This window comes from Dysidea avara, chromosome 4 (assembly GCF_963678975.1).
Source record: "Dysidea avara chromosome 4, odDysAvar1.4, whole genome shotgun sequence".
Classification (NCBI taxonomy): Eukaryota; Metazoa; Porifera; class Demospongiae; order Dictyoceratida; family Dysideidae; genus Dysidea; species Dysidea avara.
In genome coordinates, this window is record NC_089275.1 from 1,233,226 (window position 1) to 1,347,452 (window position 114,227).

General features: G+C 38.0%; 2 protein-coding genes across 2 annotated transcripts; one reads left to right on the forward strand and one right to left on the reverse strand.

Annotated features, from left to right (window-relative positions):
* The first annotated feature begins 26,371 nt into the window (after positions 1-26,371).
* On the forward strand, positions 26,372-80,540 carry LOC136253306 (uncharacterized). The gene is made up of 20 exons (XM_066045948.1): positions 26,372-26,540; positions 35,202-35,310; positions 40,822-40,891; positions 45,030-45,116; positions 54,709-54,771; positions 54,833-54,880; positions 54,947-55,060; positions 56,147-56,227; positions 57,499-57,660; positions 67,731-67,808; positions 68,385-68,458; positions 68,532-68,640; positions 68,694-68,741; positions 68,789-68,870; positions 77,074-77,217; positions 78,814-79,060; positions 79,114-79,165; positions 80,063-80,110; positions 80,173-80,259; positions 80,305-80,540. The coding sequence occupies exons 1-20, from the start codon at positions 26,414-26,416 to the stop codon at positions 80,413-80,415; spliced, it is 1,941 nt and encodes a 646-aa protein (XP_065902020.1). The 5' UTR covers positions 26,372-26,413; the 3' UTR covers positions 80,416-80,540.
* LOC136253429 (52 kDa repressor of the inhibitor of the protein kinase-like) lies at positions 28,035-30,547 on the reverse strand. The gene has a single exon (XM_066046098.1). The coding sequence runs from the start codon at positions 30,495-30,497 to the stop codon at positions 28,200-28,202; it is 2,298 nt and encodes a 765-aa protein (XP_065902170.1). The 5' UTR covers positions 30,498-30,547; the 3' UTR covers positions 28,035-28,199.
* Positions 80,541-114,227: the final 33,687 nt, after the last annotated feature.

Below are 114,227 nucleotides of genomic sequence, written 5' to 3' on the forward strand. Positions count from 1 at the left end.
CTTGTGGCACATGATAAAACTGAAGCTTTGTGTCAAATCCCTTTTTATCCTCACATCATAGGTGTGGATTGAGTAACAATGTATCCCCAGGTTGGAGAATTTGACTTTCTACCAGGTCTAATCCCCCCCTCCTCATACTGTCAAAATGGATAGTACACGCATTATATTGCTCTGGGACATTCAACGATTGCTTGTCAGTAACTCAACTGTATTAATGGTCATGTGGAACATGCATTTGGTCATGGAAACAAGTTGAAGTTTTGATACACCAAATATTACCCTAATACTACCAGTCAGTGTACTGTCAATCATGTGAAAAATCAGTAAAGGATACTGTGGTATATAAAAAAGCAATAACACTGTATTGCTAAGTAGTCTAACCTTCTGAGCTGGTGTAGTGAGAAGAACACCTATAGCAATCTATTTGAAAGTTAGACTAATGCAATTTTGCCATGTTTCTCTACATTAGTAAGTGTAGCAGTGACCCTGTGCTTATTAGTTAGCTCAGGATTGATGAGTATAACCACCATACGCTGTAACAAGGAATTTTGGAAGCTTAGCCTAATAGCTGATGAAGAAATGTCTTGCCTGATATCATGGCACCTCTCCACTGTACAAATGTTGTTGACAATATTCTTGTGTTCAGTTTTGACTGTAGTACCAGTGGTGGAGCAAGTAGTTCATATGAGGGGGACTGACCAAGCACTACATTGCCTCTGGTTTAGTAAAGTGAGACCATAAAAAATGTCACAACAAGCTGACAATAGCTGCCCACCTCACCAGCTACACATTCATAGCTCATAAACTACGTAAAAATCCTTACATAGCTCGCTACACACTGCTCTAATACTATGACTGCTTTATTAGAGTGACTGCTCTATTAGAGTATCTTGATCTTTATCGCGGTTTTAGCCCCACTCCAAGAAGGATAATTTCGGCGTGGTATCATTCTGAGGTTGGGAGGGGGGCTAAATCCCCCTCAGCAGACCGAGGGGGCTTCAGCCCCCTAGCCCCCCCCCCCCCCCCCTTTCCGCTGCCTATGTGTAGTACACACATGTGACCTGATTTTGGAAAATCTGTCTTAATGTCACTTTTAACAACTCAAATATTTATGACCAAAATTAATTATTCCAAGCAATTAATCAGCTTTACAATGGTTACAATTGTTAGTCAGTACCTTGAATTACTACAAATTCTGAGAAATAATCTAACAGGTGCCAAACTGTCTTAATGGCAACATAGTGATTTGTGAATTTTTAATTATTCCACTCATGAAATTAAGACTGATTTTCCAAAATCAGGTCACATATGTTATATTTCTCATCATTCGTGAGTTTCTTACCCAAGGAGGCTTTCATAAAGAAGCTTGTGATGCTTAACTATAATATGATGTGATGCAAAAGAGACAATTATATTTCAACTGTACCAAATATAGATTGGAATCTAAGGCAAGTATAATAAAGTTTCTGAAAGACTACATGGTTACAGATTGAAATATTCTAATAGAACAGTCACCAGTGTTGAAATACCTTGATAGAATGCTCACAGGTGAGCATAAATTATATCTATAGTGGCCACCCCTGATCAATCCCTCAGATACTTTTGATATGCAAACAATAAATTATTTTGCAATAAATTTTGGTAACCTTTCAATATATTGTGGCATCATATTACATTCACCCCAGCTTACTGTAGCAGATTAAACCACTCACACATAGTTATAAATAGGGAAAATTTTAGAGCATTGCATAATAGGCAATTTCAAGCTCATGTTTAAGTTATTACTGTAAAATCTGTCTGCTCCAATTGTTTTAACTGATAACATAGTTAATTTGGGGTGACCTCTATTGTGTTGATGAGCTAGACAGGTTTCATTGTAACCATGGAAACATTAATTTTATTTGTAACAATCACAATTAAGCCACCAGAACGACATTACCCATAAAGTGAAAGTAGCTGCTATGATTTGGAGAGGAAATAATCTAAGGTCAATAGACTGATTCAGAAATTAGGTGTTCATATTTTGTTCATTCAAACTATAGCTAAACACCTAATCATAGGTCTATACCCAATAGAGAATTTAGCTACAAACAAGTCATCTGTAGAGAGTTCAGCTACAAACAAGTCATCCAGTAGAGATTTGGCTACAAATAAGTCACCTGTAGAGAGTTCAGCTACAAGCAAGGTCAGTAGAGCGTTCAGTTACAAACAAGTCACCAAGTAGAGCAGAGTTCAGTACACTGTAAAGAATGGATCTACAGACAAATCATTTTGTGAAAAGTTCAGCTATACAAATAATTCACCCAGTAGAGAGTTCAGCTAACTACATAGAAAGTTCAACTACAAACAAGTTATCCTGTAGAGAGTTCAGCTACAAAAGTCACACTGTAGAGAGTCCAGCTACAAAAAAAATAAAATAAATAAATCACTCTGTGTAGTAGTCAGCTACAAAGTAAATAAGTCACCCTGTAGAGAATTTAACCAGAAACAAGTCAGATTTCAGCCTATACAAACAAGTTATCCAGTAGCGAGTTCAGCTACAAACAAGTCATTAAGTAGAGAATTTAGCTACAAACAAGTCACCTGTTGCAAGGTACCCCAGGGTAATTTGTTTGCAGCAGAATTCTCTACACATTGACTTGCTGAACTCTCCAGAGGGTGATATATTTGTAGATGAACTCTCCACAGGGTGATATGTTTGTAGATGAACTCTCCACAGGGTGATATGTTTGTAGCTTAACTCTCTACTGGGTGAGTTGTTTGTAACTGAACTCTCTACTTGGAGAGTCAGTTTAGCTTTAAAATCTACACACCTGGTAAGAGTTCAGCTACAAACAAATCACCCTGTGGAGAGTTCAGCTACAAACAACCATCATGTAGAAAGATCGGCTAGACCTGTACAAGTGAACTATCTTGCAGAGAGATCAGCTTGTGGTCAAATAGCAGGTTGAAACAGTGTAGAAACAGTGTAGAAACAGTGTAGAAACAGTGTTGAAACAGTGATTGCCACTGTTTTGTAACTGTGTAGCTATGTTGTTTTTGTAATTGTTGTTTTTTAACTGTATGGAACACACATTTGTGTATCCCTTTAAACAATTTGATATTATTAATAATAATAACATCTAATCCAAAACAGCCAAGCTGTAAAAAAAGTGTGTGGCCCTCAGAAAGGCTATGGTGAAAAAAGATGTGAAATCCAAGGTGGTGGCCAAGAAATGGCTGTGATGGTAGGTTAATGGTAAAAATTTTAATAACGACAATTCAGGTGAATTTTTGTGCCGCTTCACAAAATTTACCTAAATTGTCATTATTAAAATTTTTACCATTAACCTACCATCACAGCCATTTCTTGGCCGCCACCTTGGATTTCACATCTTTTTTCACCATAGCCTTTCTGAGGGCCACACACTTTTTTTACAGCTTGGCTGTTTTGGATTAGATTTCATTTCTTTTTGTATTTGTATACCCCAAAGCCGGCCTATGGCCAGCTTTGGGACTTTTTAACCTATGTTTTTTTCTTTACTACAGGAAGAAGAAAAGATGAAGTAGATGTACTTTAAATATTTTATCAGTAAATGTACAAATTATATATATAATACATATGTGACCGGATTTGCGAAAAGGGGTCTTCCACACAAATCCAATTTGCCAACTTTGACAATTGATAACTTCAGATTGGAAAGAGCTATTGCCTTGAAATTTGGGCAGTGGTTAGCACCACTATAGCTGAATACATGGTGAAATTTTCAGGTTAATATGTTACTTGAACACTGAGTTATGGTCTCCAATGTTTACGGAATTGGATATGTGTGGAAGACCCCTTTTCGCAAATCCGGTCACATATATTGATTACAGAAATCTCCATGGTGGTTTCTTTGTAACTGAACACTCTACAAGGTGACTTCTTCTAATTGCCCTCTCTACACGGTGAAATGTTTGTAGCTGAACGATCTACAAGGTAACTTCTTCTAGCTGATCTCTCTACAGGGTGATGTGTTTGTAGCTGAATTCTGTATAGGTGATTTGTTTGCAGCTGAGCTCTTTACAGAATGGTTTCTTTGTAGCTGAACTCTCTAAAAGGTAACTTCTTCTAACTGATCTTTCTACAGGGCAATTTGTTTCTGGCAGAATTTTCTACAGGGTGATTTCTTTGCAGCTGAACTCTCTACATGGTTGTTTCTTTTATAGCTGAACTCTCTACAAGGTAATTTCTTCTAGCTGATCTCTCTACAGGGTGATTTGTTTGTAGCTGAACTATCTACAAGGTAACTTCTTATAGCTGATCTCTCTACAGGGTGATTTGTTCATAGTTGAATTCTGTACAGGTGATTTGTTTGCAGCTGAGCTCGTTACAAAATGGTTTCTTTGTAGCTGAACTTTCTCCAAGGTAACTTCTTCTAACTGATCTTTCTACAGGGTGATTTGTTTGTAGCTGAACTATCTACAAGGTAATTTCTTCTAGCTGATCTCTCTACAGGGTGATTTGTTTGTAGCTGAATTCTGTACAGGTGATTTGTTTGCAGCTGAGCTCTTTACAGAATGGTTTCTTTGTAGCTGAACTCTCTACAGGGTGATTTGTTTGTAGCTGAAATCCCTACAAGGTAACTTCTTCTAGCTGATCTTTCTACAGGGCGATTTGTTTGTAGCTGAGTTCTCTACAGGGTGTTTGTTTGCAGCTGAATTCTCTACATGGTAGTTTCTTTATAGCTGAACTCTCTACAAGGTGACTTCTTCTAGCTGATCTCTCTACAGGGTGATTTGTTTGTAGCTGAACTCTCTACAAGGCGATACTTCTAGGTGATCTCATTATTATTATTATTTATTTACTGTACAGAAACCTCCATATGGAGTATATAGTACAACAGATTAAATTAAGAATAAATTTTAGTGATTGTACTTAGCTATAATTAATACATTGTTTAAATGTGCTTAAGGTAGGTGATTCCACAGTACTGCTAGATAGGTTATTCCATAATTTAAATGTAGAGGGGTAATAAGAGTTAAGGTAAGAATCAATTCTGGAGTGTGGCTGCAAAAATCGTTGATCGTGACCTCGTGTTTGGCTTGCTGTTGGGATTAAAGAGGTTCCATTATCTCTCTACAGGATTCCTTGTTTCTAACTGAACTCTCAACAGGGTGATCTGTTCATAGCTGAACTTTCTACTGGGTGAATTGTTTGCAGCTGAACTCTCTAAATGGTGGATTCTTTGTAGCTGAACTCTCTACAAGGTAATTTCTTATAGCTGAACTCTCTACAGGGTGAGTTGTTTCTAGCTGATCTCTCTACAGGCTGATCTGTTCATAGCTGAACTTTCTACAGGGTGATTTGTTTGCAGCTGAACTCTCTACATGGTAGCTTCTTTGTAGCTGAACTCTCTACAATGTGACTTCTTCTAGCTGAACTCTCTACAAGGTGACTTGTTTCTAGCTGATCTCTCTACAGGGTGACTTGTTTCTAGCTGAACTCTCTACAGGTGATTTGTTTGCAGCTGAACTCTCTACATGGTGGTTTCGTTGTAGCTGAACTCTCTACAAGGTAACTTCTTCTAGCTGATCTTTTTACACTGCATATTTGTTTGTAGCTGAGTTCTCTACAGGGTGATTTGTTTGCAGCTGAACTCTCTACATGGGAGTTTCATTGTAGCTGAACTCTCTACAATGTGACTTCTTCTAGCTGAACTCTCTACAGGGTGACTTGTTTCTAGCTGAACTCTCTACAGGTGATTTGTTTGCAGCTGATCATGAACTCTCTACATGGTGGTTTCTTTGTAGCTGAACTCTCTACAAGGTAACTTCTTCTAGCCGATCTTTCTACAGGGTGATTGAGTTTTTTGCAGCTAAACTTTTTACATGGTGGTTGCTTTGTAGCTGAACTCTCTAAAAGGTGACTTCTTCTAGCTGAACTCTCTACAGGATGATTTGTTTGCAGCTGAACTCTCTACATGATGATTTCTTTGTAGCTGAACTCTCTACAGGGTGATTTATTTGTAGCTGAAATCCCTACAAGGTAACTTCTTCTAGCTGATCTTTCTACAGGGCGATTTGTTTGTAGCTGAGTTCTCTACAGGGTGATTTTTTTGCAGCTGAACACTCTACGCGGTAGTTTCTTTGTAGCTGAACTCTCTACAATGTGACTTCTTCTAGCTGAACTCTCTACAGGGTGACTTGTTTTTAGCTGATCTCTCTACAGGGTGACTTGTTTCTAGCTGAACTCTCTACAGGTGATTTGTTTGCAGCTGAACTCTCTACATGGTGGTTTCTTTGTAGCTGAACTCTCTACAAGGTAACTTCTTCTAGCTGATCTTTCTACAGGGTGATTTGTTTGTAGCTGAATTCTCTACAGGGTGATTTATTTGCAGCTTAACTCTCTACAAGGTGACTTCTTCTAGCTGAACTCTCTACAGAGTGATTGATTTTTTTTGCAGCTGAACTCTCTACATGGTGGTTTCTTTGTAACTGAACTCTCTACAGGGTGATTTGTTTGTAGCTGAACTCTCTACAGGGTGATCTGTTCGTAGCTGAACTCCCTATAAGGTAACTTCTTCTAGCTAATCTTTCTAAAGGGCGATTTGTTTGTAGCTGAGTTCTCTACAGGGTGATTTGTTTGCAGCTGAACCCTCTACATGGTAGTTTCTTTGTAGCTGAACTCTCTACAATGTGACTTCTTCTAGCTGAACTCTCTACAAGGTGACTTGTTTCTAGCTGATCTCTCTACAGGGTGACTTGTTTCTAGCTGAACTCTCTACAGGTGATTTGTTTGCAGCTGAACTCTCTACATGGTTTATTTCTTTGTAACTGAACTCCCTGCAAGGTGACTTCTTCTAGTTGATCTCTCTACAGGGAGATTTGTTTGTAGCTTAACTCTCTACAGGTGATTTGTTTGCAGCTGAACTCTCTACATGATGGTTTCTTTGTAGCTGAACTCTCTACAAGGTAATTTCTTCTAGCTGATCTCTCTACAGGCCGATTTGTTTGTAGCTGAACTCTCTACATGATGGTTTCTTTGTAGCTGAACTCTCTACAAGGTGATTTCTTCTATAGCTGATCTTTCTACAGGGTGATTTGTTTGTAGTTGAACTCTCTACATGATAGTTTCTTTGTAGCTGAACTCTCTACAAGGTGATTTCTTCTATAGCTGATCTTTCTACAGGGTGATTTGTTTGTACCTGAACTATCTACATGATGGTTTCTTTGTAGCTGAACTCTCTACAAGGTAAATTCTTCTAGCTGATCTCTCTACAGGACAATTTGTTTGTACCTGAACTATCACATGATTGTTTCTTTGAAGCTGAACTCTCTACAAGGTGATTTCTTCTAGCTGATCTTTCTACAGGGTGATTTGTTTGTAGCAGAACTCTCTACAAGGAAACTTTTTCTAGCTGATCTCTCTACAGGGAGATTTGTTTGTAGCTGAACTCTCTACACGTGATTTGTTTGCGGCTGAATTCTCTACATGATGGTTTCTTTGTAGCTGAACTCTCTACAAGGTAACTTCTTCTAGCTGATCTCTTTACAGGGTGATTTGTTTGTAGCAGAACTCTCTACAAGGAAACTTCTTCTTGCTGATCTCTCTACAGGGAGATTTGTTTGTAGCTGAACTCTCTACACGTGATTTGTTTGCGGCTGAATTCTCTACATGATGGTTTCTTTGTAGCTGAACTCTCTACAAGGTAACTTCTTCTAGCTGAGCTCTGTACAGGGTGAATTGTTTGTAGCTGAACTATCTACAAGGTAACTTCTTCTAACTGATCTCTCTACAGGATGATTTGTTTGTAGCTGAACTATCTACAAGGTAACTTCCTCTAGCTGATCTCTCTACAGGGTGATTTGTTTGTAGCTGAATTCTGTATAGGTGATTTGTTTGCAGCTGAGCTCTTTACAGAATGGTTTCTTTATAGCTGAACTCTCTACAAGGTAACTTCTTCTAGCTGATGTATCTACAGGGTCACTAGTTTGTAGCTGAATTCTCTACATGGTGGTTTCTTTGTAACTGAACTATCTACAAGGTGACATCTTCTAGCTGATCTTTCAACAGGGTGATTTGTTTGTAACTGAACTCTCTACAAGAAAACTTCTTCTAACTGATGTCTGAACAGGGTGAATTGTTTGTAGCTGAATACTCTACAAGGTGATTTCTTCTATAGCTGATCTTTCTACAGGGTGATTTGTTTGTACCTGAACTATCTACATGATGGTTTCTTTGTAGCTGAACTCTCTACAAGGTAACTTCTTCTAGCTGATCTCTCTACAGGACAATTTGTTTGTACCTGAACTATCACATGATTGTTTCTTTGAAGCTGAACTCTCTACAAGGTGATTTCTTCTAGCTGATCTTTCTACAGGGTGATTTGTTTGTAGCAGAACTCTCTACAAGGAAACTTTTTCTAGCTGATCTCTCTACAGGGAGATTTGTTTGTAGCTGAACTCTCTACACGTGATTTGTTTGCGGCTGAATTCTCTACATGATGGTTTCTTTGTAGCTGAATTCTCTACAAGGTAACTTCTTCTAGCTGATCTCTTTACGGGGTGATTTGTTTGTAGCAGAACTCTCTACAAGGAAACTTCTTCTAGCTGATCTCTCTACAGGGAGATTTGTTTGTAGCTGAACTCTCTACACGTGATTTGTTTGCGGCTGAATTCTCTACATGATGGTTTCTTTGTAGCTGAATTCTCTACAAGGTAACTTCTTCTAGCTGATCTCTTTACAGGGTGATTTGTTTGTAGCAGAGCTCTCTACAAGGAAACTTCTTCTAGCTGATCTCTCTACAGGGAGATTTGTTTGTAGCTGAACTCTCTACATGATGGTTTCTTTGTAGCTGAACTCTCTACAAGGTAACTTCTTCTAGCTGAACTCTGTACAGGGTGAATTGTTTGTAGCTGAACTATCTACAAGGTAACTTCTTCTAACTGATCTCTCTACAGGATGATTTGTTTGTAGCTGAACTATCTACAAGGTAACTTCCTCTAGCTGATCTCTCTACAGGGTGATTTGTTTGTAGCTGAATTCTGTATAGGTGATTTGTTTGCAGCTGAGCTCTTTACAGAATGGTTTCTTTATAGCTGAACTCTCTACAAGGTAACTTCTTCTAGCTGATGTATCTACAGGGTCACTAGTTTGTAGCTGAATTCTCTACATGGTGGTTTCTTTGTAACTGAACTATCTACAAGGTGACATCTTCTAGCTGATCTTTCAACAGGGTGATTTGTTTGTAACTGAACTCTCTACAAGAAAACTTCTTCTAACTGATGTCTGAACAGGGTGAATTGTTTGTAGCTGAACTCTCTACAGGGTGATTTGTTTGTAGCTGATCTCTATACAGGTTACTTATTTCTAACTGATCTCTTGAATTCTGTTCAGGGTGACTGCTCTATTAGGATGACTGCTCTATTAGAGTATCTCGATCTCGCACTTGCTACACCAAGTTGGATTTCGTGTTGTAACTCCGTGGCTTTAAGTCTGATTCTTCTACACCATTGAAGAGCCTTTCTAAGATGATAACTCCATCTGTACAGTGATTTTTAAAGCATTACCCCAAGCGGTTTATCTGGTAGGCGTGGCAAGCAGTCGTTTTTTATTAGCTAATCTCGATTGCATAATTGTTACACACTGTTGATTTTTTCGCTGTATCTTCCTGGTTTTTTGCTCGATTTCTTTCAAACCACAAACGGTTTGAGGTTCAATAGTTAACCTATTCACCCACCGATATTCGGCTTCTTCCCATAAGCGGTTTACCCTGTAGGCGTGACAACATATTGGTGTTATTTTTCGTGCATAATCGCTCATAATTCTTTGCCTGTTTATGGTATTCCAGCCAATGTTGGTACCAAGATGCGCCTTTATACCCCCCTTCTGTGTGCCAAATTTCAAGCCAATCGGATAACGCGTTCGCGTTTTATAGCAGTTTTTGTAAGTGTGCGAAAAGAGGAAGGAAAATAAGAAGAAAAAAAACGAAGAAACTAAGCCAATTTTTGAAGTCGCATATCTCAGGAATGCCTGAAGCGATTTCGCTCAAATTTGGAATGTCGAGTACTGAAGGTGGAGGGAATGTACACAGCAAAATTTGTCTTGTTTCATTAAGGCAGCACAGAGCTACGGAGGTGCGAAAATTTGCGTTTTCTTTCTTCCTGTAAATATACTCACGGGGTTGCGCGCCGGCTTCTTGGGCCGCACGACACACTACCGTGTGTCTTGATAATACATATATTTATCGTAGAACTCTCCATTGTTGTTTCTTTGAAACTGAACACTCTACAAGGTGACTTCTTCTTGCTGCTCTCTCTGCGGGGTGAATGTTTGTAGCTGAACAATCTACAAGGTAACTTCTTCTAGCTGATCTATCTACAGGGTGATTTGTTTGTAGCTGAACTATCTACAAGGTAACTTCTTTTAGCTGATCTCTCTACAGGGTGATTTGCTTGTAGCTGAATTCTGTGCAGGTGATTTGTTTGCAGCTGAGTTCTTTACAGAATCGTTTCTTTGTATCTGAACTCTCTACAAGGTAACTTCTTCTAACTAATCTTTCTACAGGGCAATTTGTTTGTGGCTGAATTTTCTACAGGGTGATTTCTTTGCAGCTGAACTCTCTACATGGTGGTTTCTTTGTAACTGAACTCTCTACAAGGTAATTTCTTCTAGCTGATCTCGAGATTTGTTTGTAGCTGAACTCTCTACAGGTGATTTGTTTGCAGCTGAACTCTCTACATGATGGTTTCTTTATAGCTGAACTCTCCACAAGGTAACTTCTTCTAGTTGATCTTTCTACAGGTTGATTTGTTTGTAGCTGAACTCTCTATAAGGAAACTTATTCTGGCTGATCTCTCTACAGGGAGATTTGTTTGTAGCTGAACTTTCTACAGGTGATTTGTTTGCAGCTGAACTCTCTACATGATGGTTTCTTTGTAACTGAACTCTCTACAAGGTAATTTCTTCTAGCTGATCTCTCTACAGGGAGATTTGTTTGTAGCTGAACTCTCTACAGGTGATTTGTTTGCAGCTGAACTCTCTACATGATGGTTTCTTTATAGCTGAACTCTCCACAAGGTAACTTCTTCTAGCTGATCTTTCTACAGGGTGATTTGTTTGTAGCTGAACTCTCTACAAGGAAACTTATTCTGGCTGATCTCTCTACAGGGAGATTTGTTTGTAGCTGAACTCTCTACAGTTAATTTGTTTGCAGCTGAACTCTCTACATGATGGTTTCTTTGTAACTGAACTCTCTACAAGGTAATTTCTTCTAGCTGATCTCTCTACAGGAAGATTTGTTTGTAGCTGAACTCTCTACAGGTGATTTGTTTGCAGCTGAACTCTCTACATGATGGTTTCTTTGTAGCTGAACTCTCTACAAGGTGACTTCTTCTAGCTGATCTTTCTACAGGGTGATTTGTTTGTAGCTGAACTATCTACAAGGAAACTTCTTCTAGCTGATCTCTCTACAGGGTGATTTGTTTGTAGCTGAACTCTCTACAGGTGATTTGTTTGCAGCTGAACTCTCTACATTATGGTTTCTTTGTAACTGAACTCTCTACAAGGTAATTTCTTCTAGCTGATCTGTCTACAGGGAGATTTGTTTGTAGCTGAACTCTCTACAGGTGATTTGTTTGCAGCTTAACTCTCTACATGATGGTTTCTTTGTAGCTGAACTCTCTACAAGGTAACTGATGTCTCTACAAGGTCACTAGTTTGTAGCTGTACTCTCTACGTGGTGGTTTCTTTGTAACTGAACTCTCTACAAGGTGACTTCTTCTAGCTGATCTTTCAAGAGGGTGATTTGTTTGTAGCTGAACTCTCTACAAGGAAACTTCTTCTAGCTGATCTCTCTACAGGAAGATTTGTTTGTAGCTGAACTCTCTACAGGTGATTTGTTTGCAGCTGAACTCTCTACATGATGGTTTCTTTGTAGCTGAACTCTCTACAAGGTGACTTCTTCTAGCTGATCTTTCTACAGGGTGATTTGTTTGTAGCTGAACTATCTACAAGGAAACTTCTTCTAGCTGATCTCTCTACAGGGTGATTTGTTTGTAGCTGAACTCTCTACAGGTGATTTGTTTGCAGCTGAACTCTCTACATTATGGTTTCTTTGTAACTGAACTCTCTACAAGGTAATTTCTTCTAGCTGATCTGTCTACAGGGAGATTTGTTTGTAGCTGAACTCTCTACAGGTGATTTGTTTGCAGCTGAACTCTCTACATGATGGTTTCTTTGTAGCTGAACTCTCTACAAGGTAACTGATGTCTCTACAAGGTCACTAGTTTGTAGCTGTACTCTCTACGTGGTGGTTTCTTTGTAACTGAACTCTCTACAAGGTGACTTCTTCTAGCTGATCTTTCAAGAGGGTGATTTGTTTGTAGCTGAACTCTCTACAAGGAAACTTCTTCTAGCTGATCTCTCTACAGGGAGATTTGTTTGTAGCTGAACTCTCTACAGGTGATTTGTTTGCAGCTGAACTTTCTACATGATGGTTTCTTTGTAGCTGAACTCTCTACAAGGTAACTTCCTCTAGCTGATCTTTCTACAGGGTGATTTGTTTGTAGCTGAACTATCTATAAGGAAACTTCTTCTAGCTGATCTCTCTACAGGGTGATTTGTTTGTAGCTGAACTCTCTACAGGTGATTTGTTTGCAGCTGAACTCTCTACATGATGGTTTCTTTGTAACTGAACTCTCTACAAGGTAATTTCTTCTAGCTGATCTCTCTACAGGGAGATTTGTTTGTAGCTGAACTCTCTACAGGTGATTTGTTTGCAGCTGAACTCTCTACATGATGGTTTCTTTGTAGCTGAACTCTCTACAAGGTAACTGATGTCTCTACAAGGTCACTAGTTTGTAGCTGTACTCTCTACGTGGTGGTTTCTTTGTAACTGAACTCTCTACAAGGTGACTTCTTCTAGCTGATCTTTCAAGAGGGTGATTTGTTTGTAGCTGAACTCTCTACAAGGAAACTTCTTCTAGCTGATCTCTCTACAGGGAGGTTTGTTTGTAGCTGGACTCTCTACAGGTGATTTCTTTGCAGCTGAACTCTCTACATGATGCTTTCTTTGTAGCTGAACTCTCTACAAGGTGACTTCTTCTAGCTGATCTTTCTACAGGGAGATTTGTTTGTAGCTCATGATGGTTTCTTTGTAGCTGAACTCTCTACAAGGTAACTTCTTCTAGCTGATCTTTCTACAGGATGATTTGTTTGTAGCTGAACTCTCTACAGGTGATTTCTTTGCAGCTGAACTCTCTACATGATGCTTTCTTTGTAGCTGAACTCTCTACAAGGTGACTTCTTCTAGCTAATCTTTCTACAGGGAGATTTGTTTGTAGCTCATGATGGTTTCTTTGTAGCTGAACTCTCTACAAGGTAACTTCTTCTAGCTGATCTTTCTACAGGATGATTTGTTTGTAGCTGAACTCTCTACAAGGTAACTTCTTCTAGCTAATCTCTCTACAGGGAGATTTGTTTTCAGCTGAACTCTCGACATGATGGTTTCTTTGTAACTGAACTCTCTACAAGGTGACTCCTTCTAGCTGATCTTTCTACAGGGTGATTTGTTTGTAGCTGAACTCTCTACAGGATAATTTCTTCTAGCTGATCTCTCTACAGGGAGATTTGTTTGTAATCGAACTCTCTACAGGTGATTTTTTTGTAGCTGATTTCTCTACATGATGGTTTCTTTGTAGCTGAACTATCTACAAGGTAACTTCTTCTATTGATCTCTCTACAGGGCGATTTGTTTGTAGTTGAACTCTCTACATGGTAGTTTCTTTGCAGCTGAACTCTACAAGGTGATTTCTTCTAGCTGAACTATCTCTTTCCATAGTTGCATGAACTCCCTACAAGGTAACTTCTTCTAGCTGATCTCTCTACAGGGTGAATTGTTTGTAGCTTATCACTCTACAGGGTGAATTGTTTGTAGCTGATCTCTATACAGGTTACCTGTTTCTAGCTGATCTCTATACAGGTTACCTGTTTCTAGCTGATCTCTTGAATTCTCTTCAGGGTGACTGCTCTATTAGAGTATCTCGATCTCGCACTTGCTTCACCAAGTTGGATTTCGTGTTATAACTCCGTGGCTTTAAGTCTGATTCTTCTACACCATTGAAGAGCCTTTCTAAGATGATAACTCCATCTATACAGCGATTTTCAAAGCATTACCCCAAGCGGTTTATCTGGTAGGCGTGGCAAGTAATAGTTTTTTATTAGCTAATCTCGATTGCGTAATTGTTACACACTGTTGGTTTTTTCGTTGTATCTTCCTGGTTTTTAGCTCGATTTCTTTCAAACCACAAAAGGTTTGAGGTTCAATAGTTAACCTATTCACCCACCGATTTTCAGCTTCTTCCCTTACGCGGTTTACCCTGTAGGCGTGACAACATATTGGTGTTATTTTTCGTGAATAATCGATCATAACTCTTTTCCTGTTTATCGTATCCTAGCCAAAGTTGGTACAGAGATGCGCCGTTATACCCCGCTTCAGTGTACCAAATTTCAAGGCAATCGGATATGGCGTTCGCGTTGTATAGCAGTTTTTGTAAGTGTGCGAAAAGAGGAAGAAAAATAAGAAGAAAAAAAACGAAGAAACTAAGCCAATTTTTGAAGTCGCATATCTCGGGAACGCTTGAAGCGATTTCACTCAAATTTGGAATGTGGAGTGCTGAAGGTGGAGGGAGTGTCCACAGCAAAACTCGTGTTGTGTCATAAAGGCAGCACAGAGCTACGGAGGTGCGAAAATTGCGTTTTCTTCCTTCCTGTCAATATACTCACGGGTGTTGCGCGCCGGCTTCTTGGGCCGCACGACACACTACCGTGTGTCTTGATACTGAAACATTTTTGATTGCTCTATTAGAGTATTTTAGTTTTTCTTTTCTTTAACAGAAGAAGTGGCAATTTTATTAAGCCATAAAACAAATAAATCAAGTGTACAAACCAATATCAGTTACTGCATAAGTGATGGCAGTCTGGTCTCTATCTGGATGAGATCGACCGATGCTGTACATGTTTCTAAAGAGTGACCAAGTATGCCCTCAGATGATCTACATTCCCTTAAACATCTTATTGCTGATCTTGGATAAGCATGCACAGCATTGTACCCATCCCATTACAGCTGTGTAATTTGAGTCTCACTTTTTAGAGAGCAGGGAGGCAAGGCGCTTGTAAAAAATCTGTTGCTTCATTAGCCATACCCCCCGTGGTCGAGAAAATTAAAGGAGTAAAGGAAATCTTTTCAATTTCATGTATGTGAGCTTTACGTGTGCTTCTTAAACAATTCATGTTTTCTGTAAATGGCCCTGGTATTGGTGGTACAATTACTTGGCACATGTGTGTTGAAAACTTTTACATCAATGTAGGTCTTTTCACAATTATCTCCTCAAAATCCATTAGCAAAAATGTCTAGGCGAGCACCATCTTCAGTGTTTGAAGAAGCTAGGACGAATTGCTCACCTGTGACTGGTTGTTCAACTGCAACCTTATGACAGAGATCTCAGCTGCCAAGTCATGAATCTCATTGTGACGAATTGATGGAAAGCCACCTTTGGGACATGTAAAAGAATGTTCAACAGTGAACTTAGTTCCACAGCTGGCACAATATTGAGGGAGCTTGGCTAGATCTAGTGCAAGTGACTGCAGTCTCAGCCCAACAATGCTCATATAGAGATGCTTTGTGTTGTAAAATCCATAATCAAAAGATGATCTTAATCCTTTTGGTTAATAGAGAATAAACTATCTGAAGTCACCAAGCAGGTTATGCGGCATTCCTTATTGGATTTCACCAGAAGAATGTATTGCAGATATTGGCTCCAAAATCCAACACCTGACATACATTCAAACCAGTGTTCAAATGGAACTCGATCCAGTAACACAGTCACTTCAGAATCAACCTGCCCCAGTCAATACAATACTGACTTCCACAGCTTCCAGCATTGCTGATGAATTGGTGGATAGAGATCAGCATAGAAATAATGTAATTATCTATAACTTTCTTGAGAAGTATGTAGATAAGAAGGCTTTCACTGATTTATGTCAAGTTGCATTTACTGAACAGTTACTGTCACTAAAGTAATTCGTTTAGGCAAGCAAAGTGAGACCAAGGATCGACATAGACCCCTGTTGGTTATGCTTCAATGCGAATCTGATAAATTATATTTTCGTGCTAATTCACCTAAGTTACGCAGACACGACCTATATAGAAATGTGCACCTTTCCCCTGATCGAACAAAATTTGAGTGCCTAAAATACAAAAAAACTTGTTGAAGAACTCAAAGAGAGGAGTTCTAAAGGGGAGTCACATTTGATAATTTGGAGCAATACATCATTACCAGACCCTTTCAACCACAATCACAACTCCCAGTGATCAACCAGTGACTCCTGCCAACAACCAAGTTAAACAACAGTCTCCTCAACCTCAGAATTGACTATATTCAGGAGCTGTTCCTGTACATAATTTAACTACTGCTATCCTGTTACATGATTCCTTGAAATTCTTATACACAAATGCTGACCAGTTTGTTAATAAACATGATGATCTTTTGATGCTTATAGCAAATAATAATGAACCTGATGTAATATTGATTAATGAAACCATTCCCAGAGCACAATCTGTACCTACGTATTGGCAGAGCTTACCTTAATCTCGATAACTTTAACTTCTAAACTACCTTTGATCCTGACCTCTGTGACCTGGGTTCCTCAGGTTTGCGTGGTGCGACTGTCTATATATCTAAACATTTAAGTATATCTGAAGTCTTTGTAAAGTTACTGAACACTTATGGTTAAGATTAAAGCATAATAATGATTCCCTTTAATTGGATGTATCTATCGTAGTCCATCATCTGACATAACTTTAAGTACTAACTCTAGATCTGTATGTCAATTGTTGTAAACAGCGACTACCACTGATTCTCACATTATAGTATGTGGTGATTTTAATTTTAGTAATATAGATTGGTCTGACTATCCTATTGTTCTCAATGGCTGTTCATGATCACAAAACTTTTTAGATACTGTCATGTACTTATACCTATTTCAACATGTAACGTAATATACTAGATTCCGTGAAGGCTGCTCTCCCCATACGCTTGGTTTGATTTTTAATAATGAAGATAATATGGTTAGTGATCTACAGTATCTTCCTGGTTTGGGAAACAGTGACCATCTATGCTTACAATTTACTTCATCTTGCCAGCAAAATCTGATTCCCGTAGCTACTGTTACAATCTTTGACATGCTGACTACAGTAATTGTAATTGTAATTTTTTTTGACAGGGGATCCACTCAGTAACTGAATACTGATTTCAGTGGAGCCCTGTAAAGAGAACAGACCCATGAAAATAAAAACTTCTTTTTCCATAATTGTTTGAAATTCTAGGAACGAAAAGATGATTGAGATTGCGACCAATATGACCTGTAACATCTTTAGAATATTCAAAAATACCTGGCAGATATGATGGGGAATATTTATGTATCAACTTAAAAACTTGAATAGCTGTGTAATACTGTTGTCGCTCGATTAAAGTAAAGGACAATCTATTAGATGGTGGCAACCTCTTAACAAACTTAGAATGTACTCTTTCAATCATTGCAGTCAGCTTGGTAGTAGTAGGACACCAAACATCATCACAGTAATCAAGTAATGGCAACACAAAAGCAGTATACAGAAGACAAAGTACCGCTGGTGGCAGTGACCCATAACGAATAATAGAGGCAACATAAGACCTGACTCTGGAGACCACATTGGAGATGTGTTAAAGTCCAGGACAACGTATTGTCAATTAAAACTCCTAGATATTGAACAGAATTTGCCTGAGCCAGTAAGGTACCTCAAATTGACACATTAAGTGATTTATTAGCAATTCGTTGTCGACTTCCTGGCTAGCATTGAGCTAGATTTAACAACATTTAAACTCAGCTGTGAACTAAATAGCCAACAAGCCACAGCATTTAAATCAGACTGTAACAAACTCTCTACAACACACAAATCTGAATGACTACAGTTCAACTTAGCATCATCAGCATATTATAAATCCAAAAGAGAGTCTTTGATGACAGTTGGCAAATCATTAATATACAAAGCAAAAAGCAAGGGACCTACGTAAAATAGATCCTTGAGGCACACCAATTGATATTTTTTCCCAGTCAGATAGCTCTCCATTATGCACTTGTCAATTTCATGCCCCACCCCCGGTCGTCCCCACACCCCAGGCGGGGATTTGACATTGCTTCTTGTCCCACCCCTGGGGCAATTGACAGTTGTCCAATCAGTTCACTGACCGATTTTCGGTAGTTGCATTTCTGAACAATAAAATCGCACTTGCTATAATTTTACTAGCTACAGGGCAGGTCTATTATGCACCTATCAATGTCACGCCCCACCTACCCCAGGTCGGGCAGCAGGTGGGGATTTGTCACCCAAGCTCGTCCCCAGGATAGGGGCATTTGCAACACGAATATCCGTACTTTTCCATACTGTTGTGATTCCCGGGATAATTAGTAGGGAATTCCTAACTCAAAGTTGTCCCCAGGGGTGGGGAATTTGCATTCTCGCATTTGCAAATCACCAACAATCCCCACCTCTGCCCGACCTGGGGTAGGTGGGGCTTGACATTGATAGGTGCATTACTAGTCGCATGCATGAAATATGCACTTAGTCATCCTTGAGGTGTTGTCAAATCCCCTACTACGGGGGTGGGGACATAGTGGGGATTTGACAGCCGATTTTGCCCCAGTAGTAGGGAATTTGACACCACGATTTGTCAAATCCCCTGTATTCCCCCACTCTCCCCGGGGGTGGGGCATGCAATTGACAAGTGCATTAAGGTGGCGATAAAGCAATGACGCGCACAAGAAGCCATAGCAAATAACAAAGAAGAGAGCTTATGAGTTGCGAATCTGTGAAGTGGAACACAGTTCTTTTACCCCTCTAGTGTTCTCTGCTTCCGGGGGAATGGGCCATGAAGCCAGTGTTTTTTACAAGCGATTGGCGAGTTTATTGTCTGACAAATGGAATGACCCTTATGCCACAGTACTAGGATGGATTAGATGTAGATTGTCATTTTGTTTACTGCGTTCAGCAATCCAATGCATTAGAGGAGCACGATCTTCACAAGGTCGTTACATCAAAAGTGCTCCTGTGGCCTTGGTGCAATCAGAGACTCAGTTTTTGATTTAATTGTTTAACTGTTATTTGTATGTTCTAATCTTATTTTCTTTATATCTTCTTCTTAAAAAAAAAATAGCAAATACATATGACGTGACATATCATCTACTACGCAATCTGTGGTAAATCAGGCGGGATAATTCGGCGCTACACCATAATAAACTTACCAAGCGTAAAAACAGCCTAGAATAACAGGTGATTTGTTAGCAAAAACAACAAGCAGCTGCTGTTACACAGTTCGGGTGGAATGTAACTCACCTTTACAACAAGTTGACAACCTTGACAACGTGAAAACAAGCGCCACTAATAATTATTATTTGTTTCGACTCACCTTACAGCCTGTTACAAACATTATATCTTTTCTCTGTAGACACGGGTTGAACAGCCACGAAGCCTCGTATGAATGGTAAGCAATAGTGTCTGAATATGCTCAGGCTGTCAGACCTTCAGTGCTGGCATAGATACTAGCTAGCTACGTAGTATATATCATCTATGGTGCTGGTCACTGTAAAGTGCTAATAATAAATACTTTAGGTTTAAAGAAGAAAATCCATCCCTCCTGGAGGAAGACTGAGTGTGGCCCCGACTAGACATTGGGTGACCTGCAGTTCGAATCCTGGGGTTGGAGGGATTTTTTCTCCTTACTTGGCCCCTTTTCTGTTACACCTTATCAGTCAGTCAGTCAGTAAGTCAAGTCATTAGGTCTAAGTCCCTGAAATTAGGTTAGGTAATCCTAAGGCTGCAGCACATGTTGCTGTCAGACCTTCAGTGCTGGTCACTGTAAAGTGCTCAATAAAAAAATAATAAATGAACAAAAACATTTCATTTACAAATTTTATGGGTTGGTCGGGTCCGAGAAACAAGAAATTTAGTTGAAGTGGCCTAAATGCCATATATTTCGACTTGTAAATCGCTTCCACTTATTGATATGTAGAATGATTCTTGTAATAGTATGCTTCCGTCATGTGAAGTATTGGAGCTAAAACTTGAGGTTATTGAGAGATAACACGTCTTCTTTGGTCCACTAAGTACCACCAATTTCTTGGTTTGAGAGCAGTTCTACGCTTTATACTCTACGAATGATAGATTCCTGTATGCATAGTTTATTTGTATGCAAAATTAAGTGCTAGCTTTCAATATGTCTTAAATTGAGACCGTGCTGAGAACCAGCAGATTGTTGTCAAGAATGCAGGTTATTGCTTTAGTGCCACGCCTGCTGCCGATCTGAAAGATAGTTACTCAACAAGTCATAAGATGTTCCTCGAAATCCATAATAGCTCAATTTAGAACATAGAATTCTATGGTTAACAGTATCAAATGTTTTGGCTAGATCTAAGAATACTGCACCAGTGTATTTTCCTTCATCAATAGCTTTAAACCATTTATCAGTAACATATCAATATAGTGCAGTACATAAGCCCTTAAAATTGACATAGTCGTTCACTTTTTCATAAAAGTACCAATTTTTTTACAGAGTATATGGAGTGTGCACTAAGTGTTTTAAGAAGGGGAGGCATGTAAAAAGTCCTCAGGAACATGCACCCCTCTTTGCACGCTTACAAGAAAACTATTTTTTACTATTAAAAATCAATCATGTTTCTATCAAGTTAACTGCTGGGCCTAGTATCATAGTAGTACAAAGCATACAGCTGGAACATAATAGCCTATTAGTAATCTATAAAAAAACAAATAGTTTTCTCACCTAGGCAGTAAACAAAATCACTAAAATTTCCATTTGCAGGAATTCTGTTAAAGTTTTTTACATTCAGTGCTGACGATTGTGTAGTACTATGTACAAGGATCATCCTGATGTGTATCGTTTCTTTATTAAAGGGCATAACAAAAGTTATTTTTAATGCTGAAGTTTTAATAGGTCACAGGTGGATATCTCAACAGAAAACCATGAACTACAGCAGTTCATGAAGTACAGAGCTTGAACAAAATGTCCCTTGTCCTTATACTGGGCACCATATGAAAGGTAATTAAAGTTCTAGTTTAATGAAGGCAGTTGCAAGTTGTTTCAATATCTTGTTATCAAGTTACAGCACTTTCAATTCAGTGTAATATAGCATAAGCAAGAAAAGCACAAGGATGTGTCATAAGGTACTTCTTAGTGCTCAAAATCTCACTTCATTGGAACCCAGTTCCTTTATGCTTATTTTGAGCATTATCACAGCACTAAGAAATACCTTAATACACATCCTTGTGATTTTCTTGCTTATGCTATATTACACTGAATTGAAAGTGCTGTAACTTGAGAACAAGATGTTGAAACAACTTGCAACTGCCTTCATTAAACTAGACATTTAATTACCTTTCATATAGTGCCCAGTATAAGGACAAGGGACATTTTGTTCAAGCTCTGTACTTGATAATTGAACTGCTGTAGTTTATGGTTTTCTGTTGAGATATCCACCTGTGACCTATTAAAACTTTAGCATTAAATAACTTTTGTTATGCCCCTTTAATAAAGAAACGATACACATCAGGATGATCCTTGTACATAGTACTACACAATCGTCAGCACTGAAGGTACAAAACTTTAACAGAATCCCTGAAAATGGAAATTTTAGTGATTTTGTTTACTGCCTAGGTGAGAAAACTATTTGTTTTTTCTTATAGATTACTAATAGACTATTATGTTCCAGCTGTATGCTTTGTACTACTATGATACTAGGCCCAGCAGTTAACTAGATAGAAACATGATTGATTTTTAATAGTAACAAATAGTTTTCTTGTCAGGGTGCAAATGTTCCTGAGGACTTTTTACATGCCTCCCCTTCTTAAAATACTTAGTGCATGTTCCATATACTCTGTAAAAAAATTGGTACTTTTATTAAAAAGTGAATGAATATTTGGCTTAGGTGCTGGACTAATACATCTTGTTACTATGAACAATTTACTTTCCAGGGTAGATTGGACCAACATTATGAGTAGGGACCCGTTGATTTTGCCGGCAAAAGTTTTGGCATAATGGGTCGGTAAAAGCAATGAGCAAAATGCTGGCATAATAGGTGCAATTTTTGTGAAGTGGACATAAAAATTGCGCAAAAGATCGAGCATATCCAACAATTAAGCGACTTAAAAAAAATTTTTTTTATTCACAAGATACATGCGTGTCCACTGGAAGCAGGTTTTCAAGGCTCTGTCATGGAGCGTCAGATAACTTTTAAACCTTTCCCCAGTTCTAGCAGGAATGGCCAGCATGACATCTACTTTCACGTAAAATGTAACGGCTTAATACGGCCTTTTTCATGATACAAAGTAGGGGGCTTAACATTACACATAAAACCATTGGCAATGAAAATATTGGCTCACCCCAAAACAATCCAGGTGCGAACTTTCTAACGAATCCCGGTTATACAAGGCTAGATTGCTCTTTGCTTGAATACTTCAGCTAGTTATACCGTTCATGACAAACGTTTTACATGATACAAATAATTTTATAAAAATCACTATCGCAATCCAATAGTCACATACCCCGGCTGAGCACTGATAATTAGTGACGCACACGCTATATTGCGTGGGCGAGTTGCAATGGAGAAGTATTCCATTTGTGAATGTTTAATTCATCAACTTTTAAATGGTCAATAGGCTTTGTACATGATGCTAATAACACGTTAAACTAATTTGATCACGTGATCCAACTTTGTATTTTGTAAATGTAATCAAATAAATATTTTAAAAAAATGGTCATTATAAAACTTTCAAGTCGGCACCACTTGTAGTCAAATGTTATCAAGTTTTCCGCGAGTTTCTGTGACCTGTAAGGCTGAAAGAAGTGATCCTAGGCAAAGTAGATATGCTGATTCTGATTTTGGCATCGGTTTTTTGATGAAAAGATGTTTTGTGGTGGTCAACGACGAAAATTTGTCTTGTGAAAGGGTACAGCACCAACTAGGAGACTTCAGAATTCTGCATTACAACCATCCTCGCATTCAAGACATCCATCCACATCAATCCAAGTATAGTTTGAAACTTAACAGTTTGTTGTGTTGCGCGGAATTGCTTTATAGCATGCAAGGTGATGCATAACATTTGAAAAAGCAATGTTTGGCAATTGATACCAACCTTGTAAGGCTTCACAACTATCTGTTGTGATGTTCTGATATGCACACTACTGTTCATTTTGTTGCAGCTGCATGACTGTAATTCTAGTCAGAGACAGTTTATTCTTTCTCTTTGTTGTACAGTGATGTCATCATATTATATAGTAATTACTATCTTCTGTACTTTTAGAGTGGCCAATATAGTGAAGTAGTATCAAAAAATTGCAGTCTTACAATAACGTCGAAGAGTACTGGTCATATATGTCAGAATCCGATTGTCATATTTTGCACTAGTTAATCATCTGTAAATATGTGTGTGGTACACCTGTATGTAATTTGATTTACAGAACTCATGCTATTCTTAGCAAATTACTGACTCAAACATTGAATATTACAAGTGGTCATTCTACAAAGAGTGGTCACTCTTGAGAGGTCTTACCTAGCTCATACATTTTACTACATTAAGTGGCTTATGTGGTGAAAATTTCATGTCATTAGGAGATTCATATGGTGCCATGCTAATGTACAGAAAAGTCCTAAAAATGTCGTACACAAAAATCACTGCTCTGTTGACTTCTTTTGTGTGTGTGTCTTTTGGCAGGAGTCACCGATTGAGGTGTGGTTTGCACTAAAATGATTCTAATAGATAGCACAATATTTGCCATACCAAAGAATTTAAGGAATGTAAAAAAAATTTTAATTTGGTTGGAAATCTCTCTAACAGAACAGTCAGACGCGCTAAAATATCGACAGTGCATAGCTAATTGTTACAGGAACAACAAGTGACAATCGAGATACTCTAATAAAACAGTCACACATGTTAAGCAATATTAGCTAGCTTCTTGCTTTACATGTTAGAAGTAATTGCTGATTGTGATACTCTAATAGAACAGTCACTTTAAGGTGAAACTGTAGCTTTGCAATTAGAAATATTCAATTAACAAAGATCAGTGCTGAGCAAATTCATAATTCTTGAGAAAAATATGGAGCATAATAGGTGAAAAATAAAAGAATTGCTGGAAAGAAAAATAGGTGGAAAAAAAAGCAAAATATAGACTGGTCCCTAATTATGAGTACTCTCAGTGTGGATGAATCATGGGAAAATTTCTCTTGTACACTCACTGACATTATGGAGTCTTATATCCCATTGTACAAGCCACGTAACCATCATACTAACCGTCGTCACAAAAATAAGAAAAATAAGAAAAATAAGCTGTGGAGTCGTTGCACTTCAACTCGCCTTCTGATTACCATGCATTTTGTGATGCAAGAAATAACCTGAGTAGTTATACTAGGCAGCTGAGACATAACTATGAATTGGGCATCTGCAATGACATGAAGTCTAACCCCAAAAGGTTTTGGCATTATGTCAAATCTAGACTCTACACTAACTTTACTATTAATGACCTGGTTACCGATAGAAATGTGTGTGTGTTTCAGATGAAATGGATAAAACTGAGCTACTAAACAATTACTTTTGCAGTGTTTTCACTATAGTATGTTCACGTTGAGCTGAATCCTGAAATACAGCTAAAAATTAAAAGTGGATTTTTTCTCAACAGAGTTAACATTTCAGCCAACCAGATGATTATTGGTAACAACAAAGGTGTCAACAACAGACACATACGTTTTGGCTCCATTACAAGTTCGGGAAAGGACTGTAATGGACACTGTACTTATATGGCTTCCCCATAGGAAATGTATTGTGAAAATTTTGATTGGCCATAAATATTATGTCAAACATTTGAATAAAGATTTTGAAATATTTTTAGTGGGTCAAGCAGTACTACAAATGAGCCAAATTTTAAGATCGTGTGTAATTGCATCCATGAGTTACTAAATGTTTTTGAGGATTCAGCTCAACGTGAACATACTATAGTGAGGATTCGCATTCTCTATCTTCGTTCAGCATACCTACTACCATCTCCTCCATCAATACCATAAATATTACTTTGGAAGCTATTTATCATAAGCTATCTAACATCAATGTTTCAAAATCACCTATAATCCTGATGGATGGCCACTGACTGTTCTAGGTTCATTATTGTCATGGCTAACTAACTAGCTTCTTGACTACGTGTCAGTATAAATAGTACTTACTCCAACTGGAAACCAGTTACTAGTGGAGTATATACATCAAGGGTCCATTCTGGGGCCCTTGCTTTTTGTCATTTATGTCAATGATATGTCCTCCTTTGTCTCCAGTAGTCTCTTTAAGTTTGCTGACGACGCTAAACTTTACCGTATTATTTCTAATCCAACTGACAACCAACTTTTACAAAATGATATCAATTCACTTTACCAATGGTCTACAAACTGGTTACTGAATTTTGGTATATCCAAATGTAAAGCAATGCATGTTGGCAGGTGCCATTTTGATGATTACTCTTACTTTATGAATAATTGATGTAAACTTGATTTTCATGGTTTAATTGATGTCAACCCCTCAATTTTTTTCTTACCTGCATTAACTGATATCACCCGGGGTCACAACCATAAAATTTTCAAGCCTCACGCCGGCTGTAGTTCAAGATCGCATTTCTTCAGCAACCGAGTCATCAGTGACTGGAACAATTTACCATAAATGCTTGAACAATTAATAGTTTTAGCTAACTCTGATCTCTTTTAGATGGACATTAGAAACATTTGATTTATATTTGTAATTAATTTTTTATTTATAGTAGCTAATTGGTTCTTTTTCACTGTAATTTTTTTTGTATGTGATCAGATTTCACAGGCTGTACCTTTAACCTGTAATTAATACTATTAATTAATTATGTGTAATGTACAGAACTCGACAAGCGAGTGTAAATGTAAATGTACATAAAAGGTGTAGTGTGTGTAAATATTAGCTATTAACTGTTAATTAGATCTTTAAAGTTTTGTATTATTGTACAATTAATTATAGTATCTGGTAATTTTCCACAATTTAATTGCATCGGGGTAAAAGGAATATCTAAACGAATTAACTGGTTGCTTAAATCTATTTAAATGTCCTCGGGTGTGTAAATTATTCCTGATATAAAAGTGAGTTCCCTGTTTCAATTTCAGCAAGATTATTAGATCATTATCAGTCTCAGGTTTCCCCTTCTAACTTAAAGTGTTGTCCAGTGCATCCTATTAATATAACATGTGATTGTTCCCGTTCTCGCTTTCCGTTTCCGCTCCGTTCCCGTTTCCTAGAATTCTCCGCCCACCATGTGGTGGGTCACTTAGCTAACTAGCAAGATGGCGGATGAGGATGAATTGAAACAGCTCAGAGACTTGGGTAGCAAGCTAAGCCTAAAGCAGTCAAGAGAGACAGAGGAGGCACTGAAGAAGCACTTGGATCATGCTGTCGAGCTGACACGCCATGGTAAGAAATATTGATGTTCACTCACAACGGGCGGCCATCATAGCAAATGGGAGCAGTATGCAAATAGCTGTAGTAAGTAGACTATTCGCACATATTATCTAGCTATTGCTAGGTCTATAAATAGCTAATTGGTTATTGATCTACTGGTAATTTGTTAGCGTTATATTTAGCCATCTTAGTGAGTGTTAAAAGTTTTCAGTCTTGCGCGTAGCTAGCTAGCTATAGCTATAGCCGGCGTGGCAATTGCTAAAATTCGGAAGCGCATCTATGAAGTCTTCGTACTAAGGTTTTCTTTTATCATCGTAATTGCCGTAACGAACAGGCATGAGCCACTTTCATCATTCCTCGAGGGCCGGGGTAGATTTGCGCGGATATATCATCGCGATAAACGTGCTACGCACGCATTCACTGGACTCGCGGTGCCAACCCTACTATGACTGGAACGCTGATGTACACCAACTACTGGTAGCTACCTACCTCCTAATTCTGTGAACGGACAGTACAGCACAGAGTATCATATGCAAGTGCCACGGATTGTGCGGGTTTCGTGACATGAAGTTTGCGGACGTTTCAAAAACTACTATGGCAAAAATTTCAGTTGGTAGCTAACTCGCATGTCCAATGCATTCTAAAAGTAATTGTCAGAGATTATTGTTATTATTATTACACCCGGGGCACAAACAACCAAATAGCTAGTACTGATCCATCAGCACATGGTACCCCTGTGTCTAGGCCCCTGTATGCTTGTAATGTATATTTTGTCTTAATCATTAAGACGTTTATTCTCTCTTCTCACTATACTGGCGCATAAACGTAATAAAGTGATACGTAGCTATATAATAATACAATTAATCAGCATGAATTCAGCTAGGACTACTATATTAGTGATTGTTCTCTTGATTACCCTGTACCTTGGAAGACGTTAAATAACCCTAACTATCATCCATACCTCTCAACTTTTACATACCTGGCATGATTCTCATCTGAAGTGTAATCCCGTGCCCAAGGTATTGAATCTCATGCCACCTACAAGCATTGAAGCTCACATTTCCAGCAAATTATACTCATTAAATTTTAGGATTTATGTGCCTGTACACAGTTTGTGTCACACAATCATTCCAGGGCCGTAGGCAGACCTTTAGGTTGGTAGGTTCTTTTGAAGAAAAAGTGGACCTTTTAGTGTGACGCTGAGGGTGTGCGAAGCACACAAAACTAGTGGGGTCTGGGGGCATGCTCCCCCAGGAAATTAAAAAAAAATTCATGCTGAAAGACTGAATTTGAGCCACTAAAATAGCACTAATTCTGCACCATAATTATGCATATGGTGTGATATGGTGTGCGAAGTACACCCAGCATGCGAAGCATGCTAAAACTAGGGGGGTCTGGGGACATGCCCCCCCAGGAAATTTTTTAAGGAATACATGCTAAAAGACTGAATTTGGTGACATTTCAGCCACTAAAATAGCACCGCACGATTTTTACTGATGTGTCAATTCTGTACCATATGCATTGCAACAAGGGACTATGTAGTTATACACATAATATTATCATGATAAAGAATTTGTACACTATAAAAGTGTTAATTGTTATCGCTATTAAACTGTAAGTGGTTTAAAAAAATGTTACAAGTGCCAAATCATAATAATAATTATGTGAATTTCAGGGCAGTGAATCCAGCTCGAGTCTACGTGGATGTTGTGTGGCAAAAGTATCTACTACACTGTTAAGATCTATTGGAGTGTCATAGTGTATATGCATTAATGCCAAATGGGAGAGCCGATCTTTTCCCATTGATGCCCTTAGAAAATTATTTAAACGCCTCAATCCACTTGCACTCCTCTCACATTCGCAGGATGTTACTGGAATGGTACAAGCAATCTGTAAAAGTACAAATATGTTGGGAAACATATCCTTGTCACACTCCTTTAGTGCTTCTCCAGCTGATGATGGTCTTTCTCTGGTTTTCTTACCAGTATAGCGATTTTTCCAACGCTTAAGTTCCATTTGGAATAGTTCTGGGGATGGAAGATCTGCACTGTATTTGGAAACAGTTGTTTCAAGGTTAATATTCTTTCTGCAAAGAATAGATGGCACAAGCCCTAACAGCATAATAGCAGTAACAGATGAATCACAGAACTGCTGGTCCAAGAAAGAAATTATGTGGTCCAGCAGTGGTATTGCTACATTCCTTTGAAAGTATTCACAAGGATTATCTGCTGCAGCATTGCTACGATGCTTCTGCCTAGAGGCAATGCGTGGCATTTGAATGGTGCAATCTACTTTTTCTGCAACTCTTTTGCTGTGTTCAAATATCTTAGCAAACCCAGAGTCAACATTCTTCCGCTCAAGGCTGTAAGTTTTGGTAATCTCTGTAATTTCTTCATGAGCTTCAATAATATCAAGTGTACGTTTCTGTAGCTTTACTGTGATACCAGCTAAGTGTGAGAGATATTGGTAAGTTGTAAGAAAGACTACAATAAATTCAAAGCTGATGATTCCTGCTAGCAGTTGTTGTGCATTACTACGGCTTGTTGTACCCCAATCTGAATAGGTGGTGCCATACTTTTCCATGTGCCGTTTGTAGCCGATCAGCTCCAAAGCCTCAGTAATGAACACATATGCCTGATAGAAGTGTTGATAAGCACTCTGCCGTTCTGCCCATCTGGTCCTGCAAACATCCAACAAGGGTTTTCTTCTTGTCTCATCAACCACATTTTGCCTTATAATGAGTTCTAAAACACCCATTCGCTTTGGACTGTACAGAAAAAACTTACTGCAGCTTTGCATCCGATCAAGAACATTGCGTACTTGTGGTAATTTACAACTTTTGCTGATAACTAAATTAAGACAATGGCCATTACAATGTACATACGTAGCTAATGGGGCTGCCTGCTTAATACGTGCTTGGACACCTACCGAATCTGAAGCCATGTTGCTAGCACCATCATACCCCTGACCACGCATGTTTGATGCTGGAATTTGGTTCTTACTTAAGAAGCCTAATATGACAGCAGAAATTGCCTCACCTGTTATTCTTACTAAGGGCAGAAATGCCAAAAATTCTTCCCTGATTGTATTCTGCTTATGATCAAAAAATCTGACACATAAAGCTAGGTACTCCACATTGTGGGATGTTACCTCATCTGCCAGAATAACATAAAATGGAGATGCATTGACATCATCTGCTATGCCTTGGAATATTTGCTCACCTATAACCTCAATCAAATCATTCTGACTTTGAGGAGAGATGTATGTTGCATTTCTCATTGCAGGAGTTTCCAGATGTTTCCTTAATATATCATCATTTGTAGCTAGCAATTTTAGTAGAGCAAGAAAATTTCCTGGATTACCTGGTGTTTCAGGTTTCTCTGCATCTCCTCGCAAGGCTATGCACTGTTTGCCACAAAACAGCACAGCGCTAGCCAAAGATTTCAGAATGCTACGGTTGCGTTCGATATTTGCAGCTTTGCGAGCATCTACCTGAGATGTGATGGAGACATCCGGATGCTCAACATTATATTTGAAGCTATCAGCCAGTTCCATGCACTTTTGATGATACAAAGAATTTTCATGCTCCTTAGTCTTTTCACTTTTTTTGTTCCACGCATGGAATGGCTTGTTAACAAAGCTTCCTTTGGACAAATCAGTGCAGAAAATGGCACATATGATGCAGAATACTCCATCAACCTGCTCACTGTACACCATCCAAGGATGCAGTGAAAGCCATGCAGGTTTGAAACTGCGATTGCAACCACCAACATGCTGTGTTGGAAATGCATGGTCCTTGTGTGGAATTTTATGGTTTGTAAGCAATTCATACTTTTCAGCCACCGTCAGCGAGTGCACTGCAGCAGAAAAATCAGCAGGTGACGTAGCCTTAGAATAGATTATGCCAATGTCCATTTGGACAAGGCTTGGTGTTTTGCTAGGTTGTGGCACATCAGTTGCTTTCACCATTTGAGACTCAGAAGCTGATGATGATGCAGGGGTAAGTAGTGATGGTGGAGTATGGCTACTGGTAGGGTCCGCAATGCGAAAAATCGACATCCTCCAATCAACTACCTAACTATTGTCATGTGCTAGGCTAAGTGTAACTTGAATAACACCAGCGTGGCAGCCAAGTTTGTTACTTTCTTCTGGTAGAAAACGATACAAATGTCTTAAAATCATGTGATTTTTCGCTACAGCGGTTCGTAGGGTTCTTCGTATGCCACGATATTCACTCTCAACATTGTTCAAGTAGTCTATCATCAACTCAAAGTATTGGTGGTTTGATTTTATTGGTCATTTTCTGGTGGCAGCACGATCTGTGCAGCTTTTTGACGACAGACAAAATGTTTCTTCCTCTGGAGCGCAGGACAAGCAGAGCAGCAACTGCGCCGTGGGTCAGCAATGACCAGTACTAGGTAAAGTACCTGCATGCGGAGTATGGTTATAATTGAAGCTTGATAGCCATCTGGCTGAGCCATCTATATGCTGAAATTCGGCCAAAATGACGCGATTTTTGCGAACAAATACCAGAATGGTTGATACATCAGTGAGACAGTCTCCAACAGCAAGGATACGAAGCTTATAAACACCTAACAATACGGCTATCTCGCCCAGTAAACGCATAGAGCAGTCCAATGCATGAAATAGGCACTCACGTGATTGATATTCAAATCTCCGAGAATACAACTATAATCTATTCCAATGACCTTAAAATCACTAGGAATCAAGTGACAATCAGTTTGTGTACGTTAGGTTCAGCATCTCGACTAGCCCAGCAGTTTAAGACTTTTCCTACGATACCATCATAGTACAAAGCACACCTGCACTGGCCCAGACCACGTCTGAGTGAACAATTAACACAAATATTTACAAAAGGAGCACATTGCATGGTTCCTATTCAGAAATGAAAGCGATTTCATGGGTATTTCCGCAATTTGAATTTCAATCACGTGAGTGCCTATTTCATGCACAGGATTGCTCTATGCGTTTACTGGGCGAAATAGCCGTATTGTTAGGTGTTTATAAGCTTCGTATCCTTGCTGTTGGAGACTGTCTCACTGATGTATCAACCATTCTGGTATTTGTTTGCAAAAATCGCGTCATTTTGGCCGAATTTCAGCATATAGATGGCTCAGCCAGATGGCTAACAAGCTTCAATTATAACCATACTCCGCATGCAGGTACTTTACCTAGTACTGGTCATTGCTGACCCACGGCGCAGTTGCTGCTCTGCTTGTCCTGTGCTCCAGAGGAAGAAACATTTTGTCTGTCGTCAAAAAGCTGCACAGATCGTGCTGCCACCAGAAACTGACCAATAAAATCAAACCACCAATACTTTGAGTTGATGATAGACTACTTGAACAATGTTGAGAGTGAATATCATGGCATACGAAGAACCCTACGAACCGCTGCAGCGAAAAATCACGTGATTTTAAGACATTCGTATCGTTTTCTACCAGAAGAAAGTGACAAACTTGGCTGCCACGCTGGTGTTATTCAAGTTACACTTAGCCTAACACATGACAATAGTTAGGTAGTTGATTGGAGGATATCGATTTTTCGCGTTGCGGACCCTACTACTGGTAATATCTTCAACCGGATTTAAAATGACTTCCGTTCCTATAATAGATTAGAAGAATGATTTATTGTGAGCCATCAGTTTCTTACTACGTATTACGTACTCATACTATACATTACACTGTATTTCTACTATACATGGTATACTGAGTTGATAATTTAATGACAATTAAAATTATTAGCACAATCTATTGTTTATATGTTGTGCATTGAATTACAGCATCCTGGAGTAATCAGTAACTGACAGTCTGTTGTATAGTAGATAACTGACAGGCACAAGCCACGCCACGTTTGCATGAGTCATTTTACACTCAAAACCGGGTAATTTAATACTTGCATTTACGAGAATTAGAATGTTTATCTACTATCTATTCACTATAGCAAGCTAGCTATATAGCTAGCTAGCTATATTACCAGAAGGTAAGGAGGGAGTAGAGCTGGTCAAAACATCTTCAGCGGAATCGTCGTCAGAATTACTATCAATTGCAATCACCTCTTCTTCAAATACCTTGCTCTTCTTCGCAAAAAGTTTATCTAGTCGCTGACAGGAAGAAGCTGACCGCTTCCTCTCACGCTCTTTCTGTTTCGCGCGTCCCATCACCGTTGTTTACATAAGGTGTTAAATCACGTGTATAATGTAAAACCACAATCGATTGTTATCAGCTTTAGCGATTTGGGGATTAAGTACGTGGACTTTAAGGAATCGATTCCAGTTTGCTGTAGACTTATATGGACTTGGAATTGTGGACCTTTTTACTGAAATTGTGGACCTTTTTCCCAAGAGGGCGGTTCGTCCGAACCTACCGAACCCCCCTTGGCTACGGGCCTGCATTCCTATGTGATGTTGGGTGTTTAAATAAGGAAATGGTGTTGGATCAGAGTGTTAGCTCGATTAAGACATGGCTGGAGTTGCTAAAAGTATACCGCAATGGGATAAAGATAGTGTATTCTGCCAAAAAAATTATTTGAGTAGTTTGGGCTGGGCCACATGTCCTAAAATGATTACCTGATGGCCTGGATGCAATACAAAATGAAATTTGGAGAACAAATGGCTGGAGCTGATCACTTTGAGAAATGGCGTGCCTTTTTGTAAAGGTTAAACATGTAATAGCAGAATTTAATGGATGTCAGTTTGCACAAATATAATTTCAGTGTGTGGCAGCAAAGCTGACCGTGGCAGAATGTATATGTATAGACACAATAATAGTTATAATTATCACCAAAAACAGCAGTATATACAGCTACAGGGAATAGATAGCCAGCATAGGTACACACCTATACTGCAATTACTAACCTAAGGACTCCTTTAGTGATTTTGTGTATGTTTTTGTTTGTTCTTTCTAGCAGGTTGCATGGAATTACAGTGAAACCTCCAGCTGTGTTAACAGTCACCTGAATTCATGTATAGTGACCATGTTCATCAGGTCCCAAATATTTTCCCCATATATACGAATGTATACATTGCATACAATGGCCAGCAAAGAATTCACCTATGAATAACTATATACATTATTTGAACCTTCATATAGCACTGGCTGCCTGGTAATGAACAGTTAGTGGCTTCTTCAACCAATAATCTGGCACCATGATAGACAATTGGCACCATTTCAATAAACTCATAATTATCACACTTTCTGCCTTTCAATGAATATTATATAACCTCTCATACTTCAACGCTTAAAAGAATTCAAAGGCTATTAGCGACATTCCAACAGGCCGTGGGCTGTGTGATTATCTAATAGAACTATTTTTTATAGAGCTTTTTCTGCATAAACAACTATCAGCCCAAACTGTGGTGGATGGGCTTGGTATCAGGCAAGAATTAACATATATATAAAATGCACGCCAACTTGTAAAGCAGTTGGAAATATCCCCATAGAATGCTCGATACTGATATTCATAAATATGGCTGAAATACAATATAATAAACAAAACATTATGGCACCAAATTTGGTCATCAAGGAGCAAGATGGAAAAGCTCTATTTTCAGAGATCTGATACCTTTACTTTAGCTAAATACTTGTAAAAATAATGTTAAAAGAAAACAAGAAAAAATTAATTTCTGACTTGACAATACAGTGAAACCTGTCTATTCTGGTCATCATAGGGACAAAATTTTCTGACCTCATTAAAGAGGTGGCTGCATTAAACAGGTCACTTTGTACACAGTTGACACATGTGGGGATTTTTATAATGGCCAGTTTAGACAGGTTTCACTGTAGTGATTTCATGACTATTTAACCATAATGATGACATAACAATATCAGATCTCTGAGAGTTAGCGAATCTCTTTCAGCTACCTTGTTACTAAGGTCACTTCATTATACAGATTTTGAAGCTCTGTTTGGTGTATGTCAAGTCAATATTATCTCCTTAACTGAGACCAAACCATGACTGTGTAAGTTTCGTAGATGTCTTGATTAACCTTACACTGTACCACACACTAGGTCATTAAGGTAAAACATGACAAGAAATAGTCTCAATAGATGACCTTGTACACAAAAGTCATGAAATACACTACAACTTTTCTGAGGTCCTTTTGAAATAGCTACTATAACAAAAGATTATGAAGTTGGGAAATACTTGATGTGGTAATGAAATATACCATATTTAAAGGAACCTAATTGACATGGTCACTATTGATGAGATGGTCTTATTATAGAGGTGGTCTTTTAAAAGGGTTAGTACTACTACATGTAGCTATTTTACCAGCTTGCAGTTTCAATTTTCCATTTTCAATTTCAGTTTTAAAATTCTAAGCACCCTACTTATTAGCCTGAGTATTTTTTTCACAGCCATTAAACTGCTGTATATAGTTGCCTTTATGAGATTTCAGTGCAGAAGAGGGGTTGGCATGGGCATATTTGTGGTCCCTCCCTTGGGCTACAAGAATGTACCATCTATAGCTACCAGCAAACAACTGGTAGTTATTATCAGGTGTTATGTGCTGTGTTCTCTCCTTGCACTTTGAAAGGACATTTTGTCCTGCTAAACTCAATTATGGTTTTGAATGGCTGTTGTATAATTGAATGTGTACAACAAATTGTTCCTTTTAATGATGAAACATTATTATCAACTGGTTTATGTACATAGTTGGGGATTTATTTGCTCGTAAGGCGGCAACATTAAAGCAAAATGAAGAAAGTGAAAACGAGAACCTAAAATTAGCTCAAAGAAGAAATAAGGATCTTCAGTTTGAAAAGTAAGTTTTGCTTGTGTTGGTTAGCATAATTAAATCTAGACTAATTGTTAAAAGGGTGTCATATATTCAATAAAAAACAACAATGGCCAAACTTACTGAAGGATGTTAATGCCAGCCAATTTAATATTGACAGAACTGTCATTAAAGTTTTATTAACTTAACATCATTGTAGCAATTTCTCAGCCAGTGTTTTTTAATTTTATATGCTGAACTTTGAAAACTGCAAATTTTGCTGTTGGATTGATCTGTTGATCTAGATTGTTTTATACATATGCAAGTACATGTGTGAGACTGATCTTAACAGAAAACTTATGAATCAATTATTATTATACTGTGGGCTAGTTCAAAACCTTATTTTGTTGACAAATTTAACCCAACGCTTAACTATATTTTGAGGATTTGTTGCATTTTTATTACTATGTATGTGGTTTTATTGATGAGTACTTCCAAAGAAAAATGTATACTGCTTACATTAAATTTGCATTATTTTATAAATCATCGCATGGATAAAGTCAGACAAAACCGTGTGCTTTATTTTCCATGTAATGTACTTTACATACCACCAACTGTAGCCCACTGGTTGTACTTTACAACACTTCACAGCCAAATTAAATGTGTAATTATGTAATTAAAACGTAAGGTGCTAGTATTTAGATGTCAACAACTCCCAGGATAGCTGGGAATTACCATGGTAATACTGAAATCCAGTCATCAACAGATAATGTGGCTAAAAGAAGTGCATGCTATTGCTAGCATTGCTGTATCCTTGTAGTGTAAAGTCTAATACAGTGAAACCTGTCTAAAGCGGTCACCTTCGGGCCAGAAATATTTGGCCTTTATAGAGAGGTGACTGCCTAACTCAATATCCTCCATAAAGCAGCCATAGGCCATAAACCGAGGTTTGGCCTTTAAACAAAGGTTCCAGGCGGTGTACTGGAGTGTAGCTAAATGCATCTTTATGTAACTAAACGTGAGTGTAGCTAAATGCATTTTTATGTAACTGAACATGAGCTAAATGCATTTTTATGTAACTAAACTCACGTTTAGTTACATAAAAATGCATTTAGCTACACTCCAGTACACCGCCTACTTACACAGCAGACAAATTAGCTAGCAGAAAAGAGCCTGAAGCTAGCTACTCTGAGTTTGGAGACAGCAATTGAGCTGATTACGATTCCTAGCTACAAAGTCTGTGAAGTAAAAACAGGGACTTCCTTAAAGATGGTGAACTGTTAATGTTAACTAAACAATTACAAATCCAGGAATCAAGATCATGAGGTGAGCTTTAATTAGAATCACATGAAGAAGCAAAGCCATGGAATGGCCACAAGCTTTTCTATACTGTGAGTTTATAACTTTTCCGTATTACAGAAGTATGAAGTAGTGCAGCTAGTTTATACTCACCGTAATGACTATAGCTGGCTGCTTTGTGCGAGGTCGTTTGTATAGCGAGGTGCTGTTTGGGACTGCCAAAACTGGCCGTTATACGTGTTATAGAGGTGACCGTTTAATGCAAACTATTCTGTACAAACTGATTGGGAATTGGTTGGGACCGTAGTCACGTGGCTGTTATGTTGAGGTGACTGCCCAACTCAGGTGACCGTTAAGGGAGGTTCCACTGTAAGTGCAATCTTTGTAAACCTTAATAATTTTCTGCCATGTATAGTAAATGTATGATCAGTCATTGTGACCCATATGCGAGTTGCTATGTTAGCATGCTTTATGTGAAAAATGATTTAAAGCTCTGCCTTGCTCATGCTATGCAAAAGGTAAGCGCTTGAAGAAAGCATTGGTCTTGGTATGTATAGCAGGTTATTTTCAGAGGCTCTTTATTTTTGGATATTTCAAAGAGGCTGTTCTCTTTGAAAATAAATTCCCAATACAGTTATACCTGTAGTTCTTCAAAACTACATTCCCACAATTAATAATAACTTGCCTTCACATGGCCAAACATTATGGCAAAAACATGTAATCGTTTGTCTTTTAGCTGAGTAACAGTGATTGTAATAGCTATTCAGTAAATCAGTATCATTATTGCTTTAAACTGCTGATCCCAGAACTGCCATTGTTGTGAATTGAAACTTTCTACTGCAATTTCATGATTGAGTAGATGCAGAATTTGCTCTACTTGAGACTCCACGACTCTTTAATTCTCACCGGTATGGGACAGGGTTATTCCATCAGTAAGTCAGTTGGTTAAAAGCATTCATGCGTATCTTTCATAACTTGTGACACGAATTTCCATAATTTGAAATCCACCCACTGATTTTGAAAGCTGTACTCTTCGAAATTAAAACCTTTACATGTTACTACACATGTGTCAGTATTCTGAGTATAGCAACAGTACTCTTATTATTGATGCCTCAATGCATGTCCATACCAAAAACACAGCAAAACATGAACACACTACACTTTATTACTTTATTTCACATCAAAAGAGACATGTGGAGATATGCAAAGCCTCAGCTGCTTTGGGTGAATATTTTTGGATTTTTACAGGCCAATGAGTAATATTGCAAATTAAATGACAAATATTTGGGTAGGCAACAATGTTGAAACAGGGCCAATAAATGACCATCCAAATTCTCTCACAGAAAAATGACCATGCACATATACATGGGATCTTTCCCCAGGGAATCTGGCACTTGGTTATGTGCTTCATACTAAAACACCATGGCTAGTGCTATGTGAAAACTACAGCATGTGGGCATAGTCAGGAGACAGTGTTGGGAGTAACGTGTTTATATTGGGCCAATATTCAAAGAAGGAAGACTCAAATTGATTAAAACTATATACCATCTTATTCACTTGCTCATGGAGAGTTCGTAAATCTTTATTAGTTTCTGTAGCTTCAATGGTATGCGTGTCACGTACGTTTGTTTATGATGGTGTAAACGTAAACAAGATCGTCGTCGTTTCTTCTACCAAACCGCTTTATACCCATATGTGCAAGTGTCTACAGGACTAACACTATACCTTGGCTGATGTGCTGCTCCATAGTGAACATTTTAAGCCAAATTGCAACATTGTAGACTAATCCAAATGGAAGTTATGACTGCGAATGTAAGCGCCTGTAGTTTATTTTCAGTATAGTCACTGTACAAATCAATTATCTTACTCTTCCTACTGTCTAGTGCTATAATTTCAAAACTACACACCACAGAAGGCTAAAACTTTGGTGATCCATTCCTTGGACACTGCTAACAATGCTGAGTAAAAAAAAAATTAATTGTGCGAACAAGTCGGGTTTTTGCTGAGACGGTCACATATGTAACTAATTACTTTTACAAAGTAACTTGCTCAACATGGTCAGGAGACCAATATATAGCATGACATAAAGCTGGTGCTATATTGTATAGTTATACAACGGCCACGAGTGCTCTGTCTGATATAAACGCACGAGCCTGAGGGCCGTTAGGCCCGAAGGCAGGTGCATTTATACAGGCAGAGCACGAGTGCACGTTGTATAACTGTTATGTACCACTCACCTAATAGGTGGGGAAAGTCTCACAAGACAGCTATTAACACTTATAAAGGCCAGGTTTCTAACATCGATTGTGGGTAACCAAGCCGGACATTACGATGACGTTCCCTCTGCAGTACTGCAGCCACCTGAGATATTGAAAGCTAGTACGCTATGGGTTATATTACTAACCTGCATTCGCTATTCGACTCTCATCATGTAGTGCTCAGCATGCCAGTGTGATCACTCAATCGCCATATAGACTAAGCGCCAGACTAATTGATACTCTTGAGCGAAAAAAGCAGCTAAACTGACGGTTTAAGTAAACAAAACCTAACTACTAAATGATACTAGTCTAATTCTTACTATTTACACTGGCTAAACTCGAATCTGGTGGCATGACAAAACTGGTTACCACAATTGAACGTAAAGGTAAGTATTATTTAGAATATATTAGTTTTATTGAGTCATTGTCGAAGTGGACTACAGTTTAATCTGGGCTAAGATGGCACCAGACTAGTAAGGTGTATAAGTACGTTTATATATATGTAGGCTAGAGTTGTGGCCACCCGTGTTGGCTTTTTCGATCACCATTGGCTGCTTGTAAACATTATACGTATTGGTGATGTTATGGCCCACAATCGACCTTTACATGTCAGGCTATAAAAGAATTCTAGTGATCTGTGAAGTGTCTTTCCACCTATTAGGTAAGGTGTCGTAGTGGCCTTGGCCACCAGCACTTGTGCTATGCTGCACGAAACTGCAGCCAGTGCAATATCTGTATATTGCACTGCGGTCGGTGCGTTATAACTTATAATGCACTCGTTGTGATCTACAAAACCGCAACCAGTGCGTTATAAGTTATAATGCACTCGCTGTGGTCTGCAGCAGTGCAATATACAAATTATGGCACTGGCGGTGCCTTTGAACTGCCCACGCAGAGTGGTACATATATATATATATATATATTGGGATAACTGAGTAAGTATTGAAGTACTATAAAGTGTGAGTACTTTTAAGAGTACTTGTGTAAGTATAAGTAGTCATGTACTTGGACCCATGTATGTTGCCTAGCTACTAAGGTCAAAAGCTTTGGTTGAACCAACTATTCCAGGATTCTTGCTTTATGTGGCCCATGAAGGAAAAGACCTGCTAGAATCTACCAATGAGCTATCCCACATGGCCAAATTGACGTGCACATGGCTAGACTGAGGTGTGAAGAATAAGTGGTCTAATTATTGACCTTTTTTGCAGTAGATATTTCTACTTTCTAATTGAATAACTAGAGCCAGACATAATATGAGGCACCATGAGCAGAAAAATAATGTAGTCTGGCCATGTGAGACTAGACACTGTGGCTTGCGTGAATTGCAGAGCATATGTGTAAAATATAAAATTCTAAAAGAGTTTCCCCCCCCTAGGTGCACTGTTTATACTGGCCCCATATGTGGTGGTCTCATGTAGTTAGACCAATACTTTTCTTTTGTGTGGGTGATGTCTGGTACAAATCCTGTTCAAATATTTTATCAATTTTCATCGAGCATTGATTGGCAAAGTCTTAATCTTCTTAACCCTGTTAACAAGCAATGCACACACTGTTTACAATAACGACTTTACAAGATGAAATATCTCATTCTATAGAATCTTTGTCTACTTGAGGACTAACATTGCTTTACACTGAAAGGCTAAACATCATCTCTAAAGCTTTCATGGAACTTACAATTAATAATGGCACGCACTGCTTGTTAAGAGGGTTAAGAGGTTTAGTGCTTTTCCAGTCAATGCTCACTGAGAACTAGTGAAAGTCTGAACAAGATTTTATTGTCATTGTACTAGACCCTACTTTTCCCACCCCCACACACAAAAGAAAAGGTAGTGATCTGGTTATGCAAGACTATACATGGGAGAATAACTTTTGTGAATAATATAGTACACTTTGGCACATTATACTTAGATGATATCATGCATTAAGTTTTCTGTATAGCTCTTGCAGCAATGTATATGTAATGTAGAGCTAAGTATTCATTATGTAATTACAATATCTGTAGGCACTTCTATGCTACGTCTCTGTTTAATGCCAGTAATGGACTACTAGATGAAATTGAGGCTGAAGCTAAGGTATGTTGGTGTACTCAGGGCTGCCCAGAGAAATTAAGGGGCCCAGGGCAAAGAGTTAAAGTGGGGCCCCAGGGGCAGGGAGGTTTCCACTCTGAATCACAACTTCACCCAAGTTGTAAATCAAAGACAAAAAAAAAAGCATTACATGCTGACAATGACAATAGCTATTCCTCACCAACTATATTTCCTTATTTATAAGCTTACTCCACTGCTCTTCTGAAGAATACTGCGACTGCTCTATTAGAGTGACCAGATCTGACTGCTCTATTAGAGTATATCGATCAGGTATTCAAGGGGCCTTGATGGGCCTCCTGGGGCTGGGGTCTGGGGAAAAATGTCCCAGTTGCCCCCCCCTCCCCCATGGGCGGCCCTGGGTGTACTTTTAGTTACTTTTAGCACTCATTTCTAAGTACATAATACCAAATTTGTGACCAGACCAGGCATGAGGGCACAAACTACAGCTTGTCCCACAACATAACAGACATTGCAATGCCTAAAAAAAACAATACAATATATAATTAATTATTGGTATTAAAATTATTTTAAAATGAAGCAGGGATCCAAGCGATAAAAAGTAATGAAGCTAGAGATGAATGAGCATAGCTCAGTGGGAAAATCCCTATATTGGCATGTTTAAACAATCATTTTGTTCAATGCCAAGGAAGGGATTTTTTCTCACTGAGCTATGCTGTACTACCATCATTCATCTCTTGTTTCACTACTTTTTATTGCTACTTCATTTTTAATAATTTTTAATACGTATACTAATAATAGTTCTTTTTTTTGTTATAGCATAAAGCTATGCATGTGTGACTGTTCTATTAGGGAAATTGCTGTATTAAAGTATCTCGAGTCAGCCTTCACCTACCAGGGTATGTGTCACTATTGCATGTTTTACTAGATTCCATATACACCAAGTCTTGTAATAGTGATGCCACTTAAGATTGCTATCTGCAGCACAATCTCAATTTGGGAGAGACAGACTATTGTAGATTCACTTTTTCTTTCAATTATTTTGTTCAATTTCAGGGATTTTTCCTCTGAGCTATGCTGTAACACCATCATTCATCTCTTGTTTCACTACTTTTTATTGCTTGGATTCATTACATTGATACTTGCCCTTCATACAGGTCCATTTTGCATTCCACATTAACCACATTGATAAATCAATGCATTGGGAATTAAGCAGTAAAGATCATGACTAAAGTGTAGCATGCATGGTGATATCAACGAAATAGAAGAACAGCATGTAAACTAAACCAATAGTTATTATCTTTATTGAAGACAGAACTTACGTATAATTGTCATGTTTTATTTGGCTCCGTAGAAACCAAGCCTTAACTGTGATGCTACTCAATATTGTCACCTGCAGCACAATATCATAGAATAATTATTTGGGAGAGGCAAACCATTGCACAATTTTTTATATAGTATACATAAACATAATTATTAACTTTATTTTCGTGCAAAAATTTTCGTGTAAAAATATTTTCATATGATTTATGTAAATGACTGCTCTATTAGAGTAGTTCGATCTTCTATAAAATTTTTGTGCAAGAAATTTTTGTACAAATTTTGCATACAAAAACTATTTTACAATGGAAAAAAAAAGCAAATTACGGTAACAATGTTTGAGAAATGTTTTTCTGCTACAACTATAATGTTTCTATAATAGCATTGTAATACTCTAATCCACACACAAAAAAACTAAGTTGTGAAGAAATAATGCAGCCTTCAAAACCCTGGGTGAAAAAGTTGTGAAATCAAAAATGGTGGCCATAAAATGGCTGCAATGATGTTAATGCTAATAAATTTTAATCATAGCTGATTACACTTCCTTTATTTTTTAGTCACATTTCTTTCTATACAGACACATAAAATAATATATTGTATTGCATTTATTTATTAAGGCTTTACAGCACAAGTCCTACAGCCTGTTTAAAGATGTTGTACTTAGTAAGTTTGAAATATTACTACTGTAGATTCCCTAACATTTTGGCATCTCTAAATATTCGGCACTCCCCGTGCTTTGAACGCAATGTGCTATAAATTTCGGCAAGCGCAGGATGGTTTCAATTACAAGCGCGCTAATTTTTCGGCACTTGCAGTACTAGTTGACGAAGGTCTCTTGAGTATTGAGGATTCCCAGTGACCTCACACAATATGCTACCTCGATGTTGGATGAAGTACCAAGTGTGAAATTGTTCAGGGAACGTACCCAACGATATCATCGTGTGACTTCACGGCTAGCTACCGCAAAACGATCTTCGTTTCTGTTCACAGAATAAAATCTCTCCTGGCCCCACATCTCCTTTTAACTTGATACCCCCACAGATAACGCTTTGTTAAGCCATGAAACACTGTATGCAGCATCAGGTAGCGAGATTTATCATGAGATAGTTTAATAATATTAATGATTGTGGTTTCTATTTTTTTTATTACTTGTTGAAATCCTTAATATTACGTCTGGGTGATTGTATTCAAAAGCGATGTAGTATTGACATTGACCATCCTTCCTGGATAGTGTAGGCAATCATAATATATAGCACTGCAGCCAAGTGAGTGTTGTGGTATCGTCAGCTCCGCTTCAAGGTGTTCCTGTTGGTCCCTGTGTAGAAAGAAATTCATAAAATATAAGCAGTAAACGGATCGAAAATAGCATAGCCATGAAGCATGCAGACTGTATTAGGGATAGATCCCTAAAAATTCGACAATAGCACCGGGTTGGTACGTTTTTTCCTAATTGTCCGGCCAGACATGAACGGAAGTAATTTATTTCTGCCGAATTTTTAGGGAATCTACGGTAAATATTAAAATAAAACAAAAATAAATTGTGCTGCTCTAGTAAAGTGCACATTTTTGAGGACTTCTACTAGAACACACATAGAATGTTCTAGAACTTCCACTGATAGATTTATGGATTTGGATTCTCGGTTAACAGAACTGCAGAAATGAGTACTCTATTAGAGTAATGACTGTTCTATTAGAATAGTTGCTAATACTGAAATTTTTTAAAATTATATTTATGCTATTTTTAGGCTGTTTATATACAGTTTCAGAGATATGGACTTTTCAGACACCCTTGGACCCAGGTGTTTGGATACCTGAGGCTCCATAAGGTGATTTTTGTCACATAAAACGTCTCTAGGATGATTTTTAAAGGCAGAATTTTGGGCAATGCATGAAATTTTCAGGGCGATTCCTACTTAAATGGCATTTGATAAACACTGTCTTTTGTAGAATGGTTATTTTGACATATTTGTAATGTGGGTGTGGTGTGTGGTCTGTACACAAAACTGAGCCTCGTCTTTATACTGCTGTTGCACCATAAATACAACAACTTGTGACAATTTATAATTATTGTAACCACTCAAGCCAACTGTTATGTTAATGTACCTGTTCTTCACACTGCTGTGACACCATGGTACGTGCATAGGTAGCAACTGGTCAGTATCCTTGTTGAGACGACTATCTTTACTAGTGTCCATTTTCAGGAAGTAAGGTGCTAATTTCTTCAGCTCTTAGGCAGAAATATGCTCCATCTTCCATACTTGTGTTAAGATTGTGTGACAGTTTTAAAGCGATATCTAATCCAATCCCACAATAACTCCACTTATGTGCCCATATAAATTGCTTTCATTTTCCACATCAGTTAGAGGTCACACCCTTGGATCTTTGTGTTTTAAAAACCTTGGCTTCGTCTTGGCTTTTAAAATCCACGAAGATCCTCGTAACCTACACTAAATTTCTATTGCGGTGAAGTTTATAGTAAGACAATGCCATATGGTGGTTACAGGGTTATTAACTAAAATAGCATGTCAAATACTAGGTACTAACCATTTCTTAACTGTGGATCTTTAATACAGATAGACTAGCTAGATGTTCTCCAATCTTGTCAGCAGCTGATCATGCAAAGTAGCTACATAACTATGCAATCTGCTATGTGCATAGATACACAGTGTAGCTGTAATTGTGAAATATGGCATGCTATGGTGTAGCTATATTTGTATCATAGGATTTTTCAATATTACAGGCACAACTATCAATATGTTACATTAAGTTTTTTTGCTATCTATTGGGCCTACTCTACTGTAGTGTACATTTTAGATTAATCACAGTACTTTGTTCTGTTATGCAGTCATGCTCGGAGTTGAGTTCAAAATTCTCCACTATGGCAGAGCGTTTAAAGACAACTGCTAATGAAAAGAATTTACTTCTAACTAAAGTAAGATCATAAATAATAGTTCTATTGAATTATGATGTTATATGCAGCTGTATGTGCAAGAATGAAGCTGTACATATTGTAAATATGCATTTGTGTTTTGCTCTGTGGACAAGTTCTTGTGGGCAATTATCATGAACCACGGTATTGGTTCATAATATTATACTGTGGTACATAATAGAGATTGCCTATGCCAAAATCCTAATAGAGTACACACCTAAACATCACCTTAGAAAGCTCCCCCAACCACAAAAGAAGCCTTAGAAGTTAATTGGGAGGAGTATATATAGATCCACTGGAAACACGTAGTCAAAAGGAACCATAAAGTACATTTTAAAAATTGAAGTATGTCACTTTGTTCATATTATTTTTCCACTGATATACTGTACAGGAAAATCTGTTCACCTTTTGGGAATAAAATCTGCGTAACTTCCTTTCTTTGTCTTTCTTCATGTCCATGACCTATTTTTAAATGCATATTACAATGATAACACCCATTCTCAAGCAAGTTTGCTTCTTGTAGGTTCAGTTTGCCATTAGTCTCTGTAAGGGTAAAAACTGTGTTTAATATTATGTGCTTCGATCTATTCAAGTTAACATGTTCATTTGGAAACCATATATCATCACCTATATTTTAATCACAGTAAATTCATATCAGAGTAACAATATTGTTGCTAACACTGTGTACTTGACTTATTGTGATCACAGAGCTACACATGTGCAGTGTACATGTACCAAAAGCCTTACCCTAATGCATGCTGTGTACATTGCCTAATGTTGCAAAGCTGTATATAGGTACAAAGTACACTCAGAAAACAATACACTGGTGTTTGTTACCTCTTGATAGAACACTTAACAGCGAATGTACATGATGACTGACTTGATATATGTGACTGGATTTTGGAAAAACGATCCAAATCGCACATTAGAAGTTTTGAGATAAACGGTTTTAAAGAATTCAAGCCAGCATAACTCTCCAAGGATAGCAAGGACTTGTATGAAATTTACACTCAAGATGCATCAATCTGTTACCTTTCAGGTACTTGTAGCTGCTTATAGAGTTTCCCGCCAAATAAGATAGAAAATCTGAGCTGTTGGACAAGCGAAGTAGTATCACGAGTGCTCACAAAGGGGTGGAGGGTGGGGGGTGGTGGGGTGGGCAAGGGTTAGACCTCAAAATGGAGACAGACCACGATTGGAGTCCAGAGACGAGATTACAGGGCTGTGCTGGCTCCTTAGTGGTTGATATGTAGCAAAATCCACAGAAAAAATGTCTGGCCTACATTATCAGGCTGTCCACCAGTAAACCACTGATTCTTACCAAACCAGGTCCTTCACAAGGCCTAAAACCGCCATTCGAACTCTACACACCCCCCAGAAAAGACGTCTGTTGAAACCAGCCTCGAGTAGCTTGAGTGGTACTGAGTGTCAAAACTACTAGTAGGATAGTGTAGCTATCCACTGGTGGTGTTGGTTTGATTTTGCCTGATGTGCGATTTGGATTGGTTTTGTAAAATCTGGTCACATATGCATTTAGTACTGTGAAGCACCACCAGCACATCTTATTGTCATGTTAGCTATCCATAAATGGATTTATAAAAAGTAAACAAACCAGTGTAAAAATAACCTAAAACAAAAATAGCCTTGGGGCTGTAAAAAAGGGTGCTGCCAAGCAAAGTAGGATCAATCAAACAAGTTTATTCAATATCATACAGTATGATAGTACTGTATATTAGGGACAGTACGATAGTACTGTATATTAGGGATCATGGAGAATAGGGCCCAATTATATCACCCCAAAACCAGCCTCACTTTACCTTCATAACAACTTGGCAGTATTGGCTAGACAAGACCAAGGCCAAAAATGTTTTCAGACACACTCTAAACCCTTCCAGCAAGTTTCTATGAAATTTAAAAAATTTTATATTTAACAGAATTTTCTACTAATTGACTGACTGACTGCCTGAGTGATGCCTTCAGCCAAGCGTAGCTTGACTTTTGGTTAGAGCTATGGGCTTGATTTCTTCACTATCTAATGTCACTTCTTCCTGAGATGTGCCTTTTCTCCAACCACTGTAGCTACAATGAGTGCATCATGGACTTACCTTTGTCCTCCTTTGTGTCCCATTTCTTTTCGCTGACACCCGCGGTAGTGCACGATGGCTTATCAATAGTTTGTTATGCAAAAATCGTCTGTATTTTCCATAGTGAGTGGATTGCTTATAGAGGCAGTTGTTGTACTGTTTTTCATTAGAAACGCTATGTAACATATAACATGCTCAACATAGCTTGAAACGAAGCATAACAGCTACTTCACTTTTGATTAATTGATAGTTGGGGCATGCGTCAATTTTTGTAGCGAGTGATCGTCCTTATAGAGGCAGTTATACTCTTTTTTGTTCAAAATGCTGTGTAACATGCTGAACATAGCTTGACATGAAGTGTAGCAGCTACTTTACTTTTCGTTAATTGATAATTGGGGCACGCGTCTAGACACTATATTAATGTCAGGTGCAATTCATTCTTTTGATGCGGTATGTGCAGGTGCACTAGTCAATAATTGTGTTACAAAAAAAGTTAACAAACAAGTGCAATAAAAAATTAAGAATTTTAAGTTTGATCAGGGATCATAGAAATAAAAAGTAAGGAAACAAGGGAGGTTGCCTATACCTGCTGGTATACAAGTGGATTAATTCAGTCAAGAGTGAATTAGGGAATAAATGTCCACTTGTATACCTGCAGGTATAGGCAACCTCCCTTGTTTCCTTACTTTTTCATTTCTATGATTCCTAATTGAACTTGAAACTCCTAATTTTTCATTGCACTTGTAACTGGTAAGAACAAGGACCTGATATCAATTTGCAGCCAAGTAGATTGGAATATTACCATGATCAATCTGTTAAGCAACTGGTAAGAACAAGGACTGATGTCAAGTTGCAGCCAAGTGAATTGCAGTATTACCCATTCTCTTTGTATCTAGCTATATAATAAAACTAGAGCAAGTACACATGCACAGGTTATTACATTGTCGTTTGGCTGCTTTTTAATATCACAAACTACAAAAAAGTGACAATTTGATAACAGTTGCATGTGTATCTGCTCTAGTTTTATCATATAGCTATAGCTAGATACAGAAGTTATAAACCAACCTAGCTATAGCAGTAGCAACAATATATACCTAGCGAGTTATCTGGCCATTGTAGCTAACTATATAGTCCATACACAGCTGAATTCTTGAGACATTGAAACAGGTATGGACAGGAATGGAAAGTTGGACAGAAATGACCAATAGAAAATGGTTAATAAAAGCTCATTATCTTACTAAATATCACCAAAACATCCTTCTTTGCACTGTTTGAATTGTAGTGTTACTGGATCATTTCACAAAATGATCAAAATACTCTAATAGAGCAGTCGAACAATTTTATTGCCACAAATAGCAACTGAACTAATGCCGCAACAGACTCAACTAATTAACTAACTACTTTGACAATGGTAAAAAGTTTAAAAAGCATATGTGTAAGACAGTGACTCAGCTGCAGAGCTTAGGAATGCTGCACCCACGACCTCAGAATGACTGAGAAGTTACATGTTGTTGTTATTGGACGGGCTGGCAAATTCACGTTGCCAGCTACAGCTAGCTAGGCTGTGTGCCTATATCTGGATTGTGCTGTATGTTGTATAATGCAAGCAATAATCACAAGTCTGTTTAGTCTGTATGTTTGTACCATTATTTCATTTGTGTGTGCAACTATTATTTGGAAGCGGCAATAATTATGGTGTATGCATGAGCTATATAGCAGTGTCTTCACTCCTCTCAGTCATCTGCTCATGTGCTACTTCAGCTTGTACACATATTTGAAGTAAAAAACATCAATGCATTTAAATGCCATAATTTAGATAATCGTATTTGCCTATCTAAGCATCTAACCATGAAGAACTTCCATTCCTTGCAATGTCTGACCAGCTTAGGCTCATGTCCAGCTGATTAACAGTTTGTTAGGACAAATGTCCTTGCAGTCTTTAAGAGTTATAATGCCCTCTGCATACAAGCTACCTTTGGTTATCACAACACCTTCAACAGTTATTGTGTATATTGCAAAGAATGTAGTTTAGTACAAGTAGGCAGGTACTAGTCGGTGTTGCAACCTCAATAAGGTATGGTGTCTATAGGCACCATTAAAACCATAAGTGAATAGATTGAGTAAAGGCCATTTCCCGCAGGTAAAAATGTGCCCCAAACTTCTTATTACACTGGATTGTCCCTTGAAATGTACAAACAAAGCTGTATTGTGGGCTGTGTTAGCTACTTCTGACCCATTGTTAAATAACAACTGTATAACAAACACTTACAAGAATAGCACGGGATAGCAAGTTCATTGCCATGAGTTCACCATACCGATCATGTTCACCTAACGTTGACGCTTACAGCCGAATTTGCACTGAGTTTACCAACTGTAGATAAATGCTACTGTAGTTAGGGGTGTCTTAAATTTAAGATAGGGTTCTAAAAGACCACAAAACAAATCAACAATTAGCATAGGCGACATTATTATCCTGTTAACCCACTTATAGAAATTAGCTCACCACTTCCCAGTAGGGCTGAGCGATACTACCGTTTTAGCGATATATCGCGATATTTTGAAAGTATCGATATCGTGATATTTTGTTATTAACTATCGTGATACCATGCCTGTACATTATTGTCATTAAAAATCCTTTTGTTATGCTGTACTAGGCTCAAGAATCCTTGTAAGTCATAACCTGGTTACCCCTGCAGAGAGGTGTGAACACCATAACAGCATGTGTTACAATAACTGTTACTGTAAACAAGGATTTCAGTGGCTAGTTTGATGCTACTTTTAAAGACTTCCTGCAGGAATACTGAGGAATACACTATGTAGCACCAGCTATGATTGACTGATTTGTAAGTATCGTGAACTATTAAGTATCGTGAATAGTGGCTTTAGTATCGATCGTGATACTAAAATGGCAGTATCGCTCAGCTCTACTTCCCAGAGAAATGGCAGGTCATAATTGAGCGAAACTACTCAATATGTTTAATTACACAAGTTAAAGGAAAACTTTTAAATTTTAAGTTCAATTAGGGATCATAGAAAAAAAAGTAAGGAAACAAGGGAGATTGCCTACACCTGCAGATACACTGGTGAACATTCTACACCTGCAGATACACTGGTGAACATTCTACACCTGCAGATACACTAGTGAATATCTAATCCCTAATCCAGTCTATACCCCAAGACCAAGACTGAATTACGATTAAATGTTCACTAGTGTATCTGCAGGTGTAGGCGATCTCCCTTGTTTCCTTACTTTTTTTTTCTATGATTCCTAATCGAATTTAAAATTTCAATTTTTTCCTTTAACTTGTTTGCTTACTTTTTTGTAACATTATTATGACTGGTGAACCCACGCTACCGCATCAAAAGAAAGGATGCCACCTTAATTAATGTTTTCGTCTAACTATCAAAATAGCTTCGAAAGTGTAGTGGCCATTACGCTTTGCTTTCAGCTGTGTTCGGTCCAATCCACAGTGCTACAGATGAAAAACAGTAGAAGAAGTGCCTCTGCAACAATCCATTCACCTCGAAAATACGACAATTCGTGTGCCCCCAACCATCGATTACTGCCTCAAAAGTACAGCGGCCATTACTCTTCGCTTTCAGCTATGTTCAGCCCGTTACACAGTGTTAGAATCGTCTCTGCAATCAGACTGTTTACCACGGAAAATACGGATGATTCCCATTTACAAACGTACTGTAGGGAAGCCATGCATCGCGCTACCGCGAATCAACACTTTAGGCTGTCAGCAAAAAGAAATAGGACACAAAGGAGGACAAAGGTAAGTCCATGATGCATGCATTGTACGTACTGCAGTATGCCAAAAGGCACTTCTTGGGACGAAGCAATGTCGAACAGTGAAAAAATTAAGCCCATATAGCCTTAGCTGTTATTGAGTTACGCTTGCCTGAAGGCATCAGGCAGGCAGGAAGGCAGGCAGTTAGTCAGTAGAAAATTCTATTGAACAAATTGTTTTTAAAATTTCGTAACTATTTATTGCAAGCCTTTAGGATCATACTGAAGGCACTTTTGGGCTTGGTTATACCTAACCAATACTGCCAAGGTGCCAGGATAGATTTGTGAAGCTGGTTTTTGGGTGAATTTTTTGGCTAGGAGAACCCAATTCTTCATGATCCCTAATATACAGTACTACCGTACTGTATGATACCAAAGATTGTCCCATGAAACGCAAGAGTGAATGAATCAAACTTTAAGAAAATCACTTATGGTGGTTCAAGAGAGGTGGAGTTCCAAGATTTGTACTGAAGAAACTTAACTAGCCAAAGTACTTGTGATAGTAAATCCAAGGCTGTGGAACTATCACACTCTAAGATATAAAATTCAAAAATGGGTGGCTTATGCTAATGAGTATGCGAAGGAGAAGAATATGACGTTCTTAACAAATTTCATGAGGTGTTACTAAAATATAACAGGGATTACTTACTTACTAATACGCTTATATAACAATATACCAAAGGTTTTGTTGTATCCCAAAGTTTTTTTTTACAAACGAATAGTTTTAAAAGTATGTTTTAGGTGTGTGCTCTATTTGAGTTAGTCGTTTGTGTAAATAACTCACGTTAGTCGCGTGCCCTACTTTTCTTGGCCGCGCAACTCACTACTGTGAGTCTTGATTTAAAAAATTAAAATATGGGAAATGGAGATAGTTGAAAAACAAAAGAAACAAGTCAAACAAGCCAGCGTGTTAAGCACAGAGAGATCTCAAATAAACATTTGTGACCAGATCTGCAATAACCTGACATAATGGTGCAAGCCAAAATTTTCAGTGTAAGCCATTGATTGCAGTTGGTAAAATGTTTGTGTAATTAAAAAAATTGTAAACACTTTGTTCTTTGTGAAGAAAGGGTCCAATGATAAACACCTGGATATCATTTATTAGAGGAGTTCGAAAATCTTTGTTTTGTTGCAGTAGACTAAACGATACATGAGTTATGGGGATTTGTTTATGTCATGTCGAAGCGATCATACGCGTTCAATCTTTCTTCACTGATTATGTCTCTGTAGTGAAAAAAGGCGATAGAAAGAAAACTTACCCAGTAATAGACTCCCGTATTCCTGGCAAACATGATGGTGTAAGTTGCAACTCTGTACTACATTGTGTTAGTAAATTACAGCCATTTTTGTAAGCACCTGTAATTTGTTTTCCCAATATGTGACCAGATTTTACAGAACCGATCCAAATCGCACATCAGGCAAAATCAAACTAACACCACCAGTGGATAGCTACACTATCGTACTACAAGTTTTGACCCTCAGTACTACTCAAACTACACGAGGCTGGTTTTTACACACGTCTTTTCTGGGTGGTGTGGAGTGCTCAAATGGCGGTTTCAGGCCTTGTGAAGGACCTGGCTTGGCAAGAGTCAGTGGTTTACTGGTGGACAGCTTTATAATGTTGGCCAGACGTGTTCTCTGTTGATTTTGCTACATATCAGCCACTAAGGAGCCAGCACAGCCCTGTAATCTCGTGTCTGGACTCCAATCGTGGTCTGCCTCCATTTTGAGGTCTAACTTTTACCCTCCCCGCCACCCCCCAGCCTCCACCCCTTTGTGAGCACTCGTGATACTACTTCGCTCGTCCAACTGCTCTCTTATTTGGCGGGAAACTGTACAAGCAGCTACAAGTACTGGAAGTGGCTTGAAAGGTAACAGATTGATGCATCTTTTGTGTAAATTTCATACGCGTGCTTGCTATCCTTGGAGAGTTATGCTGGCTTGAATTCTTTAAAACCGTTTATCTCGGAACTTCTAATGTGCGATTTGGATCGTTTTTCCAAAATCCAGTCACATATATGCTGTACAAATTGATCTTTCTGTTGTTGCTACTTTGTATAGCTGTAACTCTAAAGTTGTTGGTATACAAGGCTAAAACTTGGCCAGAGCATACACTTGGCTAAGTAGATTATCAATCTTCAGTAATAAAGAATTTGAAAAATACATTATTATGTCGGGTTTTCACAGATCCGGTCACGTCTATACAGAAGTACTCTTGTTACTATACTTATCTGCTCCTATTTTATGGAAGCTACCTTAGTCTCTACCATATCCATTTCTGAATAAAGATTTGTGTGTGTTGTTACCATGGTGACTTGTTTTTTGTTGTTTTTCAGCAATTTCTATTTCCCATATCTTAATAATTTTTTTTACACTAGTAAGAACTAGGGCTGAAACAAATTCTAATACTGGGAGAATACTTGTTAAGGATGTGGTACTCAGATAGTAAAATTGCAGTACTTGAGTACTCGTTAAGATAATGTGATCCAGCTCACATGATGTATTTGTCATCAGGGAGTGACACAATGAAGGCTGTAGAGTTTTGATTAGCATATTTTTTGTCAGGGACACTAACATCAGTACTTTAATACAGCATCGTTGTTGTTACTTGAAAAGCTGTAAACTGGTACAAAACATAATAGCTAGTATTTGTGGGTACTCGATTGTAAACTCTAGAGAGTACTCGAATGCCAAAAAAACCTTGATCATTTCAGTCCTAGTAAGAACTATTTAGCATGTTATTATTATAGTGTTTTACAGTAGTACAAAATATGCACTGAAAGCAATAGGAAAGCTCTACCAATGATTAAACTAAATAGTACGTGTAAGATGCATCGGTGTTAGTGTATGCATACTTTCATAAGCAAGCAACAAACTGAAGTAAGGATTAATTTTACTGCTCTTCAGTATTCCCATATGCTTGCATTATGCTTCTCTTGATCAGTGAATGCTCAATTAGAGTGTTTTGCTACAAAGTGACTGTTCTATTAGAGAGTATCAATCTAAGGAACTATGTACAATGCATTTGAGTGTTCTACTGCAGTTAGCATTTTCTACTAACTATGCTGTTAGGGAGTATCAATCTATTTTTAAGGAGTTAAGCCTCATAGTTTGTAATATCCACCTATTATGCTAGCATTATGCTGGTAAAATATATTATGCTTTTCTATTATGCTGTCATATTTGACACAAGCCTACCATTGTTTGAAACACACATATATCCACATTTAATCACATTTGGTATTCATGCTTTTAAGTGCAGTTTACCTGTGGCTCTATAAATACTGTACATAGATGTTCATGTGAAGTTTCTACACACATTATGTATAAATGCATGCATACATACACACATACACCAATCTGCTTAAACTTTCTATAACTTAATACACATAGCTAAATAAATAAATAAATTGAACCACTTATCTAACTTCAAACATTCACTTTAATATACCTTCTCTGGCATTTTATATTCATGCTTACATAATTTCCTGCATCAAACACTTATTATATTTAGACATGTGGGGAGGTCGGCAGATTTCTTCTTCGGTTCAATAATTTTCCGTTGCTATACAAGTAAGCATATTATTAGGTGCTGGGTTTAGGCTACAACCCTCTTCAGCACATGTCACAATATTCACTATATTTAAGCTAGCATAAAAATCCTCAACTTTAGTATACACTGATATGTACATTATAATGTGTATGCATACATATGTAGACCTTAAACATCTTGAAGGAGATTAATAAAAAAGTGGGTAGAGCTGATACTACAGTGAACAAGGTTACAATAATGTATACTTATTTATGCACGTATTTACTATGTATGTGATTATTGCCTATAGGCTAAGGATACCTATGCAAAAGAGTGGGACAGTTTCAGGAAATCTAAGGTTAGATGCTAATTATATGTTACTATTATACGTAGTAATTTATTATGGTGGCATTCCTATTTTTAGAAAGCCAAAACGCAACCATGTTATGGTGCTCACAACAATTATGTTATTGCACTCAAAGCATACAATGAATTATGCACTGATGTATTAGAAACACATTATCCAGAACTACTAGATGTGAGTATCTACATATTATAGTGATATGTAAAAATAACAGTAGAGCAGCTAAGTAAAAAAAATCATTCACTTTTTGATAAAAGTGCCAAACTTGGTACAATATTTGTTTAATTCATATTATTTCATATTAGATATGGTGCCATTAAAATTACCAATCATATCATGCTTAAAGAACTAGAAAAGTGAAATCAATAGAAAATGTATTGAGGAAGCCATAAAGTGTTCAATAGTAAATATACTGAAACTTTGCACTTGAATGGATGAGCAAAGGATGGTCATATCCAAAAGGTGATCATGGGAGGTGTTCATCCAGGTCAATAAATAGCCATGTTAAAAAGCACGGAGGGTCATGGTATATGAAGCCATAGATGTACAGTATATTATTTATATTGGATTGTGCCTGTACCTTTGACACTAAAATATTGGCTCCATTAGAAGTGTTTATAAACAGGTCATTTTACCACATTTTGAAAGATTTTTTGATTGCACCTGTAAATTTGAAATACACTTATGCTATTTAAAGCAAAAACAAAGATTTTGAATGTGCTTGTATGGATTCCCAACCAGCTAGAAATTGGCTTATAACCTAGTTTAAAAGCTTCCAAACATACCCTTAGGCAATGTGGCACTGTATCTCAAATTGGCACTAGTAATAGCATGGGTAGCAGTGAAATTTGGGATAAATACCACGAGTGTTGCATTGAAAATGGGTAACATTTCATGAGGCTTGAAGCTAAGTGAAATTTTCATTTTCAATGCAGCAAGAGTGGTATTTATCCCCAATTTCACTGCTATACCCATTCTGTTCCCAGTTAATACCATACTCGCTGCATATACACAGGCTGTGCATTACCATTTTTGCTACCTATGGAATTTGTAACTAGCTATTCTAGCCAATGAAATTGCAATTACAACTAAATTTCACTACTACTATAGAGACTTTTGTATGGGCAGTGAAACAGGTATGGTATTATTTAGTATACCTTATTCAACTTCCACATGCTTTATCAAGTGAACAATTTCATCAAAATTTGTTGCTTAGCTGCTCTACTATAGGTTGCATCTATGATCACATTGATCATTTAGGAAATGCAAACTATTCTGAATGATCTTACTAGCCGTGTGGTACAGTCTATTAAACAGTATAATTTGCTTGCAGCAGAGCAGGTGAGTGCATTGAAGTAGCATTGAGTGCATTGCCAATTGTCATTTGTGCATGTTGCCATTGTCGCCATCCCAATTATGACTTGTCTTTGTGTGGTAATGGTGGAGTGGTGATGTCGCTTGCCGTGCAAGGGCTAAAAGTAGTGAGTATTACAAGTATTACTCCAAGAAGGAAATAACAGTGGAACCAGAGGTTATCAAAACTTCACCATACACTGCTGGGAATGTTGCCAAACCAAAAGCAACATAGACTGTTTATTAAGTTTTGTTTGTTTGTTTACATTTTGTTTAAAAGCATAGTGTCACTGTCTAAAGGATCAACCATTTTGTAACCAGTATGTGTAAGTGCATGCTGTATATTTAATTAAACTGGTGTTTTTTGTATTAACATCTCCATTGGTGAACAATACCATTTATGGTTGTAAAGCAGTCTGAGTGGCTCTGTTACAGGGTGATAAATTAGTTATCACTTAGTGATATAACTACAGTAATTAATCGTATTACAGTAGCAGAGCTGCCCTGTTTAGCTGTGTGGTAATGATCACCAAGTGTGGAACTCTACACCCCCACACACTGGGATTTATGGACCAGTGTATTGGTATTCCTACATGCAGTACTTACTTATAGGCATGACCACTACTGGATAAGCACAGGGGCTACTAAATTGTATTACAGAAGTCTAGAGTACTGTATGGAAGAAAACTTTTGCGGTAAAAAAATTTAGGCGAATTTGGCGAATCACCAATATTTCACCAAAGTTTTTTTGCCAATTGTGCATTATTCTATCTCGTGATCTGTCACTATATTGAAAGTGAGAGCTAGTATCTGTGGAATGTCCATCTGAAAATATTTAAACATGTTCATAGTGAATCTCGTCCATCTTCACTGATGCAGAGGGCTTTACCTGATCCTGAGGAGCTACTACACGCGTCAGTGCCAACAAACCCAATCACTTGTGCTAACAAAAAGGTCATCTGCATGGGCTATGGTTTTCCCATATAAGCTTATAATCATGGTCAGAAGGTTGACATTTTTCAAGGTCACACTATGAAGCTTAATAAGGCATGGGTTTAATCATCCTATACTATTATTGTTTTGCATCACCCACACGCTTTTGGGGGTGCTGCACAAGACTTAACTAAGTTTGCCAAAGTTTGGCAGATATGGCAGTGAGTGGGTAAATTAACCGGTTAGATTAATTTTTTAGCCTTGTTGATTACAAGTACGTATTTGGTACTGTAATTGTGTAGCAATATTTTGCTCTCTCTTCACAGAGTAAAACCTCACTGAGCAGAATGGAATCATTTCTGGATGTAATTGAAACAGTGGATGGACCTAGTGACATCTCAGGATTTGTTGTTGCACAGAAAGCAGGCCCTCCTATTCCTCCACCAATAAAGACTTATGTACATCCAGAGCCAGGTTACGCTCATGAGGTGGGTGCATGTTCTTTCTAAAAGCAGTATACATAACAGTAAATAATATTTCCTTACTCCAAATTAAAATGCTGCATCAATCGTTCAATTTATATGACATAATACATAAGTCTGCATGTATTGTATGCATACTGTATAACAGTATGAACTGCATTCAATACTTATGACAAACAACTATTGCTGTGCAATATACTCAACTAGCTGCATGCAGTTTTAGCATACAATTGTGATAATCTAACAGATCAATAATTGTCTAATCAGAGAATGCTCTAATTAAATGATTGTGTCAAATAATATTGCAAATTAATCACCAAACTGATTAATTGCAAATCCCAATTGACCGGCTGAGCAAAATCCTGAACAGGCTATTATATATGTAATGTTTATGAATTGGGGTTTTGGATCCAATCAACTAACTGAGGAAACATTTCAATCAATACAATAAATGATCAACTTTCAGGTGCTTTCCAAGTCATTGGAAAGGTATTGGAAGTGCCATATTATTTCCAAAGGATTTTTTTGAAAAGCTCCAAGTAATGAAACAAGAGATGAATGATGGTATCACAGCATAGCTCAGTGGGAAAATCTCTATAGTGGCCTGTTATAACATTGAATCATTTTGCTTAATGCCAAAGTAGGAATTTTCCCACCAAACTATGCTGTAATACCATCATTCTTTCAAAACTTTTTATTGCTTGTATCTCTACTTCACTTTTAAAGTATAATGATTAATATATCTAATCAAAACAGCCAAGCTGTAAAAAAAGGTGTGGCCCCCAAAAAGGCCATGGTGAAAAAGGATGTGAAATCCAAGGCGGCGGCCAAGAAATGGCTGTGATGGTAGGTTAATGGTAAAAATTTTAATAACGACAATTCAGGTGAATTTGGTGCCAAGACCATGCGGCACAAAATTCACCTGAATTGTCGTTATTAAAATTTTTACCATTAACCTACCATCACAGCCATTTCTTGGCCGCCGCCATGGATTTCACATCCTTTTTCACCATGGCCTTTTTGGGGGCCACACCTTTTTTACAGCTTGGCTTTTTTTGATTAGATATCACTTCTTTTTGTATTTGTATACTGCAAAGCCGGCCAATGGATGGCTTTGGGTTTTTTTTAACCGATGTGTTTTTTTTCTTTACCACAGGAAGAAGAAAAGAACTTAAAGAAGATTTTTAATACTTCAATTATTTTTGATTTTATTAGTAATTATACAAATTATATACATATATTTATTACATGCCCATTATTCCCCACAGGATATTATTTTGCAGCTGATCTCTCTACTGGGTGACTTGAAATGTAGCTGAACTATCTATAAGGTGACCTCTTCTAGCTGATCTCTCTACAGGGTGATTTGTTTCTAGATGAACTCCCTACAGGTGATTTGTTTGCAGCTAAACTCTCTACATGGTGGTTTCTTTGTAGCTGAACTCTCTAAAAGGTGACTTCTTCTAGCTGAACTCTCTACAGAGTGATTTGTTTGCAGCTTAACTCTCAGAGTCTACAGGATGGTTTCTTTATAGCTGAACTCTCTACAAGGTGACTTCTTCTAGCTGAACTCTCTACAGGGTGATCTTTTTGTAGCTGAACTCTCTACATGATGGTTTCTTTGTAGCTGAACTCTCTACAAGGTGACCTCTTCTAGCTGATCTCTCTACAGGGTGATTTGTTTCTAGCTGAACTCTCTACAGGTTATTTGTTTGCAGCTAAACTCTCTACATGGTGGTTTCATTGTAGCTGAACTCTCTACACGATGGTTTCTTTGTAGCTGAACTCTCTACAACGTGACTTCTTCTAGCTGATCTCTCTACAGGGTGATTTGTTTCTAGCTGAACTCTCTACAGGTGATTTGTTTGCAGCTAAACTCTCTACATGGCGGTTTCTTTGTAGCTGAACTCTCTACATGATGGTTTCTTTGTAGCTGAACTCTCTACAAGGTAACGTCTTCTAGCTGAACCCTCTATAGGGCAATTTGTTGTAGTTGAATTCTCTACAGGTTGATTTGTTTGAGGCTGAACTCTCTACATGGCAGTTTCTTTGTAATTGAACTCTCTACAAGGTGACTTCTTCTAGCTGACCTTTCTACAGGGTGAATTGTTTGTAGCTGAACTATCTACAAGGTAACTTCTTCTAGCTGATCTCTCTACAGGGTGATTTGTTTGCAGCTGAACTCTTTACATGATGGTTTCTTTGTAACTGAACTCTCTACAAGGTGACTTCTTCTAGCTGAACTCTCTACAGGGTGATTTCTTTGTAGCTGAACTCTCTACAAGGTGACTTCTTCTAGCTGATCCCTCTACAGGGGGATTTGTTTGTAGCTGAACTCTCAACAAGTGATTTATTTGCAGCTGACCTCTTATGTGGTGGTTTCTTTTTAGCTGAACTCACTACAAGATGACCTCTTCTCTCCAGGGTGATGTGTTTCTAGCTGAACTCTCTACTGGTGATTTGTCACACAGCTAGAAACAAATCACCCTGTAGAGAGATCAGCTAGAAGAGGTCACCTTGTAGAGAGTTCAGCTACAAAGAAACCATCATGTAGAGAGTTCAGCTGCAAACAAATCACCCTGTAGAGCGTTCAGCTACAAAAAGATCACCCTGTAGAGAGATCAGCTAGAAGAGGTTACCTTGTAGAGAGTCCAGCTACAAAGAAACCATCATGTAGAGAGTTCAGCTACAAACAAATCACCTTGTAGAGAGTTCAGCTACAAAGAAACCATCATGTAGAGAGTTCAGCTACAAAGAAACCACCATGTAGAGAGATTAGCTGCAAACAAATAACCAGTTCAGCTAGATACAGTCACCCTATAGAGAGATCAGCTAGAGGAAGTAACCTTGTAGAGAGATCAGCTAGAAAAAAGTTGCCTTGTAGAAAGTTCAGTAACAAAGAAACCATCCTGTAGAGAGTTCAGCTACAAACAAATCAACCTGTAGAGTCAATCATAGCATATAGCTATGATTATAGTGTCTACTATTTAGTAATACCAATTACAGTAGCGTGAGTGCTATAAAAAGTTTGTACATGTGGCATCTACCTAAATATGGAAAGTGTTGATATGGGAAATTAATTCCTTGGTATGATTTCAATACATGAATAAGATGATGGCCAGCTTACATTTCATGGGTTTCAGGATTTTTGCTTTTAAAGTTCGCATAAAAAATCACAGTTGCTATAGCTTGCATTCTAAGATTTTCCTTCTCAACTACACAGCTACAAAGGGTCTGCATTTTACTGATTGCATCTGAATCAAGAAGCACAATAGTGGCAATCCCTGTTTGAGGAATAGTCTAGTCTTGCAGTAGGCCGGCTTATTTTGTGAGCCAGGCCCACTTTATTATTAGAATGTGTGATAGGTACTGTTTGCATGGATTTATTACTAAGGTGAGTTGAACTTTGTAGGTATACATGAAGCCATGCTCGATCACTTAGGACTTGTTTGTAAACTGAGAATGATGACCAAGGCAGTAAACACAAGAGGTGATCATCAAAGTGACTGATACTGAGAAATCCAAATATCCTTGTATTGATATCCACTAACATCCACTAGTAGGCTTGAGCTGTATACTGGTTTCATCGGTAAACCGCAGTATTTTACAGACACCGATAAGCCAAGCTGCATAATTTCCTTGTATTGATATTTTGTATTCATGTATTATTTCAAGGTGGTACCTCCCTCATTTTCCACCTATTTGAAGTGGTTCAACGTTGGCTTCAAGCAAGAGGTGATCACCTGCTTTTCAGCAGCTAAAGTATCTGTGAAGTCTACTACTGGTTTAGTGCCACCAAAGTGGATTCTAATACCTTTGTATCCTGCCATCAAAGCTTAAGATGACTAGTCTTGGGATCTTCACCAAGCACTTGACACATAACTTTCAGCAATCGTTGGAGCATTTTGTACCTAGTACCCCATATGGTTACATAATCCTGAGAGAAAGATTTATAATAAAGCTGAAATGTATATTTGTGACTAGCGAGTGGCTTGGTAAGTTTAATTCAACCTGAAGTTAACTTTTTTCCAACTATGAGGAAATGCATTAATGATTTTATGTGAAATGTCAATATCGACTATCATCTTTCATCAAGTTGGTGATGGCCAAGTGCAAATTGTAGCCAAAACATGATAGCCAGCTCGACTCCAGCTTTCTCATAGCAGTAACTATATTTTGAACCATTGTTAGAAGTTGGCACACGCTAGTTGATTCTCAGACAATCTCCATGACTCCAGCACACCTTGCAAAAGCAGTACAAGACAATCAACAATATGGCCTTCAAGAACAAAGGTGCAATTCCCATTCCTTATTAACAAAATGAATGCATGGTAACTGCAAGGTAAGGCTCCATTGTATTAGAAGACCACATGTCTGTAGTGATAGAGAAATACTCAGCATTCTTTATAGACTCTGCTATTCTTCCCCTTGTATCCACATAGAGAGCATCTTTCCTAGATGGAACTTCATACCATTCCTCAAGTATACTCATCAGCTCCTTAAAATTTGGCTGCTCTACAATGTTAAAAGGCATCATCTCCTTCGCAATGAAATGAGACAGGGCATTAGTGATTCTTGAGCCCACCTGGGATAACACTGAATTCACTTTATGGTTGCTGGTAAAGTTAATTCTTGCTTTGTCTCAGATACCTCTTCTTTTTTCTTGCTTCAACAATAGCGGCTTATTCTTTTGAATGGTGATGGTACAAACGACTCGACATATTATTACCTGAAGCATGGAAGCATAGTCTACATATGGTTTTATCCTTATCTTTATCATTGTCCTTATAGGATGTGGTTTCTTTCTTTGTTATGAGGTCACTATCCAAGACTTTCTTTTGTCAAGACAGGTCACTTGTGCAAGGTCTCATTACATTAATGATTGGCACATTTTTGATGGTGATATCATGATATGTGACCGGGCCTGCGAAAACAGGGCATGTGGGCACAAACTACACCCCATCACACTACAAGTGATATTGCAGTACTGGAACAGAATATTTTCATTCTGTAATTTGCATCAAAGCCACTTACTAAGAGCGGAAAAAATTGCATTGCCATAGCATGGTGGCATGAAAAATTATGAGTGATGGAAGTTTGAAAACGTAGGCAAAATTCATGTGCCCACATGCCCTAATTTTTGCATGCCCATGCAGTCACATATTGTATAGTATGCTCAGTATCATACTACCTTTTGAGCCACACCAGGAGAATAATGTTAACAGAAGCATGTCAACAGGATGAGCCTTGCCAACCACCTGTAAACAAAAAAAAAGAAAATTATCTGGCATACTAGGCCGAGGTAAAGCATCTACATCCTCAACTAGATAGAGCTAAGAGTGTTGAACAACATATCCAAGATGAGTAGACTCAGTACTTTATGCTATCTTGACTGGAAATGAAGTCTAACCCTCCTGAGTGGTGGAAAATTCACCAAGCATACTATCAGCACAGGATAAAAAATATTTGAGCAGAAAGGGTATACAGTACTGGTGGTAATCTGGTTACTCCAAGTTGCTCTTGTCTGAAGCCAAAAAAGGTTAATCAACTGGTTTTTGCCCAAAATCTGTAACCCTTAGTCTCTCACTTGTCCATATCAAGACACACGGTAGTGTTGTGCAGCCCAAGAAGTCGGCGCGTAACACCCGTGAGTATATTGACAGGAAGAAAGAAAACACAATTTTCGCACCTCCGTAGCTCTGTGCTTCCTTGATGAAACACGACTATTTTTGCTGTGGACATGCCCTCCAACTGCAGCACTCCACATTCCAAATTTGAGCAAAATCGCTTCACGCGTTCCCGAGATATGCGACTTCAAAAATTGACTCAGTTTCTTCTTATTTTTCTTCCTCTTGTCGCACACTTATAAAAACTGCTATAAAACGCGAACGCCATATCCGCTTGCCTTGAAATTTGGCACACAGAAAGGGGATATAAAGGCGCATCGCAGTACCAACTTTGGCTGGAATACGATAAACAGGCAAAGAGTTATGAGCGATTATTCACGACAAATAACACCAATATGTTGTCACACCTACAGGGTAAACCGTGTATGGGAAGAAGCTGAAAATTGGTGAGTGAATAGGTTAACTATTGAACCTCAAATCTTTTGTGGTTTGAAAGAAGTCGAGCTAAAAAACAGGAAGATACAATGAAAACACCAACAGTGTGTAACAATTATGCAATCGAGATTAGCTAATAAAAAAACGACTGCTTGCCACGCCTACCAGATAAACCGCTTGGGGTAATGCTTTGAAAATCGTTGTACAGATGGAGTAATCATCTTAGGAAGGTTCATCATTGGTGTAGAAGAATCAGACGTAAAGCCACGGAGTTATAACACGAAATCCAACTTAGTGCAGCAAGTGCGAGATCGAGATACTCTAATGGAGCAGTCATCCTAATAGAGCAGTCACCCTGAAGAGAATTCAAGAGATCAGCTAGAAACAAGAAACCTGTATAGAGATCAGCTACACACAAGTCACCCTGTAGAGAGATCAACTAGAAGAAGTTACCTTGTAGGGAGTTCATGCAACTATAGTATGGAAAGGGATACTTCAGCTAGAAGAAATCACCTTGTAGAGTTCAGCTACAAAGTAACCACCATGTAGAGAGTTCAGCTACAAACAAATCGCCGGGAGTTCATGCAACTATAGTATGGAAAGAGATAGTTCAGCTAGAAGAAATCACCTTGTAGAGTTCAGCTACAAAGAAACCACCATGTAGAGAGTTCAGCTACAAACAAATCGCCCTGTGGAGAGATCAATAAAAGAAGTTACCTTGCAGAGAGTTCAGCTACAAAGAAACCATCACGTAGAGAGTTCAGCTACAAACAAATCTCCCTGTAGAGAGATTAGCTAGAAGAAGTTACCTTGTAGAGAGTTCAGCTACAAAGAAACCATCATGTAGAGAGTTCAGCTACAAACAAATCTCCCTATAGAGAGATAAGCTAGAAGAAGTTACCTTGTAGAGAGTTCAGCTTCAAACAAATCACCCTGTATAAAGATCAGCTAGAAGAGGTCACCTTGTTGAGAGTTCAGTTACAAAGAAACCACCATGTAGAGAGCTCAGCTACAAACTAGTGACCTGGTAGAGACATCAGCTAGAAGAAGTTACCTTGTAGAGAGTTCAGCTACAAAGAAACCATTCTTTAAAGAGCTCAGCTGCAAATAAATCACCTGTACAGAATTCAGCTACAAACAAATCACCCTGTAGAGAGATCAGCTAGAAGAAATTACCTTGTAGATAGTTCAGCTACAGACAAATCACCCAGTAGAAAGATCAGTTAGAAGAAGTTACCTTGTAGAGAGTTCAGCTGCAAACCATTCTGTAAAGAGCTCAGCTGCAAATAAATCACCCTGTAGAGAGATCAGCTAGAAGAAGTTACCTTGTAGAGAGTTCAGCTACAAAGAAACCACCATGTAGAGAATTCAGCTGCAAAGAAATCACCGTGTATAAAATTCTGCCACAAACAAATTGCCCTGTAGAAAGATCAGTTAGAATAAGTTACCTTGTAGAGAGTTCATCATCTACAAAGAAACCATTCTGTAAAGAGCTCAGCTGCAAACAAATCACATGTACAGAATTCAGCTACAAACAAATCACCCTGTAGAGAGATCAGCTAGAAGAAGTTACCTTGTAGATCGTTCAGCTACAAACAATTCACCCTGTAGAGAGAGCAATTAGAAGAAGTCACCTTGTAGAGTGTTCAGTTACAAAGAAACCACCATGGAGATTTTCTGTAATCAATATATGTATTATATATATATATATATATATATATCATGTACCACGGTAGTGGTACATAATAGGGATCAGGCAGAAAATTTTCAAAACACTCTAATAGAACGCACGCCAAAAGCAGCCTTCCGGGCTTTAGATTTTATTTCTAAAACATTCTAGACCTTTCTTTTGTGTTTACAACACTAGCCAACAAGTATTAAAAGTAAGGGAAATGGTTTTAGGTGTTTTTTAAAATTTTGAAAATGGTTAGATTCTCCATCTTCTTCTTTCTTTCTTCTTTCTTTCTTTCTTGTTTCGCGCGCCTACAGCTCGTAGGAAGTAGATATCAGCCCTAAAAACGTATGGCGTATTTAAAAAACATTCGTACCCAGGTCTGTGTGGTATTAAAATCTTCCCTCTCTAATGCGATTGCGAGATATAGAGCAAGAATCACTCTTCGAGACGCCATTCGATCGAGAAGCCATACAGATGATAATATAGAATTGTTTAAAATTCCATTGCTTTAGCTCACAGGACTAAAATGCATCAAGTTGTATCACACTAAACATTAAACATAACTATTGTTCACTGAAACTCGGGTTTTAGACTTCCTTCATTATGAGACAGTAAAGGGGGTGTGGCCCGCACCTCGTCACTTAAACTATTACTGTACGCCTTTCGTGTATACTTTCTATTATATTCTTCAGCTGTTTACCAGCTAAGAGTCGACATAACAAGGCTTGTAAGCTATTGGAACACACTGGTAAATTTCGAATTGAAAAGGGGTGTGTCCCTTCCGTACGCGATTGAAAAATAAAAAGCGGGATACTCCGTATACTCAGCACTTTAATTGGAGTCGACCACGTTTTGTCAAGCGTGTGTTTTACTCGTGTTGAGATTTCGCACCGCTTCGTTGCAGTAAACGGTCACACTAGTGGATTTATCTACTCGTCAAAGGAAAGTGGTATTGTTTACTGTATTGTTAACTGTATTGTTAACTAATTGTTTATTAAACTTATTTATGTAATTGTTTATTGCCAGTTGATATTACAATGGGTTTCTTTATTAAACAATCATGTACTTTTGAACGTATATTTAAGAAGTAGACTGATGATGCATAGAATTTTGTGGATTATCATCCCTATTACTTCTTGTTTACGCAGTATTTTTCAAAATCAAATCTTTGATCCCTATTCTACTTGTTGAAAATTAATAATTTTTTTGCCCCACTAGTATAATTTGTACATTTACTGATAAAATATTTAAAGTACATCTACTTCATCTTTTCTTCTTCCTGTAGTAAAGAAAAAAAGATAGGTTAAAAAAGTCCCAAAGCCGGCCATAGGCAGGCTTTGGGGGTATACAAATACAAAAAGAAATGAAATCTAATCCAAAACAGTCAAGCTGTAAAAAATTGTGCGGCCCTCAAAAAGGCTATGGTAAAAAAAGATATGAAATCCAAGGTGGTGGCCAAGAAATGGCTGTGATGGTAGGTTAATGGTAAAAATTTTAATAATGACAATTCAGGTGAATTTTGTGCCAAGACCATGCAAGCGGCACAAAAATTCACCTGAATTGTTGTTATTAAAAGTTTTACCATTAACCTACCATCACAGCCATTTCTTGGCCGCCACCTTGGATTTCACATCTTTTTCACCATAGCCTTTTTGAGGGCCGCACACTTTTTTTACAGCTTGGCTGTTTTAGATTAGATTACATTAGCAATTAAGTGTGATGTATAGTCATTATGCCTCACCTTGGGGATCATCTCCCCCATCTCCATCCATGTATAGTAGTGTCTTCTTGGTACAGTAGTACAATAGATTTCAACTCAAAGAATGATTTAACTTGCCTATTTAGTAACAAACACTTACCCGCGATTACATAACAATCATGCATGCACTGGTCTGGGAAAGATCTGGTTATCCCAGAAATGGGACCCCTGTGGGCATGTCTAGCACATCTCACTGTTGAATCTGCTAAACAGTTTGTAGCAGAGCTAGATTTCATTCTCTGTGTGATTTATAATGCCATGCTGCCATATGGCGGCTACAGCAATTAATGGGTTATCAATTACATATTAAGCAATAATAATAAACTCCCACAATCTAATTTGGCTTCAATTTTAATAAAAGGAAACTGGGGCATTACTCCAACATCAAGGCCATGGTAGATTAAAATGTATTTACCTTAACGGTGTGATGGCCAGCTAGGATTTATAAGAAATGTACTTGGAAATTTTCATTTGAAGTTTAGTGGTTTTATGTTTGTGTTATGATATAAAGTCACAATCAGGTGGTAATGGCTGTAATTGTTGTTGTTATTGCATTTGTTATTAATATATTGCACCATAGAAATTTGAAAATGAGCTAAAAGATGTTAGTATCACACAAGATGCATTGAAAAGTGAGCACGAGGAACTGATGGATGAAGTAGGTGTCTGACATACACATATGTTGTATATAATATAATTCTCTTTAATGGTAATTATTAATTTCTTATGCATAATGGCCATCTACGTATATCATTGTTATTTCAAGGGTCAAAGTTTCCAAGCATTATAGCTGTGTAGCTTACTGCCTTTAATACCATATAGCCATCAATTTTCAACTCAAGTGTCAAACACTTGGTAAAACAATCTTTTTCTACTGTACCCTTAGTCAGCATTGCAAAACATTTTGCTACTGCAGTGGAGCAGTCACACACTTAGTAAGCTAGTCTTAATTTGTAATTTTTCTAGCTATGCCTCATATGGATAGCTATACAACATTGCTTGTAGATCAGTGTTGCCTACAACTGCTGTTATAAAAAATTATCTTGACATGTGGTCAGCTTGCTTTAGCTACTAAGTGTAAAAAAGTTTCTTTTGTGCAAACAAATCACATCAAATATGCTTACAAGCAATGTATCATGAAATTTTTTTTGCATGAAGGCTATTAATAAGTGAAGTTTGATATGATGTGCTAGGCACACATTATACATGCTTACATGCTTTAATGTTGTTGCAGGCTATACGATTGAACAGTGAGGTTGAATTGACAATAACATCTGTTGATAAATCAAAGCCAAAAATTTATGAGGGGTTAGTAATATTATATATCCAGTCAAAATAGTGAAAATACATAGGTTGTAATATAATCTATCCATGTTTACAGTTTCGGTAAGTTTTTGAAGTCTAACCCACGCTCTGAAGAAGGGGAGCTGCTAGATGCAAAGGGAAAACTAATGCTATATCGAATGGACCAAACTGTGGTAAAAGCAAAGGTACATATTTTAGGTAGTGAATTAAGTTTACAAAGAAGATGTAATCTGTGCAGTTGGAGTTGTTTAAAGCAGTTAGCTATGATGCAATATCTACAGTAGAGGTTCGTGTTAACTTACTGTTTAATTAGTGATTACACCACATGTATAGTCGCCTGTGGGAAATGAGTCTTCAAAGAAGAAGATGTTAAGGCAGCGTAGTAATCCACCAGTGCAAACAGGAGAAAGTGCTAGTAAGGAACGGTACATAATTTCAATTGCTCTATAGTAGAGCGGCATAGTACCAGGGATGAGTCTATTTTGCTTTGTTTTCTACCAATTTTACTTTCCAGCAATTCTTTAATTTTTCACCTATTATGCTCCATATTTTGCCCAAAAATATATATTTTGCTAGCATTAATCTTTGTTAATTCATTTCAAAGTGCAAAACTACAATTTCAGTTTAAATTGACTGTTCTATTAGCCTATTTTGATCTGCATTTGCTCTTACTATATATGGCAAGAAGCTTGCTTAACACAGTAATGAAATAAGTGACTGTTCTATTAGGGTATATCGATCGTAACTTGTTCTTCCCATAACAATTGGCTATGTATTGTTGATATTTCATTGCATGTGACTGTTTTATTAATCTTTTGTGCAAATTTTAAGTCTTTCTCACAAAATTTCACTTCAGTTTGCTCATTACTTTTATTTACCCATTATTCCAAAAAAAATTTCCAGCGAAACCAACACATCTCTACTTAGTACGAAAGTTGTCATATTTGTGAAAAAAGCATGAAACTTTCCAAAGCAACTATGACTGGATCTGCAAAACCCAACATGACCATGCATTTTTCAAATTCTTCATTGTTACATGTTTATAATTTAGCTACTTCACCAAGTGTGCTCTGGTGAGAAGTTTCAGCCTCCTATCAAGAACTTCATTACGGCGCTACAAAGTGGCAACAACAGAAAAATCAATTTGTACAGCAAGTATATAGGGAAAATAATTACAGGTGCTTACTAAAACAGTTGTAATTTATGAACAGAATGGTATACAAAGTTGAGTCTTGCAAATCATATTCACCATGAATAGGGAATTACTTTTTTCACCACAGAAAAAGATGAAGTCAGTGAAGAAAGATTGATCATGAACTGTATCTTCAATGTGATGGATAAAAATGCCCATAACTTACATTTCCGTTGATTTACTACAACAAAACAATCTTCTCTTGAATACTATTAGGCAAACAAGATGATATCCACAATATTATTATTAGACCCAAAAACAAAGTGTTTCATTTTTTTTACCCATTATAAAATTAGGCTTGTGTGATTATGTTGGGTTTTCACAATCACAACAGTAATCTTAATGACATTTATGTTTTTGATGTAGTACCATCACATGTTGTGACCTTTGCAGCAATTTTTGTACCAAAAATTCGGCAATAAAATATTTTGTCAGTCTCCCTGAGGGCCTGTAGTGAGGAAGATGGTTGGCCAGATAGTAACGATGACTGATTCTCAGTTATTTGATAGGTTATGCACCAGTCTTCCATCATTATTGCCTTGATTAACACTAATCAAGCCAGCACACTAACATGCACACACCATTTACACTTCATTAATGCATGACCTTAAAATAGTTGCACACACGTGAAAGTTTGATTTATTTTAAGCTGCAGAAAATACCTTCTTTCTGGAATCTTTATATTCACCCATTATTCCAAAATTGATTTCCTAGAGTACTTCCTGGATTAGTAGAAGTCACACATATTTTAATTTAAAGAGCATAATGTACTCAAGCTTATCAGTCTTCTTAAAACCTGTAGAGATTACATTGTCTTTGTAAACTTATTCACTACCTACCTTTGCTTTTACGGTAACACAGATTTATGTTGTTACAACATAGTACCAAATTAAAGACCTTAAATTTAATGTTTATTTGAAGTCAATGACTCATTCTGAACTAAAGTTATCGTCATATTATGAAGCATAAACCTGCCTACACACTTAAGCTGTATGGTTTTACAATTGGCAACATTTACATAATAAGTCAATGCCAGGCAGATACTCCTTGTAAGGTGTTTAATGCTGCTCCTCAAAGAATACTGTGACTGCTCTATTAGAGTATCTTGATCTTGACTGCTCTATTAGAGTATTTCGAATAATGCTATTGAATAATTTTAGGGGGGCTAAGCCCCTCCATAATTTTTTCACAGGGGCTGCAGCCACCCTTGGCCCCCCTGCTTAAAGAGTTATAACATATTAAAACTGCATGATCTTTTATAATTGTGTGCTACTGGTTTATACAAGCACATGGAAAAATTTGGAATTTTCAACTAGAGTAGGGACCATAGCACATCGATAAAAAGTACTGAAACAATTAGGAGTAGTCCATGATATTAAATCACTGTAAAACAATAAGAAATGTTATATCCCTACTGTGCATTTCCGTTATGGTATCTTGAGCACAGTAAGGATATAACACTTCTTACTGTTTTACAGTGATTTAATATCATGGACTACTCCAACTTGTCTCAGTACTTTTTATCGATGTGCTATGGTCCCTACTCTAGTTGAAAATTCCAAATTTTTTTGTGTGTAGGTTTGTTAACTTTTTTGTAAATAATTTTATTATGACTGGTGAACCCACGCATACCGCATCTGAAAAGGCTCCGCGCGCCCCAGCTATATCAATTATCGTCTGAAAAGTGAAGTATCCATTATGCTTGGTTGTCAGTTATGTTCAACCCGTTACACAACATTTCGAATCAAGAACTGTTCGAAAAGCACCTCTACAATCCACGCATACCAAAATAAAGAAATTGTGCCGCGTGCCCCAATCATATTAATTATCATCTGAAAAGTGAAGTATCCATTATGCTTCGCTGTAGGCTATGTTCAACCCATTACACAGCAGTACGAATTTGAAAAGCACCTCTGCAATCAAAATAGCCATGATGAAAAATATGGACGATTTCCGTTTCGAAAGGAAGCCATCACATGCTCGTGCCAAATTGACACCTTTCCCTGTCAGCAAAGATGAATGGGACACAAAGGAGGACACTGGTAAGTCCATGAAAAATGCATTGTACGTACTGTGGCATGCCAAGAGGCACCTGTCGGGCCGAAGCGTCGTCGAACAGTGAAAAAATCAAGCCCGTAGCCTTAGCAGTTATCGAGTTACTCTTGTCTGAAGGCATCAGTCAGTCAGTCAGTCAGTCACTTACTTACTCAGTCAGTCAGTAGAAAATTCTGTTGAATAAAAAAAAAATTAAAATTCTGTAGCAACTTATTGAAAGCGTTTCTGGTTGATCTGAAAGCTTGTTTGGGCTTAGTTTTACCTGACCAATACTGCCTCATCGCCATAAGGGAAAATCGAGGCTGGTTTTTGGGTGATATTATTTCGTGGGCCATGCCTACTCCTTTGTGGTCCCTACTATACAGTTACTATCGTACTGTATGATTACGTCATGGAACTATGGATCTCAATACTTGCACAATCCTGTGATATTGTAATGAATGATGCAGCACCATTACAGCTAAGTTGGCTTGGACAGTCATTTTACAAGTCGTACTGTAGCTGGACTCTCTACAGAGTAACTTGTTTGTAAGTTAACTCTCAACAGAGTGACTTATTTGTATCTGAACTCACTAGGATGAGTTGTTACAATGCTACATGGTGACTTTTTGTAGCTGATCACTCTACAGGGTGACTTGACTGTAGCTAATCCCTCTAAAAGATGACCTGTAACATAGCTGAACTCCCTACAGAATGACTTGAACTCTTTATTGGGTGACTTGTAATGTTACTGAACTCTCCACATAATGGCTTGATTGTCTCTCTTTTTATGTTGCTGAACTCTCTTCAGGGTAACGTGTTAGTTGTTCATTTTATTAACAAAACTCAATCGCACATATCTTGCATATATGGTTGGTTTTTTGTTATAGCTCTATAACATGGTCATTATCCTTTAATGCTGACATTATGATAATTGCTACATTTGCAGACCAGTTTTTTTTCAGTCATTCCTTCAAGTAGTTTACCATATAGGTATGACAAAAAATTACTTTTGTAGTTTTTTGAAACTGTACATGACTCCTTGTTCACTAAAACATGCATGTTCTTAGTAAATCAACTATATCTTGCACAAGTTATAGAAATTTACTGAGTGGTGCCAAAAGAAGAAGACAAAACAAAATAATGAAAGTAAGACAAACTTTGAAGGTGCATATCTCACATGCCTGTACCGGCTATACTTGGTTGCAGACACAGGACTTGATATTATGCTTATATCGTGTGTCTTCACTGTCTATCATACAGTACGATAGTAACTGTATAGTAGGGACCACAAAGGAGTAGGCATGGCCCACACAATATTATCGCCCAAAAACCAGCCTCGATTTTCCCTTTCAATGATGAAGCAGTATTGGTGAGGTAAAACAAGCTTTCAGATCAACCCAAAATGCTTTCAACAAGTTGCTACGGAATTTAAAAAAAATTTTATTCAATGGAATTTTCTACTGACTGACTGAATAAGTAAGTGACTGACTGACTGATGCCTTCAGACAGGCGTAACTCGATAACAGCTAAGGCTACGGGTTTGATTTTTTCACTGTTCGACGACGCGTCAGCCCGACAGGTGCCTTTTGGCATACCGCAGTATGTACAATGCATTCTTCATGGACTTACCAGTGTCCTCCTTTGTTTCCCATTCATCTTTGCTGACAGGGAAAGGTGTCAATTTGGCGCGAGCACATGATAGCTTCCCTTCAAAACGGAAATCGTCTATATTTTTCATCGTGGCTATTTCGATTGCAGAGGTACTTTTCAAACAATTCTTGATTCGTACTGCTGTGTAACGAGTTGAACACAGCCTACAGTGAAGCGTAACAGATACTTCACTTTTCAGACGATAATTAATATGATTAGGGTGCGCGGCAAGATTTCTTTCTTTCGGTATGCGTGGATTGTAGAGGTGCTTTTCAAACAATTCTTGATTTGAAATGCTGTGTAACGGGTTGAACATAGCTGACAACCAAGCGTAATGGATACTTCGTTTTTCAGATGATAATTGATATAGCTGGGGCACGCGGTGCCTTTTCAAATGCGGTATGCATGAGTTCGCCAGTCATAATAAAATTATTTACAAACAAAGTTAACAAGTACACGAAAAAAATTGGAATTTTCAACTAGAGTAGGGACATCAATAAAAAGTACTGAAACAAGTTGGAGTAGTCCATGATATTAAATCACTGTAAAATAATAAGAAGTGTTATATCCCTACTGTGCATTTCCGTTATGGTATCTTGAGCACAGTAGGGATATAGCACTTCTTATTGTTTTACTGTGATTTAATATCAAGGACTACTGCAACTTGTTTCAGTACTTTTTATCGATGTGCTATGGTATCTACTCTAGTTGAAAATTCCAAATTTTTTTGTGTACTTGTTATAACAATTAAGTATAAGAAAAATAGGAATTTTAAGGAGCAATGTAGTACCACGATAAAAAATATTGAAACAAGCTGGATTGTAATGTCTAATCACTGTAAAACAAACATGAAACAAATATCCCTATTGTGCGTTTCACCTCCACAGCACAGTAGGGATATTTGCTTCTTATTGTTTTACAAGAATTGGACAACTTCAATCCAGCTGGTTTCAGTACCTTTTATCGTGGTACTACATTGTCCCTACTCTAGTTTAAAATTCCTAGTTTTTCTTATACATGCTTGTGAACTTTTCCTGCAAGTTCTTGACCACTAAACACACTATAATAATCTAACTGGATTTCTGAAAATAGAACTTTCTGGCTGAAACTGAGAATCACTAAAGTTGGCAAATTGGATATGTGCACGGAAAGACCACTTTTACAAAACCGGTCACGACATTGCACAATTATAGTTATAATGCAAGTAATCAGCAAATCTTTTTGGCGATTAGCTAAAGCTATATAACACACCACAATTATTGTATTCACTTAGAAGTTCATCAAGTTACCTAGCTTAACACAAGGTTCACTCACTAACTTTGTTTACATGGTGTTAGTAGCACTTACATAACTATAGCTATGTGTGGTTTGCTTGACACATCATGTGTAGGCTTGAGCCAATTATGCTTTGAAAATTTCCTATTATGCTATTGAGCAGTGCTCAAAAATCCAGCCTATTATGCTCAAAATTATGCTCTCAAAATCAAGATTATGCTCGAGAGCTGACTGTTTTATTAGAGTATATCTGCATTTACTGGCTGCTGTATTAGAGTAGGTTACTGCTCTATTAGAGTAACTCGATCTTATTTCCATAAAGTGTTAATAAAGTCAAGAAATAGTAAAAATAATAGCACTGCAAAGTTTTTGATATGAAATGCAGTATTAATGTGCGGTGTGTTCATGTTGTGCAGTATGTTTGGTGCGAACATTGTAAGTTTTAATCAAAAGAAAACATTGTCCTATTAATTCCTGATGCTTTTGCTAGCCTGTTATGCTCGAAATTATGCCAGCATAATTGGCGCAAGCCTAATCATGTGAAGAAACACAAAGAAAGTCACGAAGGAAAACATGCTACCAGTCCAGATAATGACGAAGTAAAAAAGAAGCAGCTAGTGCAGGGGCGGATTGGGGATTGGGAGGGCGGTTCAAAGGATTCCATGGAATCTCCTTTGACTGGACTGCTGACAGGTTTTTCTTCAATTCAATAAACTAAAATCAGTTTATTAGTCAAAGAAACACTTATCACTATGACAAAACAGTACTTTTATCTTTGTTTACAGCAATAACACTTGAAACTGCTATCCTTATGCAATAGGTACCTCTATAAATACTCATTGTCTTTCTCTTCTAAATCTATTACAGTAACTGTATTGCATTTCTAAAGAAGATTTTACAGTGAAACATTGCTGGGGAGTCTACCATTTGAGAATGAAACTTCCTCTTTTAGAAGTCTGGACTGTGCCTGTAGTGAACAATGTTGGTCACAGCAAACGTCCAGAAACACAAGTAGTTAAGTTAGCAAAGTTAAAAGCAAACACTTGTCTCTGATGATATTGGATAGCTTACTCAGCACTGCAATGTCTACAGCACATGTCCATGAGAGCACGCATCATGCAATACTATATTGCATAATATTGTGTAATGTGTAGATATGCCTGTGGATGGAAGCCCTACTATTGATGAAGAATCTTCATTGGTATACACAGAAGGATAAAAGGCAACACAATAGTGCATGCATTGTGTTCTTACCTATATGCCAAAGGTTTCTTCTTAAGTGAATTTGAAACATTTTTGTGAAAGAAGTAGGGCTGTAGTTGTAACCGGTTTTCTGCTATGCTTGACTGACTGCATCAGGCAGGCAGTAGAAAATTCTGACAAATGTTTTTTTTAAAATTCTGTAGCAAGACAAAAAAACATTTCTGGTTGATCTGAAGGCACTTTTAGGCTTGATTTTAACCAACCAATACTGTCATGTCATTGTGAGGAAAAAGCGAGGCAAGTTTTTGGGTGATATTTTATCACTGGCCATGCCCACACCTTCATCGTCCCTACTATACAGTAATAATGATACTTACTTGGTCTTAGGCAAGTATACATACTCACCAGATATAGGCTTGGACCAGTTATGCTTTGAGGAGTACTCAAAATTTAGACTATGTGCTCAAACTTATGTCTTCAAAATAGCTGACTGTTTTATTAGAGTAAATCTTGGCTGCTGTTTTGAAGCAAGTGACTGCTCTATTACAAGTATTTCAGTCTTAATTCTGTGATCATCTCAATCTTGCTGCTGAACTCCTCTGATAGAGTTAGGTGTCTCTAAAGGAAAGGTAATCAAAGGTGTGGTTGCATTTCCTTGTTTTATATAGTAAATCAATTGAGAGCTGCTATCTTTTTTCAATAATGCAAGCACTTCAAAGAGTTGTGTGACATCTACTGTATATGTACCTGTAAGGCAACTTGATAACTATGGTTTCTTTGCATGGAGATGACAACAAGGAAATTTGGAGATGAAAAAAGGTAAAGGTCAAGGTGGCACAGCTTTTGCAACTCGATGTGCAATGCATTGTTTAGCTTCTATCTTTTGACTGCACTCAGGAAGTAGACTTCAACAAATTTAAAGGATCACTATTGGTCTGGTTTTCTTAGTCTTAATGCTATATTGGATGTTAGATACATATGTACATACACTAAGATTCTTCCATGAATATAAGTGTCATTGTATAAAAAATTCTAGTTAGTGGCAGCATTTTGGGAGATTGTGCTATACAATATTACCCTACTGTATGATATTTCTTGCGCAAAAGCAGTATTGATACTAATAACTGTCCGTAATATCATATTCATTATGTCCAATGGCTCTATCTCAGACCATATCTTTTCATACTTATGACCTCAATTAAATATTCACAACTAGTATAACTCTGTTACTTAAGTCATCATAATTATTCAATAATTTTAGGTAATGTTCATCTTGACATTGAAGTTGACAGCACTTCACAAGATAGTTCAACTACTCTAAAAGTAGAGGACCAAGCACTTATCACTACTAATCAAAGCTCTCATCCTCTGGAAACCAGCCACAACTCTGATTCTACCACATCATGTTAGTATTTTACATTTTCATGAATGCGGTCACTGTAGAATAGTGCACCTTGGCTTTCAACAAAAAAAAAGCCAATATTGAAAAATTGTTCAATTGAAAATGACAATCAACAATAAAATAATGTTATGCTGTCATTATTCATAACTGTGTAAACCCTGGTGTTTTGAAAGCCTTGCCATTTTAATCACAAAGCCTTTAGTCCAGGTTCCATTACAAGAGTTTGGCTTGTTTAGGGCTTGCCTTTACATTTAATTTTCTTCAGATGAAGAAACAAGCCATTTTTATTGTACTTTAATCAGTGGTTAAGCAAAAGCTTGCTAAATTTTGGGTTGTTATAGAAGCATAGTGAAGTACAATATCTATACTCTCTAATAGAACAGTCACTTTGTAGTGAAATACTCTAATAGAGCATTCACTGATTAAATTGTTCCAAGATAATTGTATGAAATGCTGTTAATCTAGACGCATAATGCAAGCACAATAGAAACAGTGAAGAGGATAATATATAGGTGAAAATTTTGGAAATTCTTTGGACAAAATTTGAACATATTTGACTCAGGCCTACTGGCAAACTATAATTGATTGGATACTTCAAACCTCTATGTCTAAGCATTCTACAGTATGTGAAATAGGTGGGGATACAGTAATTATTTTGTTATAATTTTGGGAATAATAAGTATATTTAGGAATCAGGAATTATGTTGGAATTTTGAAAGAATTTACAGTGTTAGGATATGCAATTTGTGTTAAAAGATTGAGATACTCTGATAGAACAATCGTGCAATTATGTTTTTATAATAAGCAGTCACTGTGAAATACTTTAATGTATCAATCAGTTCAAAGAATCCAAGATTATATTATGTGACCAATTTTCGGCTAATTATCTATTTGGTCATACATGAAATATTTAAAATTTTAATGTTTGGGATGTTGCAGCTTAGTGCAAGATCCTGCATGTCTTAAATTTCGAAAACTAATAACAAATGCATGGATTTGCACCATAAAAGCTTGTTATTTAATTTTGGGTGTCAAATGATTGATTCCAAAATTCAGTCTCATTTAAAGCTGAAATGTCAATGTAAATTGTGACCAAATTTTGGAAAATCACCCTTATGGATGTGCCTGAAACAATTAGAATTTTAAAACTAACATGTTGCTGTTAATAGCAGAGAACCCTTCAAATATTTTTAAATTTTTTCTTGTAACTCAAGGTATCTATGATTTATTCTACCCTAATTTAACTTATGTATAATGCTGTGTTTCAGAACTAAATATTTATAGTGCCGAATCTACCCATAAGAGTGAATTTCCAAAATTTGGTCACATTTGTCTAATACGTATACGGCAATAAATTTTTTGGTCAAAAATGATGACAAAATTTTGGGATTACATGTAATTATGAGTATTTCTCGTAAGCATAAGAGGTGAATTTTTGAGCACTGCTCAAGAGTATAATGCATAAATTCATTAGCATAATAGCCTTATACCTATATATAGTTATACCTTTCATAAATATGTTTATTATATATATTCTCAATTACGTAAATAAGAGCGTTGCTTCAATCCATAATTATTTGTGCATATGTATTCTACCAGCACCCAGTGATCTTAAAGTACCACGAAGTTCTAATGTGTTAACAACTCTAAAGAAACCAGAAGTTGCCAAAAAGCCAGATTGGCTAAACAATATAGTTAAGAGGGCTCTACAGGATCATCAACTGTTGCAATCTGATGAACTGTCTAAACCAACAGAACCACCACCACCTTATTCAGAGACTGCTGTACAGTTATGTGTGGTGTTGCACAGTTACACTGCTGAAAACAAACATGAGCATGATTTGATGTAAGTGCATTTAAGGTATATCATGTTGATGCTATCAATGCTCATAATTACAGTCCTGGTGAGATCATTGAAGTGACTTCACAAACAGAAGGAGGCTGGTGGCAAGTGCGTACTATGCATTTATCAATAATATTTACATGAAAAATTTACTTCAGCAATATTCCAAAAACAATTTGCAACTTCATGAATGCATCATTTAGCCACTAGCGATTTCAAAACAATAACATTTCTGATTATGAAAAATGTGACTTTCTCAGCAAAACCTGCCTAGCATACGTTTTGAGAAAAGTGGAAAAAAATATTGGTGAAATTATGCATGCTACAAAGAAAAAATATAGAAGTTTTAATTGAGCCATGCCAGTCTCAAGTCAAATGGACTCTATGTACCATCTCTCATGGAAAGTTCAAAATTTTTAATTTGTTTTTTAGCCCAAATGGTATACATGTCACATGCATTTGTGTTTGGTGAGGTAGATGCATGCAGACAAGATTGTCATCATTTTTTCAATACAACCGCTTCATATACATGTTTACGTCAAGTGACTACAGGGCTAACACCATACCTTGGTTGATCTTCCAATTAATGATGAACATTTTAAGCCAAATCTCTACACTGTAGACTAATGCAGATGGAAGTTATGCCTATAAATGTGAGCACTATAATTCCAAAGCTGCTCACCACAGCAAACTGAAACTTGGTGATCCATTTCTTGGACAGCTGAGAAAATAAAAATAAATTTGGAAGTTGTGCAAATTAGTTAGCCAAGATGGTCACAAAATAGAAGTTAAAAGTAATAAATTATGCAAAAAATACCACTATATAATATATACAGTATATATAATATATAGTACAGTTAATTTATGAGGAAGACTTCAAGTATAGTGAAATGTTATAGGGTATCTGCTGCAACAGACATCTATTTAAGTGATCAGGTTATAACAAGTTTGCATGCACTAAAATTTTATGGTTTGTACCTGATTGTTCTTCTGTAATGCACATAGGGTAAATACGAGGGGGCAATCAAATTCTTTCCTGCCAATTTTGTTCAGGTAAGATGATATAAATGTCATGAGATACTGTTTTATAGTGTCAATTCCAATTGTAATTATAGCCATTACAACCTGGTGATAAGGTCATGAAGGTGGTGCAGGACTACTTGGCTTGTGCAGGTGATGAAATGAACATTGCGAAAGATCAGGTTAGTTTATGTACTGTCACCAGAGCTTGATGTGGTTCCCAACAGGTTGTAGTGTGGAAACAAGACCTTTCTGATAAATGGGTGAAAGCTATGGCAGGCAACAGTTTTGGAAAAATTCCTAGGTCATATGTTAAAGAGATGCCAGCTGCAGAATAGAAACTGTAACATTTTGACATTTAACACTTGTTGCTAAGTAAAGATAATGAAACTTTGCTACTATTAATATTGTGCCAGTTCAAAGTGATAATATTATGCCCCCAGTAAAGCTATATACTTCAAAATTTTATTGGGATCATGTAGTGACTGCCAAGAAAATCTTACAAAATGATAGAACTGTATATTAGGGATCATAAAGGTTTTGGCTTTTCTGGACAAACTGTCACCTTAAAACCAGTTACCTCACAATACCATCATGGTACCTTGGCAGATATAACCGAGCCCAACAGTGCCTTCAGTATTACCTGAAATGCTTCCAATAATGCTTCTAATAATGCAATTCAAATGCTTCCAATCACATTAATTACATAACAACTTGGTAACATGGGTGGCACAATTTTGCTGTAGTTGTTGTAGCTACGCTAGCAATCTGATCTTTTCTTAAAGGTGGACCCCACACTGACAATACATGTGTTTTTCTGGAGAAGAGCAATGACTTAGACAACAGTTTCAAGATTGAGAATGTCAAAACCTAAATATTTCAAGGGGCAAAATTTTCAAGGTTGAGCAATGTTACTTTACGTTACTAAAATATTTTTTTGTTTATTGCAGATTTGCAGACACTTCCTAAATTATTATACTATGTGGAGGTCTAAATATTTCAAGGACAAAATTTTTGCTGCTAATACACAAAATAACAAAAATTTCCCCCTTGAAATATTTAGGCTATACAGTAGCTACTGCATTTCTGAATGTTGTGATTGAGTGACTGCTGCTCTATTAGGCCAAGCACTCCAAGTATATTATCTGTTTCCTGTCCACCGCCTGCATCTGGTAAATATTCACTGGTTGCTCCACTGCTCTAGATCAAGGGAGATACACATGGTGCCATGACTCTGTTCTTCAGGTCTTTGTTATCGGGTTTAAGAGAATTCTACCACATTAAAAGCTTTATATTAGCTGATCTCCCTGGCTATCATGCAAGTGGTAGTCCATTAGGTACTATTCCACCTTACCTCTCTTCATCTCTCAGTAGATCAGATTTGGTATTGCCTTCTAATGATGCAATCATATTATTGTTTAAGCTGTCAGTAATACTAACCACCATCTGTAAGCTACTAACAGCAGAAAAATAGATCGCTATAGCTCTGGATATTGGCCTGTATACCCAGCTTGTTACAGTCGAGATTGGTTGCTAAGGACATACGACACTGATCAACGTATCTCATGTATCCAAGTTGCCATCCAGAGCTATTAAGCCATTGTTTGATCAATCTGCCAGAATTGTAATATTCTGCTCATGCAGAATTTTCAATGCTTGCTCCTGAGAACTGTGGGATCCCATAGATCTGTTAAACTAATTTATTTAAACTAATAATTGATGTGTGTGTGTGTGTTTTGTTTTTCTTGTGTGTGTGTGTGAGTTTGCCTTTTCAGGACTACAACTGCTTCTTGGTACCCTGCATCTAGGCACGTAATTCCCTGTACATTTGTTGTAAACGTATTAAATCATAATTTCGTATTCTTCCATTATTTCCTGTTTTTTTCTTACATTCTGTACAGAATCAGCAAAAGCCGTCTTGTAACAGTGTCAGCTCGCGTGTTAGCAGTGCTATCAAGTCAGCACAAATTCACAATTGTGTTATTTTTGCAGCTTAAGCTTTAAAAAGGAAGGTACAAGCTTAAGCATGCTTTTACGCAGCTTTTTATTGTTGTGCCAGGAAAAATAATGGCTTGAAACACCTGGTATGAGAAGTTACCATTCATCTATGGAAATGAACGCATGCAAATATGCCTGAGTCCAGAATGGAAAACAGAGAATTTATTTGGAGTGGCCTAGAGTATCTTGATCTGAACATCTTGTACCTTTGCAAATCAATGCAAATATAGTTTTAACTACTTGAATACACTTGATTGGTTTCCAGAACCTCAGAACTCCCCTGAGCTGCCCCTGAGATCATCTACACCTGTAACTACAGTATACTAGTTGGAATTTGCATATTCCAACTTCAGTCATAGAAGTAGAGACTGTTAAATGTTGATTTTCATTGCTATGATCTGTAAAATTTAAATGCGTTCCCTACACTTGTTTGTAGCTACATACATCAAAGGAAAAAATGATGCCAGACACATGCACCCTTGCTGAAAAGAATGAAGCGGATATTCTGTTCCACCTGCTATGCAATGTTGAAAACAAAGAACGGTGTGTTTGAAATCAACCCAGTCACAACAGAAATTGATAGCTTGTGATGAAGCTATGTAGCATGAATGAACACCTATCAAGGGTGTAGTCAGAAAATTTTAGAAGGCAATTTGCAAGACAAACCTGACTACTTTCACTGCTCTTTTAGAGTATATAAATTTTGCAGTACCAAATGCCTTTCATTTAAATACAATCCCCTAACTTTTACTGAGGAAACTGCCTCGGTTTTCTTAATGGTAACAATGCTGCTGACTATTCGGTAATGGTGAAAGAAAATGAGCCTCAAAGGAAGACAAAGGTATGTCCATGTTGCATGCTGCTGCAGTAGGTTGGAAAAAAGGTATGTCTTGGTTTGAAGCTATGTTGAACAGTGAAAAAATCCAGACTTTAGTGTAAACCATTGAGTAATAGCTGTAATGCTTGACTGGAGGCATTAATCAGGCAGTCTGTCAGTTAGCAGAAATTCTGCTAAACAAATTAAAATAATTAAATTTTGTTGGAAAGGGTTTGGGTTGTTCTGTTATGATAAGGTAACTTGTCTAAACCAGCCAACAAAATATGAAAGTCATAAAAGTAATTAAATTAATTAATTGTGTAGCCACATATGTTTCTCAAACCAGCGTTGAAACCGGGTCGGGTCATCCGGGTCACATTTTCTCCGGATTGGATCACGTGAGAAACGAAATTGTTCGTTTGACGACGTGGAAACTTATAAACGCTATCGCGTAGCTCTTTCGTGAGCCACGCCCACTTTTCGCATTACCAACATACGCGAGGGTAGCTATTGTCAGTAGGTGAAGACCTTTTTTTTTTGTTTGGTCTTCAACCTACAGCTAGGCTGAAGTTGCAATATTTACTCAACACGAATCGAACGCTCAAAATGTAGACTCGTTCGCTCGCTCGAGACTAGCCGAAACACGTCTCGGCTTTAATTAATCCGGGTCACATCCGGGTCAGTGGGTCATCCGGGTCAACAGTAGTGACCCGGTTTCAACGTTGTCTCAAACATGAGCAGACAGTCATGCGAAAGCATCTACAGTCCATAATATGTATTTCACAATTTGCCCCCAAATACTTACTCCCCGTAAAACTCCATTTGCCATAGAAATTTTTATTTATTTTTTATTTATTTTTTTAAAACAAATTAATGACATAAGATAAAACAGTACATAATAAACAAAAACAAATTATCTTACATATGGGCCTCAGCGACCTGCACAGCAATCGGTGCCTCAGCAATGGGACAGCGCAAACTGGACCTGGCACCGTGAATGCACATAATTGCAGACCTCAACAAAGAGAAGCTCAATTTACATCTCAGCCATCCCATCACTATTCCATAGGAAAGACTGTGCTTTGCACTCAAAAGGTTGGCCAATCTCTTATAAAACTGAGTAGCAGCATCACCCATTCCACCAGTAGTAGTAAAAATTAAGGGAGTAAATGAGGCATTCTCTACTTCATGAACCCGTTGTTGGTATTCACGTCTCTTTTCCTTGTCATGACGTCGGTATGCAGAGTGTAGGGGTTGATTTGAGGGTGCACTAGGGTTAAAAATTCTGACATCAAAGTATGACCTCTCAAATCGTCCTCCCCAAAAACCTTGCGTTATCATCACGATTAGCTGTTTTGTATTGAAGGGTCTCACCAGAAAGAGGCTGAAGGTGAGGTTCAGTGACCTTCAGCCATAGAAATAGCCACTACTTTGAGCATGGTGAAGTATAATATTATACTTATACAAGTACACAGAAAAATTTGGAATTTTCAACTAGAGTAGGGACCAGTAGCACATCGATAAAAAGTACTGAAACAAGTTGGAGTAGTGCACGATATTAAATCACAGTAAAACAATAAAAAGTGTTATATCCCTACTGTGCTCAAGGTACCATAATGGAAATGCACAGTAGGGATATAACATTTCTTATTGTTTTAGGCCCCTATTTGGTGATTATTAGTTTCTCATCCAGCCTTTCTAATTATTATGATGCGGGCGGGAGGGTATTACCATTATGTCATTATTTTATAATATTAACACACTGATGTACAGACCTTGTCCATATTGTCTTTCTTTCTTACTACAAACATTTCCTTCACTACTTTTCGTGATTGGCAACTGTTTTTCGACAGTTAACTGAAAGCCTGCTTTGATGAAGTCGATAAAACACGATTGCAACTGGCACTGCAGCAATTTGCTAAGGAAACAACAGTTCTCCTGGCGATATATAGCGCATTGTAGCGTTCATCAACAAACAATTATAACAGTTTGGTATCACGTGTTCTTCTGAGCATGCACAGAGTAAATATTTATTTATTTTTATTTATTTATTGATTAGTAAACACCCAACAGGGTTTTTACGCTAATGTACAAGGTACGTACACATAAGTGCCTAGTTTAAGTTACAATAACATAAGTGCCTATAATTTAGGTTACAATAATGATTAGTACTAAGTTACAATAAGTGCTAAGTTACAATAGGTGCTAGGTTACAACTAGTGCTAAATTACAGTAAGTGGTAAGTTACAATAAGTGCTAGAATTACAATGAGTACTAAATTACAGTGAGTGCTAAGTTACAATAAATACAATAAGTGCTAAGTTACAGTTATAAAGTAGGAGTAGTTGATTGTTTAAATGTTTCAAGATCAATGGTAGATAGATTTGGGATACATAGATCGTTCCAATGGGGAATAGTTCTGGGTAGGAATGAATAGAGATATGTGTTTACTGAAGATTGTATATGATTAAATTTCTGATCATGATGGGCTCTGGTAGCAGTTTGATTTAATAATGGCTTACCATGCGGTAGCTTAAGAAGGATGCGGGCGGTGGATGAGAAACTAATAATCACCAAATAGGGGCCTTACTGTGATTTAATATAGTGCACTACTCCAATTTGTTTCAGTACTTTTTATTGATGTGCTATGGTTCCTACTCTAGTTGAAAATTCCAAATTTTTCTGTGTAGCTAGCTACTTGTTTGTTAACTTTTTTTTGTAAATAATTGGGGCGAGCCTGAGCGAGCCCCAGTATAGTCGAGGAATGGTACGTACGTTGTGTTCACGAAAATTTACCGAACGAAAACGGACTGCCCCACACTGTTAGTGAATGGTACGTACGTCGCGTTCACGAAAGTATACTGAAAGAAAACGGGTTGCTCCACGCTGCTTCGCGAAAATTTCATGAGCGGTGTACTTTTACTCCACATGGCTTAGCACGTGGTTTGATGGCTGAACGAGAAGAAAGGTTGGCTAGAAGGGGAGAGCGCGACAGACTACGAAGAGCACAAGAAACGCCTGAAGAAAGAGAGACCAGGTACTGAGCTAACTAGTTTTACTTGTAGTACTAATAGAACCTTATCACACTGACAGGCGGGCTAGACGGAATGCATATGACAGAAATAGGCGTGCAAGCTTAACCACCGAAGACAGACATGTTGTGAATCAAACTCATAGAGAAAGACAACAAGCTACATTTCTACTTTCACGAAATGGTAACAGCTCTAATATTAATCCCTCTATTGATGACCACGATGTTATAAGGAGAATGCAGCAAGAATTTCATGGAAAGCTAGCCACATTGCAGAGCCAACTATGTTTCATATGTTTAGAGCGTCATGATTTTAGCACCAATGATCATGCAGGTGCATGCAATCGTTGCCATAATGATTCTTTACTACCCAAGCTGTACTCTGCTGCCAACAATATGGACCCTGGACCAGTCCCACCTGAGCTCACTGTAAGTTGCAGAAGACAGGGAGATAAGTCCTAGCTGACTATGCTTCCACACAGTTATGTAGCTATATATTGGCAGGCCACTGAGCCTCCTAACTTGACCTTTTTCACCTTCCTCCAGCTAACTCTAGAGTAGCCTGAGCATTTCTGTATGTATAGCTACAGACACACACACATTGAAGAAATACAGTTGATGCCGCATTACTTTACACAACTCAGGCTCGCCCCATCATGCTTTTAGCATCTGTCTAGTTATTATGACTGGTGAGCCCACGCATACCGTATCTGAAATGGTGCCGCGCGCCCCAGCTGTATTGATTATTATCTGAAAAATGAAGTATCCATTACGCTTCGTTGTCTGTATGTTCAATCCGTTACACAGCAGTACGAATCAAGAACTGTTCGAAAAGCACCTCTGCAAATCAAAATAGTCACTACGACACAGGGGCGGAGGTAGTTGATATGTGGGGGGGCTGACCCAGACTTATGGAAATGAGGCACTCACTACATTGTCTCTGGTTTGGTAAGGTGAGACAAAAAAAAAAAAGGTCACAACCAGCTGACCATAGCTTTCTACCTCACCAGCTACACATTGTAGCTGATAAACTACATAAAAATCCTTACATAGCTCACTACACACTGACTGCTTTATTAGAGTGACTGCTCTATTCATAGATTATATATTCCTTACCAAGGAATATATAATCTTATTCTATGCTCTATTAGAGTATCTCGATCTTTATCACAGTTTTCAGCCCCACCCCAAGAAGGATAATTTCGGTGTGATATCATTCTGAAGGGCTAAGCCGCCTATGCTACGAAAAGTACGGACGATTTCCGTTACGAAGAGAAGCCATCACGTGCTGTCACAGAAAAATCGGTCCGGGTACAAATTGGTCTGCCCAGACCAATTTTAGATTCCAAAACTGGTCCGGCCAGACCAAATTTGGTCTACCAAAATCGGTCCTGCCGGACCAGTTTTAGTATCCAAAATTGGTCCTCCCTAGCCAAAATAGGTCCGGGGCCTAGGCTATGATTGAATTCAATGAGATGATTCAGGCTAGTCATCGCAGGCCCACAAGGACAGCGGCACCGGCATAGATTATCAAGAGTCCGCCGTATGACACTGTGACAGTACCGTACTGTTTACACGCTCATGCTCGTGTCACTGTCCTTTGACTAGCCTACAAAAGGCTCAGACTTTGACTGACTAACAAACCGGCAAGGAAATATAGTCACCACAAGAAATCAGAGAACTAAACCATCACCAGGGAGATGTTGAACCAATTAGTCAGTCAGCTAATTAGTAGCTACATGAATAATTGCATCTACATTGCACACTTAATTGAATTCATGGTATAAAGTGCATAATTATAGCTATGTTGCTGGGATAATAAGGATTTCATGTAGTACAGTGTGTATAATGACAAAATGTTTAATAACAATAAAGTAAGCACTTCTAGTTCTATTAGAAAACCATTCCAAACATTCAAACTTTCTGTCCTTTACATCTTCTAATTGAACTTGAGCACAAATGGTGTGGCTCCATGATTTGCATCGGATTTGATTTTGCTTCACCAGTAATGATCATGTTATAAAAAGTAAATAAACGAGTAGAAGGAAAAAATAGGAATTTTAAGTTCAATAAGAAACTAAAAAAGCATAGAGACAAGGGAGGTTACCTACACCTTCAGATACAAGGGAAATTTAATTCCTAATTCAATCATGGTCGGTTATATACATATCAAGACACACGGTAGTGTCGTGCGGCCCAAGAAGCCAGCGCGCCACACTGTGAGTATATTTACATTTGTTACCGTGTTATTCTGTCACTTTGCTTCTTGAGTTCTGATCCTTTGATGCGCACTTATTGGAATGCCCAGACGGCGTAAGAAGAGCCGTCAAAAACAACCAGTTGAACTGTCTAATATTGACGTCGATGTTGACGATGATGACCCTGATCGTGTGTGGTGCTCTTGTGGGCGGCCTTTTGGTACTGATGGGTTTATGATTAAGTGTGATGGCCACAGTGAGAACTGCTTCCAGTGGTATCATGGCCATTGTGTCGGAATCACTACTGCTGAAGGTAGAATACTTGATGTTGATAATGGACCATTTATTTGCCCTACTTGTGCAACCAGTTCAGATGTGCGAAACCTTCCTTCCTTTAACTTGTCAACTCTTACTACTTTCGAGTGGCGTGGCTCACCTAGCCCTGCTGTGCTTGAATTACTCGACCAACTATACTTTCAAGTTGTCCATTGGAAACCAAACTTGTTTACCGTGCCATCAGGTAACTTGGGTAAATCCTTTGTATCTGAACTTGCATCATTGCTGCACTCCTTTAGTAAACAGTCAGCTCTAGAGCCATTTGCCTTAAAGGCTGCCATGTTGATGCCCAACTTGCTTTTACAGAAACCCCACAACGAGTCCAAACTCAGTTTTCGAGTAGTTTGCTCTTGCCTTCAGTGACGACTTGATCTTTGGCTTAAGGGTGAATTTTTAGCTTTATTTAATGAAGGGATTGTCATACAGAAACATCTATCTGCTTCACCTCACTATCGTCCTTCCTGTGATGATCAAACTCATTCTTCCAGGTTTTCCCACCTTATGACTCAGGGCCGTGTTAATGTTGCTCTTCGCTGTCTGTCTCCTTCTTGCGACTGTGGCCCTCTTAACTTGGATCATGTAGTGGGTTCATTGTCTGATGGTTCTCCCAAAACTGTGTTTGATGTATTGCGTGAAAAACATCCTTATGGTCGTGTTGCAGACCCTGATGCTATACTTGATCCCGTTGACTCCTCTCAATCGTTTCATCCAGTTCTATTTGATGGCTTAGATGCTGCTTTAATTAAATCAGTGGTCATGCAGATAAGTGGCTCTGCAGGCCCTTCTGGTCTTGATGCTCATGCTTGGAGACATCTTTGTACGGCATTTGGTGATGCTTCTAATGACTTGTGTGCAGCTATTTCTGCTTTTCCCCCTCATATTTCCACCTCTTATGTTAATTCAAAGTATTTATTCACTTACTGTGCTTGTCGCCTAATTCCTCTCGACAAGCGTCCTGGTGTTCGCCCTATTGGTGTGGGTGAAGTTTTGCGAAGAATTATTGGAAAGGCTGTGATGAGAATTATAGGGCGTGATTTACAGCTGGCTGCAGGATCCTCTCAATTATGTGCTGGTCAAATGGGTGGGTGTGAAGCTGCTGTCCATGCAATGAAACAAATATTTGACTTGCCTGAGGTTGATGGTGTTCTCCTTGTTGATGCTAAGAATGCCTTCAATGAGTTAAATCGTCAAGTAACACTCCAAAACGTTGAGGTCCTCTGCCCTTCTCTTGCTCCTATTTTAATTAACACTTATCGTACTGATGCTTTTTGGTTACTGGAGGTCGTACCATCTTTTCTAGTGAAGGGACTACCCAGGGTGATCCTCTCGCTATGGCTATGTACACTATCGGTACCTTGCCCTTGATTTCTCGTCTTACTGATCTAGTAAAGCAGTGCTGGTATGCTGATGACTCTGCTGCTGGTGGCAAGCTTTCCAAACTTAAGCAATGGTGGGACTTGTTATCTTCTGTAGGGGCCTGTTATGGCTATTTTCCAAATGCTACTAAAACTATCTTGATAGTCAAGGAAACTGTTTTAACGGATGCTAGAACAATCTTTGGAGACTGTGACATTCAGGTTACTGCTGAAGGACACCGTTATCTGGGAGGTGTAATTGGCACTCCTGCCTTTGAACAGCTATTTTTGAGACGTAAAGTGGATGGCTGGATTGATGATCTTAAGACCTTGAGTCTCTTTGCCGAAACACAACCTCATGCTTCCTATACTGCTTTTTGTCATGGTCTCTCTTTCCAATGGAACTATTTTTTTTCGTGTTTCTTCTTGTTCTACAGACCTTTTCCTTCCTCTTGAACATTTTGTTAAATCTGTTTTCCTTCCTAGTCTATTGGGTCGAACTGTCCCTGGTGATGTTGAGAGAAAGCTATTTGCCTTGCCTGTGCGGCTAGGAGGCCTTGGTGTGTTTGATCCTTCGATTGTTGTGTCACAGCAGCGTTCCTGCTCTGTGGAAGTAAATGCTGGTCTTGTTGGCTTGATTATCTCTCAGGTACATCAACTAGGTGACTGTCTTGATGCACAGGTTCAGTTGCGATCCAAGTATCACTCTAGGAGCCATCAAGAGCAACTTCAATCTGCCAATTACTTGTTCAATGAACTTCCTCCTAGCATGCGTTCCTCAGTCATGTTGGCTCAGGAGAAGGGTGCATCGAATTGGCTCTCTTGTCTTCCATTGAGCCTCAATGAGTCACTCCCGCTGCACTGATAATGTAATATTTAATGATTCCAATCTAACACCTTTAGATAACCCTAATCGCGGTAAAAATCACATAATTAAACTTAATGTGCACAAGTCATCCACCAACCATATATCACCTGATATAATTAAAGTTATCAGTGTCAACTATTGTAGTTTAAGGTCAACATCCAGACGAGCTAGATTTTGTGGACTTTTACAAGAACACGAGCCGGATATTATAGTGGGTTGTGAATCACATCTTGACAGCTCTTACTTATCATCTGAAATCTTCCCAGCAAGTTTCAATATATACAGAAAAGACAGATCAGCTGGTGGAGGGGGTGTATTCTTGGGAATTAAAGATACCTTAGTTTGTACAGAAGAACCTAACTTAGATACTACTGCAGAACTTATCTGGGCTAAGATAAGCCTCCATAACTTACCATCTCTTTATATCTGCTCATACTACCGACCACCACATTCTGACCTACAATCAATTCTCGAACTCAATGAATCGATAGTTAAATTAACCAGACAAAATCAAAGCTGCAATTTTATCCTTGCTGGAGACTTCAATCTTCCCAGCATTGAATGGAGTGACGGTCAGGGAACCATCTTACCCAACCCCACCTATGGACATGGCTTAAATGAAGCTTTTATTGACATTATAAATAACCACAACCTAGAACAGTTTGTCAGTTCACCAACTAGGCAAAATCATGTACTAGACCTTGTATTTGTATCGACACCATCTCTAATTAAAGAACTTCATACTGCCCCTGGAATGTCAGATCATGAGATAGTAACATTTTCGATCAACTGCAACCGTCCCCTAGTTAACAAGAAAGCTTCTCGTAGAATATATCTATATCATAAAGGTGACATAACTGGTTTAAAAAATGAACTCCAAGAATTTCAAGAACATTTTAGTGCTTCAGATCCTTTGCAGAACTCAACCGAACACAACTGGCAGCTTCTAAAAGATGCTATTCAGACAGCCATTTCCAAGCATATTCCATCCAAACTTGCAAAATCACGGGACAAGTTACCATGGATTAATCCGCTAATCAAACAGAAAATGAAATTGAGAAAGCGCCTGTATGACAAGGCTAAGCGAACAAGTAACTACACTGACTGGTGTGACTATAAGCAAGCTAGAAATGAAGTTAACACATTACTAGAAACTGCACATCGTAACTACTGTACCAACTTATTTAATGATTCTTCTTCAAGTAAAAAACGATTTTGGTCATATATTAAGACAAAAAGAAAAGATAACACTGGAGTTGCACCACTTAAGGATGGAGAAAATATTTGTACTGATGCGAAACATAAAGCTCGTGTTTTAAATAACCAATTTCAGTCTGTATTCACAACTGAGGATTTATCAAATGCACCACAGCTAGATCACTCCGTTCATCCTTCAATTCAAGACCTCAGTTTCTCAATCCATGGCATCCAACTACTACTGGAGAGGCTCGATCCTACCAAGGCTCCTGGACCTGACCATCTTCCCACTAAAGTAATTAAGCTTTGTGCACCACAAATCGCTCCTGTATTACAGACCATCTATTCCCAATCTTTAGAACATGCTACTCTCCCTCAGGATTGGTTGTCAGCTAACATCACCCCTGTCTTCAAGAAGGGAAATTGAAGTTCTCCTGCAAATTATAGACCAATCTCACTAACATCAGTCCTTTGTAAAGTAATGGAACATGTTATTTTTCACCATATAATGTCCTTTTTTACATCACTAAACACTTTAAATCCTCTACAACATGGATTCAGGCCCAACCACTCCTGCCAAACACAACTAGTTGATTTTATAGATGAGATCCAACGATCTATGAATAGCCAGCAACAGACTGATTTATTGTTTATAGACTTTTCTAAGGCTTTTGACACAGTTCCTCACAAAAGACTATTAAACAAATTAAAATTCTATGGTATACGAGGGCCTCTTCTTCAATGGATCTCTTCCTGGCTAACCAAACGATATCAAAGGGTAATTGTTGATGGAGAATCATCTAGCGCAACAACTGTTAAGTCTGGGGTACCACAGGGTACTGTACTAGGCCCCCTTATGTTTCTTGTATATATTAATGACATAAATGAAAACATTACATCCTCAGTTTGATTGTTTGCTGATGACTGTGTTATTTACAAGACTGTTACAACACCGCAAGATTCAAAGCAGTTACAGGAAGACTTACATAAAATATGTGAATGGACTCACAAATGGCAAATGAAAATAAATGTTGAGAAATGTACTGTGCTGAGGTGTACTCGTTCCCTGAACCCCATACAATATACGTATACCTTATCAGGTCATAATGTCGATATAAAGAAGTGCCATACATACTTAGGTGTAGCGATTGATAACACTATGTCATGGTCATCACATATACAAACAGTAAGTAACAGAGCAACCAAAGTGCTAAATTTTATTAAACAAAACCTAAACAACTGCCCATCTGATACTAAAAGAACAGCGTATTTAACATTGGTTCGACCAATTATGGAATATGCTGCCCCAGTTTGGGATTCGTATTATAACACTGACATTTATAAGTTAGAAAAGGTGCAAAGAAGAGCTGCTCGATGGATTTCATCAGATTACTCCAGAAATAGTGTTACGTCATTATTGTCCTCTCTTAGTATACCTACATTACAACAACGCCGTCAGTCATCAAGATTAACACTATTCTATAAAATAATTAATAATACACTACCGATCTCCATCCCCTCACATTATCAAAGAACTCAATTTTGTAACAGGCAACATCACCCCAATCATTTCATTCTGCCACAAGCAACCCTCAACACCTATAAATATAGTTATTATCCTAGAACTGTTAAAGACTGGAATGAGTTGCCAATTAATATAATAGAATCTAGAAATTTGGATGAATTTATTTACGTACTTAACCTTCACTACTGTAATTAATTATCAAATTGCATGTATGTATGTATGTATTTGATTGTACCATTTGGGGTTTTCACCCCCTGGGCAAACCAGCTGAGCTGACTGCCCAGTACCCAATCTTAAATCTTAAATTGAAGTCGCATAATTTTGTGCTTTATAAAACTGTTTTTCGTGATGCAATTGCGCTTCGCTATCATTGGCTACCATCTGCCTGCCCTACTTCCTGTGCCTGTGGTCACTCTTTTACCATAGAACATGCTCTGTCTTGCCCAAAGGGTGGGTTTCCTTCTCTGAGACATAATGAAGTGCGTGATCTAACTGCCTTTTTACTTTCCGAGGTCTGTAACAATGTTGTCACTGAACCCCACCTTCAGCCTCTTTCTGGTGAGACCCTTCAATACAAAACAGCTAATCGTGATGATAACGCAAGGCTTGACATTGCAGCTAATGGTTTTTGGGGAGGACGATTTGAGAGGTCATACTTTGATGTCAGAAGTTTTAACCCTAGTGCACCCTCAAATCAACCCCTACACTCTGCATACCGACGTCATGACAAGGAAAAGAGACGTGAATACCAACAACGGGTTCATGAAGTAGAGAATGCCTCATTTACTCCCTTAATTTTTACTACTACTGGTGGAATGGGTGATGCTGCTACTCAGTTTTATAAGGAGATTGGCCAACCTTTTGAGTGTAAAGCACAGTCTTTCCTATGGAATAGTGATGGGATGGCTGAGATGTAAATTGAGCTTCTCTTTGTTGATGTCTGCAATTATGTGCATTCGTGGTGCCAGGTCCAGTTTGCACTGTCCCATTGCTGAGGCACCGATTGCTGTGCAGGTCGCTGAGGCCCATATTTAAGATAATTTGTTTTTGTTTATTATGTACTGTTTTATGGGAGTTTGTAAAAGACGGAATAAGGAATAACGGAATAACTCGCATCACAACGAACGGGCATTTATATGGCTTATGCAATGTTAGGATGATTGTACTGTTACAGCTGTGAACTCATCCCTCGTAGATATCCTTACAATGTAGGGTGATTGCGTGTACTGTTACAGCTGTGAACTACACTGCTTCGTCACTCATAGATGTCCTAGCGAAATGATTACTATACGCTCTTACTACTACTGTATGTAGCTAAGCTAGAATATACAGTAGTTAGCTATTAGTTTCGTTTTCGAGTCTTCATCCTTCCAGTGGAGGGATGAAAGAAAACGACTGCCACGCCCCCTTTGCTCATGATGTCGGTACCATACTTAACATACAGTACCCGCTTACGAAGTGCAAAATTACATTTGATTATAGCTCTTACTAGCTCCCTTTTAAAACACTACGTAAAAATACTCGTCTCCCGTGGATGACAGCCGAGCTCACACGCCTAATAAGAAAAAAGAAACGAGTATATAAGAGGGCTAAACTTCACAAGCGAGACTCAGATTGGTCAGAATACAAAGATTTACAACGTAAAGTACGTCAAATGTTAAAACATAAGCACAGGGCTTATATTACTAACATTATTTCATCCTCAAACGATAACAAATTGTTCTGGAGATATATTAAAGCTAAACAACAAGATACTACAGGAATTACTACCTTAAAAGGTCCTGATGGTGAAGCTATAACAGAGTCAATAGATAAAGCAAATATCTTAAATGAACATTTTAAATCTACATTTACCACAGAACAATTTGATAACTTTCCTTCTAAGTCCAATTCTCCGTATCCATCTATGCCACATTTTGAGATTACCACACAAGGAGTTTACAATATACTAAATGAAGGTAATTCAAACAAATCTCCAGGTCCTGACAAGTTACACCCTTATGCCCTAAGAGCCACAGCAGCAGAGATATCACCTATGCTTACCCACATCTTCCAACAGTCTCTGAGCTACGGTAGATTACCAACTCAATGGAAGCATGCATATGTCACACCAGTTTATAAAAAAGGAGACAAATCAGATCCCAAAAACTACCATCCAATATCACTAACTTCAGTAATCTGCAAAACCATGGAGCACATCATTGTCAGCCAATTAATGAAACATCTAGAGTCAACCAACATCTTAACAGAAAATCAATTCGGCTTCAGAGAACATCACTCCTGTGAATCACAACTGCTTGTGACTGTCAATGATATAGCCAAAGCAATAAACAATAAACTACAGGTAGATTTGGCAGTACTAGACTTCTCCAAGGCCTTTGACAAGGTTGCACATGCTCGACGTCTAAACAAACTGGAGTATTATGGAGTGAGAGGAAGTTTGCTGGAATGGTTTGAATCATTTCTACACAACAGAACACAGCAAGTAGTAATAGAAGGCCGTTATTCCATATCTTGTGACATAACATCTGGTGTCCCCCAAGGCTCAGTTCTTGGACCTGCCCTTTTTCTAATATATATCAACGACATAACAAACATACATAGTGAGTTGCGACTGTTTGCAGATGACATTTTAATTTATAGGCCCATACACTCACCAAGTGATCAGAAGATTCTGCAGGATGACTTAACTACTCTTATAAAATGGGCAAATGAATGGCAGATGGACTTTAATGTATCTAAATGCAACATCTTACAAGTTACCACACACAAAACATTTACATATCAAATGAATGAAGTGCCCTTGAAATCAGTAGGAAAGATTAAATATCTTGGAGTTTCTTGGACAATAAACTTTCATGGCACGATCACATTGACTACATATGCAACAAAGCAAATCGATTACTTGGTTTCCTAGAGCGAAATTTACATTCCTGTCATAAACACTTCAAAGAATATGCCTACAAACAATTTCTGCTACCATCTATCGAATATTGTTGTGCCATCTGGGACCCACACCACCAAAATGACATTTCTAAACTTGAAATGATTCAACATCGAGCTGCTCGTTTCGTCTTAAATAAGCCTTGGAACAGACACCACCGTGACAGTATCACAGACATGTTAAATGAACTAAATTGGCCATCTTTACAAGAACGCAGAAAGCAAGCACGCCTCATCCTATTGTACAAGATAGTTAATCATTTATTATTGGTCCCTAATCGCTGTCTGCCATCATTAAATCAAACTGCTACCAGAGCCCATCATGATCAGAAATTTAATCATATACAATCTTCAGTAAACACGTATCTCTATTCATTCCTACCCAGAACTATTCCCCATTGGAACGATCTATGTATCCCAAATCTATCTACCATTGATCTTGAAACATTAAACAATCAACTACTCCTACTTTATAACTGTAACTTAGCACTTATTGTATTTATTGTAACTTAGCACTCACTGTAATTTAGTACTCATTGTAATTCTAGCACTTATTGTAACTTACCACTTACTGTAATTTAGCACTAGTTGTAACCTAGCACCTATTGTAACTTAGCACTTATTGTAACTTAGTACTAATCATTATTGTAACTTAAATTATAGGCACTTATGTTATTGTAACTTAAACTAGGCACTTATGTGTACGTACCTTGTACATTAGCGTAAAAACCCTGTTGGATGTTTGCTAATCAATAAATAAATAAAAAATAAATAAATAAATAAGCTACTATTGTATGTAAAGTATGGTACCAATGTCGCAAGCAAAAGGGGTTGTGACAGCCGTTTCGTTTCATCCCTCCACTGGAAGGATGAAGACTTAAAACGAAACTAATAGCTAGCTAACTACTGTATATTCTAGCTGTGCTAGCGCAATGATACTTAGCTACATACAGTAGTAGTAGTAAGAGCATATAGTAATCACTTCGCTAGGACGGCTATGAGCGACGAAGCAGTGTAGTTCACAACTGTAACAGTACACGCAATCGCCCTAAGGCCAATGAAACTTGATTAGCAGTTTCGCGTCATCGCCCGCATGCTTTTGATACACCCGCATGGAATTTCATTATTGGTATTTCAGATCGAAATACTCTAATAGAGCAGTCATTTTTACTCTAATAGAGCAATCAGCTATGCTCTAATGGAAAAATCACTTGTTTAGGAGTTACAGAAATAGCTGAATATTCTTATATGGATTAGTAATGTACTTTGGCTACTTAATGCAAGAGTAACCAATGTAGATCTCACTGTTTTTTGGCAGAAATCTTCATGTTTGGGATGTGTGTTGTGCTTTTGGAAAATAATGAAAAATGAATAATAACCGCCCGCCCGCATCAAATTTTCAAAAATCTGAGCGAGAAACTGGTAATCAAGTTTCATTGGCCTAACATTGCAAGGATATCTACGACGGATGAGTTCACAGCTGTAACAGTACAATCACCCTAACATTGCATAAGCCATATAAATGCCCGTTCGTTGTGATGCGAGTTATTCCGTTATTCCGCTATTCCTTATTCCGTCTTTTACAAACTCCCCACCCTAACATTGCATAAGCCATATAAATGCCCGTTCGTTGTGATGCGAGTTATTCCGTTATTCCGCTATTCCTTATTCCGTCTTTTACAAACTCCCAAAATATTTACAGGAAGAAAGTAAACGCGATTTTCACACCTTTGTAGCTCCGTGACGTCCTTATCCGATTGAAACCAAAGTTGCTACAGAAGTGCCGGCTAGGTAGGGGAGTCCACATTCCAAATTTGAAGAAAATCGCTCCATCCATTTCCGAGATACGAGCGGCCAAAGTTTGGGTTTTTTTTCTTTTCGCACACTTAATTCCGCCATAAAACACGAATGCGTGCTCCAATCGAGCTGAAATTTGGCACACTTAAAGGGCTCATTACAGCGAATCTCAGTACCACGTTTGGTAGGAATCCGATGAACGTTCACGGAGCTATGACCGATTATTTGGGTAAAATAAGGTCGAAGGTCTGTCGCGCCCACAGGGTAAACCGCTTGAAGGAATGAGCTGAAAATTGCTATGTAGATGAAGTAACTATCGTAGTGCCTTTGTGTGGCTTGAAAGGAATCCAGTTAAAGGTCATCGAGATATAACACAAAACCCAACCTGTGTCACAATTACGCGATCGATTTTTATGAATAAAAACTATTAGTTTTCACGCCTACCAGGCAAACCGCTTAGAGCAGTGAGCTGAAAATCGGTGTGTAGCTGGAATAATTATCATAGAAAGTCCTTGCAGTAGTACAGAAGAATCGGATTACAAACCACTGAGTTATGATTCCAAAGCCAATTATGTGTAGCTTATGCGAGATCGAGATACTCTAATAGAACAGTCACCCTAATAGAGCATTCAACTACGTTTATAACTTACTCCATTATAGAATTATATTACATTGCAAGTTATTCTGTAGGGAGTTCAGCTACAAACAGTTAATCTTATAGACAATTCACCTACAAGCAAGTCACCCTGTAGAGAATTCAGCTACAAATATGTTGCTGTAGAGATTCAGAACATTATAAGTCACACTGAAGAGAATTCAGCGATAAACAAGTCGTCACCTTGTAGAGAGTTCAGCTACAACAAGTCACTCTGTAGAGAGTTCAGCTACAAACAGGTCACTCTGTAGTACAAACAAGTCACCGTGTAGCTGGAGAGTTCAGCAACCAATCAAAAAAACCACTCTGTAAAGAGTTCAGCTATACAAACATGTTATAACTCTATAGAGAAAGTTATAACTCTATATTGAGATCAGCTAGAAACAATTAGTCATCCAGTAGAGAGATCAGCTACAAGACATCACCTTATAGAGAATTTAGTTACAAAGAAACCACCCTGTAGAGAGTTCAGGTGCAACCATATCACCCTGTAGAGAGTGCAGCTATGAACAGATCACCCTGTAGAGAAAAAGTTATCCTGTAGAGAGATCAGCTAGAAGGATCACCTTGTAGAGAGTTCAACTACAAACAAATCACCCTGCAGATAGTTCAGCTACAAACAAGTCACCCTATAGAGAGATCAGCTAGAAGAAGTTACCTTGTACATACAAAGAAACCATCATATAAAGAGTTCAGCTGCAAACAAATCACCCTGTAGAAAGTACAGCTACAGATCACCCTGTAGAGAGACCAGCTAGAAGAAATCACCTTGTAGAGAGTTCAGCTACAAAGAAACCACCATGTAGAGAGTTCAGCTGCAAATAAATCATCTGTAGAGAGTTCAGCCAGAAACAAGTTCACCCTGTAGAGAGATCAGCTAGAAACAAGTCACCCTGTAGAGAAAGCAGCTACAAAGAAACCATCCTGTAGGGAGTTCAATTGCAAACAGAAAACCCTATAGAGAGTTCAGCTAGAATCAAGTCACCGTGTAGAAAGATCAGCTAGAAACAAGTCATCCAGAGATCAGCTAGAAACATATCATCCTGTAGAGAGATCAGTTAGAAACAAGTCACCCTGTAGAGAGATCAGCTACAAGAAACCATCCTGTAGAGGGTTCAATCACAAACAGAAATCCCTATAGAGGAGAGTTCAGCTAGAAACAAGTCACCGTGTAGAGAGATCAGCTAGAAACAAGTCATCCAGTGATCAGCTAGAAACAAGTCACCCTGTAGAGAGATCAGCTGGAAACAAGTCACCCTGTGGAGAGATCAGCTACAAAGAAACCATCCTGTAGAGGGTTCAATTACAAACAGATAACCCTATAGAGAGTTCAACTAGAAACAAGTCACCGTGTAGAAAGATCAGCTAGAAACAAGTCATCCAGAGATCAGCTAGAAACATATCATCCTGTAGAGAGATCAGTTAGAAACAAGTCATCCTGTAGAGAGATCAGCTACAAGAAACCATCCTGTAGAGAGTTCAATCACAAACAGAAATCCCTATAGAGGAGAGTTCAGCTAGAAACAAGTCACCGTGTAGAGAGATCAGCTAGAAACAAGTCATCCAGTGATCAGCTAGAAACAAGTCACCCTGTAGAGAGATCAGCTGGAAACAAGTCACCCTGTGGAGAGATCAGCTACAAAGAAACCATCCTGTAGAGGGTTCAATTACAAACAGATAACCCTATAGAGAGTTCAACTAGAAACAAGTCACCGTGTAGAAAGATCAGCTAGAAACAAGTCATCCAGAGATCAGCTAGAAACATATCATCCTGTAGAGAGATCAGTTAGAAACAAGTCACCCTGTAGAGAGATCAGCTACAAAGAAACCATCCTGTAGAGAGTTCAATCGCAAACAGAAATCTCTATAGAGGAGAGTTCAGCTAGAAACAAGTCACCCTGTAGAGAGATCAGCTAGAAACAAGTCATCCAGTGATCAACTAGAAACAAGTCACCCTGTAGAGAGATCAGCTGGAAACAAGTCACCCTGTGGAGAGATCAGCTACAAAGAAACCATCCTGTAGAGGGTTCAATTACAAACAGATAACCCTATAGAGAGTTCAACTAGAAACAAGTCACCGTGTAGAGAGATCAGCTAGAAACAAGTCATCCAGGAATCAGCTAGAAACAAGTCACCCTATAGAGAGATCAGCTATGAACAGATCACCCTGTAGAGTTCAGCTAGAAACAAGTTACCCTATAGAGAGATCAGCTAGAAACAAGTCACCCTGTACAGATTTCAGCAACAAACAGATCATCCTGTAGATAGTCCAGCTAGACCGTATAGAGAGATCAGCTAGAAGGAGTCACCTTGTAGAGAGATCAGCTAGAAAATAGTTGCCTTGTAGAGAGTTCAGTAACAAAGAAACCACCGTACCCTGTAGAGAGTTCAGCTACAAACAAATCACCCTGTAGAGAGTTTAGCAGCAAACAAATCACCCTGTAGAGAGTTCAGCTACAAACAAATCAACCTGTAGAGAGATCAGCCCGAGGAAGTCACCTTGTAGAGAGATCAGCTAGAAAAAAGTCACCTTGTAGAGAGTTCAGTGACAAAGAAACCATCCTGTAGAGAGATCAGCTAGAAACAAATCACCCTGTAGAGAGTTCAGCAACAAAAAAAACACCCTGTAGATAGATCAGCTAGAAACTAGACACAATATAGGGAATTCAGTTACAAGTAAATCACCTTGTAGAGAGTTCGGCTACAAACAAATCAACCTGTAGAGAGATCAGCTCAAGGAAGTCACCTTGTAGAGAGATCAGCTAGAAACAAGTCACCTTGTAGAGAGTTCAGTGACAAAGAAACCATCCTGTAGAGAGATCAGCTAGAAACAAATCACCCTGTAGAGAGATCAGCTATGAACAGATCACCCTGTAGAGAGTTCAGTGACAAAGAAACCATCCTGTAGAGAGATCAGCTAGAAACAAATCACCCTGTAGAGAGTTCAGCTACAAACAAATCACCCTGTAGATAGATCAGCTAGAAACTAGACACAATATAGGGAATTCAGTTACAAGCAAATCACCCTGTAGAGAGTTCGGCTACAAACAAATCAACCTGTAGAGAGATCAGCTAGAAACAAATAACCCTGTAGGGAGTTCAGCTACAAACAAATCACCCTGTAGATAGATCAGCTAGAAACTAGACACAATATAGGGAATTCAGTTACAAGCAAATCACCCTGTAGAGAGTTCGGCTACAAACAAATCAACCTGTAGAGAGATCAGCTAGAAACAAATCACCCTGTAGAGAGTTCAGTTACAAACAAATCACCCTGTAGATAGATCAGCTAGAAACTAGACACAGTATAGGGAATTCAGTTACAAGCAAATCACCTTGTAGAGAGTTCGGCTACAAACAAATCAACCTGTAGAGAGATCAGCTAGAGGAGGTCACCTTGTAGAGAGATCAGCTAGAAACAAGTCACCTTGTAGAGAGTTCAGTGACAAAGAAACCATCCTGTAGAGAGATCAGCTACAAGCAAAACACCTACAAACAAATCAACCTGTAGAGATTTCAGTTACAAACAAATCATCCATTGTAGAGAGATCAGCTACAACCAAATCACCCTGTAGAGAGATCAGCTACAAACAAATCACCCTGTAGAGAGATCAGCTAAAAACACATCACCCTGTAGAGAGTTCAGCTATACAAACAAATTACCCTGTAGAGAAATCAGCTACAAACAAATCACCTTGCAAAGAGTTCACTTACAAACAAATCTACCTGTAGAGATATCAGTTACAAACAAATCACCCCCTGTAGGTAGATCAGATTACCCTGTAGAGAGTTCAGCTACAAACAAATCACCCTGTGGAAAGTTCAGGTATAAAAAAATTACCCTGTAGATAGGTTTGATACAAACAAATCACCCTGTAGAGAGTTCAACAAGATAAAAGTCACCCTGCAGAGAGATCAGGTCACCCTATAGAGAGGTCAGCTAGAAGAAGTCACCTTGTAGAGAGTTCAGCTACAAAGAACAGCGAGTTCAGCTAGAAACAAGTGACCCTATAGACAGATCAGCTAGAAACAAGTCATCCTGTAGAGATTTCAGCTACAAACAGATCATCCTGTAGATAGTTCAGCTATAGATACAAGTCACCCTGTAGTAGCAGAAGTCACCTTGTAGAGACCAGCTACAAAGAAACCATCCTGTAGAGAGTTCAGCTACAAACAAATCACCATGTAGAGAGTTCATATATGAACAGATCACCTGTAGATATTTCAGCTATACAAGTCACCCTGTAGAGAGATCAGCTAGAAGAAGTCACCGTCTAGAGAGATCAGCTAGAAGCAAGTCACTTTGTAGAGCGTTCAGCTACAAAGAAACCATCCTGTAGAGAGTTCAGCTACAAACAAATCACCCTGTAGAGTGTTCAGCTAGATAAAAGTCACCGTACAGGGAGATCAGGTCACCCTATAGAGAGATCAGCTAGAAGAAGTCACCTTGTAGAGAGTTCAACTACAAAGAACACACTCTGTAGAGAGTTCAGCTAGAAACATGTTACTCTATAGAGAGATCAGCTAGAAACAAGTCACCCTGTAGAGATTTCAGTTATAAACAGATCATCCTGTAGATAGTTCAGCTAGATATATACAAGTCACATTGTAGAGAGATCAGCTAGAGGAAGTCATTTTGTAGAGAGATAAGCTAAAACAAGTCACCTTGTAGAGAGTTCAGCTCCAAAGAACCCACTCTGTAGAAAGTTCAGCTACAAACAAGTTATCCTATATAGAGATTAGCTAGAAAGAAGCCTGTAGAAAGCTTGGCTACAATCAAATTACCTTGCAGAGAGTTCAGCTACAAACAAACCACTTTATAGAGAGATGAATTAGAAACAAGTCACCTTGTAGAGAGGTCAGCTACAAAGAAACCATCCTGTAGTTCAGCTACATTTCAAGTCACCCAGTAGAGAGATCAGGTGTAAAGAAATTATCCTGTTGGGAATAATTGGCATTTAATAAATATATGTATATAATTTGTATAATTACTATATAATAGAATCAAAAATAGTTGGAAGTATTAAAAATCGTCTTCAAGTTCTTTTTTTCTTCCTGTGGTAAAAAAAACAACAAAAATAGATGGGTTAAAAAAGCCCCAAAGTCAGCCATAGGCCGGCTTTGCAATATACAATACAAAAAGAAATAATATCTAATCCAAAACAGCCAAGCTGTAAAAAAAGGTGCGGCCCCCAAAAAGGCCATGGTGAAAAAAGATGTGAAATCCAAGGTGGCGGCCAAGAAATGGCTGTGATGGTAGGTTAATGGCAAAAATTTTAATTACGACAATTCAGGTGAATTTGCATTGCCTCTACGACAATTCTAGTAGAGGCAATGCAAATTCACCTGAATTGTCGTAATTAAAATTTTTGCCATTAGCCTACCATCACAGCCATTTCTTGGCCGCCACCTTGGATTTCACATCTTTTTTCACCATGGCCTTTTTGGGGGCCGCACCTTTTTTTACAGCTTGGCTGTTTTTGATTAGATATATATATATATAGCTACATTATATCTACTGAATCAGGGTTAAATATCTTCTAGCACATATGTAGGTACAGCCCTAATTGAACTTAACATTCCTAATTTTTCTCTTTTTACTGGAATTTTTATTCCTGACTAACTGACTGATGCATTCAGACAAGCGTAACTCCCACATGAAAGCCATGCACATGCTACTGTGAAATGACACTATCATACAGTATGGTAGTACTGTCTGTTAGAGATCATGCAGTTTTGAGCTTTCTTGCCCAAAAATATTACCCTAAAACAGCCTTAAATTTCCTTATAACAGCTTGGCAGTATTGGTTAGGCATAGCCAAGCCCAAAAGTGCCTTCAGAGTGACTCCAAAACTTTCAAACAAGTTTCTATGGAATTTTAAAAAGTTTATATTTAACAGAATTTTATTCTGACGGCAATTTACACTGAATTTTCTTCAGCCAAGCGTAACTCAACAATGGATAAGGCTACGGGCTTGATTTTTTCGCTATTCGACATCACTGCAGAGAAGTTTCTTGTACTATTCTTCGTTTGTATGCTGTGTAACGAGCGGGACATAACTACAAACAAAGTGTTATGGCCAGCTTACTTCTTAGTGCGTAATTGATTATTGGGGTATGCGTTAAGATGCAAATTTATTTTATGGAAAGCCTGGCACCATTGTTTCTTTTAATGTGGTATACGTGGATTCAGTAGTCATAGTTGTGTTATTAAAAAGTAAACAAACAAGTAGAAGAAGGAAAAATAGGAATTTTAAGCTGTATTAGGGATCAAAAGACGAGGAAAAGAGTGAGTCATGATGCATACATGGTAAGTATTGAGGCAACGTCTATTAGTAAAAATCAAGCTTATATAGCTTTAGCCATTATCTACATCAATTAGGTAGTCAGTCAGTAGAAAGCTCCACTCAACAAGAAAATTAATTCCATAGCAACCTATCTGAAGCATTTTTGACCATTCTAAAAACACTGTTGGGTTTGATTCTACCTAAGCAATACTTGGAACACTTTCACTGAGTGATGGTTTGTCTTATCATTATAATAAGAGGAACCCATTACATCAGAGAGATAAGGATATCTATCATAGTAACTGTACATTAGAGATCACAGAGGTTTGCACTTTTTCACAAAGAAAACATTAACCAGAAACCATCCTCGCAATAACACCTTCATGGTGACTCAACAATAATGGCTGTTTTTGGTACCACACAAAATGCATGCTTCCAGTAAATTGTTCCAAAATTGTTGTGACCTTTTAGTTTTTAAATCATATGGTACTTATATGGAGGTTGACAACTTTCCATTAAAAGTATAGACCAGAAATCAGCCTCACAGTAGCTTCACAGCACATTACAACTATCCATAAGAACTCTATTATTGTACATCCATATGTAGGTGCAGATGAACTCAATGGTGTCATGAACCGCATTAAAAGAATCTTTGAGAATTGACTACTATACTTCCTGAAAACAATGTTAATGAGTATGCATACAGTATTCAAAACTTTACACTAGAGAGGAACACATTATAGCCAAACCATCTATTAGAGCAACCACTGCTTGTATTTCTACAAGCAATACCATGTAATGAAAGCTCTAAAAGTAGGCATCCACATGCCCAGCTGGTCATACAATCTTGCATACAACAAGAAGCAAACATTCTCTTGAAATCATGCATCATGTACAAGTGCCACTCACTATTCAACGACTTTGGATCTTGATTCAATGATGCAGATTGGAGATTCTTCTGTGTTGAGTTGATAGATGACCTGTCATCTGAACCTGGTGATGAGATGTCACTGGTTGTTAATGGTAAGTCTGAAAGTAACAAGAAATAAAATATAAATTAGTTTTGTGTATAAGGTTGACATATTTGAATTGCAAAGCAAGAACATGGAAACTATAATGTGAAAATATGTTGACTTGCATCTAGCTATACAGTGGAACCTCTTAATAATGACGCTTTGAGCTACTTTTACTTTTCCCTTATATGGAGTTGTCCTTTGCAATGCTATTTGAGCTTATTAGTCTTTAACAATAGTGCACAGCTACATAACTAATGCTTCTCTAAGTTCACATATACATTTTCAGTACTGATTGTCGCTGTTGTGACTATACCTTCTGTATAATATACAACTGCTTGCAACAGCTAACAGACAATTAACATAATATGATGTCTCGTATATATATATATATTAATACAACATCAATATCGTGTCCTGTACAAAAATTCCAATAGCAGCTTGTGGTATATATTTGATATACTACAGCAAACTAGCCAATAGAATCAGTATATCACTTGTAAATGGCTAAAAAATTTTGATGGCGTTTTAGTTGTTTTACCAGTTGGGCATGTCCGACTTGACAACTAGTGGTACCATAGTAACCAATACCTGGTACCTAGCAACAACACTGTTACATAGCAACCGTTGCTGGGCAACCACTACTAATTCTAAAATAATGATTTTAACACCATAGCAACAGTTGCTAAACAACCGCCAAAAGGCATGTAGCTAGGTCAGGATTAAATTTTGTTGCCTAGCAACAGTTGCTATGGATTGTTGACCAATTTTCAAGATCGCAGCTGCAACACATGTGCATACTCCTTGAGCATGCTAATCACAAGGAATTACTTATCAGTACTAATAATTGTGTAAAAATATTAGAAATTGCTGTTACTGCTTCCAAGTGGGAGATGAGATGTTGTATTAACATATTATACTACAGATATCATTTCGCCTCGCACTATAGCACCCTTTCCTAAATATGTATATCTTTTGGTATATATTTCGAATACCATGATATCTGTAGTATAACATATACATATATATGTAACATGGACTGAACATTATATTAGAGTTGTAGTAGATAGTTGTATTGTTAGCGCATGCGTGTAGTTGTAATGGGAGGCATTATTAAGAGTCATTGTGAGCGCCACGAGGTGGTATTACTTTACATTGGAGGTCATTACTGAGAGTGCCTGTACACAAAACGGACCACCGACATAAGGAGATGTCAGGCGAAAACAACGACGAAGTTTCTTCCATCCTCGGAGACGACCCCGCCATTGCATGGGCTCAGAGGAATCAGACGAAGAGGAGTCAGCGATACCTGAAGGAACTGCTTACCCGCTCAATTCCAAGAGTCTGGTAACTCAACAACTTCACAGGCTGGTAGGGATGCTCAATCTACCGACCACAGCAACCTCATCATCTACGTTACAACTCCTGGAGGGAAAGCTGCTTGAGATGGGTCACGAGTCTAGAAATGTACAGTGATGTGATCAAACATTGTGCTTCATGTCCCCAGTGTGCTAAGTCTTCCGGTAAGGTGAATAAACCACCACTGCATCCGATTCCTGTTTCATGCCCCTTCCAAATTGTTGGAGTGGACATAACGGACTTACCTGTCGCAAAAGCTGGCAACCATCATGTCGTAGTCTTTCAAGATTTCCTCACAAAATTTCCCTTAGTGTTTTCAGTACCAGACCTAAAGTCAATTCGTCTAGCCAAACTGCTTGTTGAGTATGTTATACCACTATTTGGAGTGCCGGAAGCTCTGTTGTCAGACAGAGGCACAAACTTACTTTCCTATCTCGTGAAGGATTTGTGCACAATGTTAGGCATTAAGAAGATCAACACTACTGCTTATCATCCACAATGCGATGGCATGGTGGAACGCTTCAATCGTACCTTGAAGACGATCCTGTGGAAGCATGCTGCTACATATGGCAACCAATGAGATAGCTACCTTTTTGGAGTTCTCTATGCCTACAGGAATACCCCCATGATTCAACTGGCGAGAAACCTTCATATCTCCTATTTGGTATGGACTGCAGAACACCGTCAACAGCAGCATTGCTCCCACCATCTTCACTTCAGCTGTCAGATATTACTAACTATACTGAAGAGGTGACACTAGCATTGTCTACAGCAAGAACCACCGCACCAAAGAGTATCCAGCAAGCACAACGATGTTATAAAAAAACAGTACGATCGCACTGCCAACACAACTGATTACTACGTGGGGCAATGGATCCTTGTTTGTTTTCCTGCTGATGAAAGTGGCAGGTATAGGAAACTTTCTAGACCTTGGCATGGTCCATACCGTGCAACACACATCAAAGACCCTGACATGACTGTTTCAAAGGTCTACTTTCCTCAAGATAAATCAATTACGGTGCACCAAACCCGAGTGAAGCCCTGTCCACCAGAATTCCCTGCAGGATTTTACTGGTATGGAGGTACACAAAAAGGAATCGGAAAAATTCCTCAGTGGGTTGAGACGTTGTTGTCAGACAACCAAAACAGTGATAGACAAACTACCAGCACTGAAGTCAGAGATGAAGGGGAGGAGGAGATGAGCGATGAAAATGACAGCCCAGAAAGAGATCAGATTGATGAAGAATCATGGATCAACCAATACCCAGGAGGTTGGGGAGTTAGATGATGACAACGGACCAGCAAGTAATCAGGAGTCTGAAGATGAAGATAGTCAGGACATAACTAGATCACACTCCAGTGCCTACCAATTAAGGAGACACCCCCGTCCATCCAGAAAAGCAAGAGAAGCTCAAGCTAGGGTCTAGCTTAAGTGTGGGAGGGGATGATGTAACATGGACTGAACATTATATTAGAGTTGTAGTAGATAGTTGTATTGTTAGCGCACGCGTGTAGTTGTAACGGGAGGCATTATTAAGAGTCATTGTGAGCTCCACGAGGTGATATTAATTTACATATATATATATATATATAATACATATATTTATTACAGAGCTCTCCATGGTGGTTTCTTCGTAACTGAACACTCTACAAGGTGACTTCTTCTAGCTGCCCTCTCTACAGGGTGAATTGTTTGCGACTGAAAGATCTACAAGGTAACTTCTTCTAGCTGATCTCTCTACAGGGTGATTTGTTTGTAGCTGAATTCTGTACAGGTGATTTGTTTGCAGCTGAACTCTCTACAGGATGGTTTCTTTGTAGCTGAACTCTCTACAAGGTAACTTCTTCTAGCTGATCTCTCTACAGGGCGATTTGTTTGTAGCTGAACTTTCTACATAATGGTTTCTTTGTAGCTGAACTCTCTGCAAGGTAACTTCTTCTACTGATCTCTCTACAGGGCGATTTGTTTGTAGCTGAACTCTCTACATGGTGGTTTCTTTGTAGCTGAACTCTCTACAAGGTGATTTCTTCTAGCTGAACTATCTCTTTCCATAGTTTCATGAACTCCCTACATGGTAACTTCTTCTAGCTGATCTCTCTACAGGGTGAATTGTTTGTAGCTGATCTCTATACAGGTTACTTGTTTCTAGCTGATCTCTTGAATTCTCTTCAGGGTGACTGCTCTATTAGGATGACTGCTCTATTAGAGTATCTCAATCTCGCACTTGCTACACCAAGTTGGATTTCGTGTTGTAACTCCGTGGCTTTAAATCTGATTCTTCAACACCATTGAACAGCCTTTCTAAGATGATTACTCCATCTGTACAGCGATTTTCAAAGCATTACCCTAAGCGGTTTATCTGGTAGGCGTGGCAAGCAGTTGTTTTTTTTATTAGCTAATCTCGATTGCGTAATTGTTACACACTGTTGGTTTTTCGCTGTATCTTCCTGGTTTTTAGCTCGATTTCTTTCAAACCACAAAAGGTTTGAGGTTCAATAGTGAACCTATTCACACACCGATTTTCAGCTTCTTCCCATACGCGGTTTACCCTGTAGGCGTGACAACATATTGGTGTTATTTTTCGTGAATAATTGCTCATAACTCTTTGCCTGTTTATCGTATTCCAGCCAACGTTGGTACCAAGATGCACCTTTATACCCCCTTCTGTGTGCCAAATTTCAAGGCAATCGGACATAGTGTTCGCGTTTTATAGCAGTTTTTGTAAGTGTGCGAAAAAAGGAAGAAAAATAAGAAGAGAAAAACCCGAAGAAACTAAGCCAATTTTTGAAGCCGCATATCTCGGGAACGCTTAAAGCGATTTCGCTCAAATTTGGAATGTTGAGTGCTGAAGTTGGAGGGCATGTCCATAGCAAACATCGTCTTGTTTCATCAAAGCAGCACAGAGCTACGGATGTTCGAAAATTGCGTTTTTGTTCTTCCTGTCAGTATACTTACGGGTGTTGCGCGCCGGCTTCTTGGGCCGCACGACACACTACCGTGTGTCTTGATATGGAACTCTTTATGAACTAAAATAAATGTACTTGTATGCTGGTATAGTTTATGAGTCATTATACACTGGCAGTATAGTTGTACTTTTATTGCATGGGCATTGGGGTGACTCCATGAATTGACTGATTCAGACTTTTTGCTGGGGGTCTGCAACTCTTTTGGAAAGTTGTACGGCCTCTTTGAAATGTTGTTGAAATATCAGGTCTTAAAATCTGAAATCTTGAAAAACTGTTGTAAGTTTTTGTATATTTTATGTATACTTTTGTATATTACATGTGCTATGCCTTAGAAACTCTCGTATGGCTTCCAGAGATCTAGAAATATGAAAGTTTCACTCACAAAAGTTTCTGTACATTTCCGGATACTAAGCATCTCGTGATGCAATCATTCCGGTAATTTTTTTGCTCTGAAATCTTGATAAATCTTGGGAAAAGTTGAAGATTTGAAATCTCATACAGGGATTTTACGAATTGTGGACCCTTGCTTTTTACAATGTGAAGATTTATCCACATATCTCCAACAGTTCATAATATTTGTATAGGGGAGAGTGTTTAACTCTCAGTATGGCCTGTACAAACGCCCTGAGTAAAGTTCACCTTTCATCAAATCAACACCTTCACTGGGATATAGAAAACTGTTGATGGTGTTGATGAAGGCTAAGCTTTTGTTCTGAAAAAAGGCTGAGCTATTACTTTACACAGGATGTTTGGTGAATGCATTCAAGTTAGACACTCCCCCCATACAAATATTATTAACTCTTGATATAGTATATCTATAATTATGTAAAAGGAAAGCATACTTACACCTTGACCTTATTGTGAGAAGCACACTGATGCATCTTATTGTATGACTGGTGTGGTGGGAAGTAAATGCACACAGGTAGATAACCTTCCTTGTTTGATTGCCTTTTATTTCTATAATTCCTACTCAAAAGATTTCCATAAATTACAAAGCACTGCCTAATCTATATGTGGGATGAGTAGAGAAACTTTGCCCCCTGTTCTCTTTCTTGTCTTCCCCTCCCCTATGGGTAGACTTTAGTAATAGGATATTATTTATACCAAAATTATACAGACTGGGAACTATTAACTTTGCACAATTACATATTATTCCAGTACTACAGAAAGCTAATGAAGACAGCAGCATGCACACTTGGCAAGTTTGTGTTAAGATCAAAATACTCCAATAGAGCAGTCATTATTCTACTAGAAAATTCAATTAATGGCAAAAGTTTTATAGTTATAACCATTTTGGTTTTAAAATACAGTGAACTCTATACATGGACCATGACTCTCATGCTGAGTACACTGTGCAAATGTTGTAATCCTTCTAAGCCTATGTATACTTACTTTAAGATTGTTACCACCCACCTGCAGCTGGTTAGAATCATCCATGATATGCACGTGTGTATGCCCATACACATAGATGGATCTGCAAGACATGCACTGTTAAGGTTTATTCCGGAGAGGAATGGAACTCCATGGTACATTCTTTAGTTTTGTATGGTAGTTCAATATCTTCTGAAAAATGCTCAATACAGACTCCTATGCATGAATCTGAGAGCAATTTTGATAGTCTTTAAAAGCATTTGTTTACCTAAGAAATTAGTTTTCTGAGATTAAATCTGTCCGATGGTTAATAATGTGTGGCATAGTGTCAGGAGCAGCTCAGGCTAAAGAGTTAAGAAGCAGATCTGGAGCATGTGAGAGAGGTTTGAAGCATACAACAGACACCTGGGAGTCTGGGGGCATGCCCTCAGGAACAATTTCAGGTCTTGAGATACAATTGTAGACTATTTTTTACTGGTAGGCTTAAGTAACTTTCAAAACAATTAATACAAAATGTGACTGTTCTATTAGGGTAGTTTACTGTTCTATTGATCTGAACCTTTGATACCTCAATGCAAAAGCAGAATTTAATTTCTTGATCAGTTTCTGGAAACCTCAGAAACCCCGACCCTGGATCTGTCCCTGTTGTATAAAGTATAGCTATAGTCCAGAGATTATGCCACAGTGGCAGACAATTGTGCCTTTCAGTGTATTGACCAGAACTTTCTGAATTAGTATCAAAAATTTGTGATGTAGGGGACTTGCAATGGAAAAGAGAAGCGTTTTCCTTCCAACTGTGTTCAGGTGAGGATGATACAATGTAATAATAATGGTAACCATGTAAATAAGTAGCCAATACACCCTGGTGAAAAAGCTATGAAAGTGCTGTATTACTATCGTGGCCAAACATCAGTGGAAATGAATGTTTGGAAAGATCAGGTCAGCTAATACACATCAATACTAACATGCCAACGTATCTCATCTGATCTCATTCAGATTGTAGTGTGTAGAAAAAATTTTCATAATGGTTGGATAGATGTGGTAGCAGGGAAGAGCTCTGGAGAGATCCCTGAGAAATATGCTACTCCTATTTGATGAATACAGGACACTACTGGAAAAGACAGGACATGAAGTTATGTACTGCATTTTAGCTATATTTGTGTAATTGTCTGTAATATGTAAATTGAATCCATAAATTTGCTCAATGACACTAGTAAAACTTTAACTCGACATACTACTTAGAAAACAGACTTAGCTATAATTATGATTTTGTCAAGGGCTAGTTAGAGTAGTTTCCAATTTGTACTGACTGGTCATAATATAGACTCTAGTTTGTTGAATAAATCAATAAATAATAATAAATACTTTAGGGTTAAGGAAGAAAATCCATCCCTCCTGGAGGAAGACTGAGTGCAGCCCCGACTAGACATTGGGTGACCTGCAATTCGAATCCTGGAATTTTTTCTTTACTTTGGTCCCTTTTCTGTTTTACCTTATTAGCTATAAGTCATTTAAGTCTCAGCTCTTGTAATCATTATTGGGTTAGGTAATCGTAAGACTGCAGCACATGTTGCTGGTCACTATAGAGCATTAATAATAGTGATGCTCAAATTAAGAAGCCATTGTTTAAAATGCAGCTTGAATTATACTTTATATATATAGAACGTGTCACATGGGGGATCTCTGAGTTAAGTTCAGTTGCGTGGGACTTAAAACCTCATTTAAAGTGCTGGATGACTATCTTTTTGAAAGATGGCTCTCTTTTCAAAAGAGAGCTCTGCGATTAACACCTATACAAATATTTGCAAACCTCTATTATTCAAACAAAAAAGCAACTTGTACAAATTGTTGCATTAGAGGTCAAAAATTTCTTTCACAAATTTGTTTGTGCGTTTGCAACATTCATACTTCAGAATACCTGCATCAGTGCTTTAAGCATGATAATACGTGTATGATCACTGACATGCAAAAAATGCATACCACAAACCATCAGGCTTTGTTGTTTGCTACTGGAGTAATAGGTGGTTTTCAGTAGTCCTTTGTATGTAGGGCAAACAAGTCTTACACTGGTAATCATGACCAGTAGAAACAATAGGTTGTGATGTGTATATAAAACTTTATTATAATTGCTGATCATGACTGCTTATATTCACAGTATCAGAATCTATATCACAATGCTAACTACTAACAGTTCATAATACCATTACTTAACTGCTTTTAATAAAAGACAAGGTTCTATTATACAACTGCAGATTATAATTATGAATAGCTGAACCTCTACATAACACACCTTATAGCTAGCTCATTTCGACATAGTTTACATTTAATACAGCTTGACACTTCATAAAGTACACAGTGATTGTAACAATATAATATTATTCTAATTTTATAAGCCCTTGTATCTGTATAAACTTTTGAGGGATCATAATTTTA

Bases quoted from the DNA above. Each gene is read 5' to 3' on its own strand.
- LOC136253306 (XM_066045948.1), top strand. From the start codon at position 26,414: ATGGCGGATGAGGATGAATTGAAACAGCTCAGAGACTTGGGTAGCAAG. The intron at 55,061-56,146 runs GTGAGTATCTAC...TTGATCATTTAG, and splicing joins ATTATCCAGAACTACTAGAT to GAAATGCAAACTATTCTGAA. The intron at 79,061-79,113 runs GTAAGTGCATTT...TCATAATTACAG, and splicing joins AAACATGAGCATGATTTGAT to TCCTGGTGAGATCATTGAAG.
- LOC136253429 (XM_066046098.1), bottom strand. From the start codon at position 30,497: ATGGTGAAAGCAACTGATGTGCCACAACCTAGCAAAACACCAAGCCTT.